We start from the raw sequence: 144,179 nt of genomic DNA, 5'->3' as shown, positions 1-144,179 counted from the left end.
TTTATACCTCACGTATCTGGTGTAAACACAGGAGGCCGCATTTGCAAAAGATTTTTGCTTTAGGCATAAATTGGCAAAACCTCTTTTGGAATAAGACACAGAGATAATTCAAGACTTGCACGGATTTGATTTTACGAAGTTGTACCCCTCCCCCCTTTTTACCAAAGTGCAGAAGAGGATTTCAGGGCCGGCCGGTGCGCTGATGCTGTGCGCTGCTTCTACAGTCATAGAGTTCCTATGAGCACCGGAGCAGCGTACAGCATTCCGTGCGCCGGCCGGCACTAAAAACCTCTTCTGCACTTTGGTAAAATGGGGGGGAGGGGGGTTGATTTGAGGGAGGGGATATCAAATGCCAGTTATGATAAATATATGCAAATTTATCTCATGATCATTCATTGTGCATATCCTGAAAACCTGACTGGCTTGGGATGCCCTGACAACTGGGAGGAGCTTAAGGCTCCTTTTCCTAAGGCTCCTTTTCCTAAGTTGCACTAGTGTTTTTAGCGCACGCTGCATTACCACAAGAACTAACGCCAGCTCAATGCTGGCGCCAACGTCTAGCATGTGCGGAAATTCTGTGCATGCCAAGCGTGTGCTAAAACGCTATCGGAGCTTAGTAAAAGGAGCCCTTAGTATGTTAATAAACCTAGGGGTCCTTTTATTAAGGCGCGCTAGCTGTTTTAGCACACGCGTTAGCTTTTAGCATGCGCTAATATTTAGCGCGTGCTAAAACGGCTAGCGCGCCTTAGTAAAAGGACCCCCTAATTTAGGATTTCATTTTAAGATGTCCTGTGCTTCAAGCCCTCTCATGGAGGCAATAAAATGTGGTGAAGTAGAATATAATCAGATGTATTTGTAACCTAGCACGTTTCTGAAAGGGGCTTTTCCCAACCAGGAAGGACATCAGAAAAAAAATGGTCACTGCTGTATTTTTAGCATGTCCACAAAGCACAGATTGGAATGTATCTAAAAATGTACGAGAGGCTGCTGAAATGTTCTCAGCCCAACCAACTAACTTCCTAAATTATGAGCATTATTTTGCCACTGTAGCTGTTGACATTGTTTCAGATCATTGATTGAACCATATCAAGTTTCAAGTTTATTATTTTATGATATACCATCTATCATAGATATCTAAACGATTTACAATAAAATAATAGTAAAAAGGATTTTTAAAAAAACTATTCTATTAAAACTGTGGGGATTTCACAGACTAAACATAACTAACATGAAGCCAGGAGGAAAGGATTATATACTGTGTTTCCCTGAAAATAAGACACTGTCATATTATTTTTGGGCCCCAAAAATACACTAGGTCTTATTTTCGGGGAAACTGCCCAATCACAAACCCACAGCATCTTTCTATGCCCCCTGGCATTCAGCCGAACCCCCACTGACCCTTCCATCTCTCTCTCCCCACGCCGACCGCGAGACTGACATATCATTACCTACTTCCAAAAGGCAGGGTTGCGGCATCAATCTAAACAGGCTGCTTTTGGCCTTCTCACGTCGGGGCGTTCCTCTGCCGCATCACTGATGATGTCATCAGCAATGCAGAAGTGGAACGTGAGAAGTCCCGAAGCAGCCCATTTAGATTGCTGCCGTGACGCTGCCTATTGGAAGTAGGTAATGATATGTCAGTCTCGCTAAAATTCTGCGTACACTAAAAACGCTATCGTAGCTTAGTAAAATGAGCCCCTTAATGATCTCAATATATATACTTTGGAAGAATGGCAAGAGAGGGAAGATATGACAGAGACATTTAAAGGAGTAAAAGGTCATGGATTTGATATACTGCCTTTCTGTGGTATATACATTTACTTGAAATCTCTTTTATTGGATGAATACAATTAAGATATGTCTAATAGCACTGTATAAAATAGCAAACAATACAAGAAGTTGTTGACATATTGATAACAATGTTCACCAAAATAATTTTGTGTGAACCTCCCCTTAACCCCTTATGTTCCTTCCCAAATTTTCAAAGTGATTACCATATACAGCATATAACCCCATATACTGTATATACGCAAACCTTTGAAATATACCGCTCAAACCTTCCCTCCAATTTATTCCCCATGACAAGCAACACACTCACTAAAAGTCCAACAAGCATTAACTATTGTATTCTATTTTTTTTTTAAATTAGAATTTCAATAAATGTTTCCCCCCCAAAAAAAAACAAATAAATAAAAGATTTGGAACTCCAAGAAATTGCATTCATATTCTCATTACAATATAAAGAAATGCCATCAAACCCTCATTAACAGGAGAGGAGTGCATCCATAGACAAGAAATATAATAATAACGAAAAAAGGAAAGAATATTCTTTCCTTGTTATTATTCTAAATTTTTAACAGTGTGCTTAGCGGCTTAGGCTACTATCATGTTTAACTTCCCCATTCCTTTTCCTCTTTTCCTAACTGCAAAAAAGTGAGGACAGGTACAACACCTCCCTCAGAGACTCTTAGAACCCTGTCATCTTAGGAAAAATTCCCAAATCTCTCCCTCCCCTCCCTACCCCCATCTAAACCATGGGATCCTGATCCATGAATTAAGGAACCCTTACTGCTTCTTCTTCAAGTGTCTGGAACCCATTCAAAATAAGCTATGGGCGCTTAGCGACAGGATTTGAATATACCTATCTCAAAAGGCAAGAAAATGTTTCTGATGCTTGAAAATAAACCGAGCAGATCTAGCTTCGCACAATACAGTAGACTCTCCTGATCCCAACAAGACCCGTTTCACATTAAGCTTCTTCAGGGGATCAGAAAATCTGTTCTGTTGCTGTTCTGAAAAACCATCCATCCAATATGTTGCCCAACCTTCTAACACATTTTAGTGCTCCAATGACGACCCTTCAGTGTAATGCTCAGGCGCCATTTTCAGAGCGTTACACCAAATGGCCAGCAATGAAGCACTAAAATGTGTTAGAAGTTTGGGTATCATTTTGGATGGATGGATTTTCAGAACAGCAAGTTACATTTTCTGATCCCCTGAAGAAGCTTAATGTGAAACAGGTCTTGTTGGGATCAGGACCCTTTAAGATAGGGTTTGAGAAGAGTCTAAGTCAGGGAAGGGCAACTCCGGTCCTCGAGGGCCGGAATCCAGTCGGGTTTTCAGGATTGCCCCAAAGAATATGCAAGAGATCTATTTGCATGCACTGCTTTCAATGATTATTCATTGGGGCAATTCTGAAAACCCAACTGGATTCCGGCCCTTGAGGACCGGAATTGCCCACCCCTGGTCTAAGTGCTAAAAGGGTACCCAAACTGACTAGATAACCATTGGAGGGATTAAGTAATGGCCCCCACACACTCCCCCAGTGATCATTGACTCTCTCCCATTCCCAAATTTTTTTGAATAAAACATTACATACCTGGCTCTAGAACAGCAGCACTTGGTATGGGAAAGCCTAGTAGAGCATCACACAAGTGTCTTAAGTAGTCAGGTGGGTGGGCTAGTGAAACATACAGAGGAGAAGCCAGGCCCATAATCCACTCTAACTTCTACATTTATGGTGGACAGTGTGAGCCCACCAAAACCCTACAATACTGCTGTACAGATGCTACCTAAAGCCATAAGGGCTATTGAGTAACATAGTAACATAGTAGATGACGGCAGATAAAGACCTGAATAGTCCATCCAGTCTGCCCAACCTGATTCAATTTAAATTTTTTAATTTTTTCTTCTTAGCTATTTCTGGGCAAGAATCCAAAGCTCTACCCGGTACTGTGCTTGGGTTCCTACTGCCGAAATCTCCGTTAAAACCTACTCCAGCCCATCTACACCCTCCCAGCCATTGAAGCCCTCCCCAGCCCATCCTCTACCAAATGGCCATATACACACAGGTATAGTAAGTTTTAGAGGAGTTTTGCAGGGCTCACCATACATTAGAAAGGGATTATGGTGAGATGTACTTCTGGCACTGTTTACGTGAAGTTCACAGCAGCGCCTTTTAGTGTGGCCCAATGTTCTGTTGGCATGTCTGTGTGGCCAGTCCATTAGAAGAATGGCCCCTCCCATGTCCAAAAGGGCTTCATTTAGACATTTTAAGCTTAGACAGTTTTGTGGAAAGTTAGAATGTCCTGATGGACAAGATGTCCAACTAGATGATTTTCACACAAAAAAATTGAACATCCAGCATTTTTGAAATGGACACTTTTAGAAGACCAATTTTGGATGTCTAGTGGGAAACGGCCAAAATCGGACTTAGATGCACTATTGAAATACCCCTCCACGTGTATAACATATAAACAGTAGCAAGGGAAGCAGGATCTCCATATACACATTAGCATTTAGCTACAAATTATTCTTAGTCCCCCCACCCCACCACCCCAAACTTCACAGGCTAGGTAAGGTATCATTGATCTATTCAGTTGTTTATATCCACAGATTAAAAAGTGTCTAATTATTATTAAACGTATGCACTTTTGTGCAAGAAAACTGTACTCACTTTCGATCTCCTGTTACACTTCTACCTATGTTGAGAGTTCCCATATCATGTATGTGTCTGAGCAGCATTACAGAAAATGATATGGAACTCCACAAAGTATGAAATATTTTCTTAGTAGACTTAAAAAGTAGCTAAGGGAGCTTTGCTTATTCCCCTGCTTTATTTTATGTTTTCGTTTACTAAGTGCTGTATTTTCATATCTTTCACGAACACGATTTGCAGACATTATTGAACATTATAAATGGAAGTTTTGTGACCTATGATTTTACTGAAATTGGGATGTGCAGTAGTGTAGAATGATTTTCAGTGGCATAGTCTGCCCCACTCACTGAGATCTTTTTCTCCTTTTGTATTACATTAAGTAGTCCTTTTACTAAAGGTGCGGTAGCCGTTTTAGCACGCGCTAAACGCTACCGTGTGCTACCATGTCCATTATATCCTATGGATGCGTTCGCATGCGTTAGCGTTTAGCGCGCGCTAATTTTTAGCACGTGCTAAATCGGCTACCGCACCTTAGTAAAAGGACTTCTAAGTGATTGTTAATTTTGATAATTTGGTCTAACTGGTCCTATTGTATGTGCTTATATTGGATAGTTTCATTTGAATTTTAACATTTTATTGCTCACTAACCTGTTTTTAGATTGTGTTAAAATGGCAAAAAAAAAAAATCAATTAAATTGCTTTTTTGTCTCAGTGTGGATTGGAATATGACATGAACTCCCTCCTTTACAAAGCCGTGCTAGCGTTTTTAGCGCCGACGGCTGCAGTAACAGCTCTGACGCTCATAAAATCATTCCTGGATAGAACCTTTAAGTTCCAAGCGAACAGACAGCAAGTTTGGCTGAAAAACTACATAAACGAACCCAACCTGTCTTACAGTGCATTCCGCAAATCGATCAAAACCGCCCTATTCAAAAAAATTCACTGACTAAAATTGTCCCCTCCCGCACTAGGACTCCCCTCCCTTTAAACGCCTTTCTTTCTTTCTCTCAAGATGCCCCTCATGTATTCAGATATTCGCTATCCATAGTACTCCAATTCAAATGGAAGTTCTAAAGAAATACTCAGTTACTCATTACCCATTGAACTCCAATCTGTAACTTTCCCCTCTACACTATTGTATTATATTTAGACTCATTGTACGATACTGTATTTAGACTTATGTATGGTGTTGTCTTCAGACTTATTGTATTGTATTATACTTAGACTCGTTGTATTATATTGTACTGTGTTGTATACAGACTCATTGTATTGTATTGTATTGTTTTGTATTGTATTGTATGTTGACTTATTGTATTGTATTGAGACCTCTTGTTATTCGCTGAATGTTCAGCCTTCTTACAGTGTAAACCGCCTAGAAGTCACCTGACTATGGCGGTATAGAAAAATAAAGTTATTATTATTATTATAAAATTCCTAGGAGCATCTGAGCTGTTACCGCTGTAGCTGGCGCTAAAAACGCTAGCGTGGTTTTGTAAAGGAGGGGGAAAATGACTACTATTGTTCTATAATTTTTTTTAAAAAGTTATGCGTCTACTTTTGAAATATTAGCAGTGTTGTAGGGTACACATACACACATACTAACACATTCACAGTAATGTAGATCAGGGTGAGCATATGTGGAAAGCAGAAGGCAGAAAAGAAGTCCAGTGTGTACACTGAACAGGAACAATGAATCAAGTTTTAGTGTTTCAGTGCCTGCGGGGATCTAATGTTTCCAAAGTTCAGAGAGATTTCATGTCACAATTCCCACTTCTGTTCTTGTTCTTGTGTACACTTGGGATAAATGAACTGTGAGGAAAGCCCTAGGCTGCATAATGGAGAAGGGGGAGATTGGAGGGGGGAAGGGGGAAGGGGAGAGGTGTCCATGCACACTGCCAGACAAAGCTTGATTTTGGAGGGTTCAGGAACTATTATGGTGCCTTCTCATGTTGCTATGGCAACTACATTGCTGCATGGAGCTCACGAGGTGACTGCCTCTTACTGAACTGTGCATTTTTGTGTGTTGAGGTCTGGGATTGATAGAGGAAGACTTACATGAAACTTATACTTGATTCATATATTAAGCGCAGGCATGGGGCTCTTTTCACAGTGGGTCATGAAGATGTTGACTTGGACCTCCAGAGGAGAATAACTGACTTTTTACTCTGTTGAACAAATGATACACTAGTTTAGCGTTCCCAAGGTCTTTTAGGGGGTGATTTTATAATCTCTCTGTTTTATGTGTCTGTAAGGCATATTCTGGGGTGGGATTTGAAACATGGACCACAATTCTTGTGTATACTTTATAAAAAAAATGAGTAAGATAGACTCTCTGTTAATCAAGCAACCAGAACTCTCAAGCAACCAGCAAAAAAAAAAAATCAAAGAAATACTGTAATACTTTAAATAAAAATGAAAATAAAATCAATTTCAGGTGAAAATTTAAGTGTAAACTTGGCACACCACACCGGAGTATGCTCATGCTTTGCCTACCAGTAGTTTGTCTGGAACAGTTTATGGTATGGCATAGTATGGGGTATGGTATTGGTTAGGCCTATTTTTAATAGTAACTCTTAAGCAACCAGAAACTACTTTTATACGACATCTATCAATCCCCTTGGGTGCTGGTTAACTGAGAGGCTACTGTATATTTACATAAGTGTACTTTATGCACAACATTTATACCTGCTCCAAAGCAGACATAAATGTCTGCAGCGTCAATCTAGCTGTAATTTCCTATGGTTTATCCTTTGTGTTTTATGTTTAAATAATTTTTATTGAGCCAAGATAAACAAACAGATCCAGCATTCCTCACAAAAAACAAAGAGCTCATCCAATTTCAAATATTAACACACCCTCCCTCCCATCCCCCCCATCCGGAGTCCCACTGTAACTAGCAAAGCAAGCAGTATACAAAAACAGTACACACAGGGAAAGCACCAATATAGAAAACACATAGGCAATAGTTCAAAATCTGACTCCTGGCCACAGGTGTCATAGTGTTCCAAAAAGATTCCCAGATAGCCATAAAATGGAGACCACGCACTGAGGAAAGGTCTGGGACACTCTGACGTTCCCAAGCTAGGAAAGTAATCTTCTGGACCCTCCACAAGGAAAGAGTGGGCGCTGTGGGCTCCAACCAGTGCAATAAGATACATTTAAGAGCAGACAAGATGGACTACTTCAAGAAGGCCTTGGTGCCGGGTTGTCTAGGGTGATGAGAAGGTGGAACTCCAAAAAGAAGTTCTGATGAGAGACATACAGTCATCGTCCAATAAAGGCAAACAAGCTAGTCCAAAAGACCTGAACAGCCGGGCAGGACCAAAACATATGGCCCAGGGTGGCTTCCAGATGTCCACAGGTTGCACAACCCGCAGAAGGGCGGAGCTTAGCTCGATACGCCCACTTAGGTGAAACAAATAATCGGCATAACAATTTATATTGCATTTCAAAAAATATATATATATTTCCTTAAAGAAGGCTCCTTTGTGTTTTATAAAGGCACAACCTACTTTATAAAGACACCTGGATACCTTAACTATGTGGGTGCTGGTGCTGAATATTACCAGCACCAGCATAACTTTAATTTTATTTTTTAAGGTTTGTGATCCCCCTCCTGGCTTCCTGTAAAAGCACCCCTCCTTCCCTTCCCCTCTTCCAGTCCACAACATGTAAAAGATCCCCATCCCTTGGAACATTTCTCCCACCAATCCCTGCCTCCCCTCAGTGAAGAAAGGCTCCCGGGCCTACCTTTACTTCCAAGTGATTCAGTAGTACATGGTGGGGGGAGAGAAGGAGGTTTTTTTTGCAGGGGGCCAGGAGGGGGCTCATGGGTCCCAACTGACATAAGCTTGTGGGTTCCAGCTGACATAAGCTCTGGCAGACACTGTGGGACAATACAACCCTAGATATTCAGTGCCAGTACCCACACATCACCTAGCACTGAATACCCAGGGCTAAATTAACCATTGGTGGTCAGTGTTTAAAATATTGCTGACCACCGCTGGCTGAATATTGGCCAGAGAGATTGCAAGTCCTACCAGGAAATTACTGCTAGCATGAATTACATAATACAAATATGAACACAGCAACTGTGGCAACAGAATACTCTTGCATCAGTAAACTTTATTTTATCCTAGATCAAGCAGGCAGAATATTCTTATATGTGGGTGATATTATCCATGGAGCCCGGTATGGACAGTGCAAAAGTGTACTGTCACTTTAAAAGACTGAAATAAAGCCTCAAGACTGCCTGTACCATACATTCACCAGTGGCTTCCTGCCCAACATTGGCTCATGGAAGCTGAGAAGCTGTGCATTTGATATAAAAGTTTTCTATTTTTCAGTGCCTTCCCATTCATTTTTTCATTTGTTCTTTTCATATTTTTAATTTTATTATTTCATTTTTAATCCGGTTAAAGAGTTTTTGATGTTTGCCCAATTTTTTGTTTAGGGCCTTCAGGCTCATCTCAGCCTGTTTACAAGCTGGGTGCATTGAGTGTTTTTTGGCTTACAATTTACTTGACCATCCCAGACTATTGTGTCATTTGACCTTGAATTGGTGGTCTTCCCCTTGATGTCCAAACCTCCAAGTGGCTTCAAGCAGTGCACCTTATCTAGACAGCTGGTTGATCAAGGCCCCAACATCTCAATAAGTTCACCAGGCCATGAATGCAACAGTTCATCTATTAGAACTCCTGGGATTTGCAGTTAACTACCAGAAATCCCATCTACAAACCACTCAAACTCTGGAGTTCATTGGAGCACTTCTGGATACAACACAAGCTCATGCTTTTCTACCACAACAGAGACTGAACACTCTAATTCGTAGGACTATACTGAGAATAAAAAGATTGTTTCCAACTGCCATTCATAATTTTGAATCAATTGAAAATTCTTTCAAAAACAGATAAGAATTATGGGAAAGAGAATAAGATCACTAAAATCAGGATTGGCATTATGGACCTCTTTAACTAAGCCACAATAGAGGTTTCTACTGCGGCTCAGGGCAATAAATGCTCCAACGCTGCTTCGACATTCACAGAAATTCTAAGGGCGTCGCAGCATTTAGCACTCTGGGCCATGGTAGAAAACTCTACTGCAGCTTATTAAAAGGGAGGATACATTCCTTACTCATTCTAAATTCATCCACATTTTCAATTTTTTTTAACCTAGCCTTGTGTTTGTTTTTTTTCATTAATTCTAACTTGCTTGTGCTGTTTCCACCAGCATTTATCTGGTTTTTTAAAAAAAAGCTGAATGGCTGAAAATTGGTCACCCCAAGGAAATTCTTACTTTGCCCAAAGTTGCTGATGCCTGTGCCTTTCTGTGCTCTGATTTGCCCGTTCTGCATTTTCCTTTTTTTTTTTTTCACAGTTAAACTTGATTTTTTTTGAACATGAAAAAAATTGCTGATGCTGATAGGTGTCATTATTTTTATTTCTGGAATGCTATTTTCTCTTTCATGTACCCACACATTTAATGTGCTAGATGTCTGCACTAAATCTGCTACTTTGATTTTAAAAATATGGATTATGTGGGAGGTAGGAAAGCAAAGATTAAGATGTTTTATTTAAACAAAGATGTGTTCAATGCAGCTTTAGGCCATAATTTTACTTGAGGGAGAATGCCGCAAACCCCACAGCTTCTTCTAATACAGTGGTTCTCAAACATGTCGTGGAAGACCACCAATCATTCAGGTTTTCAGGCTGTCAGCTGGTCTAAACGGCCTGACGCAGAGAATATGAGTCTGCTAATCTAAAGGGGGATTTCCTTGATACAGCCTTGTATAGGCGAAACATAGCTCTGTGTCGGAGAGATAACCCCCCTATCCGCATAGATTAAGACGAGTATAGTTTTACTCTATAAAGTATTTTTTTCTACTTGAAACTATTTTTTAAAAAAGCATATTTGGCACTAATATGCGGTATATGAAAAGAAGTTTTAATTCTCATAATGGCTGCACCGCTGAGGTATGAAAGGATGGTCTTCTCCAAGCTGACATATTTAGCTTTTCTTTATAGGGAAGATATCCCTCTCCTTTCTCTTGTTGGGTGTCCTTCTTTGTACCTTTTTCTAGTTACATTCTTAGATTTTCTACACCTCTGTCATATTTCCTCTCCGCTATCTTTTCTCTAAGTGGAAGAGCCCTGACCTGTTTAATTATAAAAGTTTCTAGGGGTCCTATAGCATATTTCTTATATAACCTACTGATGAGAGTGTAGCACATACCGTGTTAGAATCTTCCTTAGCCACATTACACTGGAGATGAATTCTTTTTCAACCTTCCCATTTAGCTGTAATAATCTCACCTTGATACAGCTTTCTCTTTTATTTAATTTTGAACTACTCAATATTCTTTTCAGTTAGCTGCCTCACTGTAGAATGGAATTTTTGCTTCTATGAACTAAAGAGAAGAAATTTCAAAAATTCTTTTGTAATATAGTACAGGGGACGGATCCACAAGATATGTTGAAGAAAGTTTCATATCCTTTTCTCTCTTTTTTTTTCCTGTGCTTTTCTTTACAATTAAAAGGGAGTTCTTGAAATACAAACACAATTAATGCATATCAGGAGACATACTGTAGCTGGTGTATTTGCTACAACACAAAAATGGGATTTATTTGCAACTAATGAGTACCTTTATCTAAAAACTGCAATTTTTTTTTAAAGTTCCAACTCTAATACTGCAGAAAAGATAGACCTAAGACATGCTTTACTTTTTAAAGGGAATTTAGCACCAAATTATTGAAATTAGAAGTCCAAGAAATCATTCTTAAGGTGCTCATGTTTTATTTCTTTATGGGGGTGTGTGTGTAGTGTGTGCACACATGTGCACCTAATGGTGACGTTGGCACAGAGATAGTATTATAATGGAAGAGAACAGTATTCTGACTATTCAATGCACTATTCTCAACTAAGAGCTCCTTTTACGAAGGTACGTTAGGGCCTTAATGCGTGGAATAGCGCGCACTAAAATGCTACGCGTACTAGCTGCTACCGCCTCCTCTTGAGCAGGCGGTAGTTTTTCGGCTAGCGCGCACTAATCCGGTGCTTGCGCTGAAAACGCTAGCGCACCTTCGTAAAAGGAGCCCTAAGGAGGACTAGAAGGGAAGTTTCCTTGAAAAGCTGAAATTAGATTGCCAAAAATGTTATTATTACCATACATAATTATAAAATCTATAAACTATATTGTATTCAGGGCCAGCTCGAGGGACCGTAGAGCCCTGAACCAACTTGTGCATTGACATTCCCCACCCCCACCCCTCAATCTGGTAGCTCTCTCTTCCCCCCTCCCCACCTGTGAACCAGCATCTCCCTTCTGTCTCTCAAGTCTCTCCCTCCTGCTGGACCATGTGAGGCACTTACTCAGGGCACCAATGATATAGGGTACCAAAATCCCAGTCCCTCTAGAAGTCTGAATATAGATCGACTGGGATTTTGATACCCTTTATCACCGGTGCCCTGGGCCAGGGCCTCACCTGGTCCATAGATACCATGTGGTCTTCAAGCTTTTTGGGCTTCAGATTTCTTCATCGGTATGTCTCTAATATGTTTTCCTAGCCATATATATTCTATACCAGGGGTGTTCAACCTGCGGCCCGAGGGCCGCATACGGCCCAGTGAAGTATTTTGTGCGGCTCCAATCGAGGGCGATTCAGTGTTTTCCTCAGCTGCCCATGGGTGTTTACCGTCTTGCCGGCTCCTTCCTTTGTTTTGCTGCAGCGTTTGTGTGGCCCCAGAAACATTTTTTTCAGCCAATGCAGCCCAGTGAAGCCAAAAGGTTGGACACCCCTGTTCTATACCATTGCACTTACAGGTTAGACCAGACATGGGCAAACTACGGCCCGTTTAGTGTTTTAATCTGGCCCACCGAAAATTTCCAGCCGGTCCGTGCAGGGCCAACGAGATCAGGGGGGCTCAATGAGCTCAGACGTTATGCTTCCCAGCCTCCGACAATGGCTTCCTTCCCTCCCCTCCCTCCCAGCAGCTCTCAATACTTGCCTGCAGCAGTGCCAGTAGTGTCAGCGCAGTGATTCACTTAGGCAGCCTTGGGGCTTTTGCTGAGTCACAATCTGCCTCTGATGATGCCTCTTTCCTCAGAGGTGGGTGCAACCCATCAAAGGACCCAAGGCTGCCTATGTGAATCACTGTGCTGATGCTACTTGCACTGCTGCAGGCAAGTACTGAGGGCTGCTGGGAGGGGAGCAGAGGGAAGGGGAGGAAGCCACTGTGGGAGGCTGGGAAGCTACTGGACTAAGGAAAATAAAGGGAGTGCTGCTACTGGACCGGGAGGGAGGGAGAATGAGAGATGCTGCTGAGAGGGGAGGAGGGAAAGGGAAGCGAAGAGAATTACTATTGGAGAGGGGGAGCAGGGAAGGGATACTGCTGGACAGGGGAGAAGGAAAAAAAGGAAGGAAACAGCTGGCAGGGAGATTAGAGGAGGTGAAGAGGTCAGGGTGGAATGGAGAGATCAGATGAGGGAAAGGGGAGAGACAGAGGAATGAGAAAGTAGAGAGAGATTGATGCTGGGAAGGGGGTCAGCAGAAAAATAAGGAGAGAGGGACAAAGATGCTAGATCTGGTGTAGGAGAGATCAAAATGAAGAGAGCAGTGAAGCTGGAATGAATCATTAAAAGGAGAGAGGGGGTGCAGGCTGGATGGAAAGGGGAGAAGGGCATAGAAAGAAGGCAGATACCATATGGAAGAGGGAGAAGACAGATAGTGGATGGAAGGAGCAAATGCTGGATTGAAGAGACAGAGAGGGCAGATGCAGGAAGGAAGAGAGTGAAAAGAAAATGAATGCAAAAACCAGAGACAACAGTCTGCCCTTTGGGGGCGGGTGTTCTTTCTTTTTTTCTGCCTTAGCCCTTTTTCTTACCATTATCATTCTGCGGTGCATCAGACTAACCCCTCCCCCCTCCGGTCACCACGCCCCTCTGGCAAATTTAAGAACCCATTGTGTTCCATGAGTCAAAAAGTTTGCCCACCCCTGTGTTAGACTCAAAGCCAGAAGAAATATCTTCTTGGAGTAGTTCTGTAAAGATAACATTTTAAAGTGAATCACAGAAGAAAGGACCAATGCGATAGCATCAGCCATTGATGTAATGAAAGACTGGGGCTTTAGCTCTGATATATTACACTGAAAAGGAAAACATCAGGGCACTTTAAAGACGGATATCAAATAGAAAAAGCAGTTTATGAGGCCTAAAATACAGATTTAAAGTCAGATTACAGATAGGTAATAGCTGGTGGAGGCAGGTGAATTCCACTGGTGATTGCAATATGTGAGGTCATATATACGAACAATGCTCTGAGTGATGCCGATAAGATGCTGCAAAAAGTAGAACATATCTGTTTAAACTAGAGCCACTGTTTAGATCAGGGGTTCTCAAACCCATCCTAAGTACACACCCAGCCAATCAGGTTTTCAGGATACTCTTAATAAATATGCATGCGAGAGATTTGCGTGCCCACAACCTCTATTGTAAGCAAATCACTATCATGCGTATTTGGTAAAGCTATCTTGAAAACCTGACTGGTTGGCTGCAATGGCGTAGCGAGGGTGAGAGGTGCCCGGAGCAGAGGTACCCCTCCCTCGCCCTCATTACCTCACCCCCACTCCTTCCCAGATCCCCCCTGCTGCATGCCCCCCCCTTTCCCCTGTTCCTAGTTGTTCACTGCTGCGAATAACAACTCCATCCCCGTGTCATTCTTTAAGGAGAGAAGGAGGAATCAGAGTACAAATGGGCATAGCTACTGACCCTCTAGCCTTGCACTGAAGAATGCTGGTGTAGAAGGACTGAAGCTGAGATAGACACTAAAGAATGACATGGGATGGTTTCCCACAGTTATCCACGGAGATGGTTCCTATGTCATTCTCTAAAGATTTTTCTTCCGGAGTGTTGGGTATTGTCCTAGACTCATCACTCACATGTCACGAACAGATCAACTCTTTGGTAAAAAAGTGTTTTTTTTTAGTTTACATATGTTAAGGAAAGTTAGATCACTATTTCATCAAGATCATTTTTCAGTGCTGGTACAGTATTGTACTTCCCAGTTGGATTATTGAAATTCTGTATATCTAGGTATCAAGCAGGGTAGTTTAAGAAGACTTCAGTTAATATATAATACGGCAGCTAAACTCATCTTTGGGAAGAAAAAGTATGATCATGTCTCCCCTCTGTTGAGAAAGCTTCATTGGCTCCCAATCCATTTTAGGATCCAGTTTAAATGTGCCTGCGTCATTTTTAAGCTTCTCTATGGAATATTTAGTCCTTTGGTCCCTTTATAATGGAATACCCTTAGATCTTGCCATTTAAGGAATACACAGAGATATAAACTACTGTTCCCTTCCTTCAGAGGAATTAAATCGGCCGGGAAACTCAGTCAATCTTTTGTTTATAAACTGGTAGAAATGTGGAATGGGCTTCCTGACCCTGTCAGATTGATAGGTCAGTTACAACAATTTTGTAAAGTCCTAAAAACTTTATTATTTACACAGTACTTGAACAGTTTACCTAAAGATTCAATGAATTGATTGCTCTACAACACTTATTTTCTTTTATGCTCTTGTTCGCTTTCTTTTTTGCTGGTCTTTAATTACTTGTAAACCGAGTCGCTGGGAGATGATCCGGTATATAAATCGAAGACTAGATTAGATTAGATTAAAGAGAAAGGACTTGCACATAATATGTGTAAACTGCTTTGGCAGTACCACTGAAAGGCGGTATATCAAATCTATGACCCCTTACCCCTTTACATTATTTTATTGAACTCTCATCTGTATGTGCAAGGATTGACAGAGAAACCCCTGGGTTACATTTAAATCCCATTTGATGCAGAAAGAGGAAGACACTGTATGTGAGAGAGATTGCCTGATTCGAGCTAGACCAAAGGCTGATGGTGGAGGTGTAAGTTGCTCTGGGCCTTCCAAGTTCTGTGAGCTGCCCTCCCACTGATGTCACTCATCTTTGCCTAAGTGTTTCTGCATAAAAGCTAACTCCTATGGCAACAAAGTTGAGCTATTTGCTCTTTATGGAATAGCCCCCTCCCTTTACTAAACCGCGATAGTGGTTATTAGCGCAGGGAGCCGTACTGAATGCTCCGCACTGCTCCCAACGCTCATAGAAACTCGATGAGCATCGGGAGCAGTGCGGAGCATTCAGCGCGGCTCCCTGCACTTATAACCACTATCGCGGTTTAGTAAAGGGGGGGGCTATTCCATAAAGAGCAAATAGCTCAACTTTGTTGCCATAGGAAATAGCTTTTATGCAGAAACCTGGTGTAAATCCTTGCATGCAAATTAGACATGGATCCCCTGAATTCTATAATACTGCATGCATCTTTAATGAACATCCCTGACCCACCCCTGCTCCTCCTATGGCTACACCTCCTAAACTAAACTAAACTAAACTAAGCCTTAAGTTTATATACCGCATCATCTCCACGGAAGCGGAGCTCGACACGGTTTACAAAGCTTAAAAATACAAGAAGAGGGGAGAGAGAGTTTACAAGGGCATATGAAAAGGGGGAAGTAGGAAGGAGATGTTATATATTAGAGAAAAGCCAGGTTTTCAGTTGTTTCCGGAACAGCTGGAGGGAGCCCAGGTTTCGCAGCGGGATAGTGAGATCGTTCCAAAGGCCCGTGATTTTGGAGAGGAGGGATCTTCCCAGTTTGCCTGCGTGGGGGATGCCACGTAGAGAGGGGAAGGATAGTTTATGTCTGTGGGCGGATCTGGTGGTAGCAGGCGTTTGGGCGAGGAAGGATAGAGGGATTAGTGGCGGAAGGATGCCATGAATTATCTTGAAAGCTAGACAGGAGCATTTGAAGTGAATTCTGGAAAGTACAGGGAGCCAGTGAAGCTTGGTAAGTAAGGGGGAGACATGATCAAATTTGCGTTTAGCAAAAATCAATTTGGCCGCAGTATTCTGGATGAGCTGGAGTCTGTGAAGACTTTTTTTTGTTAGGCACAGGTAAGTGGCATTACAGTAATCGAGTTTGGATAAGATGATGGATTGTACCAGGACGGTAAAGTGTTTTTGGTGGAAATAGGATCTAACTTTCCTAAGCATGTGGAGGCTGAAAAAACATGATTTTGCCAAGGAGTTCAGGTGATCGTTTAGGGAGAGGGAAGAATCGATAATGATGCCGAGGACCTTGCTTGAGAACTCAAGGCGAAGAGCGGGACCTGTGGGTAGAGTGAAGAGGGTGGGCAGGTGTGCTAACTTTGGGCCGAGCCAGAGTAGTTTTGTCTTTGATTCATTTAATTTCATCTGAACAGAGAGGGACCAGGCATGAAGTCGCATTATGCATGAGGTGATGTTCTCTTGGAGGTTTGTAAGGTTCTGGTCTGTTTCGAGGAGGATAAGGATATCGTCTGCATATGTGTAAATTGTTTCAAGGGGGGATAGTTTGAGAAGCTTCAGGGAGGTCATATACGTGTTGAAGAGGATAGGGGATAGGGGAGAGCCCTGTGGGACCCCGCAGGATGGTGTCCACGAGGTGGATTTGGAGCCGTTTGCGTTGACAGTGTAGGAGCGTGCGCGAAGGAAGTTTGAGAACCACTTTAGGACAAAGGAGTCTATTCCTATCTCGGAAAGTTGGTAGATTAGTATGTCGTGGTGCACGACGTCGAAAGCTGCGGAGAGATCGAACTGTAGGAGAACAGCAAATTTGTTTCGGGCGTGTAGTTGTTGCACCTTTGAGATTAGGGAAACTAGGAGGGACTCGGTGCTGAAGTTGGGCCTAAATCCGAATTGGTAGTGTTGGAGGATGGAGAATCTCTCTAGGTAAGAGGAGAACTGGGTAGCGACTATGGTCTCCAGAAGTTTTGTTAAAAGAGGGATGTTGGCTATGGGGCGGTAGTTCGATGGTAAGGAAGGGTCAAGATCGGCTTTTTTCAGAAGAGGGGACAAGGCAATCCCATTTCTGAGGAGAACAGGCCCGATAGTAAAGCTTTGTTTATAAGGTTTGTAAGGGAAGAGATGGCCTGCGCTGGGATGTTTTCGTAGAGGTAGGATGGGAAAGGATCTAGGATGCACTTGCAGGATTTAAGTTTCAGGCAGAGTTTAGAGATCTGGGGCTCGGATACAGGTTCGAAAGTAGTCCATGATCTGTCAGCAGGGATAGGGTCGGAGTCTTTCAGAGGAAGAGAGTTGTAAGAGATAGCTGGGGGGAACGAACTCTTTATGGTAGAGATCTTCTCGTTGAAAAAATTGGCTAAGTCATTTGGAGATGGGAGGGTGGGGGAGGGGAGGAGTCATTTTTAGAAGTTAGGTTTCGCCAGATGTGGAAGAGTGTACTGTTTTGTTTTTTTGATCTGGAGATTTTATCTCCATAGAAGATCTTCCTAGCTTTTTTTAGTATGGAGTTGTAGGATTTGATGTTTTCTCTCCAGGATTGCCTATCTGAAGGGGATTTCGATTTTTTCCATCTTCGCTCGAGGGCTCGGCATTTCTGTTTTAATTCCCTGTGGTATGGGAGATACCAGGGGGCCTTGTGAGAGTAGGAGATGGATTTAGTGGCTAGAGGGGCAAGAGCACGGTACGTGGTTTCCGAAAGAGTCACCCAGTTGTGCCAGAATGCGTCTGGGTCCATGAGAGTGGGAAGAGGAGGGAATTTGTTGAGGAACTGGGACCAGAATAGTTCACTAGTGATTTTTTTGCGGTAGGTGATGGAGTTTGAGGTTCGGGTAGGGGTACCAAGGACTGACATGAAGACAGGGAGGCAAAAATGGCCTAGGAGGTGATCAGACCAGGGAACAGATTCCCAACGGGTCTCAACAGTGCTCAGTCAGGTCAAGAAAGCTGATGATGTCGATGGAGTGCCCCTTTTCGTGGGTAGGGGTGGGTGGTGGGGCAGTGAAGCCTAAAGAGATGAGGAAGTCTTTGAAATCAGTTGTGTCCTTGTTGGTGTTGTCCTTTAGGTGAAGGTTTATGTCGCCAATGATCAGTAGTCTTTGGAATTTTAGATAGGCCCTTGTTATGGTCTCAAGAACAATTTCGGAGGATTTGTTCCAGGGGGTAGGAGGGCGGTAAAGTAACAGGATGCCTAATGGGTGGGGATGAAGTTCGTCATTTATTGAAGCTAACATGAATTCTAAGGAGGGATGGCTGCCCTTTTCAAGAAGTTCAACATTAAAGAATGATTTGTAGAGAAGGGCAAGACCTCCTCCTTTCCGGTTTATTCTAGGGGAGAAAAGACCATGGTAGCCTGGGGGACAGAGTTCATTTTGAGTGAGTAAGTCGTCTTTTTCGATCCATGATTCAGAGATGCACAGAAAACCCGGATCACGATCCTCGAGTAAATCTCTTATTATTTGGGTCTTATTTCTGACGGATCTGGCGTTACAATAGAGGGTAGGGACTGGGGTGAGAGAGTCTGAGGTAAGGTTGGGTAGGTTTGCTGGGGGAACAGGTTTCAGGGAGGTGAGGTTAACTCCTCGGTGTTTTTTGAAGTGATGGGGTCTGGTGGGTATTAGCGTGGGGATTCTGAGGCCAGGACAGGTGTTGTTGATGAATGTGGTGTCGGGAGAGTTTGGGGGGAGAGGTTTTTGAGAGTGGGAAGTGTTTGTGAGGGAGAGGAGAAGGAGGAGGGAAGGTGTGGTCTGGTGGTTAGAGCTGCTGCCTCAGCACCCTGAGGCAGTGAGCTCAATTCCAGCCTACTCCCTGTGATCCTGAGCAAGTCAATCCATCCCTCCATTGCCCCAAGTACCATTGTTAGATTGTGAGCCTGGGACAGATAGGGAAAATACTTAAGAATACCTGATTACTCTTCAATGTATTATAAATCACTTTGGATGAATCTTGTCACGAAAAGGCAATTAATAAATCCCAATAAATAATTGCTAAAAGAATTCTGCACACTAGCATGGTGCACATAGCAAGATGCACTCGTAAATCCAAATTGTTGCCAATTAACACCAATAATTGATTATCACCCAATTATTGGCACTAAGTTGGCTCATTATTCAATTGAATTGTGCATGCAAATTGGTCACAGGGTCAAATTTGCATGCACAATTTTGAGCACCATATATAGAATCTAGGGGTACAAATCTAGGGCTGGTAAACACTGATATTTGGTACATCCAAATTTCTGATATTGCTGTCAGCTCTAAACATGTTAGGGCTGCAAAACAATGTCCAAGAGACCAATGTCCAACGGAAGAAAAGCCTATGTCTAAAAAGAAGGATTCTTATTTAGACCAGTTTCAGGCACCCTCATGGTACAAAAAGGTGCCTTGATTAAGCATCTGGAGGGATTAAGGCATGACACCTCCTTTATTTATTATTATTTCTAAAGTTTATATCCTGTCTATTAATGTTGTTCCCCTCACTCGCCTGTGAAAGTGAAACTGAAAGGGGATACCAGGCTATCTGACTGCTTCAGGCATCTTGAGCATTCTTAACACTGCAAGAAGGAAGTCCGAGAAGTAGTCTACAGGTTAGTGCAGGGGACTGTAACCAAGGAAGCCAGATTTGAGGTGCTATTATTTATCCACAAAGAACACAGCTTGCGGTAGTCAATGTATACTGCGTTATTTGATTTGCATAGTAATAAGGTGGTTTATGTGCATTTGCATGCTTTGAGTCTCATTAATATGCACCCTGCATTTAATGCTCATTAAGAGTCAAATACCACGAATTAATCCCTTAACATATGTGACTGTCTACCCCCTTATTGTAGTTTTATTCAACATGGATGGATAAGAATCTTAAAAAACAGTGTATGGAAAGAACCATCTTTTAATTCAAAGAGTTCAATTGTTATGCCCCATGTTATGTGGGCATTTGCTCAGTTAATGTTTGTTTAAATGTGTAGTAGTTATGGGTGCTCTGTGGACTCAACTACCCAGAGAGCTTTGTTTCCAGTAGTCTGGGCTGCCTCCACAGAGCATGGGCCTGCCTCCTTCGTCAGTCTGACAAGAGCAGTGGCCATATTTGCTAAGCACATGCCAGAGTGAGAGCCTGAGAGTGGTGTTCTCCCACCAGGTTTTTCACCCCTTTAATTCTGACAATCAAATACAGCTTAGATTACTTCTAAGTCTGGAGAACTGTGTCATCTCCACTGTGGACACTCCTAGCACAGACGTGATATGTTAGTGGAGTGAGAATGAATGTTTGTTATATACTGAGGCAAGATGTCTTCCTTTTTTGTTTGTTGATTTATTTCCATGTTTCACTGCTTCCTTTTCTTTTTTTGCTAGTCTCTTTCTTGCCTTTTTCTCTGTTTTCTCTCTCTCCATTGCTCTATCCCCAGGCTAATTCACTCTTAATGTGGTAAACTCACTCTTTTACCCTTTTCCCTTTTCCCTTCCTTGTCTCTAATATTTTCCTCTTCTTCTCATCTAAGTGCAACGGTTGGGTTTTAAGCAGGTAAGGAATCATGGTATTTATCATCCCAAGTAGAGAGCACTACATTGAACTATTATCTGACTGTAAGTTGTTTGCATCATTATTAAAGAACTGTTCAATTGATTCAGAGTTTGACTGGTGACATCAAGATTAAGGAATTAGGGATTGGCTGAGCAGGAAACTCTTAGAGTGGCCAGTAACTTAGAGAAGTCCTTGCTTCAGTAGAAAAAGCTGAGTACTATGCAGAGAGCTGTATCTGTATAGCAGAAGTTAGACAGCAACATCATTCTATTGGAATCTCAGTGAAAGCTTTGGACTGATTCTCTTCTTATTTTTCTGATCGCTCTTACAAGGTCGTTACTGAAAAAGGAGCCTTATATTATATTTGTATTGGGAAAATGCCTGCTATGTATTCCACACATCTCTATTTTCTAGTATTCTCTATTAGTATGTGCAAATTAGGGTGGATAAATGTCTGAAACTCAAAGTCAAGAAAACTAAAATTAGCATGCAAAACTATAGACACTCAAATGAAAAGTAAGGAAAAAGTCTCAGATTCCCTGTCCATGCTATTAAAGTATAAGAACACTAGTATTTTAGCCCATTACATTAACAGGTGCTAGAATATATGTCTGTCTGTCTTTCCTTATTTCTGTCTCTCTCTCCCTCCTGCTGTCTTTCTTTCTGTCTGTCTCTCTCCATGGCCCCCTTTGTCTGTCTGTCCCTGTGTCTTTCTTCTTTTCTTTCTGTCTCCCTTCCTCCCACTGTCTGTCTTTCTTTCTATCTATCTGTCTGTCTCTCTCCCTGTCTCCTATGCAGCAGCATTTCTTTCCCCCCACTTCCCTGTACAGCAGCCACAGCAGCATTCCCTCCCCCTCCATTTCCCTCCCCCCACACTATTTCCCTGTGCAGCAGGAGCGTTTCCCCTACCCCTCTTTTCCCTTCCCGCAGTCTGGCCAGCTCCCTTAGTCCCTTTCTGCCCCCCCCCTTCCCGCGGTCCTGACAAACCTGCAACTCCAGCAGCGTCTGCAGCACCCTACACATGCTGTTTCATGGCCTTTTACTGCCCTGATTTGCTCTGCCGTGTCACTGATGATGTCATCAGTGACGTGCCAGAGTAAATCAGGGCAGTAGAAAGCCCTGAAGCAGCGTGTATAGAGTGCTGCAGCCGCTGCTGGAGTCGCAGGTTTGGAGTCAGGACCGCGGGAAGGGAAGGGGGGGATCAGAAAAATAAGAAGAGAATCAGTCCAAAGCTTTCACTGAGATTCCAATAGAATGATGTTGCTGTCTAACTTCTGCTATACAGATACAGCTCTCTGCATAGTACTCAGCTTTTTGTACTGAAGCAAGGACTTCTCTAAGTTACTGGCCACTCTAAGAGTTTCCTGCTCAGCCAATCCCTAATTCCTTAATCTTGATGTCACCAGTCAAACTCTGAATCAATTGAACAGTTCTTTAATAATGATGCAAACAACTTACATCTTGCCGGTTGGATCGCGGGAAGGGAAGGGGGGGCAGCAAGGGAGTAAGTGAGCCTTACCGATCTTGTGGAGAGCAGGGAGTCCAGTGCTGGCGGCCAGTCCTGCGAGTGTAGATAGGAACATAAGAACATAAGAAATGGCTTCACCGGATCAGACCCTAGGCCAATCCAGTCCGGCGAAGGGGTTGGGGACTCGTGCATGTGCACTCCTGCGGCCACGGACCTACATCTTACAGATCAGGGAAAATGGAACACGCAAGTAGGAGTGCGCATGCGCGGCTAGGGTTTATTATATAGGATGTGTGCAGATAGTCTGAGACTTCTTCCTTCCTTTTTATATGAGTATTTTTAGCTTTGCTGACTTCTATTATTCACTATAACATAATAGAACACTCCACTGGGTTATCTTTAAATACGCAGCATCATTGATTTCAAAATGTTTTGCAGACGACTATATATACATAAACCAACCTGATTATAAACAGGTAATCTTTCCCCCCCCCCAAAAAAAGGGAAAAAAGGTCCAATTGAATATAAACTAGGGGGTTTATATTCAATTGCTTCACTTTTCACCCAGCCCTCCTTCCCTCCCACCTATGCCCACTGCAAGCCTCCCTTAAGCCCTGGTGGTCCAGCAGTGAGTCAGGACAGGAGCTTCCCACGTCCTGTCCCAGCCAACTACTAACAATTCTGCCTCCCAGATTTGTTGCAGGCCTCCTGTGGGCCTGATTAAGGCTTGGTGGTCCAGTGGTCAGCTGGGGCAGGAGCAATTTTATCACATCCTGTCCTGGCCAACCGTTAACTACCCCACCCCCCTCCTGGACCCCTCTACAATATAGCTCTGAACCCTGGTGGTCTAGCGGTGAAGTGGGGCAGGAGCTATTTTTGTTTGTTTCTGCCCCATGCAGAACCATGATCAGAAAAGGCTGCTGCAGGTTCCTGGGGTAGTCTCATGAGACTGTGAGAATTCGCAAGACTGCTGCAGGAACTCCCAGCAGCCATTTATGATTGCGGTTCTACATGGAGCAGGAATGAACGAAGATTCGCTCAGCCGAGTCTAGTAATGACCCAGAAAGCTTCAGTTGTGGATTTTGCTCTCAGACAGGTGTTACATTTACAGCAAATACATTGTTGTTGGAAATTTTCCTATGAACCAAGTAGATATGAAACTGCCCCAATATTCATTTTCCATTATTTTCTGACAACTCTGAATCTATTAGCCAAATATGTAACATCACTTTTTTTATCGATTTCTTCTTGCAATCTGCTGGGTTGCTGATTTTTGACCTTTTCCATAAGTCTGACAATGTGGTACAGCACACTTTATTGTAAATCCTTCCTAAAGCTTTTTTAAGTTCCTTTCCTTGCAAAGGGATAGAGGACTGCAAGTAAATTTTCCTTTTGTATTTCATAAAGACGAGAAGATTATTTCTGCTTTAGTGATAATAACTGACTACATCTGGGTTAGTTACTTTCATGTTAATGTACTCTTTCTACAGTAGTTTCAGATTATATATACACACTCACATAATAGGAAGGGCAGTCTAGAGCAGATCATTAACATGATGGCTGTCAGTGACAGGATTGGCAAATATCTCTAAGACACAACCAACAAATCCCACTCAATTAATCTGTCCTCGTTCTTTGCTTTCTAAGAATTTCATATCCCAAACTCCACCTCACCTCCCCCCCATATCTTCTGCCTTGGTACTTGTCTACCTCTCAAATCTATAATCTCTATGCATGTGATAAACCTTTTGGCACCATATACAGTCCTCCAGCTCACTTTGGAATAAACTTTTTATATGGCTCTTCATCTCATGTCTCTTGTGGTCTTATCAAGTAAACGTACAAGGACTTCTTTATATTAATATATGTACACTGTGGTTGTCTTGTGAGATCCCGCTTGCCTTTTCTTTGTTTTGTTTGTTATATACTGAGGCAAGATGTCTTCCTTTTTTGTTTGTTGATTTATTTCCATGTTTCACTGCTTCCTTTTCTTTTTTTGCTAGTCTCTTTCTTGCCTTTTCTCTGTTTTCTCTCTCTCCATTGCTCTATCCCCAGGCTAATTCACTCTTAATGTGGTAAACTCACTCTTTTACCCTTTTCCCTTCCTTGTCTCTAATATTTTCCTCTTCTTCTCATCTAAGTGCAACGGTTGGGTTTTAAGCAGGTAAGGAATCATGGTATTTATCATCCCAAGTAGAGAGCACTACCCATCTCTAGTAGATCCCCTTTACTTTCCTAGCTACAAGAAGCCATGCTTTCTTCCATTGCAGAGAATTAGGTTATAGGTTTGTGGCCCAGATCTTCTCTGGTTTATTCTTCATAAAAAGTTCAAGTCAAATCAAAGCTAGACCCTTATTCAGTGCATTTATTTGTTTATTCATTTGCTTCCATCTTCTTTTTTTTAAACTTTATTTAGTTTTTAATGCCAACAAAAAGTACAATACAATTTATATACAAATAATAATAATCAATCAAGCACTTATAATCAATCAGTATCTATACAAAAGATAAAAATTCCCTCCCCCATCCATCATTACCATTAGGAATAATACCAAAACAAAAGATATACCCCCTCCTGCTCCCACCCCCTCTGGATGTGTGGGTAAAAAATAACAGAAAATAAAGATAAAGGACAACTATAGTAAATCTACAAAAGACGTCAATGGACCCCAAACTAATTTGAATATCTTATTATGCCCCACTATGTCAGCATTCATTTTCATTTGCTTCCATCTTCTACTTAAGAACAGGACAAGCTGCCCTCTACAATATAGAACATGTATGAAATAAACCAACAGTGGATCACTACATTACCATATCTCATTGGAAATATAGGAGTTGTCACATGTGCATGCACAAATATTTATTACAACTACTAATTAATTATGTGGTGAATAAATTTTACATTGGAGTTTTGTACCCTTATTTTGATCTACTGGGCTGATTTTCTTTTTTGTATCCTGGATCATGTGGATCGGCTGCCCATTTGTTTTCTTGATTATTTTAATCATTTACATGCCTAATCAGTGCATAAATGTTAGCTCCCACTTTATAGAATTACCCCCCTAGTCAAGAGACTATTGAGATGCATTAAAAGTGGGACTAAACCTTAAGGGCTCCTTTTATCAAGCTGCGGTAGGCAGTTAGCGAGCGGAATACCGCGTGTTCAACCGCCTGCTGCGTTAGTCGCTAACGCCTCCATTGACGAGGCGTTAGTTTTTTGGTGTGCCGCGGGGGTTAGCCATGATGAAATGTCTGACGCGCTAACCCCCATAGCGCACCTTGATAAAAGGAGGCCTGAATCAAGAAAGAATGCAGAATTCAGAAGACACAGTCTGAGAATAAATCCTCTTGGAATATACCATACAGAACTTTTCATTTTTGCATTTTATAGAGATGTGCAGAAGAAAGTACAACCAAGGGCATGTAAATGATAGATGAGATAGGTCGTATGTCACATGAAATAATGCTTTAAAAACAAGGATTACACAGTTTAAACAGAATTCAAGGTTGAATATAGGGTGGGTTTTTTTTTTCTGAACAGTGATATAAATCTCTGAAATAAATGACCAGGGAGCAAAGAATTCACTAGAAACATAAGAACTTCCACAATGTTATCTTGATTGTTCTTGAACATGGAAAGCTTGTGTGGCCTAGTGGTTAGAACTGCTACCTCAAAAGCCTGAGGTTGTGAGTTCAATCCCAGCCTGCTCCTTGTGACTCACTTAGGTCCTGATCCTGATTCAGTTCATTTCAACATTCAGAACATTCAGAAAGATGTGCAAAACTTTTAAAGTGCACTGGTGCTTTAAGGTGCTTAAAAGTCGGGAGATATAAAGTTTAAAAGCAACGGCCTCACTTTTCAAAAGAGCACAAAGCTAAGTATTCTAAATTATGAAATGAATTGAAGTAATTTATAGCACAAAGGTACTTTTATAAAGCATTTTTAAGCATGTTAATACACCAGTGCACTTTAAAAGTTTTGCACATTTTTCTCTGTCGGTTCTGAGTGTTGAAATGAACTGTGTGGTCTTTTCATGATAGTCTCAACCATGCAATACTAATGAATTGAGAAGGTTTTTAAGAAATATAGATTCATTAATTCAAATATGAAGAAATTAAGTGAAATGAACATTAAACACTGAATAAATATTGAACATTTAAAAGAAGATTAGAAAAAGGAGATTTAGTTAGGAGATATAATATAAACTTTTTATGAATTAATAATAAAGCAATTAATGTTAAATGTTTTTAGTTATGGTAGGGAGGAGGGGTTCATGCCAATGATATAAATAGGAGTAAGAGAATAGAATTTCTTTCTCTTGGAAGAAATCCCAGAATGGGAAAATCACTCCATAATCTGAGGCTTGTCCCCATTTAATTAATAATTAACAATAAAATTAAAACCACATATAGAGTCCTTTTGACTTTTAGGAATGGTTCCTTTTTTGTATTTAATTAATAGATAACCATTAAGTCTAGTATAATTTACTATGTATCACTAGCCACCAGAGACTTGGGTGCCAGTCTCACAGGCCACATAGCAGCAGCTATTTATTAATTGGATTTTAATGGTGCGACCAATTATCATTCCAATTAAACCAATTAAGTTAGGCAGTTGTAGGGCAGCTACTGCCGCCTAACTTTTGGCTGCTTTTGTAGACTCTGGCCCTTAATCCCTCCATTGTCCCAAGTACCACAGTTAGATTGTGAGCTTGCAGTGATTGGCTGGCCCGGAACGTCCTCTCCGATGTCAGAATTGATGTCGGAAAGAAGACGTTGTCAGCGATTAGCGGCAGCAGCGGGGAGGTAAGATTGCAGCGGCGCGGACCAGGGGAAAGGAAGGAGAGAGGTGCTTTTTTTTTTCCGCATCATCAGGGAGGGAAGGAGATAGGTAGGCAGGCAGGCTGGCTTTGGGGGTGGACAAAATCTGGAAGGCAGTGAGGGGACATAAGAAGGAGGCACTGAGGGCACTAAGGACACGGGAAGGAGGCACTGGGGGCACCATGGACACAGGAAGGAGGCACTGGTGGCACCATGGACACAGGACGGAGGCACTGGGAGCACTTTGGACACGAGAAGGAGGCACTGGGGGCACCATGGACACAGGACGGAGGCACTGGGGGCACTAAGGACACATGAAGGAGGCACTGGGGGCACTATGGACACAGGACGGGGGCACTGGGGGCACTATGGACACAGGAAGGAGGCCTAGTAATTGACAGTATCTGCCTAGAAACTGCTATTGCAGTTTCATAGAAGAGGGGGTTAATCTCACCGATGAAGGTACTAATCAAATTGCTCGTATCCAGAAGAAGACATATGATCAGGCCTTAGTCTGTAATAATGGAAAGAAGAAGAAGAGATATTCGGCAGTTTAAAATAGAAGACAAAAGTCATACTGACAATGTGAGTCCTACTGTAACAGCAGGATCTGGATAGGCCCTGCTGTCCGCCTAAATACTCAAACCCACCACTTTCTATCATAATCCTCCCCCTTAGCTTTACCAAAAACACACTACAGTCTTCTTTTTGGTAAAATTAACCGCAGCTGTTTATTAACCTGTTTATTAAGCTGTTTATGGAATGCTTTACCTCAACAACTTAGAGAAGAACAACATCTAGATAAATTCAAGATTAATTTGAAGACATTTCTATTTCAAGATGCATTTTCCTTTTCTTAGGTTTTTTTTTTTTTTTTTTTTTCTCTTCCCTTTTCTTCCCATTTTCTTTATTCATAAACTCTTCCGATTCCAATTCATGCAACCAACCGCTTTAAAAAAGCGATCCTACCCAATATGTTTTTTTCCCATCCCCACTTCTCCCTTTCTTCTCTAAAATATGTAACTTTCCCCCTCCCTTTCCCTCCTATCCGCACGTTCATGTTAGTCAAATTATGTTTTAATGTTCACTCACTACATTTTATATTTAAAATTTTTATAAATCTTATTGTAAACCGGCCAGATACTTTGTGATGGTCGGTATATTAAAAAGTCAATAAACTTGAAACTTAAACTTGAAACTTAACCATAAACATAAAAACATATCTTAACTTCATTAACATTATTAACATCATATAAAGAGCTCCTTCCGAGCTACCAAATGAATTAGTTTTATTCCCTCGACCCAGCTATCATAGCAAGAATCAGAGGGGTGGCATGTCCCTCATGCCCCTTTTCCGGGTCACCTGACCCACCGGACACAGCTGCTCGCTGTCCCAACGCTAATCACCTGATGAGCCCATGACCTAGTAGCTCGGGAGATCTACCCCCCGAGCTACCAATATCTGTCCCCAAACAATGGGCAGGTGGAAAAGCCACCCTGGAGGACCTCAGAAGGAGCCGAGTCCTCCAGGGTCACAGCTTTATGACCTCGCCCCCGCGTCCCTCAACCAATCATTTAAAAAATTCCCTACCTGACAGGCCCACTGCCCAATCCTTCCCTGCTTACTCCCCCCCCCCCCACCTCCACTAATCCACCTACCCCCAGCCGATGGGTGACACGAGGGCTCTACCAGCCCCGTGTTACATTCCGCCCATCGACACGGGGGTCTCGGGCTCCCATTATTCTAGGACAAGAGGTCAAAGGAGAGAAGAGGATTCACGAAGTGGAAGAACTAGACAAATACATGCACACTTCAAACATTTGCCAAGGAGGAAGAGGATACAGAAGAAGAGGACAAGGAAAATGCAGCTTGCCAGACAGATCTTGCTGTTAAATATTTCTTCACCTTTTTGCAATTAAAGATTCTCTGTGCTTACTTTGTGCCCTCTTCAACACTTGGGATAAGCACAGAAAATTCTTAGTTGGGAAAAAAGTGAAGAGAAAGCAGAAGAATTTAACAATGGATGAGCGTCCTCCAGAGACAAATATATCTATTTCTTTCTGATCCTCCTCCCAGAGCTTTCACAGGACAGTAGCAGAACAGAGGCGTCATGAAGAGAGAAAATGACAGAGAGAGAGAGAGAAAGCGGTTACAGAGGAGACAAATTGATATACATGAGAACTTTGAAAATTCACCTTTCCTTACACAAGGGAAATGAATTTCCATTCAATAGGTTTCCAGAGGACAGCCGAGGCTGTCATTGATATTATTAGTATAGACAAAAATGACTGTAAATGTTCATAGATTTGAGTCTTAGTCTGAGCCTCACAAGCTTTCTCAGCTGACCTATTGTTTTGGTTGACTGTAGAGCTCCTGTCTGTGAGCTTTGATAAAGCAGCAGACTATGTGATAAAGCCATTGTGGTACTGGGGGAAGAGGGAATAATCAGATTTTTATGCCCTTCTGAATCTGGTAGGTGAAACTTTTCTCTGAATTTCCCTTTGTATGTTCTCTTCTATCCTTTTAGTGGATATGTAGTATTGTCTGGATTATAATGATTTAAATAGCTTTTTTCTATATGCTTTCAAAAAAGACGCCTCAGCCCCACCACTCCACCGCCCATAGTATTTTATACAGCGGGAAGCATATTGTGGCGCTTCATCATTGGCTGTCGATTTTTGAATATTATTTTCTCCTTTTAATCTGTAATTTAACTTTTTATCTCTAATAAATATTTTTAAGCAATAAATCTTTCAAAAACACTTAATTTCTTCAGTGTCATGATGTATGTTTTAAAAGTAGATAGTACTTATCTCAGCCAAAACCTGGGGAGTCAGACCCGACATGTTTCACACAACCAAGTGTTTTATCAAGGGTCTCCCTGTAAAATATAGAGCAGAAGCTGTCACATACAATTGTGTCCTGCCCCTCTCCTATCCCAATTCTAGTTCAAAATTAGACATAATATTAGCTAGTATGCTCACCAAGGCTTTAGTTGGGACCAATGAGCTGTAGGGGGCGGATACATTGTGGTTAGAGAGGGATGATTTAAATTTCAAGCAAAGGACGCCGCCGCCATCTTTTCTCACAAGTAAATAGGAGTCGGATGACAGCGGCAGCCTTGGTGAGCATACTAGCTAATATTATGTCTAATTTTTGAACTAGAATTGGGATAGGAGAGGGGCAGGACACAATTGTATGTGACAGCTTCTGCTCTATATTTTACAGGGAGACCCTTGATAAAACACTTGATTGTGTGAAACATGTCGGGTCTGACTCCCCAGGTTTTGGCTGAGATAAGTACTATCTACTTTTAAAACATACATCATGACACTGAAGAAATTAAGTGTTTTTGAAAGATTTATTGCTTAAAAATATTTATTAGAGATAAAAAGTTAAATTACAGATTAAAAGGAGAAAATAATATTCAAAAATCGACAGCCAATGATGAAGCGCCACAATATGCTTCCCGCTGTATAAAATACTATGGGCGGTGGAGTGGTGGGGCTGAGGCGTCTTTTTTGAAAGCATATAGAAAAAAGCTATTTAAATCATTATAATCCAGACAATACTACATATCCACTAATACAATATATGACTGGATACAGTTTTACTTAATTACACTTTTGCCGTATTTCTAATAAGCTCTTCTATCCTTTGACATCACTGAAGATCCTTACTGCCAAGCACACAACCATCAGGTTTTTTTTTAAGACAGTAAGGGGTTCATAATCGAAAGAGAAAAACGTCCAAAAACCAGCCTAAGTCGGCATTACAATAATCTACACAGGAGATCACAAGTGAGTGAATTAGGGTACTTAAAGATGCGGGTTCAAGTAATTTAGAAAGGGAACGAATCATTCTAAGTCAATGGAAACATTTCTGGACAACTGCACTAATATGAACGTGATAAGTAAATTTGCTGTCCAAAGTTACCCCTAACAGCTTTAAGGTGGGTACAGCTTTAATTGGAAGGGATTCAAGTTTTAGGGGGGGAGGCTGAATGGACTGTCTGTCTTTGAAAGGGAAATCATTAGTTTTGATTTGTCAATATTAAGTGATATCATGTTTGTGTCTAATCATGATTTTATTTTTTCCAATTTCCAATTGATGGCTGCTACTTCTTCTAGGTTTGTGAGATTGATAGAGTGAACTAACTGGACATTGTCGGCGTAAGCAAATATAGTAAAGCCTACAGACTGACCTAACATTAGAAGAGGAGCCATGAAAATGTTGCAAAGCAACGGTGATAGGATCGAGCCCTGTGGAATATCGTGCTTAAGTGAAAAGAAGTCAGAAGGTGTTCCATTGTAGATGACCTGTCTGCAAAAAAAGAAGTAAACCAGTCCATGACTTGATCTGTAATTCTGATTTCATGAAGGCGATTTAGTAGCAGCTTGTGGTCGATGGTATCAAATGCTGAGAAGAGACCAAGAGAGATAAGAAGAACAGACTGATAGTGATCAAGGTGATAAAGTATCTTTGTAGTCAGTCCAATAAGTGAGAGTTCAATGGAGTGATGTTGACGGAAACCTATTTGGTTGGGATGTAGATCCATTTTAGCAAAATGGCATTTAGGTTTTGATTTTATAAAAGGTGCCTACTGGTAGGCACCCACTTTGGGATGCCTACCAATATAGGCGCATAATATAATTTAAATTTAAAAATTAGCGCAATAATTGAAAGCACCATTAAAAAACAATTAAAAAGCAATTTTAAATAATTTAATTTTTGGTAGGTGCCTAACTTGGAAGGCACCGTGTTGGCATCTACAATGAGGTGCCTACCTGAAAAGTGAGAAAGGTTAGGAGAAAAGTTTGGGAGTGGAATGAATTAGGCGCTGGTATTTTAGGACAAGAAAATCCTGATGCCTACCCATGCCTAACTCGATTTAGGTGCCAGTAGGTACAATTCTACAAATGACACCCAAATTCGATTGATGTGCGGTAGGCACCATTTTTCTAGGCACCTACTGATTTAGGCGCCATTTATAGAATCAGGCCCTTAGTAAAGAAGGTAATGTTACAATTACATTTTTTGATAAAATAAGACAGGCAGCACAAAGCGTTTCCTAAGGAAGTTTCTTAATCAAGATTGGCCTAATGTATTTTCAAAGGTCATATTACATCTTTACACAATTGCAAAGTTTTTTTTTTAGGGGGGTTCTAGTCTAAGTATCTGAAACTATGTAAGGAGTCCTGTTTTTTTTCTGGACTCTGTGTATTGAGAATCATGTAATTGCACTGTACATCCAGAGCTGAACATTTCAACATTTATAGCAAGGCAGGCTTTTAGTATAATCAGTATTAGCACTGCTTGTTTGAAAGTGCAAGCTGCCATCTGCAGGTAATACCCTCACATTGCATTTTTTTAGTCTGCTGGTTTTTTAAAAGAAATATTGATGGAACAGAGTGTTATTCAGTCAACCATATACGTGTATATTTAGTCAGCATCAGCCATTGCACACTTCCATTGACCTTGATGAAGGTGTTATAATTCCCAAAAGCTAATCATATATATATTAGATTTGTCTAATAAAAAGTGATTACCTGCTACTTATTTGCTGACCTTTATTGCTGCTCCTCAGTGTGTGATATTGAATTTATCTTTGGAAACCACTGGGGCTCCACTGAGGTATTTTCGTGTTTAGTAGGTGAACGGGAGAACTTTCCAGTTCTGTGAGGTTAGTTTCCGAGAGGTGGTTCCCATTCTACAGGGTGGACAGGACTGCAAAAAAAGGACTCTGTGAGCTTATGACTTATTGTTGACCAGAGGCAACTGAGGGAGCTGTGCTCTTTCATTCAGAGAGAGGGTGTCTCATAAGTGCCAGCTCTATGGGTGCAGTAAATGTTCAAGCCTTCCACTCCCCCCAAGAATAGGTTGAACTTGGCATCTTCAGTTATTTTGAAAAATTGGCTCTTTCGTGTCTATTTTTTGGAGTGAGTCAGGAAGGATTCATCAGATGAGTGCCTTGGAGAGTGATTATTCCCAGCTCAGGAACTGTGTGTCCTTGCAAGGTTTTGGAAATGTGTTAGGAGCAAGGTACTGGAATTGGTTATGAAAATGTTCTACAATTTGGTTTGTACAAGAACCCTGGTGTGATTTCTACTTTAAAGAAGTGACTAGTTACTAAGGTTTAGAACAGTGGAAACCATATACCCGTACTTTGTTTTCCCTGTAATATCTTGTACTTTTTCCTACTTCTAAATGGTTGATATATTTTTCCTTTTTTGTTAGCAAAATTACCTTTTTGGTTCTGTAGCTCAGTGGTCAGAGCACTAGTCTTGAATTCAGTTCTTATCAGAGCCCAGCTTTCTTCTTGCCAGTGCCTTCTTTCTTAATCCTAATGAGAAACTGTTCTATTCCTTCTATCCTCCTTCTCAGGGATTTTTGAAGAGAAGGAGTAGCCTAATAGTTAATGTAATAAGAGTGAGAACTTGGGGAACTGGGTCCATTTCACACTGCAGCTCCTTGTAATCCTGGGCAAGCTACTTAACTTTCCATTGCCCCAGGTAGAACCCCCTGCCCCTACCACACACACACACATTGTGAGCCCATTAAGGACAGAGAAAGCATTTGCATATACCGGTAATACAAGTAAACTGCTTTGGTTGTACACTGAGAGGTAGTACTGTATATCAAATCAATGACCCTTTGCTTCAAAACAAGAACCCACAGTGTAAATGTATTAATTTGTGGTGAATAGAAGTATACAATTCCCAGCTCCTCCCAGTCTCCCAGCTGTTATTGGTCCCATCCTAAGAACCTGTTTACAGATATTTTTGACACAAAGCTGAATCCCTTAGGCCCGGATTCTGTAAGCGGTGCCGTTGTCAGCAGCCACCTTAAAAATGTGTTAATCACGTGACGGCGCTGGTTAGAGAACTGCGCCTCTGGCAAAGATAGGCACCAGAAATGTAGGCCAGGGTTTTCCAGGCCTACATTTCCGGCGCCAGTCTTTGATGTGAATCACGCCTCCAGAAGCACCTACCAACGCCTAACGCCACTTCCAGCATTAGCCATGCCTAGAGTGGCGTAAGGCACCAATTGACGTCTCTGGAGGAGCAATTCCAGCGCCTTTTATTTAGGTGCTTTAAATTTTACATTAATTGTCATTTCAAATGGCATTTGCTAATTAACTTAGACATCTGTAGGGCGCCTATCGGCGCCTAAGAGAATTTCCCTCTTAATCTCTACAGGGTTTAGAAAGTTTTCTGGACTCTTTTGTTGGCTACTAGGCTCTGACTGTTCTGTATTGAAGGAACCCTCTGAGAACAAAGAAATATCTAGTGTATCTGAATGTAACATGCTTTGAGCTATCAAATGAAAAGGCATGAGTTAAATTTAATTAATAAAAAAATACATTTGTTGAAATCAAATCAGCAATTTAGTTGATCTTCAGCAAGCCATAATTTCAATTGTATATATTGCTGTGTGCGTATGTTTGTTTATATTCATAGTTATGGTATCATGATGTTCAGTGACTCACCCTAATTGAAATTTGATTGATTAAATATGTAAGCAATGTCATACTGTGGAAATCCTTGAAGTATTATTAGCCTTATCCTTGTTGGAATAATTCTTATACTTTATGGCGGTAACTTTATAAAGCATTTTGCCCTGATTCTATAAAAGACACCTACAGTTGGATGCCTAGATTGGCACGTCTAGCTGATCTAGGTATCTAACTTATTTTTTTTAATTATCTTATCAGTGCTGATTATTTAAAACACCATTAAAAACCAACTCAAAATGATTTTCTAAAAAATTGATTAACTGCTAGGCACCTAACTCAGTAGGTATCTATCACTTTGAAGTAGGCGTCTCCACCGAGGCACGTACTGACAAGAAGGCATAATTATTAGGAGCAGATTTGGGGCAAATTTAGGGTGAAGTTTGCACATGGATTGACTTAGGCACTGGTAGGGGCCTCCCTTAGGCACACTCATTTAGGTCAAGAAAACACTGTCCTAAAATATCTGAATTTATTCACCTCAGAATCATAGTAACATAGTAGATGACGGCAGATAAAGACTCAAATGGTCCATCTAGTCTGCCCAATCTGATTCAATTTAAATTTTAAAAAAAATTCTTCTTAGCCACCTGCTACTGTGCTTGGGCTCCAATTGCTGAAGTCTCTGTCAAAGCTCACTCCAGCCCATCCACACCCTCCCAGCAATTGAAGCCCTCCCCAGCCCATCCTCTACGAAAAGGCCATATACAGACATATATATTGATCTTTACCTACGCTGATATTTTTATTTTACTTGAAGTTGAGCCATCACTGTTTAATTTAACAGCAGATATTAATTCTTGCATTTCAAGAATTCAAGAATGGGCTTCTTCCGTATGTATGAAACTAAATACCACCAAGACAAAACTTTTATGGTTTGGCCCTATATTAAGATACTGACAAAAAGGCAGAATCGGTCAATAAGGTTCTAAGAGTGGTAACCCAATGATGAAAAATCCTGTGACTAACAACACCACTTCAAAGTAAGATCATACACTGATTTTTGGGTAACCTCAGTGTGGAGGGTCAGCGAAGGGAGAATTTCTCCAGCGCTTCACACAACAAGGCAAGGGCAACCAAGCCCCTGCCTACACACCATCATCGGGTACCTCATGTGTGCTTTAAATCAAAATATGTGTCTAACCACAGTGCAATAACTCATAATACACAGGTGAAAACAATCATTGAGACCACTCTAAGAACCTCCCCAGCCAACTCCCCAAACAATGCAACGGACTTAGCTTCAAAGAGTCTTCATAAGTCAAGCTGAAAAAGTCAGGGGGAGTAGGTAAATCAATTCACCCCTGCAAACCAGGTTCAACCAAGCCCGGTATCGGGAACTTAGCATCCCTTCATCAGGAACCCGTGGATAAAGATCGTCAATAACACAAGTCCTAGCCGGCTGGGAGGAGGGCGGGTTCCTGATGAAGGGATGCTAAGTTCCCGAAACCAGGCTTGGTTGAACCTGGTTTGCAGGGGTGAATTGATTTACCTACTCCCCCCGGCTTTTTCAGCTTGACTTATGAAGACTCTTTGAAGCTAAGTCCGTTGCATTGTTTGGGGAGTTGGCTGGGGGGGTTCTTAGAGTGGTCTCAATGATTGTTTTCACCTTTGTATTATGAGTTATTGCACTATAGTTAGACACATATTTTGATTTAAAGCACACATGAGGTATCCGATGATGGTGTGTAGGCAGGGGCTTGGTTGCCCTTGCCTTGTTGTGTGAAGCGCTGGAGAAATTCTCCCTTTGCTGACCCTCCACACTGAGGTTAACCATTTTCACAAAAACATTTAGTGTATGATCTTACTTTGAAGTGGTGTTGTTAGTCACAAGGTTACCACTCTTAGATGCGTTAATCACTCTTAGAACCTTATTGACTGATTCTGCCTTTTTGTCAGTATCTTTTTAAGCTCCTGTGGCAGTTTATTTGGAGTTGTTTAGTGTTTGGCCCTTTATTAGACAGATTATCATCTTCCCTGCGGTTAAATTCTGGTGATAGTATGAGGATTGAATTCTCATCCAGAATCCTGAGGTTTGTCTTGGATTCTACTCTTTCTCTGTCTAATCAAATTAACAATATATCGAAAAAATGTTTCTTTAGTTTTTGGATGTTGAGGAGGATCCATCATTTTTTCCATCAGCAACATTTTGCCGTGTTGGTCTAGGCTATTATACTACTTCACTTGGAGTATGTAAACTCTCTTTATATCAGTTTAAGTAAGTGTAATTTGAAGAGACTGCAACTTATTCAGAACACGGCGGCCAAATTAATATTTGGTAAGAGATCATGTTACTTCACTATTGAAGGCATTGCCCTGGCTTCCGGTTTATTGGAGAGTTCAATTTAAATGTGCCAGTGTTATATTTAAAATCTTATATGGGATTTTTTTCTCCACTACTTACTTTTTCATTTAATTCCCAACAGCCTCTCTCCTCCAGGGGAATTCATAAATTTAAATTAGCATTCCCTTCTATTAGGGGAATTAAAACCTTAGGTAGGCTTTATCACTCTGGGCTCCTTTTACGAAGGTGTGCTAGCAGGTTTAGGGCATGCACCAGATTAGCGCATGCTAGCCGAAAATGTACCGCCTGCTCAAAAGGAGGTTATAGCGCCTAGCGCGCGGGGCAATTTAGCGCATGTTATTCCGCATGTTAAGGCCCTAGCGCGCCTTTGTAAAAGGAACCCTCTATGTCATTTGCCTTGGTAAAAATCTGGAATGATCTCCCTTCAGAAATTAGACTTCTCCCTTCTCTGACATTTTTTCGGAAAACTTTAAAGACTATTTCAGAAATCTTTAATTGATAAATAAGGGATTGTATCTGATGAATTCTTTGTCCAATTATTGTTTTCCTTTGTCTTTTTAATTAACTTTGTGAACTGAATCGAGTCCCATAGTTGGAATAACCTGGTATACAAGACTAAGGTTTGGATTGGATTGGATTCAACGTCTATCGGTACCTAAGTCTATATTTCTGGTGCCTACCTTTGCCTGAGGCGATTAGAAACAGAGGAAATATAATGGCATATAAAGGCCAAATGGCCCATCCAGTCTTCCTGTCCGCAGTAACCATTATCTCTTCCTCTCTCTAAGAAATCCCACGTGCCTATCCCACACTTTCTTGAATTCAGAAACAGTCTCTGTCTCCACCACCTCTTCTAAGAGACTGTTCTACGCATCTACCACTGTAAAAATAAAGTATTTCCTTAGATTACACCTGATCCTATCACCTCTTAACTTCATCCTATGCCCTCTCATTCCAGAGCTTCCTTTCAAATGAAAGAGACTTGACTCATGCGTATTTATGCCACGTAGGTATTTAAATGTCTCTATCATATCTCTTAACCCCCCCCCCCCCATACACCTTTCCTCTAAAGTATTAGTGGCCGCATTTAAGGCAACCGCCGACAACAACGCCAGTTACAGAATCCGGACCTATGTGTCTATGGGTGCACATAAACTCATGTGCCAGCAAGCCAATTAAGCACTGTTCTGTAAATACATGACTATCTTGTATAGCAAGGGGCCATACATTTGGGTGAAATATAGGCGGGACATAGGTGTTGCTCCCACTTACGCACATATGGAGGAATTCTAGATATGGCGCCAAATGTTAGGTGCTAATTCAGCATTGAATTTTCAGTGCGGAAAAGCTTTTTAATGGATACAAGGTGCCAAAATGGGATGGAAATGGGGCAAAAACATACCTGTGTCCATTTATACAACAGTGCCTAAGGGGCTCATAATCAAAAAATAAATACATCTAAAAACCCGACTAAATCGGTACTTGGACGATCTAAAAGACAAGTCGTCCAAGTGCTGATAATTGAAACGGGTTTTAGACATACCTAAAAATGACTTAGGCCTTGTCAGTGCTGCTGTACAATCTAGCATTATAGGAGGAGTGGTGAGGACAGGATTTGGGCGGGACATGGGCTGATCTAAACTTAGTTGTACTGCAAGTATAACTGAAAGTTTAATGAGGCTGCCTGGATGGAAGTTGTACGTTGTGACTTAGGCCATATAAAAACAGGTCTAAGTGGCAAAAAGGTATCCAAAGTGACCAGATAAGCACTGCAGACACAAAGTATAGACCCCCACAAACTGCCCCAGTGATTACTGATCCCCCCAACACCCAAAAAAAATCATAATAAAAACATACACATCTGCCTCCAGAACATCAGCACCTGGCAGCCTGGCATAGGAAAGCCTAGTAGAGCTGCACAGAGGTAGCTTAAGTGGTCTTGGGGGTGGATTAGTGAGCCACTCTAACTACTGCATTAATGGTAAAAACATGTGCACCATCCAACCCCCCCCCCCAAAAAAAAACACCCTTTTGTACTGCCATATAAGTGGCACCTGCAGGCATAAGGGCTATTGGGGTGGTAGACAGGTGGGTCTAGTAGGTTCTGGGTTTTTTTGGGGGTTCACCATGACCTATAAGGCAGTTGTGGTCAGATGTGTATGTGGCACCCTTTTTGTGAAGTTCACAGCAGTGCCCTGTAAGGTATCCCACTACTCTGATGCAATGTTTGGGTGTCCAGTCCATCACTTTGCTGATCCCACCCATGTCCGAAAGGTCTTGTTCTGGGTATTTTTGACTTGGACAAATTTTTGGATGAGAATGGGGTATAACGATAGATGACTTAGTGGTCTGGATGATCAAATGGCTGGACGTGGAAGTAAGATGGACCTCAAAGTGATGGACTGAGTCAAGAACTGGTTGAGTGGAAGGTGAGAGGTGAGAGGTTAGAGGTCAGTGGAGATCACTCTGAGGAAAGGAACATTACCAATGGTCGGCTTCAAGATTCGGTTCTTGGGCCTGATCTTTTTTAACATTTTTTAAGCAATATTGATGAAGGACTGTCTGGTAAGATTGGCTTCTTTGTGGATGATATCAAAATCTGCAATAAAGTAGACACCACTGATAGTGTGGATAACATGAGGAAGGACCTAGATTAAGGAATGGTCTGAAATTTGACAGCTAAGATTTAATGCTAAGAAGTACAAGGTTATGCATTTGGGCTGCAAAAACCTGATAGAATGGTACTGTTTAGGGGGTGAAGAACTTTTGTGCATGAAAGAGGAGTGGGACTTGGGTGTGATAGTATGTGATGATCTTAAGGTGGACAAACAGGTTGAAAAGGCATTGTTGCAAGTTAGGATTCTTGGGTGTATAGGGAGATGAATGGTCAGGAGGAAAAAAGGAGGTACTGCTTCCCCTGTATAAGACTCTGGTGAGATCTCATTTAGAATATTGTGTACAATTCTGGAAACTGCATCTTCAAAAAGATATAAACAGGATGGAGTTGGTCCAGATGAAGGCTACTAAAATGGTCGGTAGTCTACATCATAAGGCATACGGGGACAGACTTAAAGTTCTCAATATGTATACTTTGGATGAAAGGTAGGAGAGGGGAGATATGATACAGCTGTTTAAATACCTACGTGGCATAAATGTACATGAAGCAAGTCTCTTTCATTTGAAAGGCATCTCTGGAATGAGAGGACATAGGATGACGTTAAGAATTGATAGGCTCAGGAGTAATCTAAGGAAATACTTTTTTTACAGAAAAGATAGTAGATGTGTGGAATAGTCTTTCGGTAGAGGTGGTGGAAACAAAGACTGTGTCTGAATTCAAGAAAGTATGGGACAGGCACATGGGATTTCTTAGGGAGAGGAGGAGATAGTGGATGTTGCGGAGAGCAGACTGAATGGGTCATTTGGCCTTTATCTGTCATCATATTGCTATGTTTCTATAAACTGTTTCTTATAAAAATTTTTGTTCATTTTCTTCTAGGCAAATAAAGCCATCAAAATCCCAATTAGATAAATGGATCTATGATTAGAGGATTCTTTGCTCCTTCAGACTCTTTCAACCCAACTGTTGTTTGACATAATGCCTCCTTCAGGTATGCTACAGATCTTCAATATTCAAATACTGTCAAAAGATCACTACATGTGTAATTTTTGTTCTGTGCACACCCTATACATAGAGTTCACAGGATTCCACGTTTCTACTTTTCTGAGCTGATAGAGACAACCTTGTGTGGATTCTCTGATGGTGGAGAGATAGCAAACATGGAACAAATTCAAGAAAGTATTTAAGCTGTAAAACTTATTGCCGGAGAATATGGTCAAAATTAAAAAAGTAGCTGGGTTTCAACAACGCTTGGACAGGTTTTCGAGGATGGAGGCACTGAAAATTGTTAGGCAGGCAGGCACGGAGGGCAGTAAGTAAGGTGAACTCATTACCACATAAGCATGGTAGAAGTTACCCTGCCTAGCAGGAGTCTGGATTTTACTGTTGTATTTCTGTAACCAACTCTATATGTTGCAGGCTGAAGGAGAACCACTGGGCCACCAACAAGGCAAGTGTTTTCTTCATGGGCTAGTGGTTTTGATTGCAAGGGCTTAGGTAATTGTAACATAGTAGATGACGGCAGATAAAGACTCGAATGGTCCATCCAGTCTGCCCAACCTGATTCAATTTAAATTTTTTCTTCTTAGCTATTTCTGGGCAAGAATCCAAAGCTCTACCCGGTACTGTGCTTGGGTTCCAACTGCCAAAATTTCCGTTAAAACCTACTCCAGCCCATCTAAACCCTCCCAGCCATTAAAGCCCTCTCCAGCCCATCCTCCCCCAAATGGCCATATACAAACACAGACCATGCAAGTCTGCCCAGTACTGGCCTTAGTTCTATATTTAATATTACATTATTATTATTGATGGTAAGTTTCTCTATTGTGTTCACTTACTAAAACTGCAGCCTGCATGTAATTGGATACCAACTTTTCTCATAACCATATCATAGCAATTTACAGTAAAAGCTTTAAACATAAAACAAACATTGAAACACAAACATAAAAAGTTAGAAAACCCCCACACAGAACATTGCTACTCCATCTTTCTTCCTACTCCACCTCCACCTCCACCCTCTTCTTTCTATCAACATTCTTGAAATCTTCACAAAAGCCTTCATGCATTTCCCTGTCACTGGCAGATGAGGTCCCTCTGGCACAACCTTGCTGCATTTCTCCACTGGTGGGCCTGGGGTCCCCACTGGCAGCTACTGCTTCTCTTCATTCTTGTGGCCTTTCTACATTCTTTGACTATTAGGGCTTGGAGTCCCGACTGGCAATTTTTGCTCCTTTCTGCTGTTGCCATCACCTATTTGCCTTCATCTGTCAGTGAGGGATAGGGTTAATGCCAACAGATTTGAGCAATCTTCACCACAACCTTGATGCCCTCCTCTACTGGTAGGGGATGGTATCCCTGCTAGCAATTTCTCCCTTCTTTGCTGTGCCTAGCCTAGTTTCTATAGGTTCCCTTTATTGATACACATGGATATGCTTGTGCAAGCACTAACAAACTTATGCATATCGATGGACAGATAGATAGGCCTTCCCCAATAGGTATTGTCAAACATTCCCAGTTATGGTTTGAACTGTACCATCTTCAAGTAGGAAAATAAAAAGTTTTTAAAAAGCCAGCGGTGATGAGGTCTTCTCTAAACATTAATCGCTCCCAGCTAAATTAGGCCCTATCTGAGCATTGTCAGTGTCCCAAAGGTATCGAGGTACAGCTGACTAGGCATAGTCAGGATGGCTATTTATGAGATCCTAGGACAAAACAATGTAAATGTACAAAATGCTCTTCTGTTCTGAAAAGAGACTGCTCAGTCTAAATGTAAGGACATAAGCAGTGCCTCTGTAAGGACCAGAGGTCCATCCTGCCCAGCAATCCACTCGCGCGGCGGCCCATCAGGTCAAAGACCTGCATAGTAATTCTCTATCAGTACCCCTCAATCCCCTTTTCCTTTATGAAATCATCCAATCCTCTACCTATACCCTTCAATCCCCTTATCCTTCAGGAATTCATCCAAACCCTTCTTGAAACCCTGTAGCGTACTCTGTCGTATCACGCCATCTGGAAGCGCATTCCAGGTGTCCAACAGAATACAAAATACTCAACAGAATACAAAATGTGCACTGACCGTGTCACTGCATATAAGTCAAAATTGGATCCAAAGCATTGCAGTAGGTTATGCTCAGCTTCCAGAACAGAAGGAGGAAAAAGCCTCAGAATCCCACCACCATCCTAGAGAAACCAGGTGGTGGATTATGGATGAGGTAAGGAGAACCTCATAGGCATTAAAAAAACCTCCTCTAATGGGGCTGAATCTCTTAGCCTTGCGCAAAATAAGAAATCCAAGATTGCTGCATCAAATAGATATCTGTATAGGAGCAGGCAAGGTTACTTATCTGAACCCAGGGAATTAAAGTACACCGACGATGGCCAGCGTTTTGCTATTCTTTAATATATGTTCCAGCTGCCTCAGGGTGTAATAATTCAGCTGCTCCCTTGTTGGTTGAATATGGCCTAAGCGTCCTCCTGCTTTGTTATGAGATCCAATATGCCTAGTTAGTAATGTGGGCATTGGCACTGAATTTCACCAGTGCCTGTTTATCTCCCAACTCTGCCCCCAGACTGCCTTGGCACTAACCAGCGAGTGCTGTAGTGGCTGGAGCCTAGTTAAATCACTTGGGATATTGACCCCCCCTTCAGTGTTAGCACATTTCACTAAAGGCAAAGTACTTTTTGTGGACTCTGTCCGTGTACCTTATTTTTAAATGTGTTTGACTGTGAACCTAGGACCTAGGAGGGAGAGCTGGAGAAGCAGCAGGAGTTTCTGCCTTAGCCAATGTGCCCCCATCTGTGCCGGTTCCATGAGTATGTTTATTAAATTCATCTTGTAGGAAAAGAGCAGAAGAGGGTGAAGAGGCTGCTGCCACTTCCGTCCTCGGCCTGGCTGCTTCCTTTCTCTTCCTTGGAGTTGCCACCTCAGTTCTCTCACCTCACTGAAACTACCTCTTTCCGCTCCAGCCCCCTCCTTTACAAAGCTGCGCTAGCGTTTTTAGCGCCGGCCGCCACAGTAACAGCTCCAACGCTCACAGAAATTCCTTTTGAGTGTCTGAGCTGATATCGCGGCAGCCGACGCTAAAAACGCTAGCGTGGCTTTGTAAAGGAGGGGGCATGTCTCTGTCAATTTCCTTCCTCCTTCCTCCCATTAACTGCTGTCTCTCAGCGTGTATGTTGGAGGGGCGGGAGGATAATAATAGATCCCTGCATCACTGGGAGATGAGAATAATAATAATAATAATAACTTTATTTTTGTATACCGCCATACCCCGAAGAGTTCTAGGCGGTTCACATTAGTTAGACAGAGATTACAAGTGGTTACATATCAAATTGATCATAGAGTTGCAAACAGCAAGAAGAGAGTAGGTACAAGTGGTTACATATCAATTATATCATGGAGTTGCGAACAGCAAGGAGAGAGTAGGGTGGAGAGGAGGACGACGGGGGGGGAGGAGTAGGTCGGAAGGGGGGAGGAGGAGGATTGAAAAGCAAGTTGGGTTATATCTTTTCAGAAAAGAACTGCTTTGGGAGGAAAGGTATTGCACTGGAGAAGTGAGTGACTTTCCCATGAGCTGAAAAAGGGACTCATTCTTCTCTACGATACTTGTAACATGCACTTTCCAACCGGTGCCTTTTTATTTAGCATTTTGTGCACTGATAATTACAATTACTTGATTTTTATATATTCAAATATTTCTCTAATAGGCCTGAATAGCCTGTAGAAAGCATTTCTCAGGGCAGAGAGCTAGTTCTGAAAATACAGAAATGCTTAGCTTGGCTTTATTTCCCTAAACGTTCCAAAATCTTACAATAGAGCATTGATTCTCACAGGAGGCGATGTCTCCTATTCACTATAAAATGAGAAAAAGACAAAATACGCTTGAAGTTGGATGAGTACAGTATAGAACATCACATTTTACAACTTAATAGAATATTATTTTCATCTGAACATTCTGCCATTAAACATTTAAACATAGTCCCACCCCATAGATTATCCAAATGATAAACAAAATACTAGTAATGTAAATGTATTTTTCTTGAGTATAAGCTATGGTTCCCACTTGTTCAGGAGCTGGTGTCTATGGAGAAAAACAAATAAGTTCCTTGTTTTCAGTTTTCTGCTTGAGTTAGTAAACCCTCGCTTTCCCCCCACCCCCACCCCACCTCCGCATAACTGTGTTTACAGAATATCATTTGAATTCATGTTATGTATGAGTTTAAAGCAGCTTGAATCTTTTTAAAGCTCTGGAGAGTTGGCTCCTTATAAATGTGGAGAAACATCTTGTGCTTTTTAAAGAAAGGCACATCAGTTGAGGCTGGCTTTGCTATTATTGAAATTCATAGCAGACAACTATGATAAGAATGAAAACAAAATCGTAGTAAAGCATATTAAATTAGCTCAGTGGGCAGAAAAATGAATTCCATATCAAAATCATAGAGCACAACGGATTGCCTGTAAGGTCCAGCTGGATCAGAAGTGGACGTTTCAAGCTTCATGCTTCTATTTTCTCTTTGATATATTGACACATAGTGGTTTACTAAGAGTAGAAAAAAAGAGAAGAAATAAATAGAAATTAACTACAATTTAAATAGGAAAAAAAAAGGAAAAGAATCATTCTGTTGCTGCTAGGTGAAGAGACGGTTCAGGGGTGATATGAAAGAGGTCTATAAAATAATGAGTGGAGTGGAAAGGGTAAATGTGAATCGCTTGTTCACTCTTTCCAAAAATACTAAGACTAGGAGACATTTGATGAAGCTACTAACTAGTAGATTTAAAACAAACTGAAGTCATTGCCAGAGAATGTGGTGAAATCAGTTAGCTTAGCAGGGTTTAAAAAAGGTTTGGAAACTTTCCTAAAAGAGAAGTCCATAGGTCATTAATTGAGATGGCTTGGGGAAATCCACTGCTTATTCCTAGAATCTGTTTGCTACTTGGGATCTAGCCTGGTACTTGGGACCTGCGTTGGCCACTGTTGGAAACAGGATACTGGGCTTGCTGGACCTATGACCTGTCCCGATATGGCAATTCATATGTTTTTAGGTGACAGGTCAAAAACGTGCGCCGACAAAGGTGCGCCGAGACAACCGAGCGCAAGGGTGAAGCCCGTGCCGAAGAAAAACAGTGTTTTAAGGGGCTCCGACGGCAAGTGCCTGCCTCTCCAAGCTGTGTATCACTGAAGGCTAAACATGGGCAAAGAGGAAGGAAGGTCAAGCCTCAACTGTTTTTTGAAAGTCTTAAGAGCAATCTTGAATTTCTCGTGAGGCATTTCATGATGCGGAGATAGAAAAAGCTTATTCCATAATCTGGGGCCTAGAACATAGAGACCTGAAATGTGTATAGGAAGACATGACGGAATAATGGAATGACCAAAAGGTTTTTTTTTTTGTTTGTTTTTTTTAGTTCCAGTAATTTTATTGGTTTTATAAACAATAGAGTTCTTCTGTAGTTTATTTTTTCGGAAAAGGTTTTGTTGGGATGAATGAAGAGTGTGTGAAGTAGAATATGGGATTAGGTGATGCAACAGAAGTAGCAGTAGCCCTATGGATTGGATATGGTGGACAAATATTAGAATGTTATACATCAAATGATATTAAATGGGTAGCCAGTGTTCTGCTTTCAAAAAATGCTTGAGGGAGTCCAGAGAAGAGCAACTAAACTGATTAAGGGTATGGAAAACCTTACATACACTGACAGACTGAAGAAGCTGGGGCTGTTCTCCCTGGAAAAGCGGAGACTCAGAGGAGATATGATAGAGACCTTCAAGATCCTGAGGGGCATCGAAAAGGTTGACAAGGACAGATTTTTCAATTTGAAAGAAACCACAAGAACAAGGGGTCACTCGATGAAATTGAAGGGGGACAGGTTTAGAACAAACGCAAGGAAATTCTTTTTCACACAGAGGGTGGTGGACACATGGAACACCCTTCCGGAGGCCGTGATAGAAAATAGCACAGTACAGGGTTTCAAGGAAGACCTGGATAGGTTCCTGGAGGACAAAGGGATTGAGGGGTACAGATAAGAGCAGTGGAAGGTTTAGAGATAAGTGTAGAGGTAGGTATAAAATTAGTCAGGGACCGCTGCTCAGGCAATATGCCCGATGGGCCGCCGCGTGAGCGGACCGCTGGGCGGGATGGACCTCTGGTCTGCCCCGGCGGAGGCGACTACTTATGTTCTTATGTTCTTAAGTGGACTGACTGGAAAAGAGTTATATACTCAAACAGCAGCTTAAGCACGTATGAGGCCCCCAGGCAATAAGGCTCGTGGGCCCTTAGCTGTCTATCAAAAGTGATTAAATTAAACCCCCTTTTACAAAACCGTAGCATGGTTTTCAGCACCAGCCGCAGCAGTAACAGCTCTGATGCATGCGAATAGGAATTCTATGAGCATCAGAGCTGTTACCGCCATGGCTGGTGCTAAAAAAACGCTCTATGGTTTTGTAAAAGGAAGGGGGGGAGTAAACGAAGGCTAAGGGAGTGTGGGGCCCCTACTGCTGTGGGTCCTCAGGTACTGCCCTGTTGTCCCAATGGTTAGTCCTTCCCTGGCACGTACATATACAATTTAAGAGTAAATGCTACAGTGATAATACCTTAAAATACTCTTTATTTTGTGTCTATAGGAAAAGCATTACCTAGAGCTCCAAGACAGGAACAGAAACCCAAGTGAACTAAAAATAAAAGGAACCACTGAGTCGTGTTAGATTTTTAAACTCCAATGTCAAATCAATGGCAGAACAAATCCCAGAACAGCGAGAGATTAGAGAAACTGAGCCTCTTCTCCCTTGAAAAGAGGAGACTGAGAGGGGACATGATCGAAACATTCAAGATAATGAAGGGAACCTAGTAGAGAAAGACAGGTTGTTCACCCTCTCCAAGGTAGAGAGAACGAGAGAGCACTCTCTAAAGTTAAAAGGGGATAGATAAGGAAGTTCTTCACCCAGAGAATGGTAGAAAACTGGAACGCTCTTCCGGAGGCTGTTATAGGGGAAAACATCCTCTAGGGATTCAAGACAAAGTTAGACAAGTTCCTGCTGAACCAGAACGTACGCAGGTAAGGCTAGTCTCAGTTAGGGCACTGGTCTTTGACATAAGGGCCGCCGTATGAGCGGACTGCTGGGCACGATGGACCACTGGTCTGACCCAGCAGCGGCAATTCTTATGTTCTTATGTAACACTTAAAAACCAGGGTAGGTTGAAAGTGTCACTGCGTTCTTGGAGTTGGCAGCTCTGAGACAGGTGAACTCAATGCAAACATTAAATATGCACATCAAAGCACATGTGATATCTCTGCTCAGTGAAGCACATGAAGATTCCAACATCAGCACCAGCTCGCTGACATGTAAATGAAGCCTAGGAGCTACACAAAATAGGACCTCGGCTTTTCATCAAATCCTGTTGTATCATAAAATGACAGAAATAAAAACGGATCATGCACAGCTCACATTTCAAACTAGTATCAACAAGGCTCATACTGGCTGCAATTTCATGACAGCAATCTACTTCTTCTAAGAGGTGTTTTTTTGTGTGACATGTTTTCATTCAAAGAAGCATGCTTCTAAAATCATACAGCTTCCTTTGTTCGGGAAATCTTCCAAATTTTATTTCGAAGAAATAACTCATAGCTTACCAGTTGGGAAGGCTTGTATATCAAAGGGTAGAAGGTAAGTATGAAAGCTGTATACTTTGCACAGACATCACAGTAAGTTTAAAATTGTCCTTCAATGACCACCTCCAATCCTTGGTAAAAAAAAATGCTTTTTCAGCCTTCACATGCTGAGGAAAGTTAGATCCTGCTTCCATCAAAAACATTTTACCCTCCTTGTCCAATCCATCATCCTCTCCAGATTGGACTATTGCAACTCTATCTACTTAAGCCTAACTAAGAAAAACCTCCACAGACTCCAACGGATTCAGAATGCCGCGGCCAAGCTCATCTTCGCTAAAAGTAAATTTGACCATGTCTCCCCGCTCCTGGCCAAGCTCCACTGGCTTCCGATAATCGCCAGGGTCCACTATAAATGCGTCTGTTTAACTTTCAAAATCCTATATAGTATCCTCCCTCCCTTTATCCCTCTTTCTTGGAATTCCTCAAACCCTAATACCACCAGATCCTCCCAGAAATTAAAACTATCCTTCCCCTCGCTAAAAGGCATTTCCCACACAGGAAAGCTAGGGACCTCCCTCCACTTCAAAATCACTGAGCTCTGGAACAACCTTACCTCCCCTCTTCGGAACTTGAGCTCTCTCTAAGTTTTCCGCAAACATCTGAAAACCTGGCTTTTCTCAAAAAATGTAAGTCTCCCTCCAACTTAGGAATCAAGGAAACTCTTATATCTTGGCATCCCAAGTCCTCTAAATTTTCTTCACACTTCTACCTCTAACCCTCTGTTGTAGTTCCTTCCTATTTCTCCTACTGTAAACCGCGTCGAGCTCTACGAACGTGGAGATGATGCGGTATACAAACCTAAGGATTAGATTAGATTATTACAGTTGTGGTATTGTATTTATGCAAATGGAGGTTGAAGTTAAGGAAAACAAGTTGCAAGTATACTGTTGCAGAATGACATAATGGTGTGTTTTTCTCCTCCTTCATTGACAGACTTGAGCATGCTGTGGGAGACATGGCAAAGAGGGAGATGATGTGTGATTTGGTACCGTAACAGTTCACATGGAGGGGGTTTATTGTATGCAGTAGAGGGTGTATATATGAGGTGGGGTATATGAATATGTGGGACAATATGTGTGTGTAAATGTTTCGGGGGGGGGGCAATGCATTTGTCTATGGGGAGAATATAGGGGGGTGTAGCTGTGTGTTTAGGGAAAATGAGTAGCATGGGGTGTGAATGTTTGTGGTATGGTGTGTGTATATCATGTTCCCCCTTATCTATAAGACATTGTACAAGTTCTTTTGGTTTTATTTAAGAACATAAAAATAGCCTTACATTATTTATTTATTCAATTTTCTATACTGTTCTCCCAGGGGAGCTCAGAATGGTTTACAAGAATTTATTCAGGTACTTAAGCTTTTCCCCCTGTCTGTCCTGACTCACAATCTATCAAATGTACCTAGGGCGAGGGGGGGAATTAAGTTAGAGAATGACATGGGACAAATTTTTCCCTGTCCCTGTGGGAACTCATTTTCCCGTGAGTTCTTTTTCTGTCCCTGCCCCATTCCTGCAAGCTCTGACCTCATCTGCACAAGCCTCAAACACTTTAAAATCAGAAGTGTTTGAGGCTTGTGCAGGTAAGGCAGAGCTTGCAGGAATGGGGCAGTGACAGGAACAACGACAAAACTTGCGGGAACGGGACATTTATTTCCTGCAGGGACGGGAGAAAATATTGTCCCCCTGTCATTCTCTAAATTAAGTGACTTGCCTAGGGTCAGAAGAGGCAGTGTGGGTTTGAACCCACAACCTCAGGATACTGAGGCTATAGCTTCACTGTACTTCACTCTCCCCTGGTCAGACCAGTGGTCCATCTAGCCCAGTATCCCGTCTTCACGGAGGCCAATCCGGATCACAAGTACCTGGCAAAAACCCAAACAGTAGTAGCATTCCATGCCACCGATCCAGGGCAAGCAGTGGCTTCTCCCATGTCTGTCTCAACAGCAGTTTATGGACTTTTCCTCCAAGAACTTATCCAAACTCTTTTTAAAACCAGCTACATAAACTGCTCTTACCACATCCTCTGGCAACGCTTTCCAGAGCTTAACTTGATTTGTAAATTACCTGATTTGGTCAATCATACTATTTTATTAGATAGATAGAGCGCTTGGTATTGAGATTTGCATAACCTCATTCTAATATTTCTCTAAATGCGAAAGGTGGACTTATCAGCATCAGGTCAATTGGAATGTGGGGGTGCCATAGGGTTCACCAGTGTCATCTTTGTTGTTCAATATTATTATGTGGCCGTGAGAAAATGTGATTCATTCATTGAGATGGTCTGGAGGCATAGATATGGATGACATCCAATTGGTCATTCCTTTAGGCAAGGAAGCATCCTTTGTATCCCCTTTAACAAAACATTTCCAGATGGTTATAAGAAAGTTGGGTTTCAATGTTAGCAAGTACCCAGGCAAAATTTACAGATTGATGGTAACAACATGGCTTGAACACAGAGGAGCAAGACCTTGGAGTATTGTTTGATTCTGCTTTTACATCAGAATCATATGTGGCTAGGACTGTGAGAAATGATTTTATTATTATTATTATTATTATTATTATTATGGCTAGGTCAGCATCTTTGCTGAATAATAAATCATTTAGAACAGTGATGGAGGCCCTCATAATTATGCATTGGTCCTCTGATAGGTTACCAGTACAAACTGAGCATTCCAAATATAGCAGCCAGGATGTTTTTTACATCTTCCATGCATCTTCCAGCTTCACTATGCACTTTGCACTGGCTTCCCATAAAGGCACAAGTAAATTTTATGATATTTACCCTGTTTTTTTGAAAATATGAGAGAATCTGGGCCTGTTAGATGTGAGTTATGCTCATCTCCGGATGCAAGGATGTTCATTCAGTAACCTAGAGATATTAAGAAGTCTTGTGTTTTGTTTTGTGTTTTTGTTTGTGGCATTTCCTTGCCTATGACATAGTCTCCCAGCTGAGATTAGTCTAGAACAAAGCTACTTATTGTTCAATATTTACAGAGTAAACAAAAAGATTGATTTTGAATTTGACATAATTCCCTGTGTTAAAATGAACTAGGGGAGAGGAGGACTGAGGAAGGATTTTAAGATTAGGTTATGAAGGCATCAACTTATTGCAGATAAGGGATGGTGATAGAGGGAGCAGAGCAAGCTGACCTATGAACCCTTTGATCCATGTATGACCCCTTTGATTGTGTGACCCATTATCCATGGCCCACCCACATTTATTGGATATAATTAATGACAATTAGAGGCATAGTAATCAATGTGGGTTATCATTAAGATCTATTATTTTACTAGTAAAGGGGAAAAGTTATCCATGTGGGCTGCCGTTAAGAAGTTATTTTCTTCTCATCCCCAGTTATTAGTATCTAAGTCTCATTGCATAAAATGGAACCTGTGTTAAAATAGCATGTTAGACATAAAATAACACATCTTAACAGTAGTCCAGGTTGACGCCTACGTCCCTAAGTCATGCAATGAAACCTCCCCCCTCCTTTACTAATGAACAGCACGAGTTCTAGTGCCAGCAGCGGCAGTAACTACGCCGCTCATAGGAATTCTAAAACCTGTGCAATGCGTTAGTAAAGGAGTGGGGTTAGTTACTAATAATTTGGGTGATCATTAACGATAACCCACATTGATACATTCTCCCCTTAATTCAACAACTGGACTACTTAGGGGTGTGGTTATCAATGTGGACCACCATTAAGATAGGTTATTTTTTCACTAACATACTATTTTACAAAAAGTCTCATTTTATTCAACGAGACCTGTTTATTAAGAACTGAGATTAACAGTAAAATAACACATCTTAACAGTAGCCCACACTGATGACTTCTCTCCCCCGGACTTTTAACAAGGGAAAAGCCATTAAAAAGCATTCTGCCACCTTGATAACAGTAGGCGTTACATTCCCATGCATTCCGCCTTGAAATGACCACTGTAATAGATAACAGTGAAGCAATGTTTGAAATTGAGCTTGAATGGGTAGACAGTAGGCATCTGCTTTGAAAAGATGTTTTTTTAGCCCGTTATATTAACGGGTGCTAGAATAGATGTGTAGACATAGGCTTTTCTTTTCTTTTTTTTTCTTTCTCTCCCCCTTGTCCAGCGGCACCCCTTCCCTGCTCCCCCTGTCCAGCAGTAGCCCTTCTCCCTTGCTTTTACCTCCCCCCTGTCCAGTAGTACCCTTTCCCTGCTCCCCATGTCCAGCAGTAGCCCTTCTCCCTTGCTTTTACCTCACCCCCTATCCAGTAGTACCCTTTCCCTGCTCCCCCTGTCCAGCAGTAGCCCTTCTCCCTTGCTTTTACCTCCCCCCATCCAGTAGTACCCTTTCCCTGCTCCCCCTGTCCAGCAGTAGCCCTTCTCCCTTGCTTTTACCTCCCCCCTGTCCAGTAGTACCCTTTCCCTGCTCCCCCTGTCCAGCAGTAGCCCTTCTCCCTTGCTTTTACCTCACCCCCTATCCAGTAGTACCCTTTCCCTGCTCCCCCTGTCCAGCAGTAGCCCTTCTCCCTTGCTTTTACCTCCTCCCCATCCAGTAGTACCCTTTCCCTGCTCCCCCTGTCCAGCAGTAGCCCTTCTCCCTTGCTTTTACCTCCCCCCATCCAGTAGTACCCTTTCCCTGCTCCCCCTGTCCAGCAGTAGCCCTTCTCCCTTGCTTTTACCTCCCCCCATCCAGTAGTACCCTTTCCCTGCTCCCCCTGTCCAGCAGTAGCCCTTCTCCCTTGCTTTTTCCTCCCCCCTGTCCAGTAGTACCCTTTCCCTGCTCCCCCTGTCCAGCAGTAGCCCTTCTCCCTTGCTTTTACCTCACCCCCTATCCAGTAGTACCCTTTCCCTGCTCCCCATGTCCAGCAGTAGCCCTTCTCCCTTGCTTTTACCTCACCCCCTATCCAGTAGTACCCTTTCCCTGCTCCCCCTGTCCAGCAGTAGCCCTTCTCCCTTGCTTTTACCTCCCCCCATCCAGTAGTACCCTTTCCCTGCTCCCCCTGTCCAGCAGTAGCCCTTCTCCCTTGCTTTTACCTCCCCCCTGTCCAGTAGTACCCTTTCCCTGCTCCCCCTGTCCAGCAGTAGCCCTTCTCCCTTGCTTTTACCTCACCCCCTATCCAGTAGTACCCTTTCCCTGCTCCCCCTGTCCAGCAGTAGCCCTTCTCCCTTGCTTTTACCTCCTCCCCATCCAGTAGTACCCTTTCCCTGCTCCCCCTGTCCAGCAGTAGCCCTTCTCCCTTGCTTTTACCTCACCCCCTATCCAGTAGTACCCTTTCCCTGCTCCCCCTGTCCAGCAGTATCCCTTCTCCCTTGATTTTACCTCCCCCCCCATCCAGTAGTACCCTTTCCCTGCTCCCCCTGTCCAGCAGTAGCCCTTCTCCCTTGATTTTACCTCCCCCCCCCATCCAGTAGTACCCTTTCCCTGCTCCCTCTGTCCAGCAGTAGCCCTTCTCCCTTGCTTTTACCTCCCCCCGTCCAGTAGTACCCTTTCCCTGCTCCCCCTGTCCAGCAGTAGCCCTTCTCCCTTCCTTTTATGTAATCATATTCAATATCCCATTTTCCCTTTACCTTATCTATTTCCGTCTGGCTCTGGTGGGATTTGGGCTCCGGGGGAGCTGACTTCTGCATCGGTTGCCGATGCACTCTGGCACGGGGCCTCTGCTGGGCCGCGGGGAGCTGGTTTGCCCACACTGCATCTGTGGAGCTCGGTGTCTGGGCCGCGGGAGGAGTAGGTTGTGTCTGGGAGCCAACAGGATAGCGCCGTGGCACCCTTAGTCCCTTGCCGCCCCCCTCCCCCCGCCTTCCCGCGGTCCCGTTGATACATTTTTGGGTTTGAGGGTGCCGGGTGGCTTCTCTCACGATCGCGCCTGTGTCGGAGGCCTTCTCTGACACAGGAGCGGCTCATGGGAGGAGCTGTCGTGGCGTCGTTTGAGTTTAAAATAAAATTCGGGCTGTAGGGCATTATTTGCGGACTGCACGAGGTGGAGAGCAGGCAGGCCACTGGCACAGCTAGGCACACATGTGCACTCCTACTTGCAAGAGACCTACAGCTCACGGAAAACGGGAGCACGCAGGTGGGAGTGCGCATGCGCGGCTTAGGGTTTTATTATATTAGATACAGACCCATCTGTTTTCTCACCCATTTGACCTGCTGAACCATAACCCTGTGACCCTTTGCTGGTTCTGGGAGGGAGATCTCTCTGTGTGCTAGCACACCATCATTACAGGTGGGTTAGTGTCAAAAGTGTGGAGAATGCCTTGTCTTCTCATTGATGATCGGTTATTTTTCTGTCTTTTGTTCATGGTAATATGTACTGGCATTGTTTTAATTTGGGTTAATTGTTGTACGTAGACGTACACTCTTTCTCCCTCTTTATTTTCTTCTTCTTCTCTTTTATCCACTTCTTCCTGTCTCCTCTATTAGCCCATTTCTTCTCTTCCTCATCTAAACCCCCTTCCCTTCTGCTTTCTCCCTGTCTCCCCTAAACTTGGCTGTGATGACTTGATCTGCCATAGTTAATCCTCCAGTTATCCAGGTCATGGGCTTCTTGCCTGCACAAACAGGTGTATGGATGGATGGGCAAACAGGCAGACGGATACAGCATTGATCATAAGTACAGTTATTTTATTTGATATAGCACCATTATTAACAAAAAAAAAGTCAAATCAAAGCAGTTAACAATAGATAAAAGTCAGGGGGAAATAATTGCTGTACAGTTAACAAAGGGCTTCTTTTCCTAAGCTGCGTTAGCGTTTTTAGGGCACGCAGCATTTTAGCGCACGCTAAACCCATGCTACGCAGCTAGAACTAACTCCAGCTCAATGCTGGCATTAAGGTCTAGCATGGGTGGCAATTTAGCGCGCGCTATTCTGCGTGTTAAAGCCCTAATGCGGCTTAGTAAAAGGAGCCCAAAATGACAATCAAGGGCAGGAAAGGTTTGCAATATCAAGAGGTAAGAACAAATACGGGAAAAGCAGAAGAATAGGGGGGAAAAGAACTAAACTGAAGTGTTAAGAACTAGGGTCAAACGCCAGTTGGAAATGTGATTTAAATGATTTAATAACAATAATAATTTTATTCTTATATACCGCCAAAGCCGTAGTAGTTCAAGGCTAGACATTTACAGAGATTCTAGTTTCTCTGCAATGACCCCAAAGCTCTGGAACTCCCTCCACTATATCTCTGCACCAGAAAAATCTCACAGAAAAATGTTCCAGCCCTTCCTATCCCTGTATCTGCTTACATGTACTCTAGAACAGTGGTTCCCAACCCTGTCCTGGAGGAACACCAGGCCAATTGGGTTTTCAGGCTAGCCCTAATGAATATGCATGAAGCAAATTTGCATGCCTATCACTTCCATCATATGCAAATCTCTCTCATGCATATTCATTAGGGCTAGCCTGAAAACCCAATTGGCCTGGTGTTCCTCCAGGACAGGGTTGGGAACCACTGTTCTAGAGTACATGTAAGCAGATACAGGGATAGGAAGGGCTGGAACATTTTTCTGTGAGATTTTTCTGGTGCAGAGATATAGTGGAGGGAGTTCCAGAGCTTTGGGGCCATTGCAGAGAAACTAGAATCTCTGTAAATGTCTAGAAAAAGCCGCCTGATTGATGGGATAGTCAGTAAGGACCGTCTGTTTGCTAAATGGATTTAAAAATCACTGGTACAGAATAATGCAGGCGATTCTGGTCTCAACACATTGTTCCACTCATAAGGCCAGCCAAATAAAACTGGTATGACTAAGAATCGTAGGAATGGACCAAATAGTACAAATATAAAACCATATACTAATTTACACAAACTGCAGGCACTGTACAGTGCTATCCAAATTATATTTGTACGTGCCTCTTTGGAAACACAGCGGCTTGAGCTTTGGTCCTGCCAAATTCCCTTTTTTTCCCCGCAAGCAATGATTTAGGATGTGAAAAAAAAAAAGAAACTTTTTCTGAGAACTTTTGCCCCAAAGCAAAGACTTCCGTCAGTCGGTTGCGTCACCACGTGATGTTCTGCACGTGGTGACGGTTCAGAGACCTTTAAATTCACAGCGGTTTTTCCGCCCTGGTAACTCCTCAAAGAGACGAGCCGTGACAAACGCTCTTTGTTTTTCACGTGAGACAGGAGTTCATTTTTGGTGAGTCCTTTTCCTTATAGCCGATAGTTGTATTTAACTTTAACAAATTTTAATTCTAGAATGAATAAAGCATTAATTCGTTTAACTTTTATATTTTTCCAGAATCTTTAAATGCCCATCGCATGAGTTTTTCTACACATCACCGTTGGTTCCCTGATGCAGGAACGAAACGTGCACGTCGGAACCTGCAAGCTGAAAGTTAAGTTTGCTGAGTTTCTTTAAATATGCTTCGACGTATGCCATTCAAACAATTTGTTCAGCCCTAGTGGCCTTCTATATATGAAAAATTTTATAATCTTTACGACATGATATAATCTTTTGTCTACTTCACATGCGATGATTGGGCGGTGAGGTGGTTTTTCTGGGGTTTTCCCCAGTTAACCCTCCATGATTCTGAGCAAAAATTTTGTAGACCTAATTATATCATTTATACAGTCTACTGATAAGGTCTAATTAGAGTGGTTTTTTCTTGTTGCAATATACCTCCTTTATCACTCTTTTTTGCTACATTTGTTTCAAATTCATCCCCTTTCCTGTATTTGACCAAAGCAAAGACTGGCAGAAACATGCTGTTTTTCCCTCTCAATAAATTATGTTATATTTAAATAGAACCAACATTTAGATGAAAAGCAACAGATGAAGCAAACCCGACGACCAATGATTATCCTTTAAAGATGGGGAGTGGGGAGGAGCAGTGCCCCTTTAAGGGGTTGGCTGTCCATCAAAGAGCCCTTTTCTTTGCCGGAAAGCGAGCAGAGATATTCAGACAGAGCAAGTGAAGGACAAGCGAAGGGAGCAGGAGAGGAGAGCAGAAAGGAACATACCAGCCCAGCACAGGCTCACAATCAAACAACCAGCAAAAACCTGACTTTTGATCCAAGAACAATGGGTGAGTTTTAAAAAGAAAACTTCTGTCACAGCGGCTACTCCAAACACAGCTTAGCTGTGAGAATATTTTTAAAGATTTCAAATAGTTAAGATTTCTCAAGGCTAGTTTGATCATATACATTGCGAGGTAAGAAGTTAAAACTTTTTAAAGTAGTTTTCGTATTATTTATTTCGTAAAGTAGTTTACATTAGAATCACATGTGGCTAGGACTGAGAGAAATGATTTTTTTTTTAAAATTTATGGGTAGGAAATTTTTATTTCATATAGATTATTTCTTTCTCTTTAGCATACTAAAGTTGATGGTTTTCGCCCCCTATTGACAGAGATTTTCTGTAAGCTCTTTTGATGAAAAGGAAATTTCTTGCCCTAGGTGTGACTAATTGCAAAGCCATAATATGTTGAATTTTGAGAGAAAACGGATATTTTACAGGTTACAGCGTTCAAAAATAGGAATGTGCATTACAAAGGGAGAGAATAGTTGAATCTCTTCATCCATTTAAGTTTTTCCCTTCTACATAAGAAGCCACTCTGATGCCTCACTCCTTTACTGTTTTAAGTTCAACAGTGCTGTTTTCAGATAAAAGAACAATGAGAATTCATAAGCAGAAAATAAAGAGATACATTGTTTCCTTGAATTTGCTCTTCATGGTGTCTGAATTTTCCCTGCAGTGTCTATCAAACATGGGGTTTTTTTTTTCAAAATCTGCTTCCAAAAATTATACTGCAGGTACCAGTATTATAATGAACACTACAAAGCAGGGTACAATTAACCAAATTACTTATCTCAAAAGTATTTAATACATATAATATAACTAGACAGGTTTTTTATTTAAATATACTGTATTTTTATTAAATAACACAAATCTTAACACTATATTATACATTAAACATAAATGAATCCATATTGCATTTATGTTTAATGTATAATATGGTGTTAAGATTTGTGTTATTTAATAAAAATACAGTATATTTAAATAAAAAACCTGTCTAGTTATATCATAAGTATTATAATGAAAAGAAATTACATGAAAATGAGATTAAGCATCAGACAGAGCACATAAACCTGACCATAAGTTTCAAGTTTTATTAAGGTTCATTGTACACACAATGTCTAATACTTCAATGCGTGGAACATTTAAAAAAAAAAAATAGGGGACAAAACAGAACAGTTTTATACAATTAAATACAAAATATATACGTACTAATAAATAACTGGTACAGAAGGTGAGGGGGTGAACTACAATCTTTAAAGAAAGAGAAGAAACATTTAGGGAAAAACACATATGGTGGGTAACACAAAAGAAAAGAGAGATACAAGGCGGAAATAATCCTAGAAAGAACGAAGATAGACTTACGACCTGCCCGTAGGTCTAATTAGGATCTAAGAGATTTAATGATTGATGGGATATACTATCTATATTTCAAATGCATCCTTATACAGGAAACTTTTTAAAGAACGCTTGAATTTTTCTTGGAAAGAGAGGACATGGATTCAGACTTCAAAGCTTGGGACCAGGAAGAAAAATGTAAAGACTAATTCCAGCTTCATCTAATTTAACTACCGGTACTGTCCCTGAATGTGATTTGCCTTGAATTTCTCCTGAAAAAGGCGCCAGACAAATCAAAATTGAAATGGTTTGATAAAAGTCAGAAATTCTAAAGTTGACTAAACATACAAGGGATTACAATGAGTCTATAGCTACTTATGTCCTGGCAGACTGCATTGGGTGGGAAGAAAAATATGAAGAAAAGCAGAGAAAATGGCCATGTGCGTGTTGGGGTGAAAGGGGCAGAGAAAGATCATATAGGCAGGTTATGTGATCCCACAGTAAATAGCAGCAGTGGAATCTGAAATATGTCATCATGACTTTTATTATAACATCAAACATCAACATCCAGCCTTTCAATTGTATATATTTATATGTATCTATTAATGATCCTCAGAGGGCACCGAAGCCCATTTGGTTACTGTGAAGCTTATCACAATCACCCGATTGTCATAGGATCAATATTATGTATCTTTTTATATATCTTTTATCGTATTTTGATTTTTACTTATCTTGATTAATATAATGAATCCCTGGGAGCGCCTCTACCGACACGCACATGTTTCAAAATGATTTTCATCAGGGTTGAGGCTCCCACATATAATAACGTGCTTTAAAGCTGTATCTCCTCTCCATAAGGAGCGACAGCTTTGAAGCAAGTTATTATATGTGGGAGCCTCAACCCTGATGAAAATATAATAACATGCTTCAAAGCTGTCACTCCTTATGGAGAGGAGCGACAGCTTTGAAGCACGTTATTATATGTGGAAGCCTCAACCCTGATGAAAATCATTTTGAAACATGTGCGTGTCGGTAGAGGCACTCCCAGGGATTCTTTATATTAATCAAAATACGATAAAAGATATATAAAAAGATACATAATATCGATCCTATGACGATCGGGTGATTGTGATAAGCTTCACAGTAACCAAATGGGCTTTGGTGCCCTCTGAGGATCATTAATATATACATATAAATATATACAATTGAAAGACTGGATGTTGATGTTTGATGTTATAATTGGAACCAGTCTATGAATAGCTGGTGTTATTGAAAACGACTTTTATTATGGCACTGTTGACGCGGTAACCAATTGTCTGCATTGCTTATGATATAGTTTACGAAACACATGAGGAGACCTCCTACACCATACACGCTACAAAAAAATTTCTGCTCTGTTAACTCTTAAGACTCCAGATGCTATCGTGAAAATCCTACTTCTTTCTCAAATATTTTATGTTTTATTTATTTTTCAAACCAAGATCGAGTGCAGATTTTGCAGCCTTTTTACATGTTTACAAGCAAAGGTTTTAGGGACGATATTCAAAGCAATTTAACTCGGAGCCAGCCTGCCTTATCTCAGGAAGTATCGACCTATTTCTTTCCAGATCATTCCCATAGCCAATATTGCACCTAAAAGATTGACCTAAACTTAGGGGCCATTTCTAGAATAGTACTTATGCTCGGGAGCCACACCTAACTTAGGCATGACCATTTGTACCAAAGACAATGTGGTGCAAAACCACATGCCCAAATTTACATGCATAACTTTGAGGAACACTCCCAATCTACCCATGACCCTCCCATTTCTAAGCCCCCTTTTTGATCCCATATGCACTTCTTAAGCATAGATTGCGTGTCTAAATTTGCATGCATAAATTTAAATGAAAACCAATTAACGCTAATAATTGCTTGTTAAAAAAGCCACTAATTGGCTTGTTAGACAATTAAGTTACACATGCAAATTGGTTGTGTCCAAACTTGTATTGTATTGTCAGCTGCATTGTATAATAATATTCTTTTAGCAAATTTGTGGATACATCTTAAGTGTTGCTGTTGAATTTCAGTTGAAAGTTCTGTCTCGTTTTAAAAGGGAAAATCGCTCTTTCTGAGAGAACAAGTCTAATGCTATTTGGAATATCTAACTTGTTGCTGTGATGACTCAGGACTCTTTCACAATCTTTGAAAAGGCAGCTCTCAACTAACCTTTCCCTACCCTTTTGTGATGCACTTAATTGTTTTCGTTTCTGATAATATTGTATTTCACCCTCTGCCCTCTTGTTTCCTGTTTGTCTGTTGGTCTTGTCCATGCTTTGGTTCTTGTTCATTATTTTAATTTTTGCTCCCCTCATTTTAATTGTATTGTACATTGCCTAGAATGTTAATAGGCGATTAATCAAATTTTTTATAAAACCTTGAAACTAGAATAGGTTCAGAGAAGGTTAACAGAAATGATAAAGGGAATGGAGCGACTTCCATGGGGAAAAAAGAATAAACAAATTAGGTCTCTTCAGCTTGCAAGAGAAACAACCGAGAGGGGATATGGTAGACATTATACAACTGTGTGTTTTAATTGTATATGCTCCTATGTAAGCTGCTTAGATATACATTGAGAAGGAAGCTATACATTTATTAAATGAATGGAATTTAATTAAATCATGAATGGGCTGGAAAGATTAAATAAGTTTCTACTATTAATCCTTTCAAATGATGCTAAAACAAATTGTAGAAATTATTTTTCAGGTAGCACACAGTTGAGCTCTGGAATCTGCCAGAGACATGGACATGGTGCCCAAAATACTAGGTTTGAAAGAAAAGTTCATAAAAAGTTATAAGCCAATTAGACTTGGACCCAGACTGGCCATTTCTGGAGACAGGATGTTGGGCTCATTAGCATCTTGATCTGATTTGGAATAGCTCTTCTTATAATCTTATGAAACACAAACTGAAATGAAAGTTTCTGCATGATGGAATGCATTATTGGATATAGCAAACTATAATATTAAATCTTGCTCCTAGTCTGAAATGATAACTTATTTAGAAAACCGATATCAATGTGCATTTATTGGCATGCGTTCAGATCCTTAACATGCATTACCTTGCAAATTAACATAAATACAACTGATTCATGCAGGTTAAAAAGTTTGATTGCATGCTAAAAATAAGTCATTAGAATAAATGGGTTAGAGAAATTGAAAAAAGGTCAGATAATTGGGGGGGGGGGGGGAGGAGGGCATAGGGAGAGAAACCATACAAACCAAAAAATGAAGTGGAAAGTGCACTATTCTAAACTGATTTGGTTCCATGATTACTTGAAAGCACCAGGGTATGAATTTAGGACAAAATAGGTAATAGTCTAATGTGAGAAAATGTTACTATCACAGGGTTTCCATGGAATCCCCAAACTATAACAAAGTTCAAGCTATTTGCTAAACTCATCAGAACTCACCATAATAATAATTCTTCACCATAGCAATGCAAACAATTTTCATAAGCATTTGTGCAAATTAAGGGACTTGTGGCCCCTTTTCTCAAGCTGCGCTAGAGGTTTTTTAGTGCGGACCAGCGCAGTAAATGCTCCGACGTTCATAGAATTCCTCTGAGCATTGGAGCACTTACCTCGCCAGCCCACACTAAACACCTCTAGCACAGCTTGATAAAAGGAGGAGGGGGGAGGGGTTATTATCAACTTGGGCTACCATTAAGCTATATTATTTTACCACTAACGTGTGCTATTTTAGCACAAGTTCCATTTAATGCAAGGAATCTAGTTACTAATAACCTGGATTAACAGTAGCCTATGTTTATAACTTTCTCCCTTAATTAAAGGAAAAAAAATGTCTCTAGGAATCAGAATCACCGCTAATAGGGCAATCAAGCCATTGTAACATCACTGATAAGGTTAGCTCTTAGGCAATGGTGAAATGAGGAATTATGACATCACAATAGAAGCTCTTAAAATGGGTTATTTTACTACTAACGCATGCTATTTTAGTACATGTCCCATAATTATGCAAAGATCACTAGTCACTAATACGAGGGGCCACTGAAAAGTTCTCAGCCCAACCAAGAAGAGAATGATGTGGAGCCCTGAAACTTACGCGTTATGGCACTCTTTTCATGACACTTTTTGTTTCAAAGAGGCAAGTGCATCTAGTAAATGGGCACAAGTATAGGGAAGCCAAGCCATTGTGACATCACTGATGAGGCTGGCTCTTAGGCATTGGTGGAAGGAGGCATTATGACATCATAATACGAGGAGCCACTGAAAATTTCTCAGCCCAACTGAAAGGTCACTTGGACACACAAAGTCAGAGGCGTGAAGAAGTACAAGTTTTATTCACAGCATGCATGCTGGACCCCTGAGCTCCAAGCTGGCTCAGAAGTGCCGAAACCAGGAAGTTACAGAGATATTTATTCATTTTTCTGGCTATACAACTGAATTCTAGAAAAAGCTTTTCACGTGTTACTTTTCTTAACACTCATTGGTTCTAAGTTCACACTAGCAGGTCACTAGCAGGACACCTATCTAACTCTAACAGTTAAATGTACAGAAGGGCAGGGTACATCATGGCTCAAACTCTTATCTATTCAGCTTACAATGTGGTAAGGTAGGGACATACATTTTAGGCAGATGCAGTCAATAGATTAAACACTGTTTTCAGCTATGTAGACCAGAGCAATATTTTAAACAACAGTTAACCATTTCATGACCCTACATTCCCCCCTTTCAGGCTGGCGTACCTAAGGAGCCAAGCCTGACAAAATAAAGTTAGGGGTCAGAAAAGTCGGGGTTCCCAGTGGGTAAGGGACGATACTGGGAGAGGGCCAATGCAGCAGTGGAACGTTTGACAACAGAGTCCATAGTTCAGTGGAGCAGCTTTATGGCTATGGGGACCATACAGGGCAGGCAGCAAAGGAGCAGAGAAGACAGGGCAGCAACCAGCAAGATGATCTTCAATGCTGAACCAGAGGGCAACCAGGAGCTGAAGGTACCAGAGATCCAGTCTGCAGTAAGGTCACGCTAGGTCTGGTCAGGAACATGAGCCAGTTTGGTGATACGATCCACATCGTTCTCAATCACTTTACTCAAGTTCAAGGCAGCAGTTGGAGAGGTTGAATTTATCACAGGCACAGCAGCTAGTAAATAGTCCAAAGCTAGACGATTCTGATAAATAGCAGTGCGCATTTTAGCATTCGCTCTGCCAATGGTACTCAAAGCTCGGGAGGTCTCATTGGTTATCAGTTCAAGTACAGCTTATAGACAAATAATGCAGTTCAGCATATAGATTGGGGTCCGATAGCCCCAGGTGTCATCCTCGGTCCATGTGGCAGGTCCATAAGCAGCAATGATCCGTTCTGCAGGACAGTCATCACCCCATTCACCTATTTTAAGGGAATTGGTGGAAGTAGACTGCTTTTGGCGACCTCTGGTGTTGAATACAGGGGCTCCCAGGTGTTCACCATCGGGAAGAAGCTGGGACGGATCATGCAAAGCACACATGTACCAGTCTAGTTAGCAGGCAATCAAGAGTAGGCAAACAGATCACAGAGCCAATATCAACTATCAGGAGCTGACCATAATTCATAGGAAGTTCCATTAAGCAGTGTCTGAAGGGCGCTGAAGACAGTGGGAAGCAACAATGGAGGTTCACAAGGCCCATCGTGAAGGTCGTGGACCTAACGTAAAAGTGAGGGTCTGTGAAGTCAGGTTTAACATGTCCAGCTGCATTGCCTCCCATAGCCACTGTTCTCCCATACCAGTCCCTCCTCATACAAAATAATTGCTAACATTAAGAGTCTGACCTATAGTTTCAGCAAACTATATAAACAGATTTCTAGTGATTACAGGATATTAGTATCTACTTTCATAATTTCATAAAACTGGGGAAACACCACAGAGTGATGGACAGAAGCACATGAGTGGGATACAATTCGGACATATACATCAGTACCTGAGTCTCACCTTTTACCATCAATATACAATGCCATGCAGTCTCTGGCCTTCTGGACTTGGACATTGGCATTCCAGTTATATGGGTCAGTGATAGTGAAAACCATGGGATTACAGTAGCCTGTAGTACACAAGGGGCTGGAGCTAGGACCTATAGTAAGGGAGGCAGACGGGGTATTCTTTCTCATAAAGGACAGGCTCCACCATTAGTGAAGGTTTCCTCATAGGGGCAGTTCTTAAAGGCATCAGGTTATACAGACCTAAATACTTAGCACATTTGGTATAATAACGCTGTCAATCTAGGGAGCCACACAAAACTGAATTAGGGGTAGTACCATGACCTTGAGAAACATCAAATAGCACACATGTATCACAATACAAAGACACCAGGCGAGTGGGGTCTACAATAAGAGTCTAGTTGATAAGTGGACCCTCAACATCATCAATGCAGATTTCCGCCCACTTTTAAACTTCATCACCAGTAGGTTGGAAACAGAAAATACCCTCAAATGTTTGACACTTTCTGTACTTAACTCCTTCATGCAAACAAACATCAGGCAAAGGGGCTGCACTTGTTAAGTACAAAATACAGAAGAAAGAAACATAAGTGAGGGCAACACAAATATCATATCTATATATACTAACATAGGAAGCTCATTTTTCTTTCAGGCACAACTTAGAAAACTTCAAACAGTTATACTCAAGACACTTGCTAAAGGCAGTGTGAACCACAGGCAGTCAATTAAACTCAAACACTTATAAAGAATTATATTCAGAACACCTGCTAAGTACAGTGGTAAATATTCAGAACTTTTGAGGTCTTAGAAAGCTTCAGCTGAAGATCCGTGTTGTAGTGGAACCAAGTTTCATGTCCGGACACCTTTACAACTGTAAGAGAAGAAATTAGGACAGTAAAAGGACCTATCCACCTAGGTTTCAGGGGATCTGACTTCCAAGTTTTAGCCATACTGTATTTACAGGGACATACCCATGGACTTGTGTAGCTATCGATAGTGGGGCCCTTTCCAGGACCCATTTGTGGAGCTCTTACAGGGCTTTAGCTAAAGACTGGACCTGACTCTGGAGGATATCTGATCCCAGAGTAGCAAAGGAACCAGGATCTGGGTTCACAATGGGTGGTGGCCGGCCAGACATGAGCTCAAATGGGGCTTAGATGGGATGCATCTAATCTGAAAAAGAACAGAAGGCAGCAGGACAGGCCAGGACAGATTAGTTTATTCAATTCATTTTGTGAGAAGGGTCTTAAGAGTTCTGTTTATTCTTTCGACCTGACCAGAGCTCTCAGGATGGTAAGCAGCATATAATTTCTATTCAATTTGGAGGGCCTGAGCAATTTGTTGGACAACATCGGCAATGAAAGCAGGGCCATTGTCACTGCCTATAAAAACAGGGAGACCAAAGCACGGAATTATTCAGGAGGTGCTTGGTTACTTCCCTGGCGCGTTCAGTGCAAGTAAGGAAGGCTTTGACCCATCTAGTCAGGGTGTCTGTGAAGACTAGGAAGTGACTGAGGGAACGGGAAATGGGCATGTGGGTAAAATCTACAGACAGAACCTGCATCGGATATGTTCCAATAGGTTGGTATCCAAGAGGTGGCAGTCATCTGATTGGGAATTTTATTCTAGAACCAACAACACACTGTCGGACCATATTCCGGACTAGCTGATCAAAGTGATTGATAGACTGGCCCAAAATAATGCATGCCCAAGTCTGTTCCTGAGAAGCGTACTGGGGTGTAAGGGAATCCAGAAAAGGAATGATTGTATACAGAGGAGCCGAAAGAGGGGGCAGAGACTGGCAGCTCGGGCTGTGCGGTCGGCAAGGGCATTGCCACGAGAGACAAGGTCCGTCACGCATCTGTAAGCATGGCAGTGCATAACAGAAACACATGAGGGTAGTTGTACGGCCTCAAGAAGGTCAAGAATGAGGGAAGCATGATGGATCAGTCGGCCGGAGGCTATAAAGAAACCTCGATGTTTCCAGATGGCCCTATGGGAATGCAAGTTAAGGAAAGCATATTTGGAGTCAGTATATATATATTGCAAGACTGAGAGGCAGAGTGGCGCAGGGCAGAAGTGAGGGCATAAAGCTCAGCTTCTTGGGCAGAAGGGCCAGAAGGCAGGGGCCTGAGTCAGAAGTTTTTGGAGGCAGCGAAAAGACCGCTCCTGAAGTTGGGTCCAGACAAAAGGGGCTGAGTCAGCGCCTTTGGTGGAATCATACAGAGGACGAGCAATAGTAGAGAAATCAGGGATCCAGATGGGACAGTATCCTGCAATACTGAGAAAGGTGCTCAGAGCCTTGCAGTTATCAGGGACAGGGAGACTACAGACAGCCTAGACCTCGGTGTAGGAAGGGACCTGGATTTGAAAGCCAAGGTAGGTGACACGAGGAAGGCATACTTGAAATCAATGTAAATATGGCCACAGGAAAATTTAAAAGGCAGACCCACTATCTGAAAGACTCAGATAAATAATAATAATAACAGTTTATATACCGCAATACCGTGAAGAGCTATGTGGTTTACAAAAGATTAGAGAAGGTACAAAATAATTGAACTTAAGATGTGTACTAACACATAAGAATTGTTCTCAATCCCTATTCTATATCAGGTTCCTACCCCAAAGAGCTGACTTATAAAATTAAGCTAAATGCAGTTCTGGATCCACCCACTAAGCAGGGTAGTCTGACACAAGCGCTCTCTAAAGCAGCAGTCCCTTCACTATCAGCTGACTGGCAAAAATATTTACTTCAATACAAAAGCATTCCTAAAAATTACATTGTTATACCTAAACTTACATTTTTTATATACAGAAATACAAAACAAAGATTGGAATATACAGTAAAACTTTGGATTGCAAATAACTTGGTTTGCAAGTGTTCTATAAGACAAGCAATGATTAAATTTTAACTTGCTATACCAGCAACGTCTTGCAATACACGTACATACAGTATAGAAGCATCACATTTTCACAACTGAGCCAATGGTTCCTCTCTATATGACGCTGCAGGAATGCAGTAACTGTTCCAAACGAGCAAGGGCTTGCAATACAAGTATGTATATTTTTGTACACTAGTGCCCTGGAATACAAGCATACTTCTGGAACAAATTATGCTCCCAAACCAAAGTTTTACTGTACTCACAAGTTTAAACATTGTTCATTTTTTTCTTTTTTACAATCAACATGGGTCTCAGTAGAGACTTACTCCCCCTTCCTACAGAATTTCACAAAGGAGAGAGAGTTGCTTAAAGATCAAAGAGATCAAATTACAGATGTAGTCCTTTTCAGAACTTTTAAATTTAGACAAATAACTACTAAATTTGGACAAAGAACTTCTTTTTAGCATGGAATATAAGTTCCAGAAATCATATTTTTCGTTTATATGCATTTCTGAATATGCATATACATTTTATAACATAGCCAAAAACTTCAAATGCAAAACCACTTATCTGTTTCAGGAGAAACCACATTGGAAGTGCTACACACTTCATGGCCCTTATCAGCACAAAAGGAAAAGTACTCTCCTCTCATGCTGTGAACAACTGACAGTTTAAACTTCACTAATACATTTGGACAGACAGAACTCATAAAGAACCCGGGATACTGCAGGACTTGGGAATCAGATGAAGGGAAGAATTTGGCAAGGTCTGAAGCAAGGGCAGTGCTGAATAGAGAGGGGCTAATTTTAAAGCCCTGGGGTAGACGGGTCCAGGTTACTTAGGAGGTTTGTCCAGTGGAAGGGTTTTCCCATTGGAATGCAAAATTGGCTGACTGGAAGAGGAACTGACAGCAAACGAATGCATAAAAACCTGACGAGTTATGTCCTCTTCCAGGGAGCCAGAGGGGGCCAGCCCACACCAAATATCGGCCATTCTAACTGGCACAGACAAATAAGGGTTGATTTGTTAAGTATAATCAAAGACAAATTCCTTTTTTAAAATTAGCTAACATATCAAGGGATCCCCACAGGTAGACAGACATCCCCCCATTGTGCAATGGAGGACAAAAACACTTCCCTGTATTCCTGGCCCCGCCCGTCTCCGGGCTAGGGAAACGCAGTACTAACAGGTCCACACTCGCTTCGTCCTCAAGGACGTCTCAGACACTCTCAAACACACAAAACACAACAGATTTCAGTTCAGTTACTCAACCAGAAAATAACAGTTCCTAGAATCCCTTTCCCACAACTTTTCAGCGACAGATCACGTGGCTTACTAGGCAGGAGACGAGAGACAGGATAGGGATGATCAATCCCCACTTACCAGATAGTGGCCACTCCAGGTACAGATACAGATACAGATACAGATTCTTGTACTTTAAACTGAGACTAGATAAGTCAGTTGAAGCGGTCCAACGTCCTGAGGTCTGCCAACCCCCCAAAAGGAAGGCAGCCGGCTAAGCAGACATATCAGCCGTAGGACCAGAAACAAGTGACCAATCGAGTAACCAGTGGTCAAGAGACCTTCAAGTCCCTGTTCGGAAGCCAAATGAAAGGTCACTTGGACACACAAAGTCAGAGGCGTGAAGAAGTACAAGTTTTATTCACAGCATGCATGCTGGACCCCTGAGCTCCAAGCTGGCTCAGAAGTGCCGAAACCAGGAAGTTACAGAGATATTTATTCATTTTTCTGGCTATACAACTGAATTCTAGAAAAAGCTTTTCACGTGTTACTTTTCTTAACACTCATTGGTTCTAAGTTCACACTAGCAGGTCACTAGCAGGACACCTATCTAACTCTAACAGTTAAATGTACAGAAGGGCAGGGTACATCATGGCTCAAACTCTTATCTATTCAGCTTACAATGTGGTAAGGTAGGGACATACATTTTAGGCAGATGCAGTCAATAGATTAAACACTGTTTTCAGCTATGTAGACCAGAGCAATATTTTAAACAACAGTTAACCATTTCATGACCCTACACAACCAAGAAGAGAATGATGTGAAGCTATGAAATGTATAAGTTATTCCCTATTTTTCTTGACGCTTTTCATTTCAATGATATGAAATTAAATAAAAAGCGTCAAGAAAAGTGTGGATGAACTTGTAAGTTTCAGGGCTCCACATCATTCTCTTCTTGGCTGGGCTCAGAACTTTTCAGCGGCCCCTTGTAACCTGAGTAAACAGTAAAATAACATATCTTGATGGTAACCCATGTTGATAACTTCTCCCCTTGCGTTATCAACATGGGCTACAGTTAAGATGAGTTATTTTACGGTTAACCCCAATTATTAGTAACTAGATGCTATGCATAAAATGGGACCTGTGTTAAGATAGCACAAATTAATGGTAAAATAACAAGTCTTGATGGTAACCCTCATTAATAATCATGTCCCTAATCTGGAGAGAATGCCAGTTTTGAAAACAGGCGTACATATACACATATTTAGAAGAGGTGTTCCCAAGGGCAAGTTTTATATCCCTTGCCAGTTTTGAAAAGAATAATATTGATTTACTCACAGATTTATAAGGGCTCCTAACAAGCTGCACTTATTTCCTATTTCACTCGATTTGTACTATTTTTATTGTGGACAGTTCAGATGTATTATGATGTGCAGCATATCAGGAAATTAAAGCAAAGAAAAATAAAGAAGAACTAAAAAGTTACTCAACAAGTGACATTTGATTTGGAAATTGCTTTCTGCCAAAAATGCTAATTTTTGCGTAAATATGAAGCAACTTGAAGTCTTCAGTTTTGTGTTGGTACTTGCATGTGGTTTGCACAATTGCAGTTCACGAACATAACTGGGACAATACTACACTGGAGATCCTATATAATGTGGATGTTTGGGTGTAAGATGTCTGCTTATATTGTGAGGGAATCCACATTCTATGTTTCCAATTTAATATGTAATAATAAGAGATCCAGTTCTTGAGCACGTTATAAGTGAACCTGCTTTATACTGAGTGATTTTATTTATTTCTAAAATTTCTAGACCGACTATAATAAGCGGTTAACAATAAAAACATTCATAGCACTGGAGTTCATGGACAATAAAATTACAAAATGCCTTCAGTTATATCACAATCAAATAATAACTTAATCCACTTAAGTTACATCAAGAGCTCAACAAATTTACATATTATCCATCCTCACTTAAGGTGCAGTAATCACAATTCAGATTTATTTTTTTTAATAAATCTTTATTGATTTACAAGTAGTAACAGTGTATTACATATGAAGCTGAACATATAACAAATCAAGAAAAGCACTTTGAACTTACATATAATTGAAAGTAATATTTTCCCCCATCCCTTTATTTAATCAATAATAAAAATGCAATTCTTCTTCCAATAACCCATTCTTATTTAAAATAATACCCCATTCCCACCCTGGATGTGTAAGGAAATCAGACAAAAATAAAAGAGAAATGACAACTATATAGAAACAATAAAAGATGCCAATGGACCCCACACCAAGTTAAATACCTTACTATGCCCCAAAATTTCAGCATTCATTTTTTCATATTTGTAGCTGGAGCATAAGTTTGCCCACCAGAAAGGAAAGTTAAGTCGATCATAGTTCTTCCAGTTATGTGTTATCATCTATATGGCTATTCCCGTCATAATTAAGAAAAGCCGTCATTTATAACGGTCTATAGGGGGTTTAACATGTAGTAGTGTTCCACATATTATGACTTCATAAGTCAATGGGATTGATGACTCAAGTACATTAATTTGACCCCCATATCAACTTCTAAAAATTACCTACTAGCAAAGTTTCAGAAGAAAGCCTCCACATACAGTTGTCTTCAGTATCTTTCTACAACATACTACAAAGTAGTCTATCCAAAGATACAGTAAAAAAAAAAAAAAGATGAAAATTCCAACATCAGAGATATAAAGTCTCCAGATTTCCTGAAAATTCCCCATCTGAAACAATTTCAGATTTGTAAATCCTACATATTATATTACATTAAGCATGGATCTCTAAGAATGAACTATGCATCCAGATATTAAAGATGGGTTTTCTGTTAAACTAACTCAATCTCATTCTAGCCCACTAAAAAAAAGTTATAATTCTTGGATTCTATTTGCAAAAGTGATGTGTATTTGTTATTACTAGTTTAATGGCATTGGAACATTGGAAATCCTGATCTATATTTACCACATCAAGAGTTTTAAAAAGGTTTGGACAAGTTCCTGGTAGAAAAGTGCATAGTCTGCTATTGAGATAGACATGGGAGAAGCCACTGCTTGCCATGGATTGGTATCATGGAATGTTGCTATTATATGAGCTTCTGCCTGGTACTTGTGGCCTGGATTAGCCATTGTGGAAACAGGATTGGTCTGACCCAGTATGGCTATTCTAATGTTCTTTTATTCTTAAACAGTAAGCAATGCCACATATTGGGATAATTTTATAAAGTATTTAATGCATGTAAAACAGGATTTATGCATGGAAAATGGGTCTTGTAAAATTGTGAGACCTATATATACACACACAGACATATACACTGACAAGATGGCAAGTATTTATATACATGTGGATATTCCCTGGGGCAGTTTGGGATCAACAGGGCACAGTTATGATGTATGCACAAAGGCCCAGATCCTGAAAATGGTGTGTTAGGCACTGGTAGGCGCCTACCAAAGCCTAACTTAATTGCTTTAGTTGGCTTTAATTGGCACGGTAATTGACCATGCCATCCAAAACCAATTAAAAACTCAAAAAAAATAAAAGAGTAGGCACCAGGAAGTGCCTACCAGGGTAGGCGCTGGAATTGCACCTACAGCATGGTGTCTAGCGATGTCTAAGGTCAAAGTATGAGTGGTTAGGGGTGGAGATGACCTTAGGCATTGCTATGTACCATTCCCTGGCCTAAATTACTGGTGCCTAAGTTTTTTCTTAGGTGCTGCTAGCCGCGATTCTGTTAATGGCACCTAAGTGTGATATATATGTGGCTGATGCCATTTTTGTAGGTGCCAGTCAATTTAGGCACCATTTATAGAATGTGGGCCATAACGTATGAGATATGTGAGAACTTACATGGAGTAGGCACATAAATTTATACCTTCTGTGGAGCAGCTGAAAATTTGTAGATGACAATTTTATTTGGGGTGCCTATTTTACAAAGGCATATAGGCAATGAGCTTTGGTGTTGGAGAAGGATTTTATATATGCCATGGACTGCCAGAAGAACTAACAAACCGATGGAAAAGATCAAAACAGCTATGTCACTCGAAACCCAAATGATGAAGTTATGACTGTCTTATTTTGGTCATACACTGTCATAAGAGAAAGCTCATTGGAGAAGGATATCATGTTTGGAAAGATGGAATAATCTAGGCGAAGAGGACAATCTTCAACCAAATGGCTGGACATGTTGAAAACAACCATGGGGATGATGCTGGAGGACCTCACTGGACTAGCACAAAACTGATTTCTTTTTAGATCTGTAATTTATCAAGTCACTAGGACTTGATCACAAGTCGATGGCACCTAAGAAGATATAGGTGTCTATATTGCCTTTGTAAAATGGGCATATGAAAACACCTGTTCTTTCATTTCACATAGGTGCACTTTTATAAAATTACCCCAAGTATGGGTAGAATGCATCTTCATTCTGTACACAAGTTGGGCCATTTTCAAAGTCACTCACCAGGGTAAATTTTGAAGTAGATATTTAGTCCCTGGTGGTCAGTGTTTTTTTAACAGTGACAGTTATTGGCACAATTAGTTTCAGATATTCAGTGCCAGACCATGCCCGGGACTGTTATAGAATATCCGGGTCTAATTAGAGGCAGTAGTTGCTAATGTGGATCCCAGCTCTAATCCCCTTCATCCCACAGTTGTCCTAAATTCACTCAGCTATGAAGGTTTCGGCAGTGAATACTCCCAGCACCCACATAACTGCCAGCTCCTGTACTGTCCCTGACATGCCCACTTTTAGCATGGCTGTTAAGTTGGAAAAATGCAACAACACCTTTTGAAAACGCTCATGTTTATCGGTAGGAAATTGACATTCAGCATTTTCAATAGGTGTTGTTGCATTTTTCCAACTAAACGTTTCTTCATCAGCATATCAGGCTCCTGATGTAGGTCTTGGGGCCAAAACATGGATCGTGTTGAATCCGTGTAATAAACTCGTTTTTGGAAATGCCATAGGCTGTTCACCTCTTTGTTGTCTCTGCTGTTTTTTTTTATTTGCTTTTGATTCTGCGGCAGACCTGTCTTCTGTTTTTGTTGCCATGTAGTCCTTAGCACAAGCTAATGTCTGTTATCACATGCTAAGCTTTAGTAAAAGGATCCCTTGGTTCATTGGACCTCTGGAATAGGGAAATACCTAGTGTAACTTGCCATACGCTGCCAACAAAAAGGTATAAGCTAAGTCCAAAATAAATCATTTAGTATCCAATCCAGTCACATAAAATATTTTAATGTTTAAAATGGCTTTATATACTGCTACTCTAAAACCTAGGCAGTTTACAAACATACTGGAAAACTGAAAAGAACTACAAATTCATCAAAGGAAAGTTTGAAAAGGATAGGTAAGGAAGAGAAAAAGGAGATAGAGAGGGAGGGGCTAACCACCAAAAGGATTAATGAAGGTGAAGTTCATCTCAAGCATAACATACGCAGCCATCCTTACATAACGCAAGCTTGAACAAGCAAGACTTTAACAAGCTGCAGAATGTAACATAGGAGAGTTCTGAATGAACATCAAGTGGAAGAGAACTCCAAAGTAAAGGGACAGTTGTGAAGAAAGCTGAATGATGAATCGATAGTAGTTTAGTCAGATCAACTGAGGGAACTGTAAGTTGATGACCTGTGGCTGAATGGAGGGCCCAAGAAGGTTTATATGGAATTAGAAAGGATGGACAAACCTAGTGTAGGGTCTTAATTCAAAAGGAAATGAGAAGCCAGTGATGTTTTTTGAGAAGTGGTGTTATCTGATCTGTACAATGAGCATGAAGTATTTTGTATAGTATGCCGTTTTTTGAGTGCTACAGATGGAAGACCTGTGTAAATGACATTGCAGTAATCAAACTTTGAAGTGACAAGGGAATATAGAAGTGTAGCACAAGATGGTTGGTCTATGTAGGAATGTATTGAACGGATTAGGCGTTGAGAATAAAAAGCAATATTTTGTCACTGAGGAAATCTGAGAACAGAAAGTAAGTGCACAGTCTAAGTAAACTCTGCGCTATTTCATGGTGTCAATTAGCTTCACTAGTATAAAATGAATAGAAGGTATTGTGAGAGGAGTGGAATGAGTCCCCGTGATCCAAAGGGCCTGAGATTTTGATGGATTTAATAGCAGGTGGTTATCAGAAAGCCAAGAAGCAACTTTATCTAGGCAGGCTTGTATAGTTGCCAAATTGGGTGAGAGGGAGTCATGAACAGAAACTAGTAGAATGTCATCTGCGTATATATATGATCTGATCTTATATTTCTAAATTAGGAATGCAAGTAGGCTGAGGAAGATGCTAAATACTACTACTAATTATTTCTATAGCGCTACCAGACATACGCAGCACTGTATAGAGTCGTAAAGGTGATAAAACTGATAGAAGGTAACAGGATAGAGAATTCTGACCAAGTTGGAATAGTAGAGCTAGGTAAGAGTCTAATGGTGAATTATTGGCCACAAATGGAGGAAGAGATCATTAAGTTTTTTTTACTGAAAAATATCTGTTAAACATAGAGCTGAAAGTATAGAACTGTTTTCAGGTGCTGGGGCAAGACTTGACAAGTGGGCTACTATTGAAAAAAGATGTTTCAGTTTATTGGAAGCTTTTGAAATTAACTGAGAATAGTGGACTTGCAGGGTAGTTTTATGAAAAGTGTGATAATTTGAGCGACAAGCCTGGAAGCTTTTCAGATCTTACAAAGATCTTGATTTTCACCATTTGCATTCTAGAGCATATAACGTATGTCTAAAAGAATGAAAATCAGTGGTAAACCATGGTTATTTCCAATTATTATTAATGTGTTTCAGTTCCTTGTCTAGTTCTTGAGAGGCTATTTTTAATGTGGAGTTCCAGATATTCACTTGGGAATCCAAAGATAGAGAGAAATAGTCTTGCGGGAAGCTAGTAAACAATGGCGGGACGGAGGAGGGATCCAGAAAAAGGTTTACTAATAGAGTTTGAGAGATAAAAATGTACAAGGTGATGTTTAATCAAAAAGGATATTAAATTTAATTTAAAAGTGATCTGTCCAGGGGAGGAGCAAAGTAGGTTGAATGTCAATCACTAATAAGGAAGAAAGATGAGAATAAATGAGGTCAATAGTATGACCAGCATGATGAGTTGGATATTGTAATATGCAATGGATCAGAACTGTCTTAGTGCAGAGAGATCTGCAATTCAGCAACAGAAAAAAGAGTAGAGTGGGAGTGGGAAAGTATTAGTGTTAAAAGTGAGTGAATATTGAGCAGATGGCTGAGCTGATACTACGGGTAAAGAATTATTGGATGTACATGGAATAAGGAAATGCTGCCAGGGACTGAACAGAGGACGTTATGGGCAATGACCACAGGTAACTGGGACCAATGACATAATGGAAAAGAACACCAAGAGTAGTGTAAAAGACGTAAAATATCTTATATACTGACCAAGGGAGAGATAAGTAGAGCTGTCACCCAGGAGTCATCCCATGGAGCTCATCCAAGGATCAGGCCCACAGCTCGATCACCGCAATACTGTTCACAGAAATAGTGGAGAGTGATGACATCACTCACGGGCGACTGAAGTGGACAGAGCTTGCATCGGGTAGGAGAGGCAAATGTAACTTGGCGGAGGGGCAATCGAAGTGGGAGGAGCTTGTATCAGGCCAGGAAGGCAGAAGTAGCTTGGCTAATGGTGGTCTGAGCAGATGTATCATGCTTTTCCCTGCCAGCTCTTCAGCTTTACACCTCTTAGGCTGAGAATGCCATTGGAAATGCAATATTGTGTGCACAGTTGTTGGATATTAAGGAAATGCCATCATTTTAACTTATAAACCAGATTTAAGTTCTGGCTTCAAAGTGGAAAGGTTCATGAAAAGATTCACATGTGAGCAACATTTACAATATTCCTTGGCCAGATATCTGATTATATTAAAATTAGAATTTAGCTGTTTGCATGGCTATCATTGCTGCCATTGTTTAAGAGTCCCTCATTCCTTCAACTTAGTTGCCAGCTGGAGTAAAATATAAGACTGGGAATTGTAGTGGTACAAGTGGTCCTTGTTGTTGTCCCTCCGCCTCTTCTACTCAGTTGTTGTTTTTAAATGCCAGCTGTATTTTAACAAAGACAACACTTTGATTCTGGGCATCCTTGTTGTGCTAACTAGAGACTTGGTGTAGACTTGAGGATGAGGGGAGGGAGAGGTGATGACATTGGATCCTGGTACCAAGGATCACTTGTTGAAGAATAAGGGCATTCATACTCATTTGTTTCCTTATACATACAACATATAGTAATTACCGCATGCAGAGCACCACTGATCTGAGATGTTCCTCTTTTGTTGTTGCAAGGTTAAGATGAAAAATTAGCAAAACATATAAAATCACTCAGATCGCCATCTCCATTTTTTATATTTTTTAAATTAGAACTACAGATTGAAACTAAATTCTATAAAAATATAAGTTGAATCCACTCCTAAAGGAACAGAATACTATACTATGACTATAGATGCCATATTTTACCTGAATTTGATTTTGTGCATTCATACTCGAATATAATCTCTGTAGATTAACAAATGATTTTTTTTGTTTGTTGTTTTTTTTTTTTTTTTGCTGTATTGAATATTTACTCTTTTTAAAAATTATCTCCAGCACTGCATACCACCTCAGGGTTGTTTTACAAAGTAAAAATAGTACCATCATCAGCTATGCAATACATTTTTTTTTCATCAAAGGAGGAGAGTAAGCTTAGGTGGGAAATTGCAGCTACAGAAAAGTATAGACAAATGTCAACATATATTCTTTAGAAGATAGAAGTACTCAGATTTTTTTTTTTAGTAAATATAGATAAATTACTGCACCAAGGGATCATAAGAACATAAGAATTGCCATTCTGGGACAGACCAAAGGTCCATCAAGCCCAGTGTCCTGTTTCCAACAGTGGCCAACCCAGTTTCCAAGTTTATTCTGTACTTGACATACCTTCTATCAAAGTGTACCTAGATGGTTTACAATAGTAAAATTTAAAAGAGAATATGGATAAAAATAAAAAAGGGGAACAATTCATAATAGAAATATGTTTAACAGACAAGACATGAGAATACTGATCGGTTTGCGACCTCTTTACGATCAAATTTCCCTCCGGCCCCATTCACTAACCTCTCCAGCAATCTGCTCAAATCCGTGCATGTAAATGAGGAGAAACGCATACAAATTGAACAGAGATGCGATTCATCAACCAAAACTTTAAAACCGACTGGGCTGGCCGATCAACTGAAGAAGCGACTGCTGGAGACCAGTTGAAAACGTCTTTCCGACTCTTCAGCTCCATATAAGCCTTACTCTGCCCTGTGTCTCCTGCCTGCTCGCCCCGATCTTCCAGCCCTGCTCTGCCCCATGTCTATTGTCTGCTCTCACCGATCTTCCAGCCCTGCTCTGCCCCATGTCTTCCATCCCTGCTCGCCCCCAATCTTCCAGCCCTGCTTTCTGCCCCCATAACGAAACGTGCGACTCCTGTCCCTGCTCTGCTCTCTGCCCTGGTCTTCCAGCCCCGCTTTCTGCCCCGAGCTCCTACTCTCTGCCACCTTCCCTGCAGTGCGAGCCCACGGGTTTAAAGCTGCAAAAGTGGCCTTGGCAAATGGGAAAGATTCCAGTAAGAGAACGCTAAGGCCACTTTTGCTGCAGCTTTAGTAAAAGAGCCTGATTTTCTATAGCCTTTCTCCCATTCTGGGGCTTTTATTATAAATAAGGCACTGGTATTTAGATGCCAATTACATGCATAAATAATTAGAACACTGGCATATACATGTGTGTAAATGCCAAAATTCTGTCTAAGTGGTATTCTGTAAATAGAAACATAGAAACATAGAAAATGACGGCAGAAAAGGGCTATAGCCCACCAAGTCTGCCCATTCCAAGTATCCGCCCCCCAAAGTTCACTCCCTTAGAGATCCCACGTGAGTATCCCATTTCCTCTTAAAATCCGTCACGCTGCTGGCCTCAATCACCTGCAGTGGAAGTCCATTCCAATGATCCACCACTCTCTCGGTGAAGAAGTACTTTCTGGAGTCGCTATGAAATTTCCTTCCCCTGATTTTCAGCGGATGCCCCCTGGTGGTTGAGGGTCCCATGAGACAGAAGATATCATCTTCCAACTCGATACGTCCCGTGATATACTTATACGTTTCAATCATGTCTCCCCGTTCTCTTCTTTCCTCAAGTGAGTACAGCTGCAATTTTTTTAGTCTTTCTTCATACGTGAGATCCTTGAGCCCCAAGACCATCCTGGTCGCCATTCGCTGAACTGACTCGATCCTCAGTATGTCCTTACGGTAGTGTGGTCTCCAGAACTGAACACAGTACTCCAAGTGAGGCCTCACCATGGATCTGTACAACGGCATCATGACTTCAGGTCTCCTGCTGACAAAACCTCTACGGATACAACCCATCATTTGTCTTGCCCTGGAGGAAGCCTTCTCCACTTGATTGGCAGTCTTCATGTCCTCACTAATGATCACCCCTAGATCGCGTTCTGCCATGGTCTTAACCAAGGTCTCACCATTTAGTACATAAGTTCTACGCGGGTTTCTCTTACCCAGGTGCATTATCTTGCATTTTTTAGCATTGAAGCCTAGCTGCCAAGTAGTTGACCATCTTTCCAGCAGCAGTAGATCGTGTGTCATATTATCAGGTAATAAGCTTTTGCCTACTATGTTGCAAAGTTTGGCATCGTCAGCGAACAGTGCTACCCTTCCTTTAAGTCCTTGTGTCATATCTCTTATGAATAAATTGAATAGAATCGGGCCCACTGATTATGTCCGACGCCTCGGATGGGGTACCGTTCACCACCACCCTCTGAAGTCTACCGCTCAGCCAATCCCCAATATGCACATCTCTTGCATAGTGCAGTTTGAGAGGTGGGCATACACATAGGTGGAGCAGGGGTAGAACTCCCACTTATATCTGTAACATAGAATAAGTTGTATGTAGGTGCAAGAATTTACAGCAGCTGTATGGCTGGTGCAAGTACACCTACTGCACCCTATATATATAGGTGCCCAGTGATAGAATTGATTTCTCTGTGTCTATGGGAAAAAAAATTTGAAATCTAGCCTTAAGATGGCAATTCTATAAGGGGCACCTAGATAAAGGAAAGCAGATGCAGCGTGGTGACTGCCTATTCTCTAATGGCATCTGGGTACTCACATTCCATTATAGAGACAAGAGGATGACATGTTTGCTGTTTACCATGTTCTAAATAGAAGGCATATAAAAGCATTTACCTGGTGTTGCACAGACATACAGGCTGGTATAAGTCACTGTAATGTCACTAGAAATGGCACTAGTTTAGAGTGTTGCTGGAGAATTGAAAAGGGCTGGGCATTGCTGATCAGTGGGCCCAGGTAGGGTAAGGCTCCTAATTAGAATGATGTGGCTCAAAGCTGTGCAAGTAAAAGGCATACAGTATAAGCAAAGATAATCTGGGGAAATGGAAGAATCCTATACTTACTCCGTTGCTTCCAGTATAATCTTATATTGTAAGCCTTCTGGGGAGACAGGGAAATACCTACTGCACCTGAATGTAACTTGCTTTGAGCTACCTGCTGGAAAGGCGTGAGCTAATTCCAACCCTCCCCCACCCCTTTTCTCCTTCACTCAGTAATGAAAATTTTATGGATCTTCTGGAAAATGTACTTAGAAAGTTAACTGTAAGTTTATTATGGAAACAAATTGGACGTGAGCAATTTAAAACCACAAACTGTAAGCTTATGAAAGAAAGCCACAAGCTGGATTTTGCTGTTTAAAGCTGCTTACTGGAGCTAAGAGATCAGTGAGGGACCAGTAAGTATAATGGTTTGATAAAGGCACTTGAGATTAAGGCATGCAAGTGGCTACGTAAGTGACTCTGGGGCTCATAATCGAAACATAAATACGTCTAAAAACTGGCCTAAATCAGCACTTAGACGATCAGTGAGACAAGTCGTCCATGTGCCGATAATCGAACTGGGTTTTAGACGTATCTAAAAATGACTTCGGTCTTCACAGTGCTGCAGTACGCCCAGAGCTAAAAGGGCGTTTTAGGAGGAGTGGTGAGGGTGGGATTTGGGCAGACGTGGGCCGTCCTAGACTTAGTCATACTGCATGTATAACCAAATGTTTTACAACACTGCCTAGATGGAACTTGGATGTTGTGACTTAGGCCATCTAAAACCAGGTCTAATTCACAAGAGGGTATCCAGAGTGACAAGATAACCACTGTAGGGACAAAGTACAGACCCTTACACACTCCCCCAGTGATCACTGACCCCTTCCCCCCCCCCCGCCATAAAAATCATAATCGTAATAACAACTTTACATATCTGCCTCCAGAATATCAGCACCTGGCAGCCTGGTATAGGAAAGCCTAGTAGAGCTGCACAGAGATGGCTTAAGTGGTCTGAGGGGTGGGCTAGCAAACCATGGAGAGGAAGACCCAGGCTCATCAGCCATTCTAACCACTGCATGCATGGTGAAACATGTGCACCCCTCCCAAAAAAAAACCATCCAAACCCTTATGTACTGCCATATAAGTGGCACCTGCAGCCATAAGGGCTATTGGGGTGGTAGAGAGGAGGGTCTAGTTGGTTCGGGTGGGGGGGCTCATAAGGTTGTTGTGGTGAGATGTGTATGTGTAACCCTTTTTGTGAAGTTCACAGCAGTGTCCTGCAAGGTACCCCACTACTCTGGTGCAATGTTTGGGTGTCCAGTCCATTACTTTGCTGACCCCGCCCACATCCAAAAGGTCTTTTTCTAGGCGTTTTTGACTTGGATAAATTTTGGGATGAAAATGGGGTATAAAGATGGACGACTTAGGGGTATGGATGATCAGACGGCTGGACGTACAGTTTGACAATTTTCGGAAAAAAAATATGTTGGATGTATTTTTCGAAAATGGACCTTTTCCCATGTCCGACTTTGAGCGACTAGCGACTTAGGCCCAAAACGCACTTAGACGTATCTTTTGATTATGCCCCTCCATGTGTTTGGTGGCGAAGCTTCCCATTTAAACCTGTAAGTAAAGTATTGTCTATCATTCATCGTAAAAGATTTGTAGTGCTGTTGAGTTCCTGTCCCAGAGGCTTAAACCAGAAGCTTTTGAAATTAACTGAGAATAGTGGACTTGCAGGGTGTTTTATGAAAAGTGTGATAATTTGAGCGACAAGCCTGGAAGCTTTTCAGATCTTGCAAAGATCTTGATTTTCACCATTTGCATTCTAGAGCATATAACGTATGTCTAAAAGAATGAAAATCAGTGGTAAACCATGGTTATTTCCAATTATTATTAATGTGTTTCAGTTCCTTGTCTAGTTCTTGAGAGGCTATTTTTAATGTGGAGTTCCAGATATTCACTTGGGAATCCAAAGATAGAGAGAAATAGTCTTGCGGGAAGCTAGTAAACAATGGCGGGACGGAGGAGGGATCCAGAAAAAGGTTTACTAATAGAGTTTGAGAGATAAAAATGTACAAGGTGATGTACATAGTGTAATGCCTCCATAGGGTTTTGATTAGAATTCATACAGCAGGGCTCAGGAATGAAATCAGGTATCCTAGTGTCAGACTGGTTTCTCATCTATAGGCTCACATATGTTGAACATCATGCAGGCTGTAGTTTATAAATCCAAGTTCTGTGACACCTATGCACATATGTAGGTTTTGTAGATTTTTAGACAATGTTTCAAGCACTGCTTTTTTCCTTGTTTGGCTTTTGCAGTGTTGCCTTCTAATATCTACTTTGAAAACCCCGTGCATATAAAATATAAAAAATAAGAGGGGTTTTTTTTTAAAGAGACTAATGATTGGAAACATGAACAAAAAAGTTAGACAATATTCTGATATCTAACATTGAGGTCTGATACCCTGAGCGGTCCTGAAGTCTCTTTTTTCTATCTTTATTTAGATGAAGCATAAGCCATAATAGAGCAGTGGGAATTCTTGGCTACTTTTTTTTTTAACTGCACTGGTACATCCCAGCTTACAAAATGGGTATAGGCCTCCTAAACTGAATCGGGCTTCAGTGCTTCTCATCTAAAGTAGTTTGCAAGTATTATGGATTGCTCAAGTTATTGACCTATTTCTAACCAGCTGTTATTCCTTGAGTTGATGTAAAGTACGATGATTTTGTCAATTCCACTGCTTTATTGGATGATTGTCAGCATGATTTCCACAAACATTGTACAGAAACACTTTTGATATCATTATTGGAAACCATTACTGAGGCTTGAGAAACACTCTGTGAATCTTTTGCTATTTGACTTCATGTGGGATATAATATTTTGTTGAATTGTTTAGCAGAATTTGGAACTGATGAGATTGTTCTGAAGTGGTTGCTTTTTACTTAGCAGGACACATCAGGTTCATAGAGGTTGTGATACTTTTGGTTTTAGGTAGATTGTGGTATCTCACAAGGGTCAGCACTATTAGCCATTCTTTTAAATTTATATTTGACTCCTTCGATTATTACAGAATACGGCAGTTCGCCTAATTTTTGGCCTACAGAAATATGACCACATCAGTCCTTTTTACCAGCAATTACATTAGTTACCTTTCGAAGCACACATCCTTTTTAAATTTGGCTGTTTTTGCTTTAAAGTTCTTTTAGGTCTGGCCCCGTAATGATTTTATGTTTATGTACCCTTCTGTTAAGGCTTGTCGTTACAGGAGATTTTTGAATAAGACATTTGCCTTCCAATTAGGAAAAATGAACTTTTGGTTAAGCCCTTTGATTTCCCAAATGAATTCCTATAATGTTTTTAGAAAGTTTTTAAAAACATACCTGTTTAATAAGTTTGTTACATAACTGTACTTTTACTTTTTATTTCATAATTATGTTTTACAGAATTTTATGTATACTTCACTGATTGTACAGACCTTCTTCTTTGTGAACCGCCCAGAACCTTATGGATGGGCGGTATACAAGAATAAAGTTATTATTATTATAAGTTACATGAGCTAAATTTAGATATTTGGTTTTATACTAATATTATCTTTATGGCACCTTTAACCTTGGGAACTAATATTTAGTCTTTGAATACTGTTGCCAGTTTTTCTTCTTTCATGGTGTCTTGAAAATATCATGGTAGTGAATATTAAGAACATGGGGGCACTGGTGAGTTTCAGAGATCAATCTTTTCACATTCCTGATAGTATTAGAAACTCTGATCACATATCAACTTGAGAAGAGATACAATGTTTGGATGTGGTACTGAACTGGACATTCTCATTTAGATTTCAGTTGAAAAAAGATTATTCACAATGCTTTTTGTAAGCTTAGAATGGTACATTGATTGCATGGCTTTCGTGATCCCTCTGATTCTAGATTGTGGTTCAGTTGCTTGCTCTTTCTTCTTTAGATTACTGTAATGTGATCTATTTATCTAAGAATCTCTGAAATTGCTATCAAGTCATTACAGCAGGTAAAGAATGCAACAGCTCACATTATTCTCCATAACTGATGGAATTCCACTAGCTTCCAATTAAATATCAAATATAATTAACATTTTTATGTATAGAGTTTAAATCATTGCACTCTAAATTGGAATATGACATTCATATGTAATCATCTCATATGCTGAGATCAAGCAATAAGAATTTCCTTTCTTTTCCATCCTTACAGTTTGCCAAGAAGTACATAATTCACTTTAGAGCAGGAGAATAAATTAATCATAAATGAAGTTTCTGAATTATGGGATCAAAAGTTAGAGAAGGGTTTAGGTCAATTAATACAACCATATGCCACAGGGTGGCAGAATAACACAAATATACAAAATTGGAACTATACAGACAGAACATAAATCATCTAATGGGATATTCATAGAGACCATAATACTTTGAATTTGTCTTCTTTTTTAATGTTACAATTGATAACACTTTGAGTTCTTCTATACACCAGGAAGGCAGTATGAATGAATGAAAATAGTTTCCCAACCGGTGACACCTCATGTCTTCCACATAACCATCTCTCTCTCCCCTTCAATCCATTCAAAATTCTGCTGTATGACTTATATTCCACCAGAATCACCATGTTCACATCACCTCACTCCTCATTACTCCATTGCCTCCCTATCCATTTCTGCATACAGTTCAAACTCCTCTTATTAACCTACAAGTGCATTTACTCTGTAGCTCCTCAATATCTCTCCTCTCTTATCTCTCCCTGTACTCTGATCATCGGGCAAGTCTCTCTTATCTGTACCCTTCTCCTCTACTGCCAATTCCAGACTATGTTCCTTCTCTCTTGTTGTACCATATGCCTGGAACAGACTGCCTGAGTCAGTACTGATGTACATGTAGTAGTCATAACAAAGCTGATGAAGTCATACCGTGTATTTCATATAACATACTATAAACTCCAAAGTCTTGGCCACTCAAGGTATCCCTACCACTGATCTCTAATTATCTACCAATGCAAGATCAGCACCAACCAGCTTAGGGACGGAAGTCAAAGCTCCATTCCTGACAGTATTCAAATCCAGGCTAAAAGCTCACTTTTTTGAGGTTGCTTTTAACTCCTAACCTCCAGTCACTTGTAAATCACCCATGCATGCATTATTTCATTTATTTTCTCTATGGTGTGTGTCTCTGTTTCCACTTTGCCTCTTTTCTTCTGCTTTCCAGGTAATTCTATAAGGGACTACATAGATTTAGACATTGGGAAAGTGCCTATTTGAAGCCTATTCTATCATGAAAAGCAGACGTTTACTTTTCTTTATTGAATGCTAGCATAAGCCAGCTTACATGCACCTAATTCACAGGCATTGACATTTACACCAGCCATAAAGCTGGTCCATTAGCACACATAAATTTTAAGATTTAATGATCTATATCTTTATTTTATAACCTATAATAGATAGCAAAGGGGATAATGGCAAACCTTGAAGAACACTGCATAAAGGGTGCCAGGGAGCTGAACTTCAACTATTTTTTTGGCACTTTGTAAGACCTTTTCCTCTAAACCCCCTCAAAAACCATTTAATAACCGTGCCAGTAATTTCCGAATAACAAGGAATGATCTCTTCAAGTTTTAATAAAATTTGATGGATCGCTTAATTGTAATACAGAGCGATGAACAAATCTAAAAACATGTGGTACATTTCTCAGTACGGGGAGACGACATTATTAACCTAAGTCAGACAATAAAACAAAACAGATCCAAAAGGAAAATGGGGGAGGAACTTCAATATTTGACAGTAAAGGAGACGAATAGGGGTAAAACGATAGGGGGGAAAAGACCACGTGTAGGTCTTGTAAAAATTAAAATAGCAATAAAATTCAAAAACAAAAATTAGCAATTAAAAGCATCTTTAAGAAGAAAGCATTTCAATTTGCTTTTGAATCTGTCTATAAGACATTCTTCCCTTATATATATGGGGAGGGGATTCCACAGTTGTGGAGCAACGACAGAGAAAATGTATTGCCTACGGGTATTAATGGATTTCAACGAAGGGATTACCAGCAAGTGTTGGTTATCAGATCTAAGTGATCGAACAGGAGTATAAGGTATTAAAACTCACTCAATAAAGGCCGGGGTTTTATGGAGAATTGATTTGAAGGTTAAAAGACAGATCTGAGATATCAAACTGGGGGAGGAGTATTTGTTTCCACATACTTAAAAATCTTTAAATGTTCAGATGCCAGTGTTAACAATATCTCTATGCTGTGTGATGGATAAAAAACAGTATGGTGAAAAACATAAACAGTTATGAGAGAAGAGAAACTCAAAAAGTTGATTACATACTATAAACTCCAAAATCTTGGCCATTCAAGGTATCCCTGCCACTGCAAGATCAGCACCAACCAGCTTAGGGACAGAAGTCAAAGCAATTTTGGCAATGTCATCTGAATAAAATCCTTCTATCAATTTAGAATAACAAATCCTGTAAGCCCGTGTACTATATCATTTGAGATCATTTTAAATAAAAAAAGACAAATATCTAAACTACTTGATTTTTTTGACTGATTATGAGATAATTGGTTTGGTTTATTTATAATCCGCCTTATACAAGGCGAAATACATCAACACATTCATAAATAGACATAAATAACATTTCAATTATTTTACAAAGATAAAAATGACAACACCAGATTACATAATCATACTGACATAAACATTAAACATTGTCAAACAACCCTGCCATCCCAAAAGGATCAATTCAATGAGCAAACGTGTAGTAGTCATAACAAAGCTGATGAAGTCATACTGTGCATTTCATACAACAGAACAAATGACGTTTTAACAATTTGTTGAAAGCCTGCAAACTTTCTTGCTGCTTAATGAAAGATTGAAGCTTATTCCACTCATCTGGACCACTACATGAAAACACCTTTTTTCTCACTGTCTGCAGACTTAACTCCATTCTAGGTGGCATAGTCACGTTCCGCTGTTTTGCTGAACAAAGCTTTTGCATCCCAGCATAAGGTGATATGAATCATCTGTTGTTAATGCAGATTTAGCCCACAATCTATCTATCTTCAATGGACCTTCTGTGATAAATAAATAAAAACAGTGGAAACTGCTAGAGTGGCTATTCGGAAAATATTTGCAAAATGCAATACAGTGCTCCCCTGCAAATTTGCGGTCCACGGTTCGCAGTCCCGGTCATTCACGGTATTTTCTGACTGCGAAGGGGAGGCAGGAGAGGGCAGCTGGAGAGGTAGGAGAGGGCAGCCCGAACGCTGGTGAATGAAGGAAATCAGTCACAGTATGCTCCGACCGCCTCTTCCTGTACTAAAGTCAGGCCTCACCAATCAGGAGCTGTGTGTCAAAGCAGCTCCTGATTGGTGAGGCCCAACTTTAGTACAGGAAGAGGCGGTTGGAGCATACAGTGAGTGATTTCCTTCACTTGCTGGCACTCCGGCTGCCCTCTCCTGTCTCCCCTGCCTAAAAACCGTATTCGCAGTTTTTCGACATTCATGGGGGTTCCTGGAACGGAACCCCCGTGAATATCGGGGGAGTATTGTATTTAAAATTACAAAAAACTATGGTTAAGGACATTTTCTGATTATACTTCCTATGGTCTCGAGGGCCATATAAAATTCAATGGCAGGCTGCAGGTCGCCCACCCCTGTTCTATGTTGTTTTTACCACTACAGAATCTTACAATTCTCATCGGGTCCCAGAAAAAACATTTCTTAGTAAGCTGTGCACGCAAATCAGTGCACACAGTATATTTGCACACACAGTTTAACTGATTGACCTAATCAGTGCCGATCAATGGCAAGTAACAGCGTGTAACTGACACTAATTAAAGGTTATGCACACAACTTGGAAAGCGTGATTCTATAAAAAGTAAGTGTCAGTTGCACTACATAAATATGAAAAGGGGGTGTGACCAGGGGCAGATTGGGGATGTTCTTAGAAGTTATGCGCATTGTTATAAAATTTGCCCGATCCATGCACAACTTAGGTGCAGGCATTTAGGACTAGTTTTAGCTGCTCTAAAGTAGTGTGCCTAAAAGTTATACAATGCACAGGCGCTTAGTGCAACTCTTTAAAAGGTTCAGACACCTTGTAGAATCTAAACTAAGCGCTTTTCTAGTTTGCACCAATTTTTTAGTGCTATATAAAGAATCGGGCCCCAAAGCCCAGATTCTATTGATGACCCTTACATAAGTTTAAACTGATTAAAAGCGGTTAAAAAATATGTAGGCACCTACCGGCACCTAAAAAAACAGGACCAGAATAATACCTATGGAGACGCTTTGCGATGCCTAATGCCACTATAGGCATGGCTAACGCCAGAAGTGGCATTAGGCGTCCTAAAGCTCCTCCTTAGATACAATTCACATGAAAGGTGCCAGAAATGTAGGCCTTGAAAACCCTGGCCTACATTTCCAGTGCCTACCTTTCCAGAAGGCGCAATTCTATAAATGGCGCAGTGATGTGATGGACACGTGATCGGTGGCTGTTTTTAACGAGGCCAACGATGAGGACACCATATATAAAATCTGGGCCTAAGTGTACAGAGGAATAGCTTTTTATTGGGCGTGCTTAATACATTTTGTGAGTAGCAATAGTGAAGTAGCTAGCTAGTCAAGGGAATGCTAGCCCCTGAAAATTAGTCTAGAAGAGAGCAGCTTTCAAAGCTGTTTCTGTGTATAACACAGGGGTAGGGTTGATACTCAGTGTGAGGTGTAAGTTAACCTGGCTAACTCATACTGATCAGGTTCTAGCTCTCTCTATATATCATCTTATTAGAAGGACTCTCTAATATGTAAGGCTGATTGAAGGGCTGAATAAATGTGTTGTGCTCATGAGAGCTGAGCATGTGCTATTTATTTATTCAATTTTTTTTTTTTTTAGTTCAAAATTTTTATTGGAGTTTTTAAGAATGATACAAACAACATTCAGAAATCCTAGAAAAGTACAGTCAATATCATCATGAATGAAGGAAAGAGGTCATAATATACTGTACACTAAGCCCATATAGTCAGAAAAAAACATGTAACAAGCGAAGTGGCATAATAGGGCTTGTCAGAATATAATAAAGGATACAGGGAGAGGAAAAGAAGAGAGAGAAGAGATAGGTAGAGGAGGAAAGTACTCATTAACTATATCAATAAGGGCGGGAAGAGATTTATTCAATTTTCTATACCATTCTCCCAGGAGAGCTCAGAACAGTTTACATGAATTTATTCAGGTACTTAAGCATTTTTCCCTGTCTATCCCGGCGGGCTCACAATCTAGCTAATGTACCTGGGGCAATGAGGGGATTAAGTGACTTGCCCAGGGTCACAAGAAGCAGCATGGGTTTGAACCCACAACCCCAGGGTGCTGAGGCTGTAGCTTTAACCACTGGGCCACACTCTCCGCCTTAAGTTCGTTCTCTCTAGGACTGTTGAAGCTGTGTGTTAGCTAGCACTGGAATGCATTAGATTGATGATGTCTCATCGGAGGTTGGCTGGAATTCCATAAAGGGTTAGATTCTGTAAATAGCACATGAATTTTTTTGCTGCCCATATTTATTTGGGACTTTAGGGGGCCAAATATTCAGTACAGCCCTAGTGCCCTGCGCTGTTCTATAAAATGCACTTTCAGATGAGCATCCTTTAAAGAATAATGATGGGTAGCAAATTGTATAATACTGTGGGCTATTTCTCTTCCATGGGAATACCCCCTTTGCAGTTGCATGCAGATACACTTCAGTGCTATCCTATAACTAGGCACTTAAGTTTATTTGCATTTCAATCTGCTGTTTCAGCCCTGTTTGCTGCCTTGCATCCATTGGAACATGTTTGTGCATCAAACGTTTGGCACAAATGTTAGGCCAGATTCTATAAACAGCACCTAAGCATGCCTACATTGTAGGCAACGCTCAGCACAGTTGTCAATCAGCTGCTAGGCACCATTTATAGAATCTTTCCTAGCAGCACCTAGGCATGCTTAGACATTGCTAGGTGTCCTCGAGGTAGGTGCCTGGATATTAGGCCAGGTTTTACAAGGCTTAATTTACCAGCGCATAACTTGAATGCCTAGTGATGCCTAGTCTCTGCCCCTAACCACACCTACTTTTCAGATAGGTGGTGTTAAGCATCTGAGGGTGCCTTTACTTAGGTGTTGCTCAGCATCCCATGAGTTTGGTGCAGAACTCTTAATTGGTCATTTAAATGAGTTGTTTTTTGTTTGGCTGAAAACCGACATGGTCGAAAGTCAATAAAAAAAAAATTTGCACACAGATCCCAAAGTTAGTTGTCTTTTTATGAAACTGGCTTTTAGGGCCAAATTCTATAAACAGTGCTACCACCATCTAACTTAATCAGTTTAATTGTTTTTAATTGGTGTGGTAATTGACCACATCGTTTAAAACCAATTAAAATGTCGTTAAAAAGGTAGGCATCTGCAAGCACATTCAAAAAGGTGCCATGATCACTCTTACGGAAGCACCTAGCTGCACCTAAGGATAAAGAAGGCGTGGTTTTGGCCAGAAATGACCTTTGGCGCTATTAGGCGCCTCTGTAGACGTGATTCACATCAAAAATAGATGCTGGGAATGTAGGCCTTCAAAACCCTGGCCTATACTACCAGCACCTGGCTTTAACGGGAGCCACAATTCTGCAAATGTGCCATAGCGTGATTGACACTCAATTGGCCATGTTTATATAGTCAGCCGCCAATGTAGGCACCGTTTGCAGAATCCAGCCTTTCGTGTATAACTTTAGGGTGAATAGAATTCCCCAGATAATGTTTCTTTCTTTCTTTATTTTTTTCTAGGCTGGGTGGACTGCTGTCCAAGAGGAGTGCCCTTCGCCTCCGTCGTAGCTACTGTACTGTGTTTCTCAGGGGTAGCACTGTTCTGTGGGTGTGGACATGAAGCTCTCACAGGCACAGAACGGCTGATAGAGACATATTTCTCCAAAAATTACCAAGATTATGAATACCTTATGCATGTGTAAGTAAAACAATATTGTTAGTATAAGATTCTGGTTACGGATCATTGCATAATTTCCTTTCTGGTATGTAATCTAATGAAATATTTTATAAAGCATTTAGGGGCTCTTTTACCAAACTGCACTACAAAGTGGCCTTAATGCATGCTTATACGTAGGGTTACCAGATGTCCGGATTTTCCCGGACATGTCTTCCTTTTGGAAGATAGGTCCAGGGGTCTGGACGGCTTTTCAAAACCCGGCACTTTGTCCGGGTTTTGAAAAGCTTCCTGTAAAAATTGTGTGGGGAGAGGGCATCTGTTCATACGCGGCCGCAATGCGGTGCCGTCATGCATGCGCTTGATATCATTGCATCGCGTCCACAGGTGCCATCTGGGAGCAGGGCTGGGGGGGTGGAACAGGGCGTGATGCAGATGGAATGGGGTGGGACTGGGCGGGCTTGTGGACGTGGCCACATGTCCGGATTTTCCTTCGGGAAAATCTGGTAACCCTTTCATGAGTCGTTCCCATGCATTAAGGCTGTTTTTTCTGTATGGGTAAAATGGCTGAATTTCTGCCTTTTTTTCCCATTAATGTCCAAACACTACTTTCACATGGCTATTAGCATATGAGCCCCTACTGCAGGTTTCAGGTTTATTTAAAAATCTGATATACCGCCTTATTAAAAATTCAAAGCGGTTTAACATAATATAAAAACAAAGTAAATTAAGAGAGTATATTAAAAACAAATTACAAACAATGCTAAAAACAATCAAACACACTGACAAACATTAACTTACCGATACAAGATGGAGAAGGGCAGAAATACAATTTGTATAAAGAGAAAGAGGGGGAGGGGGACAAAAGGAAGGGGAACGAAATATAAATAGTCTAGAATAATGTAAAATAAGCTAAAATGATTAAAAGATGGCAAGGAACAGATTTCCATTACTGTCCTGAAAAGGACTACACTTCTCCCTCGTTATTCGCGGGGGATAGGGGCAGAGCAGGACCGCGAATGGCGAAAAACCGCGAATATCCAGCTCTGACCCACCCCTGCCTCCCTTCCGCCTTCCCCTGGCATCCTGGCCTTACCTGGTGGTCTAGCTGGTTTTTGGGGCAGGAGAGACTACGGGAACTCCCCACAGCCATTTCCTAATGGCTATCTGCACGGGGCAGGAGCGTAGGAAGATCGCTCCTGCCCCGAAAACCAGCTAGATCACCAGGTAAGGCCAGGATGCCGGGGGGAAGACAAAAATATGGGGTTTTTTTCCCTCCTCCTCCCCCCCCAAAAAAATCACGATTATGTGAAATTGCGAGTAGGGAAACCGCGAATGGGGAGGGGGAAGTGTATTATACACCATATGCATCTTTAAAAAGAAAAGCCTTCAAGTTACTTTTAAATTTATCAAGGGATGTAATTTCTCTTATATAATTTGGTTCTGAATTCCAGGGGTAGAGGCCATGACAGAAAAATTGCTAGTGCCACCTATTTTGTAAATGATAATAGCCGACATGCTAACCATGCGCTACTCAGTTGGTGCACAACATTGTAGCTGCACTAACTGATTAGAGAAGAGCGTGCCTACTGTCCGCCCCCCGATCCACCACCAGTGTGAAAAAAATAAAATCAATTTTTAACATGTAGGAGCTGGCCCCGCCATAAGGTGTTTTAAGTCTGAAAATGAGAGCGCTAAGGATACGTGTAATTCACCTTTTTCTTTCTTTTTAGGATTAATGCATTCCAGTATATGATCTATGGAATTGCTGCCTTTTTCTTTCTGTATGGGGCCCTCCTGCTGGCAGAAGGTTTCTATACCACCACAGCTATCAGACACATCTTTGGAGATTTTAAGACTACTATCTTCGGCAAAGGCCTCACTGCTACAGTAACAGGGAGCCCGGCGAAGGGGAGGGGCTCCAGAGCCCATCAGCGAGTTCACTCTTTGGAGCGGCTGTGTCATTGCATAGGCAAATGGCTAGGACATCCAGACAAGGTGATCTTAATCAGTGTTTACATGCTTTTAGGACAGGTTTTGATGATATAAAAGTGATCATGATTGAACATTATAGTGATTTTGGTATTCTTTTAGCACCCTCAACTGATGTGCTCTTTTCCAGGATTTGACTATAACACTGTAATAATAAAAATGTTTATTTTATGATTCAGTCTCAAAGGAAGCAATAATATACAACATGTCAGGGTTTTTTATACCATGAATAGCAAGCTGCTCAGTCATATTGGATAGACTTGTTATATAATTTTATTTGTAGTGATTCTATAGTTTATGGAACAATTTTTAAATCTGTACAGGAAAATGTAAGTCTGGATTGCTTTTACCTGCTGTTTTTTCACCAGTTCTTCAATGGAAACTATGAGTAGATTTTCCCTTTAAAAACTGTCCAGTGAAAAATTACCTACAGACATCAATCTGCTTTTCCTGTGAGTTCTTTTGCTAGCTAAACCAACAAATGCTTTAGGGCTTCTTCTATCAAACTGCGCTAGCGGTTTTTAGCAGAGAGAGCCACGCTGAATGGCCCACGCTGCTCCCGACGCTCATAGGAACTCTATAAGCATCGGGAGCAGTGCGGGCCATTCAGCGCAGTTCACCGTGCTACAGACTGCTAGCGCAGTTTGATAGAAGAGGTCCTTAGTTTATTTATTTAAAAACATTTATAATCTGATCCATCCATAAGTTCTAGGCAGAGTACAATTCTACATATATATTAAACAACTGATTCCTTCCTTATATCTTTTTAAACTTAATACATTATATGTGAACTACCTTCAGAAGTGCTCAAAACCCGCAGGTAGGGAAGTCGCCAAAGGGGACATGCCCCAAAATGCAAACCCCCTTGGTCTATCACTGTACTTCCTCCTACACTGAAAGTCTGTTTAAATAATCTTATTATGTTAGTTTAATGTGATTTTCTTCTTTATATAAAGTGCTTAGTGCTTAAAATTCATGCTTGAGATTCAATCATTTCATATGAATGCTGAAAAAGTCCATAACCTGGTGAAGTCAATGAAGCTGACTGTGATGGCACTATCAGGTTCTGATGCGTTTCGCCCTCGCGGGCTGCCTCAGAGAACCCACCACTTCTTGTGACAACCAAGAGGACTACTGCTTCTCTTATAACAAACAAAGAAATAGAATGTTATAAAATATGATACTACTTGCTGTTAGTTGTTCACAAGTTTCCATGACACTGCTGGAGAGTACCTTCCGTTCTTCAGTGCTGCATTTCCTGTTCTGCTACATCACTCTCTCCTTAGCCAATTAAATCCCTAAACCTAAAGTAGAAACGCCCACCACTCGACCTCTCGATTGAGACTGAGGAGGGTGACTGTTTGCCAATAATAAATCCAAGATTGTTCTTTTTTCCTTTTACTACCACGCTGCAGTCTGGGCATTCTAACAATACACTACAGTGGCGTGTCTCTATGTCAGCAATTTTGAGGAATGATTTGTCTATACAGTGGTGCCTCACACAACGAACTTAATTCGTTCCAGGAGCAAGTTTGTTATGCGAAAAGTTCGTTGTGTGAAACGCGTTTTCCCATAAGAATACATGTAAAACAAAATAATTCGTTCTGCAGCCCTGTTTTCCCATAAGAATACATGTAAAACAAAATAATTCGTTCTGCAGCCCTACCCGCCCGATCGCAGCGTTCCGCCATTTCCCTCCCTCCACCTCACCTTATATGCAGAGTTTGCCAGCTTTCTTTTTCACCCAGCCGCACGCTTTCAAAAAGCTGTGCACGCGCAGCTGCTGGAGTTGATCAATGTTCTCCTCTCCTGCAACTTCCTGTTTCCGGTTGCGTCAGAGGAGAAGATTGAACAACAGAGCATCTGCGCATGTGCTGCTCTTTGAAAGTGTGTGGCTGGCCGAAAAAGAAAGCCGGAAAACTCGGCATCTAAGGTGAGGTGGAGGGAGATGATGGAACACTGCATTCAGACAGGAGGGTGCTGCTGTTCCCGGCTCACATTAGGAAGCGGCGAGAGTAGTTCCGCCCCCCCCGGGCCCCTCGGGCGACTTCGTTGTGTGAAACGAAGTCCGTTGTACGAATCAAGACAAGAAGTTCGTTGTGCGCAGCGTTCGCTGTGCGAGGCGTCCGTTATGCGAGGCACCACTGTACATCTCAGTTCTTCCATGGTGTGTGGCTGTGGAAGCACTTCATAGATGACATCTTCCTGGTGTGGACAGCTTCTGGAGATTCCTCGCATTTATTTATACAGGAGTTAAATCAATATGAGCTCAATTTGCAATTTACGTTGTCTCAGGACAAACATACAATATCGTTTCTGGACATTTCCATCAATTTAGTGTGTGGGGGGGGGAAATTTGTTACATCCTTGTACCATAAGGACACTGACAGGAATAACCTTCTCAGGTTTGACAGTTACCACCCCCAGCATTTGAAATTTAATTTACCAGTGGGACAGTTCTTGCGACTGCGCCGTTTATGTTCTACCACAGTTGAATTTAAGATAGAGGCTCATGATTTGTGGCAACGATTTACAGACCAAGGCTACCCGGATAAAGTCATCAAGCAGGCATACAAGCGGGCGCTATATGCCCAGACAGAACATCTGCTGCTGAGGAGCGAGAGACCCCCCAAGTGTCATCTATGGTGTATGTATTATCCTATTCCTTCCGAGCGTTTCAGATCAAGAAAATCATTCAAAGGCACTGGTACATACTACAGGCTCATGAGGAATTTAAGAACCCACCCCGGTTTGAATACTCTCGGGGTTAAAACATTTGTGAGCTGGTATCCAGAGCTCAATTTTTGAAACAAGTGCCGCAGGAATGTGGTGCTGTGAAGGGACATGTTCAGTGTGGACACTGCACTGTGTGCAAACATGCATTAATAACAAGCACAGTTGTTCATTCCCGTTTGGGACGTTCTCATCATCTGCAACAGAGAACCGACTGTGAATCAGTGGGGTGGTTTACCTCATTGAGTGCCCTTGCCAACTGTATTATATAGGTCACACAGTAAGAAGTATCAGGGTAAGGATTGTGGAACATCTCAGTAAAATTCGACGGGGGGATCCAGCAGCTCCACTAACAACTTATTGGCAGGAAAAGCAGTACACAGTGGATGACTTGAAATATGTAGTGTTAGAATGCCCCAAACTGCAGCGTGTTGGTAACATACAAGCTTACCTCTGGAAAAAGGAACAATCTTGGATTTATTATTGACAAACAGTCACCCCCCCCCTCGGTCTCAATCGAGAGGTCGAGTGGTGGGCGTTTCTACATTAGGTTCAGGGATTTAATTGGCTAAGGAGAGAGTGATATAGCAGAACAGGAAATGCAGCACTGAAGAACGGAAGGTACTCTCCAGCAGTGTCATGGAAGCTTGTGAACAACTAACAGCAAGTTGTATCATATTATATAACACTAGTCTTTAAGCCCGTTACATTAACGGGTGCTAGAACATATGTGTGTGTGTCTGTCTTTATTTCTTTCTCTCTCTCCTTAGTCGCTTTTTTTATTTCTGCCTTTCTTTTTCCTTGGCTGTCCATCATCACCCCTTGCCTGCTCCCCCTGTCCATTTTCCCTTCCTTTTACCTCCCCTGTGTCCACCACCACCCCTTCACTGCTCTCCTTATGCAGCAGCAGCCCTTCTCCCTTTGTTTTACCTCCCCCCTGTCCAACAGCACCTGTTTCCTTCTCCCCCTGTCCAACATTAGTCCTCCGTTCCTTTTTCTTCACCCCCTCTGTCCATCAGCATCTCTTTCGTTCTCCCCCTGTCCAACGGGTGCTAGAGTAGACTGTTTTTTTTTCCTTTCTCTCTCTGTGCTTGGATGCTGTCTGTCTGTCTGTCATTCTTTCTGTTTGTGTGTCTGCCTTGTGCCCTGCCTGCCTGTATTTCTCCATTGCGTCATGCCTGCCTATCTCTTGGTGTGTGCCCCCAGCACACCCTTCCCCCCAAAACAGCCCCGTTTTCCAATGCCCCTGCCCCCTTTTGTGCCATGCCTGCCTGCTCCGTGGCCCCCTTCTGTTTCCCCCCTATGATTGCTGCTGGCCCAGCAAACCCCTCACCTCAAAGCAGCCCCCTTTCCCTCTCCCCTTGTTGAGCCATGCCTGCCTGCTCTGTGATCCCCTGCTCATGATTGCTGTGTGCCCCCAGCACACCCCTACCCCCAAAGCAGCCCCTTTCCCTCTCCCCCTGTTTGCCTGCCATGCCTGCCTGCTCCCTGTGCATCAGCATCAGCATTTCCCTCCCCTTCACCTGTTCCTTCGTAGCAGCATGCAGATAAAACGGCTCCCTTAGTTATTTGCTGGTTTTTTGTTTTTTTTTTAGTTTAAAGATGCCGACGCGGCTCCTCTCACGATCCCGCCTGCGTCGGAAGCCTTCTCTGACACAGGCCGGGATCGTGAGAGGAGCCATGGCGGCAGCGTTAAACTTTAAAAAAAAATCGAACAAAGAACTAAGGTAGCCGTTTTCAAAGCCGCCGCCGCAGCTTAAGGGACAGGATTGTACAGCTGGACTTGCTCCTGGGCCCGCGTCTGCCCTCCTCCGACAGCCGGCTCCCTCGAAGCCCTCCTCCCCTCCCCCTTTCCCTTCCCGCGGTCCGTTTGGCTGCGGTCCGGCCTGTGGAGGCGATTGACTGGTGACGTACAACCCGCGCATGCGCACTAAAAAAAACGGGACAGCTCAGGGAACACGATTTTTTTAGTGCGCATGCGCGTCTACCATTTTATTATATTAGATTCTATTTCTTTGTTTGTTATAGGAGAAGCAGTAGTCCTCTTGGTTGTCTGTCACAAGAAGTAGTGGGTTCCCTGAGGCAGCCCGCGAGGGCGAAACGCGTCAGAACCTGATAGTATCATCACAGTCAGCTTCATTGATTTCACCAGGCTATGGACTTTTTTAGCATTCATATGAAATGATTGAAATCTCAAGCACTAAGTACTTTATATAAAGAAGAAAATCACATTAAAATAACATAAGATTATTTAAACAGACTTTCAGTGTAAGAGGAAGTGCAGTGATAGACCAAGAGGGTTTGCATTTGGAGGCATGTCCCCTTTTGCGGCTTCCCTACCTGCGGGTTCTGAGCACTTCTGAAGTTAGTTCACATATAATGTATTAAGTTTTTTAGGATATAAGGAGGGGATCGGTTATTTATATACTTGAACTGTTCATCATTTGGATCCACCAAATATTAGATTTATATTCCCCGAGTTTGATTTTGGGTCTCCTACATATAGTATATATCAATGTAAAACAAACAGATAATATGACAAAAGACAACATTTTGCATGATTAAAAATAAACGTTCCTTCTCCGTCATTAAATATGGAAAATGTTTTCAGAGATTAGGAGAGCTGGAAAATTGGGCAACAGTATAATAATGAGTGATTTCATTTACTATCTAATCCACTAGAGACCCAAAGATGTTCAAATCAAACATTTAAATGAAACAACATACACCCTTAGTTATTTCTGATTATTGAACGTCGAGTTTCTACCAAATAGCCAGCAATTGCATACATAATCACCTCTTCCAGACAACAAATCAAACTTATTTAAACAAACCCAAAAAGAAGAAAGAAGAAAATAGAAAAGAAGTAGAGCAAAAGACCTCAGTTAGGCTTCATGGGTCTAAAAAAATTCCACACCTTAAACAAAGTATGGCTGGCATTAAGGCGAAAGCTCAAGAAAAGCAATAACCAACAACAAAACTGAAAGTATTGAAAATATAGCACTAAGCCCAAAAAACAAAAAGTACTCAGCTCTGTCGATGGCAAATATTCACTTTAAGATCCTCAACCGCTGCATCTAATGAACGCAGCACCATTCAAATGCTCCAGCTAATGCAAATGACCCATTTCATGTGTCAATAGATGATATTATCGTGTAGGAGGTATTTGAAGCCTTTTAATTGCTTCAGACTAGAGATCACGCAGGAGCATATGGTCTTAATGATGATATGAAGTAAAATGGGGTTTCTCTGGCGAAAGTTTTTAAGAATAAGAAAAGCACTTTAAACTTGACTTGCCAGAAAATTGGGAGCCAGCGCCAAGAATATAGTATTGGGCTGATATTATCAAAGTGAGAAGACCCTGTCAGAAACCTTGCTGCTGAGTTTTGTGCCGGTTGTAAAGCTTCATACATAGTCGATGGCAAGCTTAGAACAGAGTTACAATAATCTAACCTAAAAATATTACTGTCTGAAGAACTGATCTAAAATCAAACATACACACTTAGTTATTTCAATCTTCTACATAATTACAATCTATAATATGGGATAGAGATAAGAATCCTAAGAAAAATATGAGACAAATCTAATATCATGTGTGCACACAAGGGAATAGAAATGTTTGCAACATCAAGATATTCAGGAATATTAAGCAATCTACTGCTGATCAGAATCTCTGATTTTGGAAGATTTAACACCAATTGATTATTCAACATCCACAACTGTATCCTTTGCTAATTTCATCTTGAGAAAGGGACCATCGAAATGATCTTTAAAAGAACAAAAGAATAAGACGTCTTTAACATACAGTATATAGATGACATCCAATTCCTTATAAACATTGAACGCAGTAGTTGAAAGTGTTGATCCTCTTTTGGTTCTATACTGAAAGTTGACTAGAAGACAATTTATCAGAAACAAAATCTTTTGAGTTCTACCAGAAATCTAAGACCGAAACCAGTCATTAATTGAGCCACCCAAACCTATAGCTGCCAATCTATCAAGAATAATATTATGATTTAGAATATTAAATTATGCCGTTATGTTCTAACCTGTGTTCCTGGACATATCCATTGAACATGTGGGCAAAAGCTGTTCTGTTGTCAAATGGCAAAGTACTTTCAGCTGAGCACACAGTTTTCGAAAATTGCCCCTTCCTGTGAAGCAAATCTCAGCTTCCAGTCTTGTATTTTAAAAGTGGATTCACCTGCTCACGTTGTTCTAACCTTTGTCTTTTCTCTAATTTTATAGTTTGTTGGTGTAACCTATGCAGTGACTCTTCTATGGATTTTGCTTTTTGCTTGCTCTGCTGTGCCTGTCTACATTTACTTCAGCACTTGGACCACATGCAATTCTATTGCCTTCCCTAGCAAGACCACCGCCAGTATAAGCACTCTCTGTGCTGATGCCAGGATGTATGGTGAGCATTTCTTACAATGCTACTCAGGAGGAGAATTGCTAAAAAAATTTTATCTGGATTGTTCTAAATTGTCAAGAGATCCAGTGCTTTCAGTGGACAAAGTGCTTTAGATGTTCCTCTTCCGTTTCAAGCTTGTGTGCTCATAGACTGACTCACAAGAGGGGTTGCCATATGGCTCCAGAAAAAGGAAGATGGATTGAGACATCCGGGTTTTACGTCCATAACCTTCCCTGGAAGTAAAACCCGAATGTCTCACTCCAGCTTCTTTTTTCTGGAGCCATATGGTAACCCTATGCATGCCCACCCCTTGTGAGAGCTCTAGTTTAAACCATAGGCTTTCATCAGGGTAAGAGTGCAATACAGTATATGTAGAATCTGCTGTGCTCTGGAGTAACATAAGAAAATGAATGGCCATACAGGGTCAGAACGATGGCCCTTTTAGCCCAGTATCTTGCTTCCAACAGCAGCCAATTCAGGTCAAAATAAAAATCCCAAAGGGAAGCAAGATTCCATGCAATCAATCCCAGGGATAAGTAGTGGCTTTCCTCATGTCTATGTAATAGCAGACTGTGGACCTTTCCTCTAGGAACTTGTCCAAACCTTTTCTAGACCCAGATAAGTTAATTGCTGTTACTACATTCTCAAGCAATGAGTTTCAGAACTTAACTATTTGTTGAGTGAAAAAATATTTTCTCCTATTCATTTTAAAAGTATTACCAAGTAAAGTCGTGGAGGGGCATAATCGAAAGGGATGTCTAAGTCCGTTTACGTCCATCTCGCAAGTCGTCCAAAGTTAAAAAGAGCCTGACACATTTTCAAAAGAGACGTCCAACTTTTTTTTACTTTCAAAAATCGTCTAATTATACGTCCTGCCGATCTGATCGTCCAAGCCGCTAAATCGTCCATCTTTATATATTATATTATATTAGAGATTTCTATTCCGCCATTGCCTTGCGGTTCAAGGCGGATTACAAAAGAATTACAAAAAACGTATTATAAGAAGATGATATCTGGTAATTTCTAGAGGAGATAAAGAGTAGATGAGGTTGCTTTTTGGGAATCGGGAAGATTTGTGTATGTCTCCATCCATTTCCAATCCCCTGTTGGGATCAAGGCTGACCACTAGAGAATGACACAGGGACAAATTTTTCTTGTCCCAGTTGAGTTCTTTTCCTGTCCCATTTCTGCAAGCTCTGTCCTCATCTGCGCAAGCCTCAAATACTTTAAAAACATAAATGTTTGAGGCTTGTGCGGTTAAGGCAGGGAATGGGGCAGGGACAGGACAGGTAAATTAAGTTCCTGCGGGGACGACAACAAATTTGTCCCCATGTCATTTTCTAGTCTCCGCAATAGGTGGCAACATCCACAGATATCACTACCAAGAACCAACCATTGAGCACTGCTGGGTTTTGTGCAGTAGCCCAGTTAATGTTCATGTGGGCTGCAAATTCATTCGGTCCTTTGGGAACGTGGCTGGGAGCAGCTGCTGGAGCTGCATTCCAAATCCCATCCTTGGATCTAAGCTGCTTGCTTTTTCATCCTGAAGCCAGCATTGATCCACCCGACCCTGCAAACCCATGGTTGTTTCAGATTTTATCAGTCTCCTTACCAGGAACTTGGCGCCTGCCCTATCACATTTCCATCCAACTTTCCGTCCAAGTCCAAAACGCCTATAACAAGCCCTGTTGGATGTGGGAGGGGTCTGCAAAGTGATGGATTGAACACCCAGACATGGCACCTAAATAGTGGGGTACCTTACAGGGCACTGCTGTGAACTTCACAAAAAGGGTGCCATAGCTTCTCCTCCCTACAGCTCCCTTATAGGTCACAGTGAGCTCCCCAAACCACCTCCTGAATCCCATAGACTCACTTATCTACCACCCCAATAGCCCTTATGGCTTCAGGAGCCACTTATATGCCAGTAAAAAGGGTTTTGGGGGTATATAGGGGAGTGCACATGTTTAAGTATCAATGCAGTGATTAAAGGGGTTTATAAGCATGGGTCCTCTTCTCTATGGGTCCCTAACCCACCCCTAAGATGACTTAAGCTGCCTCTGGGCTGGACGACTAGGCTTTCCTATGCCAGGCGGCCAGGTGATGATGGTCTGGAGGCTGAAATTTAAAGTTGTGAATAAAATTTTTTATGGGGGTAGGGCGGGGGGGTTGGTGATCACTGAGGTAGTGTTTGGGGGTCTGTGTTATGTGTTTGAAGTGCTTATCTGGTGAGTTTAGGTAGGTTTTTGTGACTTAGAACATGTTTTACATGGTCTAAGTCACAACGTCCAAGTTCCGTCTAAGCTCTGTTGTAAAACTTTAGGTTTTACATGCTGTACGACTAAGTCTAAGCCGGCCCACGTCCCGCCCAACTCCCGCCTTCGACATGCCTCCCGAAATGCCCTGTTTAGCTTTGGATGTTGAGCGGCACTATGAAGGCCTAGGCTGTTTTTAAATACGTCCAAAACCCGGTTTTATTATCAGCGCTTGGACGTTTTTGAGAAATGTTCGTCCAAGTGCCAACTTAGGATGGTTTTTGGACATTTTTCTCTTTCGATTATGAGCCCCATAGTGTATTCCCCAGTCTTATTATTTTTTGGAAAGAGTAAAAAATTGATTCACTTTTGCTGTTCTACAGCACTCAGGATTTTATAGGCCTCTATCAAATCTCCTCTCAGCCAAGCTGAAGAGCCCTAAACTCTTAAGCTTTTCCTCATATGAGAGGAGTTCCATTTCCTTAATTATTTTAGTCACCCTTCCTTGAACCTTTTCTAATTCCACCATATATTTTTAAAGTACTAATAGGGAAAGAATAATCAATCACCTGTTTCACTTATGCTGACACTGCTGAAAGATATAAGTGATGCAATTATAGTGTGGGCTGGAAGTTGTCTTCAGGGGCTATTAACCTGTGTGATCCACCTTGGATTCTGATGTACACTGGATCAAATCAAAAAGTAGATCATAATATAGAAACATAGAAAAATGAAGATCACATGGCCCATCCATGCCACCCTCCCCCCAAGACCCAAGTCTTCCTGAATCCAGACAGTCTTTTTTCCACCATCTCCACCAGGAGGCCACCCCACAGGCCCACCACCCCCTCTATGAAAAAGCACCCTGTGAGGCCACCTCTGAGTGCATCCCCCATGACTCTCCATTCCAAAGCTTCTCCAACCAAAACAGACTCACCTCACATACTGTACACCCACACCATGCAGGTACCCAAATATCTCCACCATATCTCCCCTCTCCATCCCTTCAGAGCACACACACCAAGATCCCTATCCTCACATGCTCCACAATGAAGACCCCTAACTACCCTAGCAGCCTTTCCCTGGACCGAGTCGCATTCCTCTGAAGGTGCAATCTCCAGAACTGCACACACTCTAAATGAGGTCTCACCAGAGTCCCAAACAAGGGCACCACCAACCCCCTTCCCACCGGCCAGTCATCTCCACATGCAGCCAAGCATCTTTCCAGCCTCTGCAGCCACCCCTCCACCTGCTTTGCCACCCCAAGATCATCACACACAACAACACTGAATTCCTGTTCCTCTCCAGTGCAAAAAAGTTCTTCACCCCCTAAACTGTACTGTTCCCTTGGGTTTTTGCAGCCCAAACGCATGACCCTGCATTTCTTTAAAGGAAAGTGTCAGCTTCACATTTGTGTCCTATAAGTATTGCCTAGTTCTAATCTTACAATATTCATAGTAGAAAAGTGTGTTTGTACTTGGGAAATTGTTTTGAGTTGTAAATCTGCACGAATATTTTTGTGGTAGTTCATATGCATTCATCAAATCAAAACGGGTGAAAGGTCCTGCATGACGAAGAAATTATTAGTGAATTATATTTTCAATGCAATCCATTTGTGTCATCTGTACAACCCTAAGTCCTTCCATTGCTTTATGGAACTCTTCCCATATGTTGAATTTTACTGGAAAGCTAACCTTAGATTAACTAATTCAAATTATATAATTTACCTTCTGTATAGGTGTTCTTCCATGGAATGCTTTTCCAGGAAAGGTGTGTGGCTCGAACCTTCTATCCATTTGTAAGACGAGTGAGGTGAGTAGACAGTAGGACTGTTCAACTGTTATATCTAAAAAAATGACAACTAACTGACTTTGTAGAAACCAATAAAAACGAAAACAGAAAAATAATGAAATAACACACTTCTGCTTGTCATCAAAATACAAAAATAGGTAAATAAGTACATCATAAACACTAATACAGAGGTACTCCAGCAGGTGCCCCAAAACAGAGCAACTAATAAAATGTAACAGGAAGTGTTCACTGGTTCAAGCAGCATCTCCCATTCATGCCGGCCTCGGCTTCCTTCTGACATCAAGCAACCAGGAAGTGACATCAGAAGGGAGCCAAGGCCGGCACAAGCAGCAAATGGAAGACGCTTCTTGTGCCAGCAAATATTTAAAGAGGGAGTTGGGGGGGGAGAAGAGGAGAGGCATCAGTGCCCCCATGAAGATGGCACCCAGGGTGGTTACTATGTAACTGTCTGTTATAGTGCCCTTGTATTAGTGTTTATGACATATATATGTACCTGTTTTGTTTTTGAAAGTAACTGACTTTGACCATTTCAGGAGACCTGGAAATCTATCAAAATGATTTCTTTTAAAATAAATGCTCACTTCAGACAGCCAATTGCTTTCAGCTGTCACTTTTACTTAACATTACGGTAGGACTCAATAAGGATGATATTCAAAAGCACTTATATGGTTGACAGGCCACTTGACGAGATAATTGTGGACATATAAATCATTGTGCAACCAAAAAATGTGTCTCAAAAGGGGCAGGATTTCAATGAAATATACTTTATTGGGTCAGTAGGACAAAGAGGGGGAGTTTTGTAGCTGCCAAGTTATTTCTGGCAACCCTAGCATGATAAATTAGAGCAGTGCTTCCAACACTTTTTTAAATTTCAGGGCACACTTTCCAGCTTGCCTGATCTTCGTGGCATATGAAATCATGTTTTATTAAGCTGACATATTTTTCAGGCATTGGCCATTGGCTATATGTCTGTGAAATGCCAGAAAACATACTCTAAACTAAAATGTACAGTATTAAAAGGCCTAAAACATAATTGGACAGGTAAAGATTTACAAGTATATTATACTATAGTAACCATAGTAGGATTTAACATATAAAGCAGTAAAACAAAACCATCTCTCTCTCTATCCCCCCAATGTATCTTTGTTCCACCAGTGTACATACCCAGCCTTTCTCCTCTGTTCCCATGCACATAGCCAGCCTGCTCATCTCTCTTCTTTCTATCACTCGATGTACACTAGTACATTTCATTCTGTTCCCTCCTCTCTCTTTCCTTCTCTTTCCCCCAGATTCACATGGACAGCCTTTCCCTCTCTCTTGTCCTCCCCCATGCATACATACTGCCACCTCTTTCTGTACCACATATTCCTACATCTGCTACTACTATTTTTCTGAATGATTGGGGTGCTAAAATCACCACAAATTACCCTTCCTTATTAAAAGTGAAGGCATTTACTCAATACTAGGAGTGCTCAAGCTCCCATAGCTCCTACATATTGACACCTGTGATTAGGGGTCCTGTAGCACTGACTTAAATGGATAGAAACAGGGATTACAAATACCACATTGCAGTTAGCTTAGCAGGGTTTAAACAAGGTTTGGATAATTTTCTTGAGATGACTTGGGGAAATCCATTATTCCTAGGATAAGCTAGGTACTTGGGACCTGGGTTGGCCACTGTTGGAAACAGGATACTGGGCTTGATGGACCTTTGGTCTGTCCCAGTATGGCAATTCTTATGTTTTTATGATCTACTTCAGCAAATACCCACTCTAACATTTACTAGACAAAGTAAATGTTACATTTAGGTCTGCTATTTGAGGCAGCCTAACTTACTTGAACAGTTTTGGCTAGTTAACATGCTGGGAAAGGCCTCAGTACTAGATTTTTTTTAGTGGATAAATGTCTGATCATAACTTATCTGTGTAAGGGGGTGAAAGGAGGGAGTTTGGCATTAGAAATTTATTCAGCAAACTCCAAAAGTTAATCAGACAAACTCTTTCAATGCAGACCTCTAAATCAAAAGTTCTTAACCTTTTTTTGTTTTCATATCCCTTTAATTGACCAACAAACCCTCCCACCCCCTTCCTTAAACCATGTGTCCACTCCTGACTACTGATAGCTACGTATCTCATTAACTGTTAACAAGTCACTAAAATTACAATAGTACACAGTTGTGGTGGTTATTTTAGACCAGTGGTCTCAAACTCAAACCCTTTGCAGGGCCACATTTTGGATTTGTAGGTACTTAGAGGGCCTCAGAAAAAATAGTTAATGTCTTATTAAAGAAATGATCATTTTGCATGAGATAAAACTCCTTATAGTTTATACATTTTTCCTTTTGGCTAAGTCTTAATAATAATATTGTCATTTTTAGCTAAAGAGACATATGATCAAGAAACTGTTTTATTTTACTTTTGTGATTATGATAAACATACCGAGGGCCTCAAAATAGTACCTGGCGGGCCGCATGTGGCCCCTGGGCCATGAGTTTGAGACCACTGTTTTAGATGATCCGTTTCAGTTATGGACTCTGAAAACTGCTATTTAGAACTTCATATTGTGTGGATGCCCAAATCCCGATTTTATAAAGCGCAGTCTAAACCTGCAGTACATCCATATGCCAAGGGGTGTGGTCTGGATGTGTTTTAGATAAGATTAGGGAAGAACCAAAATATGGATGCTCAACTCCAATTGCAGAAAAGAAAGAATTGTCCACATCTAAAAATATAGATAACTGTATTTAGACATGGAACTTGGCCCATTCAGATTACAGAAAGGTGCTCCAAATGGATAATTCTCCATTGAATGGAGTCGGAGAAGCCACAGTATTTTTCTGTCCCTAGGAGGCTGAGAATTAAAAAAAGGAAAAATTACAAACAGCTACAGAGGGATATGAACCAGCAACCTTAGGTTATCTGCTATGGCTCACACCCAGATTCTTTAACCATCAAACTGTTCCTCTGCCTGATTAACTATTTGGCCATTTTATAATCTGAATGTTCCTCTGCTGCTACAATGCAAAATAGATGATGATGATAATAATAATAATAATAATTTTATTCTTATATACCGCCATACTGAAAATGTTCTAGGCGGTTCACAACAAGGTGAGCTAATACATGGGATACAGCTAAAATACAAATTAGAATACTGGACTTAAAAACAGATAAAGACAGAAAGCATTTAAAATATAATGCAGAAATACCGGCATGGCAGGGAAAGAAGTAATACATAGAACAGATAAAATACATCAAGTTGAATATAAGGAACTTGATTGTAAAAAATGGAGCAGAATGCATTAAGATACCAGCCTATCAAAGAGTTGAGTCTTTAACAATTTTCTAAAATCAAGATAGGAAGAGACCTCTAACATAATTTTTCCAAGCCATACATTCAATTTAGCGGCTTGAAATGAGAGGGTTCTCTCAAGGAACTTCTTAAAATGACAGGATTCTATGGAGGGATATGAAAACAAGTGCACTCTACGTGTGGTCTTTTAGGCGTGACTCAAAGAAAAATGAGACACAAGATAACCTGGTAACAAATCCAAAACTGATTTATAGCCAGCACTTGATTTCTCATGTACTTTTTGAACAGGCTGTTTGTGGGCAGATCCTGTTCTATAATATATGAGAAATGGGAATCCATATGTGAAGTAAAATGCCCATCCACACTACCAATATCTTTCTTCTAGAAAGTTTCAGTAAATTGCCTCAAATTTCAAGATCCTTCTTTGCACCCCGCTTGATTCACACCACCGGTTAAGACCCCCCCTGCTCTAAATAGATAAAAATTTGCTCATACTGGCAACTTGAAAAAGGTTTTCATAAGAACATAAAAGTTGTCATACTGACTGAAGGTCCATTAAGCCCATTATCCAGTTTTCAAAAGTGGCCAACCCAGGTCACAAGTACCTGGCAAGATCCTAAGGAATAAACAGATTTTATGCACCTTATCCTTGGAATAAGCAGTGGATTTTCCAAAGCCATCTCAATGATGGCTTATGGAACTTTGTTTTAGGAAATTATCCAAACCTTTTTTAAAGCCAGCTTTCACCACATTCACTGGCAACAAATTCCAGAGTTTAATTATATGTGGAGTGAAGTTTTCAATAACCTGTTCATCAAAATTTGAGGAACCATGAATGGCAGCTAAAGACATTTACCGGTTTATCTGAAAATGGTTTTTTTAATGTGATTTAAGTAATTGTTTCCACCAACAAACCTGTTTGTAATGTGCTGATAAGAGTATGAAGCTAGGGGCTGAATCTTTCTAGTGTACCACACAGTACAGTGCTTGCCTGAATATATTGCTGCAGCACCGTGTAACCAGGATTTTATGAAACCAATACACATAGAGGGCAATAATTAAAAGACATGTCTAAGTCACAACGTATAAGTTCCATCTAGAAAGTCTCATTGACCTTTCGATTATCGCTGCAGTATGACTAAGTCTAGGTCGGCCCACATCCCGCCTACTTCCTGCCCTAACCACTCCTTCAAAAATGCTCCTTTTCACTCTGGGCGTAAAGCAGCACTCAAAAGCTGTTTTTAGATATGTCTAAAACCCGTTTCGATTATCGGCACTTGGACGACCTGTCTTTTTGATCGTCCAAGTGCCGATTTAGGTGAGTTTTCAAGACATTTCTGTTTCAATTATGAACCTCTTATTATCCAGGAAAAAAAAATAAAATGTTGTTCAATAGTTTCTCAATCAGACTTGAAAAGTTGAACTCTGTAAAAAGTATTAACATAGGAGAGCCAGAGAGTTCAAAAAATTATTGAAGACTTTTTTTTTTTTATGTTTGCAGATATTTGATCAAATTTAAGTTGGTCTAATAGATGCATCATGGGTCTGATATTTCCAAATTGTATTTTGTAAGAAATTTTGTTCCTGTATGGTTTAATTGTATGTATATGTATTTGAAATTCGCCTAGAATATTTAGATAATGCATAAATCAATAAAGTTCATTGCTTATGTTTCATTTTCTTTTAGTTTCAAATGACATTCCATCTGTTTGTTGCTGCATTTGTTGGTGCTGCTGCAACACTTATTTCACTGGTAAGTATTTTTATCTTGATGTTCATAACCCAAAAGTATTAAAGCATATAGTATAATGGAAGAGGTATGACAATTTGGAGTCTTACTTGCACAGGCCGTGTACTAGATTCTATAGGTTTAAAGTGTTCCTCAAAGCAGTTGGGTGTGTAGTTCAATGACAAGCAAGCTCTTCTGCTGATGTCATCCAGAAACCATTAAAATGTATCTAAACCATTTAGACCCCTTTCAGACTTCAGCCAGTTGTTCAGTGAAGACTGTCAATTGCCACTTTCGGTATATTTCAGTTCTCTGCCTTTACAAGTGAAATGAAATGCTGATAAAACTGGTATTTTTCCTACTCAGCTATACAAATTATGAATTAATGTGAATAACTGAACAGTTTAACAGGATGTATAATAACCACAGAGCACATGTAGTGTGTTTTCTGATTAGAATTTGAAGAAGGCTTGTTTATGGTCATAACTACGTCATGTACGATTTTTTTTACTCTTGCTTTCTCTCTCCCCCTTCCTTTTCTCTCACTCAATTTTTTTGCAGCTCACATTCATGATAGCCGCCACTCACAACTTTGCTGTGCTCAAAGTCATGGGCCGAAGCGACAGTACAAAGTTCTAATCTCCAATGAGGAGCTGAGATACAAAAACCTTTTTTCTCTCTAACATTGGAGCTTTAACAAAACAACCACGACACCAAGCCTCTTCCTTAACTCTCTGCGCCTTCATTGCCAAGTTTCCCTCCTCTTCCTTTTTGGTACAAAGCTCAATGAGTTTAGATAGAGTCACACATCTATGTAGAGTTATTGTCTCTCTGCATACTTGAATAGCTAAGCTATGCAAGTCACACTGAATATAGAAAAATCAATAGGAAGAACACTTCTTTCCCAACCAAAATATGCTAAAATTAAGAATTTGCTCTAAATTTCCCAACAGAAATCTAAACAGCAAAAGCATCATCATTGTCTTTGCTACTGTTGGGCAATCTCAGAGACAGATATAATCTGTTACGCAGAGAGAGAAAGAACTCCGATACCCTACTATCTCTGGGAATTATGAAAGATATTCTTTACGATTAAGGGAGAGAACATGATCATGTCTTCCATTTTATAGGTGAAGGGAAAAGGGGGCATTTTTCTAAAGTTACCTAAAGAATTTACCCTGAATTGCTTACTGCAATTAGGGTGAAGTAGGTTAGAGCAAGGATCTTCCCGATATGGGAAAAGAGCACTAACCTTGAAGATCCACCAATTGGTGGAGGAATCATTTATTTCTAATTTGTCTGATCCTGCTTAAAGCTCAAGGGGGGGTTTGGTGTCTGTTTACTCAAAGAGGAATCTTGGCTTTACACGTTCCATGCAGAACATAAAATGAACATTAGCTTTTTCTCTCCACTTGTTTCTCCTAAAGTATATTTCTCCATGACACAACTGCAAAATTTAAGCAGTGTGGAAGAGATGGACCCTAGAACTGAAAAGAGAATTCATTGTATAAAGGCTGTTACTGACAGTGTAACTCAATAGGTCCCTCTTGAAAATATATAGTAACTCTTTGGTCTGTATCTGATGGTATGTCATTTTTCCTTTAACCACTTCTGTACATTGAATTCTGTTTCTTCTTCAAAATGGTGCTCCGCTCATTGGGCGATATTTTCGTTTAAAGTATATAGCCTGTAAATTGAGGATCTTGATATGTTTCTGACTATAGTGGAAATTAAATCTTACCTTCTTTATATTTGATTAACTGGACCTGATTATAAAACACAAACAGAGAAGTTTTAGCAAACAAACGCTTGGACCTTTTCAAGCATCAAGTTGGAAAGAGGAGACTTACTGTAAACTGGAGATTAGCTAAGCATCAAAATGATTCAAGTGTCACAATATTATTTTTATAACTTATTTCAAATGATTTCAAAAGTGATTGAGATCAGATTGAAGAACTATTCTAGGGGGATACACAAAAAGGCCAGTTAGTAAAGGCAAGTATCAAAATCTTGCAGGCATTTGAATCAATTTTGAACAAATGAGGCTAGAAAGGGTTAAAATACTTAGTAGAGTTAATAGCATATGCCTAGAATAATCACTGAAGAATCATTATAATTAATCTGTCTGGTTCTGTACAAACTATGTTTGAATTTAGGTCACTTACTAATGGTTAGTGCTTGCTTACCATTACTAAATGACCCCTTAGTATTTTGCAAAACAGATATGATCCACCTTTTTCTTTGAGTAGAATTATGACAAAATCCTGTCATTTCTTTGTATTATCCAAACAAGATGTAGATATAAATTACATTTAACGTTTGGTATTTTGTACACATGAAATGGGAGTTCTTTAAATGTAAGGTACAGTCCCTTTTGTGGACTGGCAATGGTCATCCTTTAAACTGCTTGCCCAATAGATTGCTAGATGGTTTAAAGAAAAGGTCAAAATGAGAAGTCTGTGGCTACTAAGGGTTTGTGTTGAGAGCTGTATATTTATTTTTCTTAAGCAGCTGCCTTTTGTGAGAAACACTAAGGGGTGGGGGTGGGGAGGATATTATCAACGTGAACTGCTGTTAAATTGTGTTATTTCACCACAAATTGGATTATATTTGCATAGATCCATTGCATAAAATGGGACTCGGTGCTAAAATAAACTGGCTTATGGCAAAATGACCCAACTTAACAGTAGCCCTCTTTAAAACTTCCCCTATAAATATCACTGTTCAGTAAGAGCACAAAGATATAACAGGCAATAATGCAAAGTTGCTTAAATAGATTTCTTGGTCTATGTTTGGGGGTTGGGGAGTGAGAAACCAATTTAATTGCCATTATAACAAGTTGCCCAAAAAAATCCCACTAAATAAATCTGGAATGATCTAGAATCCCAAGTTAACAAAATAAAGAATGGTTTGGAGCGTACAAAAAAAATGTATTTTGTGAAATTAAATAAATACAATTTAATTTAGACAATTCTGCATCAAGCCTTAGTCTGTGTGTCATTTGATGGAAATGTCACCTCACCAGGAACTGTACGGAGCTAGCCCATGTATATCATATTGCCATCTACACTGTATGCATTTTTGTATGTAGCACCAAAATAACCAAAGTGAAACCCATTTGCAATATCTGATTAAGGTATTTTTATGGTTTCGTTATTTAAAAAAAAAAAAAAAAAATCCTGCAAATCTATATAAATGCAAGTTTTGAAAGAAATAATGTTGTTTTGACATGCATGAAAGGGATATAGTTGGAAACAGCATCATGCAATTTTGTTTTAAATGGGGGGAGGATATTGGAGTGACTTTGAAATTATTGAAGAAAGCTGCGAGAGAAGACTGTTATTATACTTCAAGCGCTATTGACCACTTACAGTAAAAAAAAAAAAAAAACCAAAAAAAACCCCCTCAACATTCTGAGAGCTGTTTTATGAATTAATGGATCAGAGAGCAGGACTCTTCAATCTAAGCAATCTTGCATATTTCTAGAAGACGTGAATCATGCATGCAGGAAGGCTAAATGATTTACCTGGAATGCTGAATTTGCCATTTATGCCATTCCTATGTGTTCACACAAAAATTTATCAAAGTTTTTTGTTGCAATTTTTCCCCTGTGTAAACAGCGATAACACTTAGGGCTCCTTTTACTAAACTGCGATTGCGTTTTTAGCATGCACAGAATTTTAGCGCACGCTAAACCTGTGCTACATGGCTAGAACGCCAGCTCAATGCTTGCATTAACGTCTAGTGTGTGCGGCAATTTAGCATGCACTAAAACCGCTATCGCAGCTTAGTAAAAGGAGCCCATAGGGGTAGATTTTTAAAGAGCCCCTGAAAAGCGAGGTACTTTAGTCAGGATATGGCAGCTGAACATCTGGCTAAATCTAACCATATGAAACCCGAGCAGTTAGATGTAATAGAGTCAATTATACTGCCGCACTCAGGAAGACAAATTCAGGTACTGTGGATTTTAAATTTAATCACTCATCTTTTTCAAACTCAAAGTAGGTATGCAAATTATTTTCCTAGCAAAGGAGGCTTATAACCTGAGCCATCCCTGAGCCAATGAAGGGTGCAATTTCTTGCCCAGGGTCATATAGAGCATTAGTGGGAGAGATAGGATTTGAGCCTGTCTTCCCTGGTTCTCAGGCTGCTGCTCTAACCATTCGACTGCAGGTCTGTCTGGGCTCCTATTGGGTTTGACTGCCTCTGAACACAAAATGGTCGTGTGGGCAGTCTTTGGCAGAAGAATAAGGAGCACAAGAAAGGGACATTTTAACTTATTAATGTGGTGAAAAGCTAATTTTATCCGCATATATCTTTTTAAAATCTGTCTTAAATCATTTTATTTCCTTCCTCTATATTAGTGGTTCCCAAACCCTGTCCTGGGGGACCCCCAGCTAGTCGGGTTTTCAGTATAATGAATATGCATGAGAGAGATTTGCATACCTGTCACTTCCATTATATGCAAATCTCTCTCATGCATATTCATTAGGGATATCTTGAAAACCCGACTGACTGGGGGTCCTCCAGGACAGGGTTTGGGAACCACTGCTCTATATGTACGAGGAGCCACTGAAAAGCTCTTAGCCAAGAAGAGAATGATGTGGAACCATGAAACTGTCAAGTTATTCCACACTTTTCTTGACACTTTTCAATTCATATCATTGAAACGAAAAGTGTAAAATAACTTAAGTTTCATGGCTCCACATCATTCTCTTCTTGGTTGGGCTGAGAACTTTTCAGTGGCCCCTCGTATTGTGATGTCACAATGTCTCATTCCACCAATGACTAAGAGCCAACCTCATTGCTGATGTTACAATGGCTTAGTTTCCCTATACTTATGCCCATTTGCTAGATACATTTGCCTCATTAAAATGAAAAGTGTTAAGAAAAGTGTGGAATAACTTATATGTTTCATGGCTTCACATCATTCTTTTCTTGATTGGGCTGAGCTTTTCCGCAGCCCCTCCTATGAGTCACTCATGCCCAAATAATTCAGGGTGTTCTCATTTCTAGTGTAGGTGCATTGTTCTATGTAGCAGACTGTTACCTCTTCCATTCTGTAGCTGGTTGATCAGAAGCACAAAAGCAGAGACTTTAATTTCTGCTCCAAATGTCAACTCCTAATGTTAATTTAATCCTCTGAGCCTACCACTACAGCATCATATAGCCTTGACCTCTATTCTATATGAATTCTCTGATCCAAAGTGTTTGCTATTCTTGCATGCCATCCAAGGGAGGGAAACAGTACACCAGAAGGCTCAGATCCATTCTGTTGCTTCCTTGGTAAAATACGGCACAGTGGATCAGTCTTGAATCCTTACCTAGCTTTTGTGATTCCTACCGAAAACAAACCAAATAATGCCAAACTATTGCCGAGAAAGGTTTTGATATTAGCTCACAACTGTACAGCTGCAGGAAGGAATTGTAACAGATGGCAGATTTGTGTTAAAGTAAAGGTGGATGCTGGTCTGCGTTGTCTTTCAGATACATGCCCTGATGTGCCATTCTGCGAACAGGGCGTACTACCACTGCAACACTAAGATGGAAAAGACCAAGGAGCCACCAAAGACAGAGGCCCTGGAGCTTGGAGAGATTCCGACGGAGCCAAATAAGGAAATTCTCTAGTAGTCTAGCGTGTAAAGAGGACTGAGTTGTTTTTGTGTTGTTGTTTTTTTAATGGCCTTTAACTTGATCTGGTAGAGATAATTTATAAATGAAAATTTGTCTTTGATACTGTTGCACCAAAATAGTGGAAGCGTATTAGATGCAACGGAGATCCTGTCTAGGATTCTCCTTAACAACGTGAGATAGCAATACAGTGTTCACGTCCATGGAAGTAAGGTAGCTGGCCCTCCATTCAGCCATTTTTTCGGAAAGGACTTACAAGTTCAGCTCATGTTAAGCTTTTGCCTCAAATGAGTTTCCTAATATAGAGGTTATTAGAATTTTTTAATTATTTATTTATTAGGATTTATTTACCGCCTTTTTGAAGAAATTCACCAAGGCAGTGTACAGCAAGAATAACCTGAACATAGGCAATACACAATTAAAGCAGTAAAACCACATGAAAAATAACAGCACACACTATAACATAGTATACTACTTCCAATATCAATGCAGCACATATTTAAAAAAAAAAAAAATCTTAATAGACAGCACTAAGGGTAAGCAAAATTGGAACATATAGACAGATAAGATAGGGTAACTAATGTAAGAAACACTTGCAAGATCCTTGTTTATAAATATATAGTGGCAAAATAGTTGAGCAATGGAATCTACATTCGCATATGTAAACACTCTCTACTTAATTTTTTTCCCTTCTGTAATAACTAAATAATTACTGAAAGGTGGAGCGTCTCTTATTATGGTTACGTGTATATGAAAACAAAATAAAATGTTTGAAAATGAAAACAGCTCCAGTATTTCTTTTCCTATCGCCACATATTTTCCAATGCAAGGCAAAGAGAAAAAGCCATTTAATTTGCGCTTATGAAATATCAGATCTTTAGGGCCCCTTTTACAAAGCTGCAGTTAGCGAGTTTGTGGCAGCAAATGCAATTCCTATGGGCTTCAGGGCAGCTGCCGCGGCAGACTTGCCGCCCCGGCTTGATAAAAGGGGCCCTAAGTTAGACTGATACCCCGTTTCAGTTAGAAGTAGCAGCACCACTAGAAGCGGCAGGAAATCCCCACGGAAGCAATCAAATAAAACAAAGTGGGAAGGTCGAGAGGTTCCAGTAGGGGACTTTGTCAGTAACAAAAAAACATTCAGCGACTCTACGCTGCCTGCGTTTTGGTACTCAGGGTACCTGCCAAGGATCAAACTCAGTGAAGCTCATTGCAACAGTGAGCCAGAAAATTTCATTGCACATTTTATTGAAAGTCAGTCCAAGGCCCTGTTTTACTAAGGTGCGCTAATCGATTAAGCACACGCTAAACGCTAACGCGTGCATGTTAGTCTATGGACACGTTAGCGATTAGCACACCTTGGTAAAAGAGGGGGTAAATTATCTTTATAAGAGAGATCCCTGAGGAAGGTACCCCGAGTCCCGAAACGTATACAGTTGCTGAATAACAGGCACATGGGAAGGAATGGTTAGGTGTGTACCTCTTGGGGTTCTTCGATGGACGACGCCATGTCACATGAGATTTCTTCCATGATTCGCAACCGGTTCAAAAAGCGATACTAGTAGATGTCTATGAAAAAATTTCACAGCTATAATTCAGTTGGGATTTTTGGGTTGTAATTTGAAAAAAAAAAAAAGTAAGAATCTCTCTAGAAAAAAAATTGTGATAAAATCTTACAATGTACTGAATAGGATGTTTTATTATTAGGCCAAATATGAATAACGGAAAATATGATTTGGTCAAATATAAATAATGGGCTTTGAGCTTTAACATAAGATAAAATAAGCAAAATGAAATCAGAGATCAAGCATTTATTTCAGTAGAATTTAGCGCATTAAGAGCCCTGGATTATTCGTATTCAAAGTTAAATCATTATTCGGACAAATACAAATAACATATTCAGGGCCAAATTGAACCAAATACAAATATCTGATATAGCCCTAGTTTGTGTGAGGATTTTTGGATAGTGATACGATACAATGAAACAGATAGAGACATTTAAAAAAAATAATTTTTCATAGCATAGTGAAATAACGCAGTGGATAGCCGCAGACAAAAAGTGATATGGTCCGTCCAGTCTGTCAAATAGAGCTGCCAGGGCACTACCCTCTGTGCAGTGAAAGCTACTATCCTCATGATTTTGTTTTTGAGGGGCTGTACCTGCTAAACGGAGCAGATAGCTGTCCCTTTAAGGTTGGGGCCCTTTTACTAAAGCTCAGCATGTATGACAACCTACTAGCAACGCAAGCAGCGAAACTTGATCACCCCATATTCAACATGCTGACAACAACGACCGACTTCAAATCATTTTGAAAAAGAAATCAAAACCCTGTTGTTCAAAAAATTTATCAAGAATTCATAACACATCTCCATGTCTATCCCCACTCTTGTAAATTTCCCTTCAAAGTCTCAACCATGTAAACAGCACCCTAATTTGTAATTTTCCTGGAAATGTCCAGTTATCTTCTTTTGGAATCCGCCTAGAACTGCGGAATAGAAGTCACTAATGTAATGTAATGTGTTAACAGACATTAGCGTATGCTGTCACATAGCCCATTGGTATAAAATAGGATGTGCAGTACTTAACACGAACTAATGTCCATTAGCATGCACTAAGGGCTCTTTTTACAAAGGCACGCTAGCAAGCTTAGTGCGCACTAAAATGCTGCGCGTGCTAACCACTACCGCTTCCTCTTGACCAGGCAGTAGTTTTTTGGGTAGCGCGTGCTAATCCGGTGCGTGCGCTAAAAACGCTAGCGCACCTTTGTAAAAGGAACCCTAAGTTTTAATAACTGTTTTGGGGGGGTTACGCCTAAGGGCTCCTTTTACTAAGCTGCGTTAGGGCATTAATGCGTGGAATAGCGCGCGCTACAATGCTCCGCGCACTAGACGCTTACGCCAGCATTGAGCTAATCTGCTGCATGCGCTAAAAACGCTAGCGCACCTTAGTAAAAGGAGCCCTAAGTCTACCACCCTGCAACCTCTAGTTCAGGGGTGTCCAACCTGCGGCCCCATGAAGTATTTTGTGCGGCCCCGGTCGAGGGCGATGCAGTGTTTTCCTCTGCTGCCCCCGGGTGTTTACCGTCTTGACAGCTCCCTCCTCTGTCTTGCTGCAGCATTTGCTTGTTTGTGTGGCCCCAGAAAAAATTTTGGGGCCAATGCAGCCCAGGGAAGCCAAAAGGTTGGACACCCCTGCTCTAGTTCATGCCCTCTAGTTGAATCTTGTCCCCATTTCTGAAAAAAATGTGTTTCTATCTTAATGTCTTTCAAGTATTCAAATGTCTGTATCAGATCTCCTATGTCCCTCCTTTCCTCTAAGATATACATATTCAGTTGTTCAAGTCTCTTCTCATATGTCTTTTGGTGCAAAAAAACTCCATTACTAATTCTATTCTTTAAATCAAATCAATTCTTCAAATCAAATATAACAAATAAACAAAATAACCAGACACTTATCTGCAAATAGTCCAGTTTCTCAGTGGGCAAAATGTGAAAATGGCAGAAATGAAAGTTTCAGGGCTTGAGCACTATGTTTAAGTCTTCATGGCATTTTTCACCGCTTGCTCCCAGTTACAGGTTCACTTCATACGAATGACAGGTCTATAAAACCCTCAGCAGAAATGACCAATACAGAAAAAAAAAACACAGTAAGAAGCACATTTATTACTCATTTAATTACATTTTAATCCAATACAAAGGTTTTAACCAGTGTAAATACATTGCATTTGCTTTCAAATTAAAGTTGTTTTGTCTGAGGGTTACATGTGATGATGTTGTATCATAAGTCACTTGACCTACTTGACTAATCATGTCAATGATTTTTCCAATTCCCTTTTCTATATAAATACATTTGACAGTAACAGCTTTACATGCAAACCACTCTATCCAACTTAAGTGAGGACAGAAAAAGAAATCCTACATTTTTCCTGGGGCTATACATCCTTGCTCATTAGATATCCACACAAAGCATCAATCTTTTCATTTTATTTTTATCTGCCTGGGCCTTTTGAAGGTTGTCATGTGTTTCAATAAAATGCCTTATAGTATTATAAATGGTATAGGCAAGATGAATAGCCTTCAAATCTCCTCCATCATTGAATTCTGCTAACAAGTCATTAGGAAGATGCACCTGTTCGGAAAAGCCCGAGATAATTAGAAAGCTAGTAGTTGTAATATATTAAGACATTTCCAGGACAATTAAATATCTATTAAGGAGCTAGATTTTTCTTAGAGAGGAAGCATGCTCTCCCTTCATTCTTGAGTCTCCACAAGTTATGATCCATCTACGACATTCTATTTGAATTCTTTCCATGTCCTCTTGGTTTGCTACCAGATGTAGCTGGGGAACGAAAGCACTGGAGCCTTCTCTGGTTCTATGTACCACTTCCCAACTCTTATAGCATTCTTATAGTTAGCTATCCTTGGCCTTTCTGCAATGAAATGAAGCATTAAAGAGGTATGTAGGCAGGGGAGTGAAACACAGGAAGGAACAATGATGGACAAAGGCAAATGAATGCAATCTGAGAAGGGGGGCAAGTTCAAGAGGTAGGACATGAAAGTGGAAGGAGGGATAAGTAAGCACAAAGCGACAAAGATGGGGGTGGGATAGCATGAAAAAGAAGAAAAAATGGCAGCTTCAGGGAGACTGATAGACAATGGTAAGGAGGAAGTGAACTTGAAATTTAGAAACGAGACAGATATTTTATTTATTTATGGAGAAGATATTCCAATCTTCCAAAATAAGCTTGACTGTTCATTTCATTCACTCACCAGCTGTTATTTGGGGGCCCAGATCCATCAAACAAAAAAAATTCTAGTGCTGTTAACATCAACAACACAACACTTCATGAAAATTCCTCAGAAGCAGAAAGCTTAATGTGAGTGGACTTGTATAAAAAGGTAGGCCGCTAGGAGGCCTTAAACATTATAAGCTGTGAGCCAAATCACCATGCAGTCTGGCAACACGAGCAAGCTAGAGGTCCTTCACCTCCTAAGTCACAATATGTTAGTGATGCTTATCATAAATTCACTTCCAAGATGCCATCACCTACTAAGAGCTCATCTTGTTTCCATTAAGCCTTTAAAATGTAAGAAGAAAAAACGTTACCTCACACTCAATAACTGAATTCATAACACAAGCAGCAGAACAAGTACCAGAAAAGGTTGACAAAAATTTCCAATGTACTCTTTCTGTGACAATCAATCTAGAATATTCCTAAGATGTATTACATGTAATGCATTTGGCATCAAAGAATTAAGAGGCCAATATTTAAACATATGAGCTCCTAAAATAGAAACCTATTTTCAGCTAAAGTTCACCTAAATTTAGGATCTAAAAACTTGAACTCTCAAGTTAAGCCACTGCAATAGAACCACTGCAAGAACACACAGATCAAACCAATACTCGAGAAGGATGTTTAGGCCTAAACCTAATTTCCTTCTTGTGGAAGTACCTCCTTCTGAATCCAAAGTCGGGGCTATCTTTCCTAATTACCTTACTAAAAAGCTATGGGTTGACACAACTGATTTAAATGTTACCTGGAATGGCTGGGTCTTAGCAACACAAGGTATATCTGGCAATACTCCAGAAAAACTACAACTAAAGCAAACTTACTACTTCTCTGGCATGAGCCCCCAATTTTAACTAACTCCCTGCTAAGTGACCCTTGGGGAAAGTGATATACAAGGGGGGCTCCGCCCCCCTTGAACCCCCCGACCTGATAATTTTCTTTCCTTTTTTTCCCTTAATAATTAATATCATACCCAATGAATTCTCTGGGCATGTGTTCAAATACTCCAGGTGGGTTATTCCACCATATGTACTTGTTTATCCTTCTGTGTAAAGCTGGCATTCTCTGTATTGAATTCTCAAAGGTGTACCATTCTGATGCATAACAATTGCTTGTAATAAAAAGCCTTTTGGCAACAAACTCTGTGTATCCTCCTTTTATTGGTACTTGGTGTGGGTATCTATCCATTATCCTCAACAATTCATCATACTTAATCCACCCATAAAAATCATCCATAATCACATTATCTTGTCCCACATATCCATAGTATGGCATGTTAGAAAGGTCCCCCAATCTGGGAAAAAAAAACCCTAATCAAAGTCTGTGAATCGCTGATGGTGCCAGCACAAAGAGCCATTATTACAATTAGAACATCTAATCCTGGGATGTAGCAAAACTGGAACTTGGATGGTGTCATGAATGACATATTGTAAAATGGCCACAAAAATGTTTATGTGCTGGGACATGAACATTTATATTAACCATTTTAGTACCATGCATGTCCATTGTTTCTGGAACTGAGACATTGCCCAGTTTTTTCACTAGGTTCATTTTCACAAAGGACACAAAGCGAGTGTTATGTTGGTGATACTCTTCCATCCAATTCCCACCACTCAATCTGAGCCCAATTCCCGCGGCCTACACATTCCAGACAGCAGGTCTAAATACCAACATCCTTCTGAAGTGCGGAATGGCTGGACTATGGACATCCAAGTTTCAGTCATTCCCTTGTCCCATCCAAAGCATGCCCAGAACACGCTCCCTTGCCATATGGATGTTCGGCAGGTTTGGACAACCATAACCTGGCATTGCAAAATCAGCACTTGTACATCCGTGCACTAAGGACATCTAAAAGCCAGTTTAAGGATGTCTAAAACTTGACTAGCACTTCTAAAATATGCACCCATAGACTCCTAAGGTAGGTTCCTACTGCTTAAAATTAGTGCTTAACACCTAAAGTTTCTTTCTTTATAAGTCTGTCCCAGTAGCCAATCACTTTTAAGAACCTAAACTCAGAAGCCTATTGAAACTAGAATCCTTAGACACAGTTCTAGTAAGTTTTAAAAGGGGCCAGGTTTGGTTTAAAGTCCTTTGAAAAGCAACGCATATGTAAATTTTGTATGGCATGTGCTTTAGCTTAACAGTAGCATGCAAAGATATACCGTACTTTAAATGCAATAGCACTTTTTCCTATGTAGATTTAGCATTTTTTTTTTAACAGTGGCATTAGTAATCAATCAATTTAAATATCATCTTCAGCATCTTATCTGATTATATTTGTCGACGGCATGCATGTAGGTATTATAAAAAGTTTGATAGAATTTATCAAATACTGAAAATGCAAGTATAATACAACACAGGACAGTGATGAAAACTCAAAGAAGCCAGACAGGGATCATATATCTCATTAGAAGAACATGTCACATCATGTGTTATTACTCAATTAAAGTGCTATGCTTTTGAAAATTTGCTATTGTACACTACTATGGTCACATATTATACTAACAAATTAATTTGATTAGAATGCTATTTCAAAATTTAAGAACAAACTGTTGCATTACTCTCATCAAGCTGAATTTCATTATTGGTACCACATTTATACTGTAAACTGTAAGATCTTCCCATCCCTTTCTTTCTTCCACCATAAAAAGGTGTATGAGCCCCACTAAAATGCATCAGTTCTGTCCGTCATCTGTTTCTCCCCAACTTTAAGTTTCAAAGTGTTGTCTACATAATACCGAGAAACCTTAACTGCTACAGTCCACAATCCTGCTGTATTACTCCTAGAAGCACTCTAAGATGGAAAACTAAAATCCACTAGCGCTGTACCATATAGAGGTTGTAGCACTATCCTCTTAGCAGCATGAAGATCCTGATTTGTGACTGCTATGCAGATCTATAGTATGCCCCAGCATAGAATGTTCTAGCTGCTCCTCGACAGCCAGAACCTGCCGTACAGCTTGCTCAAAGGCCACATCTACATTTGTATCATCCTTTGCACTTGTTTCAAGATAAGGATAATTTCCATTTTCTACGCACCAGGTCTCTGCTTCCTCTGTGGTCACTTGTCTCTCACTTATGTCTACTTTATTACCAAGCACCACAAAAGGGAAACTGTGTGGGTCTTTTACATCTGCATAGTAAATAAACTCTTTTTGCCAGTTGCCAAGGTTCTCAAAGCTTTGGCGATCATCCACACTAAAGGTAAGCAGGCAGCAGTCTGCCCCTCTATAAAATGGAGTTCGTAGACTCTTAAATCTTTCTTGACCAGCAGTATCCCAGATCTGAAGGGTAACAAAACGTCCATCCACCTCCAAGTCTCGGTTTAAAAATTCTACTCCTATTGTATGGAAGGCTTGCGAGTCAAACTTGTTGGTGACATAACGATTCATGAGGGAGCTTTTCCCGACTCCACCATCACCCAAAAGAATCACTTTTAAAAGAAGAGACTTTCCACTCATTGCTGTAGTGTGCGATATTTCAGACTGGAATGACCTACAAAGAAGAAAGATAACCACATAATTATATTAAATATTAATGCATTGAACAGGCATATTTGTCTCTAAAGGATAAAGAATTGAGGTTGAACTTGAAAGTCAAATTATGACTGATTCCCAAATTTCTGTCCTGGATTATTTGGAGTCATAAAATACCACTAGTCATGAGAAAATATTCTAACTTCTATGTACTCTTCTGCTCTATTCATGAGACCTCAATTTTGTCATCATTTAACATTATTTAATTTTAACTTATTCTTGAGTTTCATATATTCATTGCTACCAAAAATTAAAACCATTTCTGTATAAATGATTGGCCTATACAGGAAAAAATATTTGTATATCATCTGCATATAGATTTTGTGTTAGATCAAAACTCCTAAGGATCTTTCCCAGTAGCTGGATATTAAATAAATGACAATAAAGATCCCTGAAAGATACCTTAAGTTAGAAGTTGCAGAGTAAAAGAGTGAACTATTCTCACTTTGAGTTTTATTAGTTAGAACAGAGTAGAACCATTGGAAGACCACACCTTAAAAAAATATTAATCCAAACTTCTCAAAAAGAACAGTGTCAAAGGAATTGGACAAATCCAGTAATACCAACAATGGAAAGCCACCTCAATGAATGATACTAAACATCTAACAACAAGGCCAAAAGAACTGGCTTAGTACTGAAAGGAGACCTGAAACCTAGATGGAAAGGGTTTTAAACCTCCCATTTGATTGAAGAAAGCGTGAAGTTGAGATGCTACTTTCTTTCAATTCATTGCTAAAAACATAAGGTGGAATAACTGGTCTTCTTTAGACTTGAATGTATTATAAAATGTCACACACAGCCTCTCCTTGGTACAAAGGTGGTTTGGGGTTATTGAATTTGCATCTATTGACAGGAAGAGAAATACTGTATTTTTCACTCCATAAGATGCTTGGGGCTGCCTACCATTAGACATGCCCACCACTAGATGTGCCCTATACCTTGTCCTGGCCTACCACCAGAGGGGGGACAGGGTACAGAGCACACCATTTGGTTCAGAATTTTTTTTCTTTCTCTAAAGGTAGGTGCGTCTTATGGAACAAAAAATACAGTATTTCTCTTCCATCAGACAGAGTGTCTGGGATTCGAACCAGCAACATTAGGGTAGAAGACTGTAGATTTAACCAGTGTGCTACAGAGTGAGTTAGCAAGCTGCATAGCAATTGTAAAACTAGGTTTTATAGGCAATGTAAGGAAGTCTACTTTTGAGCATAGTTTAGGCTTCAGATAGACCTGAGTTCTAAGGATGGAACTTGGGCACAGTTTGGACATGCTTAATGCGATCTGCTAAATAGCTCACTGGGTTTTTATTTTTGCTTTATTAAGCTCAAAATACCTTTAATAAGCCACCACATAAACAATACACATCAATACAAAGATATTGCATGCAAAACCTTCTATTTTTCTGGGCAAACAGTGATGGTATTTGCTAATTAGAGGAAAAGATCCATTAACTGAAGCACAGCACATGAAAAAAAGAACTTTATATTTCTTGCTAAAAAGCTACCCTTTTTTCTCACTAAAAATTGTTCCAATGAGGTCATTCTTGAAACAGGTGGATTCAGCAAGATAAGGCACATGACAAAAATATATAGATTGCATACATAACTTCATTTGCAAAAGGTTAAAAACAGATACCGACCTTAGCATGGCTTCTACTTCATTGCAAATGGAGGTTTGCAACTGCACAATGGTGACCTCATTTTGAGATCATCAAGGTGCACCTGAAAGGTAGAATGCCACAATTCAAATATGTGCTGGGGAAGCTGAACCCATGACCTCTAGAAGAGGAGCACAAGGCTTTTACTTATTGAGCTATAGCAGCTTGCAGGCAGGTGTCTCTGACTGCCCTGTGATAAGATAGCTTAGGGCTCTGTTTGCTTCATGGGTATACAATACAAAAGGGTATATTTAGGAAAATCACCACAATGTGTCCCTGTTAGCAGTGTGAGGTAATGGAAGATGAACTTGTCCGTCAGGCATTCAACAGGGAGAGTCCCCTCATGATTTGGGAAAGAACCCAGCATTTTTCTTCCTCCACAGGAGTCCAGAGAAGTAGGAAAGCCTGTCAGAGCCCAAGGAGGTCAGCCTGTCTTAACTTTATGTCCTCACTCATCTAGTTAATGAACTGAATATATCAGCTAATTGTCTAAGTGCAGGCTTTGCCTAAGCCCCGCCCCAGACCACCCCTAACCTAGCCAGTTGGTGACAGACCAGTTAGCAGAGATATTCAGCGGCACTATCCAGTTAAATGGCACAGAATATTGGCAACCACCAGCCAGCTTAGCAGGGTTTAACTAGGGAGGAGCTTTCCTGCATAGTTAAAATTTTTTGAATATCAACCCCTAGGTCTCATTACATAAAACAGGACCTGTGATGAAACAGCACAAGTTAGTGATAAAATAACACATCTTAAAAGAAGTCCATGATGTTAACTATGCCCCTATTCTAAGTAGCAAAAAAAACCCAAACAAACAAACAAATATTTCTTAGCCCTTAGGGTAGATTCCAAATATAAAGATTTGCCAGCCCATGAAAAGAGGTTTCTCAAAACAGCTTGTGTAAATTGTCTCAGGTGACCTGCCTGCTCTTTTGGAAGAGCACAGGTCCTCTGAAGATCCTACCGCAGTTTTAGTGGAACATCTATTGACAATTTTCGTTGATGCAATGCAAGGAAGTATATTATTAGTCTCCCTGTTCCAGGAATTCATCCGATACTCAGCTGCATCCTCTGTAAGAAATTTCTAACCACAGAAATAAAACCCTTTTGATCTATCTTACAGTATCTCTGCAACATGACTATAAAAAGATATTAATTATAAATGAGACATGACATTAAAAACCTAAAGTCAGTCTTATGAGCCACCGGCCAGGAAAGTAAGGATGACGGTCGGTCTTTAGCCAGCCCATTTATCCACCGAACTGAGAAACAAAAAGACCAAATGCAATGCGGGCCTGCTACATGCATTTCTCTTAACAACCAAAATAGGCTGCATAAGGTTGAAAGAAAATTATCTGCAGAACTACAAGACAGATTATCCATATGAAGATTAAAATCTCCTTTTATAAATTAAAGAAGAGGCAATCAACCAAACCTCAGTAATATCGCCCATCATGTATGTCAGCAGACAGTTTAGGAAAGCTGGTGGAGGTTAGAAACACTGAGTTGTAATGCTCAACTCTAACCATAAAGACATGGAGGGCTCCTTTTACTAAGGTGCACTAGCGTTTTTTAGCGCGCACTAAAGATTAGCGCGCGCAAAACACGCGCTAAACGAAAAATACTAATGCAAGCTCTATGGAGGCGTTAGTGTGTAGCGCATGCTAAAACCGCTAGCACACCTTAGTAAAAGGAGCCCAGCGAGCTGGTAGGCCAATCAGAATCTAAATGGGACAAGTGATATATTATACTACTCCACTACTCTACAAAAGAATAGCTGATGAGATAACGGAGAAACAGTTACACCTTCACTGACTGTTAGTCACAATACAGAGACACAGAGCGCCGACTCTCGTCTAATATTAGATGAGAATGGCTGTTTTCCCTTAAATAGAGTTAGCATTAATTGAACAAATCAGCTTATTTCTTAATCCTCATTTGATTCAAATCTGGTTAATAAGAAACAAAGGGGTCTTTTACTAAGGCGGGCTAGCCGTTTTAGCGCACGCTACACACTAATGCGTCCATAGACTAAAAAGGACGCGTCAGCGTTTAACACAAACTAAAACGGCTAGTGCGCCTTAGTAAAAGGACCCCAAAGTTAAGAATATAAATTAAACCTCTATCTCCAATAGTAATGAGACACTCAATTTTACAAAACAGTTAGCCATACCCTCAAGTCTCCATCATACCTCTAGTGTGTGCTGTGATGGATTCTCCTCCGCTGCTATCCCACTATCAGTCAGTGTACCTCTTCTCTCCTCTCTCTGTACTTGCTTCCTTGGTGCTCTGTTCTCCTCCTATGCTTTCAGTACCATCATTATGCTGATGGCTCCCAGAAAGACCCCTTTACACCAGGAATTTAACCAGGAATCCAGTGCAAAAGGCAAAGGCTTCCCTTCTGCTTAGAAACAAAACAAAAGCAAAATCACAGTATTAAAACCCCATGAAATGTTTTAGAGCTCTGTTTGCTTCAAGGATATATAATGCAAAAGGGTATATTTAAGAAGATCACCACAATGTGTCCCTGTTAGCAGTGTGAGGTAATGGAAGATGAACGTGTCCATCAGGCATTCAACGGGGAGAGTTCCCTCATGATCTGGGAAAGAACCCAGCATTTTTCTTCCTCCATAGGAGTCCGGAGAAGTAGGAAATCCTATCAGAGCCCAAGGTCAGTGCAGCCTTGGGCAATACCTCTGAAATGTTTAACAGTTGACCTAATGGGCTTTTGGGGTTATAATGAGATCGTGTGTTTCTACTGTCTGTACCCTGAAAATGGCAAGGAAAAATAAAGTTCAAAAATATATGTCATATTGTATCACATGTGGGTCTTTATCTGCCGTCATCTGTTTATTTTATTGCAGGCTTACTATGGGAAGATTAGGTTCTTACCTTGATAATCTTCTCCACTCTGTAAAACTTTGTAAAAGTATAGAGAGTGGACTGTGTAGCTGCTCTACAAATCTTCTTGGGTGGAACTACCCGAAATTCTGTCCATGAAGAGGCAGTGCCTCTGGTGGAATGCACTTTCTTTCTTTTTTTTCTTTTATTTATTTATAGATTTCCACTATCAATTCAAGATTAACTTGTACAGAAAGTGATTGCAGCAAAAGAAAAACAATACATCTTCCAATTTTATATAAGAACATAAATATTGCTTAATCACTCAAGTCCACAAATAAGATCCATGATGTAGTATAAACGGAATAAGAAGAAATTAATAACTAAGTTACGTGGAACACGGTTAAACTGATATTCAGGCGTCTAATATCAAAGCCCTCATTTCTTTTTCTTCTCCAGGGGGAACATAGAAAGAAGAGCAGTTAGCTGGTGTGGCTCAAAGAAAACATATTTCTGAGAATTATATTGTACTATACATTTGCAAGGAGATAAAAAGTTCCCCCAAGAGGGGAATAATAAAATAATAAAAACTCTCTTCGACGCCTCTGTGTATCTTTTGCCAGATCTGGGACATTTGTATCTTAAAATCAAGAAACTTTTTCTCTTTATTTTTGAAGAATAATCTCAGAAGCCAGTTTTTATCCAATGTAATAGCCAAGGTCACAATCAGTGTTGCAGGTGTTGCAATTTCTTTATCTGACAATTCAAGTAAAGCAGAAACATCAATTGGACCTTGGTTCCTTTCCTGGTGATCTTGATTTTTACTCAGTAAATAATAGACCTGAGTGAAAGGAGGCAATGAATCTTCCGGTACTTCTAGTATCTCCAACAAATAGCGTTTTAACATTTCTCTTCGGGTAACTGTTAATATTCGTGGAAAATTAATCAATCTAAGATTATTACTCCTAGAGAAATTTTCAAATGTCTCCATCTTCCTTCTTAAATTAACATTGTCTTTAATTAATGTCTCTTGGAGTAATTTGGAAGACTTAAGTTGATCTTTAATGTTCTGAATATCTAGTTTTGTTTCATCCAGGTCTTGTTTTATCTGAAAAACTTCTTTCTCCTGAGATTTTATTTTTCCCTCAATCTGAAAATACATGTAGTTAGTATTGACTGTTCTAACCAAATTGGCAGTCAGATCCCGCAAAGCTTCTAAAGTCATTTCTTGGGGCTTTACAATATTAAAAGTTTGCAAATCTGAAATTGAAAAGTCGGGCTCACCAACCAAGGGTTTTTCTCCTCTCTATTCCTCCTGGGTCGGAACTAGTCCCAATGTTGTACCATCCTCGTGTACATTCAGAGATCCTGAGTCGATGTTAGTAGTCTCGCTGTACCCAGGAACCTGGGGGGGGGGGGGGGGGAAAAAAGAGCATGCCTACTTCCGACTGCCTCTCTATCCCCGGAGAACTAGCGGCACGAGGATTGGGAGGAGGAGCTCTCACATCGGGGCTCAACAAGATCTCATGTGCTCGAAACGATGCCTCCATTCCATCTCCCGGAAGCGCCTCAGGCAATGGCATTGCCGGCGTTCCTAAGGCGCCCTGCATCCGCCTCAGCAAGTCTTCAATGTTGCCGGAGGATACTGCTCCAGGGCTCCGCAAGGTTCCAGGGACACCCTTTCCTCTCTTCTTCGGCATAACTGTCATACACCAAGACGAAAAACCGCCGGGAGAAAAGTTTCAAAGGATAAGGCTTGCGGGCAGCTGCTCATCAAACCGTGATCGCGGCCATCTTGGATCTGTACCTCGGCATACTGGCATATTTGCACTTTCAAAGTACGTAAATGAAATAGCCATGTAAATCCATCTGGAAATGGATGACTTTGTTAGGCTTTCCCTGTCTGCTAGGGTTGGTTAACACAAAAAGCTGCCGGTCCACAGAAATATAATTCTCAGAAATATGTTTTCTTTGAGCCGCACCAGCTAACTGCTCTTCTTTCTATGTCCCCCCTGGAGAAGAAAAAGAAATGAGGGCTTTGATATTAGACGCCTAAATATCAGTTTAACCGTGTTCCACGTAACTTAGTTATTAATTTCTTCTTATTCCGTTTATACTACATCATGGATCTTATTTGTGGACTTGAGTGATTAAGCAATATTTATGTTCTTATATAAAATTGGAAGATGTATTGTTTTTCTTTTGCTGCAATCACTTTCGGTACAAGTTAATCTTGAATTGATAGTTGAAATCTATAAATAAATAAAAGAAAAAAAAAAAAGAAAGTGCATTCCACCAGAGGCACTGCCTCTTCATGGACAGAATTTCGGGTAGTTCCACCCAAGAAGATTTGTAGAGCAGCTACACAGTCCACTCTCTATACTTTTACAAAGTTTTACAGAGTGGAGAAGATTATCAAGGTAAGAACCTAATCTTCCCATAGTAAGCCTGCAATAAAATAAACAGATGACGGCAGATAAAGACCCACATGTGATACAATATGACATATATTTTTGAACTTTATTTTTCCTTGCCATTTTCAGGATACAGACAGTAGAAACACACAATCTCATTATAACCCCAAAAGCCAATTAGGTCAACTGTTAAACATTTCAGAGATATTGCCCAAGGCTGCACTGACCTCCTTGGGCTCTGATAGGATTTCCTACTTCTCTGGACTCCTATGGAGGAAGAAAAATGCTGGGTTCTTTCCCAGATCATGAGGGAACTCTCCCTGTTGAATGCCTGAGGAGACTGCTCCAGGGCTCCGCAAGGTTCCAGGGACATCCTTTCCTCTCTTCTTCGGCATAACTGTCATACACCAAGATGAAAAACCGCCGGGAGAAAAGTTTCAAAGGATAAGGCTTGCGGGCAGCTGCTCATCAAACCGTGACCGCGGCCATCTTGGATCTGTACCTCGGCATACTGGCATATTTGCACTTTCAAAGTACGTAAATGAAATAGCCATGTAAATCCATCTGGAAATGGATGACTTTGTTAGGCTTTCCCTGTCTGCTAGGGTTGGTTAACACAAAAAGCTGCCGGTCCACAGAAATTTCCTGCCGGTCCACAGGGCCAACAAGTGCATCAGGCCAAAAACAGTGTTCTTCAACCGCCGATCCACGGTGCGATTGATGTGGCGTTATCTTCGAGCCAGCTCCTCACTGATTCAGTGCACAAAGTCACAGGCAGTGGCTCCTACACACGTCCTGCGCCTGAACCGGAAGTCTTCTCTCTGACGTTGCAACGTCAGAGGGAAGGCTTCCAGATGAAGCACGGGATGCGCAAGGAGCTGCTGCCCATAGCTTTGTGCACTGCATCAGTGAGGAAGAGGGAGCTGACCAGAAGATAATACCGGGGCGGCATAAAATGGCTAGGCGGGAGCAGGCCAGAAGGTAAGGCATAGCATAGAGGGAGGGAGAAAACAAAGGTAGGGGAAAATAATTTTATTTTTGAATTTAGTGATTGAATTATGTCAATTTTGAGAATTTACATCTGCTGTCAGTGTGCTTTGTGTAGTTTAATTTTGTGGTTAACTATTATGTGTTATTAATAAGATTATATTGTGTATCTTTGAAAAATGAATGGAAAAAAATAGTGTTACAATTAGTACTATTATGGGGGCGGGGGTCTGGGGTGGAGATTGGGTAGAGATGGGCAGGGTCTTGCTCACAACTTAGCCCAGTGTTCTTCAACCGCTGGTCCACGGACCGATGCCGGTCCACAGAATAATTCTTTTATTTCTGCCAGTCCATAGGTGTAAAAAGGTTGAAAAACACTGATTTACACCACAGCGCCAATGGGGACAAAGGGGGTGAAGAGGCTATAAAATAAACCCACCAAAATGTTTGAAAAAATTGGGCAGGAAAATCAAATCGAAAAACTGATTCAATAGGCTGAATCGAATCAAATCAAAATTTTTTTCCCTGAATCAGGCAGCACTAGTATCTTCTACATTTCAGAAATGACTTGTCATTTTAGTTTTTAATCATTAAAATACTATGTTACATTTATAAAAGGAATTTTATCACATAAGCTCCATCCCACTTTTAGACTGAGCACGGAGCTGCCAAGTTACCAAGTTCCAGGAGGGGAATTTTATGGCCAGTCCTGGTTTTAAACTTACATCCCAAAGCAGTGTGGTATTTGTGGTCCCTGATACTAGCCAATGAAATCAGTGCTGCAGATTCCATAATGCATGAGGATGAGACTGGCAGAAATCTAGGGCTAGAATAAAATATCCTTCCTGGAATAGGGGGGACCTTCCCTACCACGTGCTACCTAATCCTCTTACCTCCTCCCCAGATACCAAGTGGTCACAGTTGTGATTTGTGTAAAGATGATGACCCTAAAGCAAAAAAAAAAAAAAAAATCTTCCTTCAAGATGAACAGATCTATGTGTTTATATTTTGATTTTTAATGTAAGATTGTAATTCCTGGTGATGGCTAACTTCTTATGAACTTGGAAATAGAGAGCTGCACGGGAACGGGGATGACGAGAATCCCGCAGGGATCCCATGGGGTCACCCCTCGGGTCGCAGGGATCCCATGGGGACGTCCCCTCAGGTCACGGGGATCCCACGGGGTTGGAGGGAGCTGGTTAATATGGATCTTTAACTTCCCTCTGTGTTGTAGTCTTCTTTGCAGCGATCTCAGCAAGCCTCCGGTAGCTGATCCGGAAGTCTTTCCCTATGTCAAAGCTGACATTGGAAGGAAGTCTTCGCCCGCTGCCCTCAAAAAAGTGAGGCTGGAAATAGTGCTGCTCTTCAGCTACAGTAATTAGAGCAGCCTGTAAAAAGATCGCTGGTGCAAAGGGGTTAGACAAGCTGGATATGGTGCTGAAAGAGGCACTACAGAAAAGAAAGGGCAGAGAAAAAGTTCCCTTCAGAAGAGACACCGCCCAGGAAAGAATCTAGGCTGCCCTAATTAGCTGAAGGTGAGACCGGGAGGCCAGGGGGAAACCGGAGGATGCTGCAAAAAGGAGAGGAGGGGGAGAATGCTACAAAGATGGGGGAGAGAGGGAGTCCATGTGCATATGCTGGGGGGGAAGAAGAAATAATGGCTCTGAAAACAGAAGAGGGAAAGAGATGGTGGACAATGGGATTTAGGGAGGGAAGGAACAGAAAGGGAAAGAAGTTGGACACAAGGGATGGGGGGATAGAGACACTGGATAGGAGAGTAGTTGGGAAGAGAAAGTGACAGCTGGTGGACCCTGGTGGGGGAGGGCAGAAAAAGAGCATGCACACGTTGCAACAAAGAGGAAGCGCATTGGGACATGGGAGGTGGTGTACACAGGGAATGGAAGAAAGAGGAGAATTTTTGATCATAGGGAGGGAGTGAGGTACAGATGATAGGGAAGAGAAAGATGAGATGGAGAAAGATGTGGTGGAAAGGGAACAGATTGAAAGGGATGCAAGAGGGATGAATGCTGGACATAGTGATGAAGGGAATGGAGGGAGAGATGTGGCATGGTGCTGGAGAGGGGTGATAGAAGGAGAAATGTTGGTTATGGGACTGGTGGGCAGTGACGAAGATGAGAAAGGAATAAATGCTGGACCATGGTAGGAGGAACCAACGGACAGCAACAGAAGAATTTGCAGAAGACGAAAAAGCAGAAAAAAGAAACTGGGACAAACTTGATGGAAAAATAAGTCTCCAGACAACAAAGGTAAAAAACGAAATTTGTTGACTAAAATATGTAGCTTTGGGAAATGTATATAGCAGATGTCTTTGTATTGTGTTCAAAAGAAAATAAAGCATTTCTGGTTTTATTTCTACAGTGTTGAAGTACTTGCTGACCCTTGCTGTGGCTGGTGGGATCCCCAAGCACTACCAGCAGAGGACCTCCTCTAGAGATGGCCAGAACTCCCCTCCACCAAGTGCAGCAGTCACTGGCAGCATCCATGAGCCACTGAGGTGGAAGCATCTGTGACTCGGACGCTACTGCTGCCTGCTGAGCTTGGCAAAAGGGACCCCCGGCCAACTGTAGAGGAAGGGAGGGTCTATTATATCAAGACTTTTAAAATATTAAAAGGATTTGATATAATAGACCAAGAAGCAGCATTGCTAACATTCTCGGATGTGACACGGACAAGAGGTCATAGCCTGAAACTGAGCGGCAGCAGGTTCAGGACAAATGGCAGGAAGTTCTGTTTCACACAGCGAGTGGTGGGTGCTTGGAATGCACTCCTGGAGGAGGTTGTGGCGGAGACTACTGTACTGGGGTTCAAGCGCAGGTTGGATGCACATCTTCTTGCATATCATATTGAGGGATACGGTAAAGTCGGGTCTCCAGAAAGGAGTACCTAAATGGGCCGCCGCGTGTGCGGAGCACCGGACTAGATGGACCTCGGTCTGATCCGGTGAAGGCATTTCTTATGTTCTTAAGTCCTCAGCTGACAGCTTGAAGGTCCTCATCGGCTGAGTATTTTGATTTTATATTTACATTAGAGGCTCTGGTAGAGGCCCATTTACAAAATATGTATTCTTCTCAATTTATATTTCCAAATTAATTAAAGCGTCCTTGCTTATTTGTAAATGGGTCTCTACCAGAGCCTTTAATTCAGTAGCATAATTAAATGAAATAACTACTTCTGAAGTTTACAGAGACGGGTGGGGATGGATTTGTATCGGTAATTAGATTTGTACGTTTATACCTTATGTTTATTTGTAATAAAATTGTTTTATTTTTGTCCTCTATTTTTAAACTGTTATACACATTGAAGTACTTGACATTGCGTGTACAACAAACTTTTAAAAAACTTGAAACTTGATTTGATTCCAGCGGGGACGGACAGGGACAGGTTTGATTCTACCGGGGACAGGTTTGACTTCTGTCCCTGCACAACTCTCGACTTGGAAATCGCACTGAACTCCTATTAGCGATTCATATTTATGTAAAATGTAATGTACAAAACAGAGTTACTAGCTGCCACCACATTAATTTATACCAGCTAAATGGATTGAAGAAGCTTCTCATCTACAGTCTTATCTACAGTAGAAGGGCCTAGCACTTTTAACCATGTCTTAGCACCCAGTTCAGTAGACTTGCATGCATGTGCTGATCCATTACATAAGCAATATTTATTGTTCAATTTTTGGAAGCATCCTTATTCCAATTACTTAGCTTCAGTTGCAGCAGGCTAGGCCTATGAGCTCACAGCCACTATGGTCCTGCGTTTCTCACCACACCAACAGCCAGGGGCCAAACACTGCAGGCTGGAAACAGCTATCCCCTCGCAAATGCACCGGCTTTTACTGGTGCAATGGAGAGCACATAACATGGTGGGTGGGCGACACTAGTAGAGAACCAGGCCACGTAAAGTCTCCTGCGTTGTGTGCTACCTCATCTTTCTTTCTCCCATCCCCCCACACTGCATCATTGTCTGAAGTGCAACAGGAATTTTTTAAAAAACAAAACTTGCATCATTAAGGAAACCTTAGGTGTTGTCGTAGATATGGAAGGGAGGAAACAGAGGGGGGGGGGGGTGCTTATAATAGTGAGAGGGCCAGTACTTCTGCCACAGATCCAACATTGCCTAGCAAGCACATCGTTGAGGCAAGCATCAGAGCGCACACGATTCAAACCTGAGGCTTGGGAGAGAAGATTAAAAAGGACTATTACACTGACCTGCTTGCACAGCCAGATAGCTCTGAGAAATTTTCAGACCTGCGTGCAAAGGAATGGATTCAGTCTGCAGAGTTTCCTGCAGCACACAGAGTGAGGAGAAGAATCATGCCAGCCAGAAGCGCAATAAGAAAAGCACTGGAACAGTGAGCGCTCTGGTCATTGAAACAGACAGCGTTTCAGGCACAGGATCTGCAGTCAAGCAGCATGATCACCCAGCTCCCAGGCAGAAGCAGTCCAGCGGGAGAAACGAGCAGGCAGCCAGACAGTAGCAGTCGATCGCGAAGCAGCACATTTATTGGTTTATTTTGTTTAGCTACGTAGTATTTGAAGAACAAGACAGTTTACAGTAACCGAAATAAGTACTGCCAACAATGGCATAAAACTAAAATTCAGTGCATAAGTAAGAAGGAGGTGAATAGCACAACAGTATTAGCCAGACATGCCAAGTCACACTCATTTGATAGCTTTCTCACCCTCATACTCTTTGAGCCCTGTTTTTCACTCATCAGAAATCAAGTGGTCCAACAACTTGTAGGTAGAAATCTTTCTGCCTACTGCTTGTCCTGTCTTTTTCCCCTTTACTGCAAGTACATGTACATACTTTTAACTTCTGGGTGGAAGACAATTATCAGCTCAAACATTTTACCCAAATTGCTCATGCTCAGAGGCCCTCCAAATATGGCCAGAGCCCATCGGGGCTTTCCCAAACCCCGGATAAACTGCTGGGTTTTGGGAAAGTCCATCCAGGCACCTGGACAGTCCTCTAAAAAGAGGACATGCCTGGATATCTGGTAACCCTAAGTCCAGTTCAAGTGCAAAGTTGCCCACCAGTGTAGCTTTGTGCGTGATAACATCTAATGCGGCATCAAAAAATGAAGTCAGATTCATATTATCCTCTTTCTGACCTTGCAAATTCAGGCCATCTGATTTTCTTATACCCATAATAAACTGGGCTCTAGTAAAGGGTAGGGTTATCAGAGGAACTGATTTACCTGGACATGTCCTCTTTTTAGACGACTGTCCGGATGATTTACTGGACTAGAGGGAGTTTATCTGGGTTTTGGAGTCTCTTCAGTCCAGCCCCCCACCCCAGTCAGGTATGGCTCTCTGAGTCTCCCCTGTCCTCACATATCTCCTCCAGCACTGCAATTTCAATACTTCAGACAGGCTGGAAGCATTAGCAACATGATCCTGCTGCTGTTGGTGCGCCCCGGAAGTCTTCACTCAGCAGCAATTTCTGTTCCTGTGTAGGCGGGATGTTGCCGAGAGAAGGCTTCCAGGGTTGGTTTGGGGGTTCTATTTTTGGGCTTAACAAACATGGTAACCCTAGTAATGGGAGTTTGTGAATCTGTAGGCATCATCCCAAAGAGTGGGATTGAAGACCAGAGTGAGATTTTTCAGATGGTACATCCTAGGGTTACCAGACGTCCGGATTTCCCCTGACATGTCCTCCTCCTTTTGAAAACGTGTGGGGGTCCGGATGGCTTTTCAAAGCCCGACATCATTATCGTCTTCCACAATCCAGGGACTGTGGCAGCCTCATGATGCTTAGAGAGGGATACCGTCACACCAGGTTCTCATGAGACCTTGGCACTACATTGTGTGGCAGGTTTTTAAAAACTTTTTCTGAATATTTTTCCCCAGACCAATATTGCCAGCTGGCTGTACTGGTGCATGGAAGAGCTTCAGTCTTTCTTGAGATCTTCCCTTCATTATCATTGAAGGTGCTCTCTCTCTCTTTATGTGCCATGTTAGCAGCACACCCCTCCCCACAATCATGTCCATAGCCAACCCATATAAGAGTAGAGATTTAGAGGGTCAAGCGGCTGATCGGTGGTGGGATTAGTGGGGCCGATGACGACCGGTGATGGCACCAAGAGTCATCAGAGAGGACCTCAGGTGAAGCAGCCTGAGAGACCCTAGAAGCATTGGCCAAGATCTAAGAAGCATCTGGCGGAGGGGCTGGCTGGGATGGTGATAACCAGCAGAGTGACTGGTAATGACCGGTGACCGGATGCTGCTGAAGATGGAGAGGGCCAATACAGGGTCAGAGGAAGAACTCAAGAAACTTGGAGGGACAGAATCCAGGGAGTACCCGGGAGAACAAGGAGTCCAGGGAAGACCTCGGAATGACCAGGAGGTGTCGGGAAGACCCTGGTCATATGTTTAGGAGTATTAAAAAAGTATGTTTAATCCTATTGTGTTATGTTTTACGGTGAACAAAGGTGTCTGGAGGTGGATATGTGGCGGGAATACTGCTCAGTCCGGTCACATGATAATTATACATAGTTTTGCAAAGATGCTAGGGAGTGCTCCTTGTCCATTTTGCATTTACTGTTTTATGCTTGTGGGACCATTTGTAGAAATTTATGCAAAATTGTTAATAAGCTGAAATATATTGCAACACAACCCATTAGCGGTTTCACTGGAATTAATCTACACCTGCAAAAGCACACAATTGCCGAGTTTCCTGCAGTACTTAATTATATTTTTTTCAGAAAAGGTTGATGATTTCCTGTAGTTTTGTGTTAGGAAATTCACAGAGGAACACTTTAGTATACTACTGCTCCCGTACAGATTTTCTTCACTTTGTTGGCAGCCCTCAGGGTAAGTCTGTGACTAAACCCACTTTGGACCTGCCATGCTTGTAATTTAAAGACATAAAGAGGAACCATTAAAGAAATAATTCTTCAGCCTATGGAGCTCATAATCGAAACAGAAAAACGTCTAAAAACCGGCCTAAATTGGCACTTGGACGATCTAAAAGACAAGTCGTCCAAGTGCCGATAATCAAACCGGGTATTTAAAACCGGGTATTTAAAAACAACCTAGGCCTTCAAAGTGCTGCTGAACAACCAGAGCTAAAAGGGGCGTGTCAGGAGGACTGTCAAAGGCGGGATTTGGGAGGGACATAGGCCATCCTAGACTTAGTCGTACTGTATGTATAACTGAAAGTTTTACAACACTGCCTAGACAGAACTTGGGCGTTGTGACTTAGGCCATCTAAAACCAAGTCTAAGTCACAAGAAGGTATCCAAAGTGACCAGATAAGCACTGCAGACACAAAGTACAGACCCCCACACACTGCCCCAGTGATCACTGACCCCCCCACCCCCACCCCCATAAAAATCATAATAACAACAAAATCATAATAACAACTTTACTATCTGCCTCCAGAACATCAGCACCTGGCAGCCTATAAAAGGAAAGCCTAGTAGAGCTGCACAGAGGTGGCTTAAGTGGTCTTGGGGGTGGGTTAGTGAACCATGGAGAGGAGGACCCAGGCCCATAAGCCCTCTAATCACTGCATTCATGGTGAAAAATGTGCACCCCTCAAAAAAAAACCCTAACCCTTTTGTACTGCCATAAGGGCTAGGGGTGGTAGATAGGTGGGTCTAGTAGATTCTGGGGGTGTTTTGGGGGGCTCACCATTTCCTATAAGGGAGCAGTAGTGAGATATTTATGTGGGACCCTTTTTGTAAAGTTTACAGCAGTGCCCTGTAAGGTGCACCTCTACTCTGGTGCTATGTCTGGGTGTCCAGTCCATCACTTTTCTGGCCCTTCCCGTGCCCAAAAGTTCTTTTTCTAGGCATGTGTGACTTGGACAAATTTATGGACGAAAACGGGGTATAAAGATGCTTTTCTTATGTACTTTAGTTTTTAATTAGTTCTTCCATCTTCTATGTTTTCTGCTATGTACTCTAGTCTTAATTATATGTAAACCGTGTCGAGCTCCACTAGGAGATGACCCGGTATATAAACCAAAGATTAGATTAGATTAGACTTAGCGGTCTGGACGATCAGACAGCTGGACGTACAGTTAGACGATTTTCGGGAAAAAAAATATGTTGGACGTATATTTTGAACATGGTCCTTTTCCCATGTCTGATTTTTGTCTGACTTTGGGCGACTTGTAACTTAGGCCCAAAACGGACTTAGACGTTTCTTTTGTTTATGCCCCTATGTCTGTGCACTCTTTCTTTGGAATTGTAGTCAGTAACAAAGAGTGTTATTGAACTGACAAATTGAAAACATAAGAAGTAAAATTAAGAGTAACAAAAAGGTTGAAAGAAATGATGACAGCGAAAGAGAGAGAAAGAGAGAGAGAGAGAAAAGTCCTGAAATGGACAGGGCAACAATGGATAAGAACAGCTGAAAGCAGCTAGGATACTAATTTTTTTTTCATTTCAAACAGCAGATGGCAGCACCTTATTAAAAATGAGAAGTTTCCCATGCTCACTGGTGAGGTTAATTGGGCAGGGCAGGGTGTTTCCTCCAGATAAGTATTCTTTTCCAGGACTTTACTGGAAGCAGAAACATGCCATGTTGACATCTACAGAACTGAGATAAAATCTGAAAGAAGTACTCAGATGTTTTGAAGTTTACACATATTCCTATTTGTTTGGACATTTTTACGTAGGTGCAGCTTAAAGAAACCGTTGGCACCAAGCTTGGTTTTCTTACATACTGATAATGGCATTTGAAAAAAAAAATACTTACTGTATGTTAAAAACAGGTATGAGGGTAATTTTATAACTGGCTGCATGTCTATGAAGGCCATATATGGACACCTCTATTTTATAGAGACTGTTAGGCAGTCCACTGTTCTCTCTAAGACAGGCGGGAGTCCTCCACTTATTGTTCTGCCAGTAGGGGTGCTGTCTAACTATCATATTTTTAATAGTAAGGTGCTGGCAAGCTTTATATAACTCCAAGGAACCTGCCTATCCCTACTGATTGAAGACACAATATTGAAGCAGCATCTCCCACTGGCAGCAATGAGGTTGGAGGACTCCAGCTCAGCTTAGAGGGAACAGTGGTAGGCACCTATATGCATTTATAAAACACTAGGGCAAATCAGCAGAAATCATAGCTAGATTGAAACCATGGATATTTATACCTGTTCTGGAGGAGATATATATGTTTGCATATAAAGTATGCACATTTACAGATAAACAATGCAAGTAAATTATTTGATAAGCAATGAATGTAAATTTGAAATTTTGATAAACAATGCACGTAAATTATGATGCTGTCTGTGTTCCACCTAAACTCCATCCCTCAACATGCTTACATGTGGGTTGCATTGAAATATGGATCTTTTTAACATAACATAACATAAAACTTTACTTATGAATCGCAGATACCTCACAGTCCTATGCAATCTAAAAAAGATAAAACCAGTACATTAACTGTTGAATTTACAATCAATTAAAACAATACAATAATCATTTTTAAAATTTAAAGTTTTCATTAATCTTCTAAAATGCATGTATGAGAATAGACTCTCATGTAGCCACTTGGTAGGAAAGTAGATTGGTTACATATCTTTTATATTTGCATTACTGATGGAAAAGTAAAATAAGTAATATTTCGCAAAGATCGTTTTGGTAAAGAAAATGAAAGATGAGCATATAAGTGAGAAGGAACTAAACCCCCCCCCCCCTCGTTTTACAAAACAGTAGCGCAGTTTGTAGCACCAGTCAAAGCGATAACAGCTCCACTGCTCATAGGAATTCTATGAGCATCTGAGCTGTTACCGCCATGGCTGGCGCTAAAAAATGCACTATTGTTTTGTAAAAGGGGGGGAGGGGTAAATCAAACATGATCTTGTAACAAATACATCTCAGTTTGAATAATACCCTGTCCTGTATTGGGAGTCAATGTCATTTCTGGATTTAAAAAAAAAAACAACAACCCAAAACACCAGAAAGATGATCAAATTTCTTCAAATATCAAACACACTATGGAATTTTGGATAATTTGTAACTTTTTGAAATTTTTATTGGAACCTGTCAAGTATATTATATTGCTATAATCTAGAATACGTAATAAAATAGATTGCACCAATAGTTGAAATGGATAAGGGTCAAAATACGAACGAATGGACCTTAACTTCTATAGCATTACAAATCCTTTTCAAACAACTAAGGGCTCCTTTTACTAAGCTGCGATAGCGGGCGCTAAATTGCTGCACGCACTAGACACTAATGCCAGCATTGAGCTGGCATTAGTTCTAGCCGCGTAGCGCGGGTTTAGCGTGTGCTAAAATTCTGTGCGCGCTAAAAACGCTATTGCAGCTTAGTAAAAGGAGCCCTAAATCTACTTGTGATTTTATTGATAAATTCCAACTAATTGGACCCCTAAAAATGTTATTGTCGGACTAATAATAACCCCCTTTAATTAAGCCGTGTTAGGGTTTTTTTTTATCACCAGCTGCTGTGATAAAAGCTCCGACATTCATAGAATTCCTATGAGCATTGGAGCTTTTATCTCAGTGGCTGGCAATAAAAAACCCTAATGCAACTTGATAAAAGGGTTCATAGACAACTCGGCGAAAGACAAAGGCGCACGCCGACAACTGAGCGCAAGACGGAGGCGTGCGTCGAAGAAAATTACAGTTTTTAGGGGCGCCGACGGGGGTTTTTGTTGGGGAGCCCCCCCAGTTTACTTAATAGAGATCGCGCCGGCGTTGTGGGGGGTTTGGGGGGTTGCAACCCTCCACATTTTACTGTAAACTTAACTTTTTCCCTAAAAACAGGGAAAAAGTGAAGTTTTCAGTAAAATGTGGGGGGTTACAACCCCCCACATCCCCCACAACGTCCCCACAACGCGGCGCGATCTCTATTAAGTAAAGTGGGGGGTTCCCCCCCACCCACCCCCATCGGAGCCGGAAACACAGTAATTTTCTGCGGTGCACGCCTCCACGCTGCGCTCAATTGTCTGCGTGCGCCTTTGTCCCAGTGCGCTTTTGACCTGACACCGATAAAAGGAGGCCAATGTAATTAATCCCATTTAATTTTAACTTTTTTTCATTAGTCTTATTATTAGCAGCCAAGAAAACTCTAGTTTTCTCTTTATTTAATTTTAACTTAAAACTGGCCAGCCAATCATGTATCAACAGAAAAACCTTTTCTGTCCAAGATATTTCTAATGGGAAATTTGAGGAAAAAGGGAATATTAAGGTAATATCATCTGCATAAATATACCCTCTCTTTTACTAATGCGTAGCACAGGTTTTAGCGCCAGCAGCGCCGGAAACTGCTCCGACGTTCATAGGAACTCTATGAGTGTCAGGTAGATATCGGCGTTGCCAGTGCTAAAAAAACGCACTGCGCGTTAGTAAAAGAGGGGGATAGTGTAAGCATACACATCCAGGGTGGGTGGGAGGGGGAGGGTTTTGCATTGGAATTTCATTCGGGGAATATATGGAGGGTTTCCTGTAAGTATGTAATTTTTCTGATTATTGGGGGGGGGAGGGGGAAATAGTTGTGCATTAATATTTATAAGTTTAATGTCTCTTACCACATTCCGGGACACAGACCATATAAGTCTTTCCAGCATAAGCCTCCATTCCCCCGTGCTGGATGTGGCCATGTGCGGGACACAAACTGTATAAGTCTGTCCAGCATTGGCCTCCACTCCCCTATGCTTTCTTGACATCCACTACCTGATTCTCTAAAGGATGCTGAATTTTGCACTCCTAAATTGGGGCACAGTTCTGAGAAGCATGTGCAATCTAATTAGGTAACGAGCAAATTCACACGTTAGTATCATTAATTGACAATTATTTGTGCTTGTCTGCTGGTCCATAAAGCTGTGCACTCAAATCGTCTTGTGTGCAGCCCAAAAAGAGGCATGGCCATGGCTAAGGCTATTGGGCCGATTCCGGTTGGCCCAGGTGCCTCAGGCCCCACCTGTGGTAGGGTTTGAGGTGCCTGGGCAATCAGGACCTTAGGCCTGCCATTCTGAGGATGGCGGGCCTGCAAGACGGATGGGCTTGGGACCCGTCCATCCGGCCAACTTTTTCACAGGTATGGGGGGGTGTCGGGGTGGGGGTGGGGTGTCGCTGCAGAGCGATCCAGATGCATGCGCAGACCATCCTCTCTGCCTGGAGATACAGTCCGTGCATGCACTTGCTCTCCACACAAGCTTGAGGTCAAAACAGAAGGGGGGGGGGGGTGGCTGCACTCGCTGGCCCCATGAGAATCGTTTCAAGGGAAAAGAACACGCTTTGCAGCCAGACTGGAACGACTAAGTAGAGCACACCATAGTGCAGCCCCGCTTTAAACCCGCTGGTTAAAAACACGGGCTTGCGGAGAGGCAGGGCGGCAGACAGCAGGGCGACAGAGAGCAGGGCACTTTTTGCACAAGGGAGATGTTTTTTTATTTTGATGATTTCAGGGCTGGGTTTTCAGGATGGCAGAGAGCAGGATAATGGGCAAGGACGTGAGTGACTGGTCCTCACCATTCATTTCTTTTTGCATCGGCCAGCCCAATCGGTGTTCCTTCGTTGGTTTAGTGAATCGCTGCCTTCCTACTTTGCATGTCATTTCCTCTCATTTGCATGTGCGGATTGGATCGGATCGGCCAGAAGGTTAGTGAAATGTGTCAGGGTCAGAGAAGGCTCGAAAAGCTTAGTGAGTCTAGCCCTTAGTACTGTATCTTACAGGACAGCATGTATCCAGATGTGCTGCAGATTTTAATGAGTGTTAATTAGCTTAACTAATTAGTTGTTAGCACCCAATTATTAATGGTGCAAAGTTCATTATCCTATTTATTGGCACACTTGGTGAAAATGTGTTGTTTCTGACATGTAAAGACATCCCTTGTTGTTGTAAATAGCAGCCTCTCCCTACATGTATCCTAGGAAGTGACATGCTTCAGTGAGAAGATCACCCAGGAAAATTGTTTAATTAAAAATGATATAAAAACGATATACATATCCAATTAAACTTCTGATTAAAAATCATATTTGAAAAAGCATATAAAAATATATCCAATTGGAACAGTTCACAAAAGAGAGCTGGGTTTCAGCAAACCCTGC

The 144,179-nt window shown here is 41.1% G+C and overlaps 2 protein-coding genes across 5 annotated transcripts; one reads left to right on the top strand and one right to left on the bottom strand.

Moving 5' to 3' along the window:
• The first annotated feature begins 57,078 nt into the window (after nt 1-57,078).
• PLP1 (proteolipid protein 1) lies at nt 57,079-115,482 on the top strand. 2 transcript variants are annotated; one of them, XM_033944069.1, is made up of 7 exons: nt 57,079-57,214; nt 90,873-91,050; nt 92,760-93,024; nt 100,000-100,168; nt 104,156-104,229; nt 109,229-109,294; nt 114,758-115,482. In XM_033944069.1, exons 1-7 carry the CDS (start codon nt 57,211-57,213, stop codon nt 114,896-114,898), a joined length of 897 nt encoding a protein of 298 aa, XP_033799960.1. In that variant the 5' UTR covers nt 57,079-57,210; the 3' UTR covers nt 114,899-115,482. The 2 variants fall into 2 exon arrangements, with proteins under 2 accessions (XP_033799960.1, XP_033799961.1); XM_033944070.1 differs by lacking the exon at nt 114,758-115,482 and adding an exon at nt 109,832-112,897.
• A 3,059-nt stretch (nt 115,483-118,541) lies between these two features.
• RAB9B (RAB9B, member RAS oncogene family) lies at nt 118,542-135,786 on the bottom strand. Of its 3 annotated transcripts, none has more exons than XM_033947182.1 (3): nt 135,353-135,780; nt 127,074-127,285; nt 118,542-123,183 (listed from the first exon to the last, which is right to left on the bottom strand). In XM_033947182.1, exon 3 carries the CDS (start codon nt 123,147-123,149, stop codon nt 122,544-122,546), a length of 606 nt encoding a protein of 201 aa, XP_033803073.1. In that variant the 5' UTR covers nt 123,150-123,183; nt 127,074-127,285; nt 135,353-135,780; the 3' UTR covers nt 118,542-122,543. The 3 variants fall into 3 exon arrangements, with proteins under 3 accessions (XP_033803073.1, XP_033803072.1, XP_033803074.1); XM_033947181.1 differs by having other exon boundaries at nt 127,074-127,282; XM_033947183.1 differs by lacking the exon at nt 127,074-127,285 and having other exon boundaries at nt 135,353-135,786.
• Between the last annotated feature and the right edge of the window lie 8,393 nt (nt 135,787-144,179).

The sequence above is a fragment of the Geotrypetes seraphini genome, chromosome 5, assembly GCF_902459505.1.
Source record: "Geotrypetes seraphini chromosome 5, aGeoSer1.1, whole genome shotgun sequence".
NCBI classification, from domain to species: domain Eukaryota; kingdom Metazoa; phylum Chordata; class Amphibia; order Gymnophiona; family Dermophiidae; genus Geotrypetes; species Geotrypetes seraphini.
This window is presented reverse-complemented; position numbering and strand designations above follow the sequence as displayed.

What these genes read in the sequence shown, in the direction of transcription:
- RAB9B (XM_033947183.1), bottom strand. Translation starts at nt 123,149, where the DNA reads ATGAGTGGAAAGTCTCTTCTTTTAAAAGTGATTCTTTTGGGTGATGGT.
- PLP1 (XM_033944069.1), top strand. An exon ending in TATGAATACCTTATGCATGT is followed by an intron (nt 91,051 to 92,759) that starts GTAAGTAAAACA and finishes CTTTCTTTTTAG; the next exon opens with GATTAATGCATTCCAGTATA. An exon ending in GGCTAGGACATCCAGACAAG is followed by an intron (nt 93,025 to 99,999) that starts GTGATCTTAATC and finishes CTAATTTTATAG; the next exon opens with TTTGTTGGTGTAACCTATGC.